General features: G+C 42.3%; 3 protein-coding genes across 7 annotated transcripts; 1 reads left to right on the top strand and 2 right to left on the bottom strand.

Annotated features, from left to right (window-relative positions):
• Nucleotides 1-17,096: 17,096 nt before the first annotated feature.
• Nucleotides 17,097-45,961, bottom strand: LNP1 (leukemia NUP98 fusion partner 1). 2 transcript variants are annotated; one of them, XM_084843271.1, is made up of 4 exons: nt 44,747-45,961; nt 42,703-42,901; nt 34,004-34,129; nt 17,097-19,254 (listed from the first exon to the last, which is right to left on the bottom strand). In XM_084843271.1, the coding sequence occupies exons 2-4, from the start codon at nt 42,850-42,852 to the stop codon at nt 19,096-19,098; spliced, it is 435 nt and encodes a 144-aa protein (XP_084699397.1). In that variant the 5' UTR covers nt 42,853-42,901; nt 44,747-45,961; the 3' UTR covers nt 17,097-19,095. The 2 variants fall into 2 exon arrangements, with proteins under 2 accessions (XP_084699397.1, XP_084699399.1); XM_084843273.1 differs by lacking the exons at nt 42,703-42,901; nt 44,747-45,961 and adding exons at nt 37,722-37,775; nt 37,917-38,023 and having other exon boundaries at nt 17,098-19,254.
• A 685-nt stretch (nt 45,962-46,646) lies between these two features.
• Nucleotides 46,647-80,786, top strand: TOMM70 (translocase of outer mitochondrial membrane 70). 3 transcript variants are annotated; one of them, XM_084843234.1, is made up of 13 exons: nt 46,647-46,971; nt 54,943-55,116; nt 59,879-60,005; nt 60,315-60,424; nt 61,116-61,264; nt 62,886-63,093; nt 67,319-67,453; nt 67,822-67,929; nt 68,110-68,226; nt 68,450-68,547; nt 71,513-71,635; nt 74,024-74,210; nt 75,602-75,911. In XM_084843234.1, the coding sequence occupies exons 1-12, from the start codon at nt 46,708-46,710 to the stop codon at nt 74,175-74,177; spliced, it is 1,767 nt and encodes a 588-aa protein (XP_084699360.1). In that variant the 5' UTR covers nt 46,647-46,707; the 3' UTR covers nt 74,178-74,210; nt 75,602-75,911. The 3 variants fall into 3 exon arrangements, with proteins under 3 accessions (XP_084699360.1, XP_084699358.1, XP_084699361.1); XM_084843232.1 differs by having other exon boundaries at nt 74,024-80,786; XM_084843235.1 differs by lacking the exon at nt 54,943-55,116 and having other exon boundaries at nt 74,024-80,786.
• Nucleotides 80,547-101,723, bottom strand: NIT2 (nitrilase family member 2). 2 transcript variants are annotated; one of them, XM_084843266.1, is made up of 10 exons: nt 101,611-101,723; nt 97,792-97,910; nt 94,850-94,970; nt 94,491-94,579; nt 92,927-93,020; nt 92,296-92,370; nt 91,541-91,622; nt 90,883-90,981; nt 87,236-87,291; nt 80,547-87,011 (listed from the first exon to the last, which is right to left on the bottom strand). In XM_084843266.1, exons 1-10 carry the CDS (start codon nt 101,639-101,641, stop codon nt 86,920-86,922), a joined length of 858 nt encoding a protein of 285 aa, XP_084699392.1. In that variant the 5' UTR covers nt 101,642-101,723; the 3' UTR covers nt 80,547-86,919. The 2 variants fall into 2 exon arrangements, with proteins under 2 accessions (XP_084699392.1, XP_084699393.1); XM_084843267.1 differs by having other exon boundaries at nt 91,541-91,619.
• Nucleotides 101,724-103,653: the final 1,930 nt, after the last annotated feature.

Below are 103,653 nucleotides of genomic sequence, written 5' to 3'. Positions count from 1 at the left end.
CACTGCCCCAGTCTGTGGCCGCCATTTCCCTCCCTACTTTAGCCATGATAGACTACGTAAGTATTTACATAGCCTATCACGGCAAAGAGCAGGGACGCAAATAGCATCCGCTACGCCATGTGCATCCCTGCCTTTTGCCATGAAAGGCTATGTTAATTATACGTAGCCTATCACGGCTAATGCAGGGATGCAAATGGCGGCCGCTACGCCATTTGCATCCCTGCGTTAGCTGTGATAGGCTACGTATATATTTACATCGCCTATCATGAAAAGAGGAGGGACGCAAATGGCGTAGCGGGCACCATTTGCGTCCCTGCTCTTTGCTGTGATAGGCTACATAAATATATACGTAGCCTATCACGGCTAATGCAGGGACTCAAATGGCAGCCACTACAGTGGCCGCCATTTGCAGCTGCAGCCCGGCAGTGGATGGAGGTCGGGCTGCGGGCAGCCCCAGCTGGTGGCTCTGCGGACTTGCCACAGGGTGGAGCCACCAGCCAGGGAGGATTCCGGGGGGGGGGACGGATCGCCTCCCCACCACCACGGACGCCCTGGACCGGAATGGGGTGAGTAATCCGAACACCCCTAATACCAGTAATACTGGTCAGTTAAGGAATGCCTCTTAGAACACTGCTGTTTTCAGGAGGTGCCAGAAGCTACACAGTGTTGGTGCCTGCCTGACCTACAGGGGCAGGGAGTTCCAAAGAAAGGGGGCCACCACACTGAAGGCTCTTCTGATGGACTCCAGTCAGGCCGTAGGTCCATGTGGAACCACCAGGAGCATGCCTCTGATGACCTCAGTGACTAGGCAGCTTGGTAAGGGAGAAGGTACTCTCTCATGTGTATCTATGTATCTATTCTGTTTCCCGCCTCCCAGCAGTCTGTTTCCCGCCTCCCAGCTGAGCAGAGCAGAGAAAAGCAGAGCAGAGCAAGCTGCTCCAGCTGGTCCAGGGACTACAGAAGCAGGCAAGCTCCCAGAGAGCGAGCGAACAGAGCGAGCGAACAGGGGGAGCAAACAGGAGTTGGCCAGGGGAGTTGCAGTGGTTGAAGAGACAAAGGAGACAAAGGAGACAGAGGCTAAGAGGTAAGTGGGCTGCAGGAAGCCCAGGGGGCTGCCCTTTATCCTTCTGAGTGGCTGTGAGCTCACCAGGTGCTTCTGAGAGCTCCAACTGAATTGGAGGGGTGTGGCCTGAGTACTCCCAGCAGCTGACTGGGCAGGAAGCGTCAGTCTGTTTCCCGCCTCCCAGCTGAGCAGAGCAGAGCAGAGCAGAGCAAGCTGCTCGAGCTGGTCCAGGGACTACAGAAGCAGGCAAGCTTCCAGAGAGCGGGCGAACAGAGCAAGTGAACAGGGGGAGCAAACAGGAGTTGGCCAGGGGAGTTCGGCAGGGGAGGTCAAGGGGGAGGCCCCTAACATTTTTTTTTATTTTTATTTTTTATTTTTTTAACTAACTTTTTTCCATTTATTTGTCTTGTAACACACACTTTCACACCAGTGGGACTCTGCTTTTAACCTCTACTGAGTAGAGGAGCAGGCACAGGCTAGTCTAGAACAATCACAAAGCTAGACACAAAAAGGGAAAAGAGGCTATGGAAGGACAAGACTCTCCAGTGGTGGTGACCTGCAAGGTGTGTGCAATGTTTGTTTTCTTGCCTGAGAACAACATGGCCTACACCTGCAACAAGTGCAAGTTGATCATGCTGCTGGAAGAAAAAGTAAGTGGACTGGAGCGGCGACTGTCGACCCTCCGGGGAATAAGAGAACACGAAGAGTTCTTGGACAGAATGGGGGAACTACAGCAGCAAAGGGAAGACCAGAAGCTTGAAGAGCAACAGCAAGATGAGGCAGTGGGAAATGCTGAGGTGAAGAAAAATGGAGTAGAGGATACTCCTTGGAAAAGGGTGACAGTTAGGAGAAGAAGAACTAGACGCCACTCTGCAACAGTGGAAGCAGTGGAGCTGTGGAACCGATTCCAGGTACTTGAGAATGAGACTGGAGGACAGCCTGCAGAGGAAGAATCACAGGGGAACCTGCATGAGAGTGAGCAAGAGGCTGAAGGTCAGTCAAACAGAGGCGATGAAACCCAGGGCTACAAGAAGAAGAAGAGAAGAGTGGTAGTAGTGGGAGATTCCTTGCTGCGTGGGATCGAGACCCAAGTATGTCGCGAAGACCCGTGGACTCGCCAGGTATGTTGTCTCCTGGGAGGACAGATTAAAGACGTGACTGAAAGGTTGCCTGCACTCATAAAGCCCACTGACAGGTATCCCTTTCTTCTCATCCATGTGGGAACAAATGATACCGCCAAGTGGAGCAACGAAGAGATCACGTCAGACTTTGAAGCTTTGGGAAGGAAACTCAAGAACTTTGGGGCCCAGATAGTTTTCTCATCCATCCTTCCAGTAGTTAGAAGAGGGATAGAAAGGGAACGAAAAATACTCCGGGTGAATGACTGGCTACAAAGGTGGTGCCGACGAGAGAGATTTGGATTCTGGGACCACGGGTTATACTTCCTGGAAGATGGGCTGTTGGCTAGGGACGGGTTGCACCTCACAAAGGCTGGGAAGAATGTGTTTGGCCACAGCATGAAGAACTTCATCAGGAGGGCTTTAAACTGAATCCTACAGGGAAGGGAGATGTAATGTTGGGGGTAACAATGGACATAGGCACATGCACTGCAATGGAGATAACAGCTCTGATAGTGCCCAATAATAGTCTTCAGACACATGTAGGAAGAAAGCCAGACTATGAAGCACATGGTCTTCGATGTCTATATACTAATGCCCAGAGTATGGGAAACAAACAGAACGAACTTGAACTCTTAATACAAGAGGGAAATTATGACCTGATAGGTATAACTGAGCCCCTTCATGGATCACTGCCTTGTTGTGGCGAAGGGGCTTGCGTAACTCAGTGAAGCTATAAGCTATGCCATGCAGGGCCACCCAAGATGGACAGGTCATGGCAGAGAGTTCTGACAAAATGTGGTCCACTGGAGAAGGAAATGGCAACCCACTCCAGTATTCTTGCCAAGAAAACCCCATGAAACGTATCACAAGGCTAAAAGAGATGACACCGGAAGATGAGCTCCTCAGGTCGGAAGGTGTCCAATATACTACTGAGGAAGAGCAGAGGGTATTTCCAAGTAGCGCCAGAAAGAGTGAAGCGGCTGGGCCAAAGCCGAAAGGACACTCAGCTGTGGATGTGTCTGGTGGTGAAAAGAAAATCCGATGCTGTAAAGAACAATATTGTCTAGGAACCTGGAATGTAAGATCGATGAATCAAGGTAAGCTGGAGGTGGTCGAACATGAGATGGCAAGACTGAACATTGACATCTTGGGAATCAGCGAACTAAAATGGACAGGCATGGGAGAATTTAATTCAGGTGACCGTCATATCTACTACTGTGGGCAAGAATCCCTTAGAAGAAATGGAGTAGCACTCATAGTCAACAAAAGGGTGGGAAAAGCAGTACTGGGGTACAATCTTAAACGATAGAATGATCTCAGTATGAATCCAAGGCAAACCATTCAACATCACAGTAATTCAAGTCTACGCCCCAACCACTGAGGCCGAAGAAGCTGAGGTTGATCGGTTCTATGAAGACCTACAACAACTTCTAGAACTAACACCAAAAAAAGATGTCCTCTTCATCATAGGGGATTGGAATGCTAAAGCAGGAAGTCAAGAAATCACTGGGATAACAGGCAAGCATGGCCTTGGTGTACAAAATGAGCCAGAAAAAAGGCTAATAGAGTTTTGCCAAGAGAACACGCTGATCATAGCAAACCCTCTTTTCCAACAGCACAAGAGGCGACTCTACACATGGACATCACCAGATGGTCAATATCGAAATCAGATTGATTATGTCCTTTGCAGCCAAAGATGGAGAAGCTCTATACAGTCAGTAAAAACAAGACCTGTGGCTCAGACCATGAGCTGCTTGTTGCAAAATTTCGGCTGAAACTGAAGAACGTAGGGAAAACCACTAAACCATTCAGGTATGACCTCAATCATATCCCTGATGAATATACAGTGGAGGTGAGGAATAGATTCAAGGGATTAGACCTGATAGACAGAGTGCCTGAGGAACTATGGACGGAGGTCCGTAACATTGTTCAGGAGGCAGCAACTCAATCCATCCCAAAGAAAAAGAAATGCAAGAAAGCCAAGTGGCTGTCTGATGAGGCTTTACAAGTAGCTGAGGAAAGAAGGGAAGCGAAAAGCAAGGGAGAAAGGGGAAGATATATCCAACTGAATGCAGAGTTCCAGAGAATAGAAAGGAGAGACAAGAAGGCCTTCTTAAATGAACAATGCAAAGAAATCGAGGAAAACAAGAGAATGGGAAAGACTGGAGATCTCTTCAAGAAAATCGGAGATCTCAAGAGAACGTTTTGTGCAAAGACGGGCATGATAAAGGACAAAGAAGGCAGGGACCTAACAGAAGCAGATGAGATTAAGAAGAGGTGGAAAGAATACACAGAAGAACTATACAGGAAAGATCTGAATGTCCCTGATAGCCATGATAGTGTGGTCACTGAACTTGAGCCGGACATCCTAGAGAGTGAAGTCAAGTGGGCCTTAGGAAGCATTAGTAACAACAAAGCTAGCGGAGAGGACAGTATTCCAGCTGAGCTATTTAAAATCCTGAAAGATGATGCTGTTAAAGTGCTGCACTCAATATGCCAACAAATTTGGAACACTCAACAGTGGCCGCAAGACTGGAAAAGGTCAGTTTACATTCCAATTCCAAAGAAGGGCAACGCCAAAGAGTGTTCAAACTACTGCACAATTGCGCTCATTTCACATGCCAGCAAGGTGATGCTCAAAATCCTACAAGCTAGGCTTCAGCAGTATGCGAACCGAGAACTACCGGAAGTACAAGCGGGGTTTCGAAGAGGCAGAGGAACTAGATATCAAATTGCCAACTTTCGCTGGATCATGGAGAAAGCAAGAGAATTCCAGAAAAACGTCTATTTCTGCTTCATTGACTACGCTAAAGCCTTTGATTGTGTGGATCACAACAAACTGTGGCAAATTCTTAAAGTGATGGGAGTACCAGACCACCTTACCTGTCTCCTGAGAAACCTGTATGAGGGTCAAGAAGCAACAGTAAGAACCAGACATGGAACAACCGATTGGTTCAAAATTGGGAAAGGAGTACGACAAGGCTGCATATTGTCACCCTGCTTATTTAACTCATATGCAGAGTACATCATGAGAAACGCTGGGTTGGTTGAATCACAGGTCGGAATTAAGATTGCCGGGGGAATTATCAACAACCTCCGATATGCAGACAATACCACCCTAATGGCAGAAAGCGAAGAGGATCTCAAGAGCCTCTTGTTGAGGGTGAAAGAGGAGAGTGCAAAAGCTGGTTTGAAACTCAACTTTAAAAAAACGAAGATCATGGCATCTGTCCACATCACTTCCTGGCATATAGAAGAGGAAGAAATGGAAGCTGTGACAGATTTTAATTTCTTGGGCCCCAAGATCACCGCAGACGGTGACTGTAGCCATGAAATTAAAAGATGCTTGCTCCTTGGGAGGAAAGCTATGGCCAACCTAGACAGCATAGTAAGAAGCAGAGACATCACCTTGCCGACAAAGGTCTGTCTAATCAAAGCTATGGTTTTCCCAGTAGTAATGTATGGCTGTGAGAGCTGGACTCTAAGGAAGGCTGAGCGACGAAGAATGGATGCTTTCGAACTGTGGTGCTGGAGAAGACCCTTACGAGTCCCCTGGACTGCAAGGAGGTCAAATCAGTCCATCCTAAAGGAAATCAACCCTGAGTGCTCATTGGAAGGACAGATACTGAAGCTGAAGCTCAAATATTTTGGCCACCTAATGCGAAGAGAAAACTCTCTGGAAAAGACCCTGATGCTGGGAAAGACTGAAGGCAAAAGGAGAAGGGGACGGCAGAGGATGAGATGGCTAGATAGCATCACCGATGCGATGAATATGAACTTGAGCACGCTCCGGGAGAGAGCACAGGACAGGAAGGCCTGGCGTGTTATGGTCCATGGGGTCACGAAGAGTCAGACACGACTGAACGACTGAACAACAACAAGGTATAACTGAGACTTGGTGGGATGACTCTCATGACTGGAATACAGCAATTGAAGGATGTAACTTGTTCAAAAAGAACAGGAGGAACAGAAAGGGAGGTGGGGTTGCACTGTATGTGAAAAATACATATCTCTGCACAGAAATACAGGAGGAGGAGCTTGGTAGCCCCATCGAGAGCATCTGGGTTGAAATAAATGGAGCAAAGAATAAAAGGAACCAGGTGGTCGGAGTCTACTACCGGCCACCCAATCAAGGAGAAGACAAGGATGAAACTTTTGAAAAGCAAATAGCCAATGTTTCAAGGAAGCATGATGTAGTAGTAATGGGGGACTTCAATTTCCCCGATATTTGTTGGGAGACAAATTCTGCAAAACATGGCCCCTCCAGGAAATTCCTGACTTGTGTGGCAGATAACTTCCTCCTACAGAAAGTAGAGGAAGGAACTAGAGGATCGGCTATCCTTGACTTGATCCTAACCAACAGAGATGACTTAGTGGATAAAGTAGCAGTTACAGGAGCTCTGGGGGAAAGCAACCATGTTGTACTTGAGTTCTTGATTCTAAGGGAAGCAAAAGCCGAGTGTAGTCAAACGCGTACCCTGGATTTTAGGAAAGCTGATTTTCATAAACTCAGAACAATGATCAGTAAGGTCCCATGGCAAGCGATGCTAGCGAGAAAAGGAGTCCAAGATGGGTGGGAGCTTTTAAAAAAGGAAATTCTCAAGGCTCAATCGCAAGCAATTCCAACAAGAAGAAAAGGTGGAAGACAACAGAAGAAGCCAATGTGGCTTCACAAAAAACTTAGGGATGACCTGAAAACAAAAAAGGACACATATAGGAAGTGGAAAGAAGGCCAAGTAACAAAGGAAGAGTACAGGCAGATAGCACAGAATTGCAGGGATGGCGTCAGAAAGGCTAAAGCTGAGAATGAGCTGAGGTTAGCAAAGGATGCTAAAAACAACAAAAAGGCTTTCTTCAGCTACGTGCATAGTAAAAGGCAGAGGAAAGAAATGGTTGTTCAGCTATTAAATAAGGATGGCAAAACGATAACAGATGACAAAGAAAAGGCAGAGGTGCTCAATTCCTACTTTGGCTCAGTCTTCTCCCCAAAGAGGGTCTATGACCCCCCTGGCAAAGGTGAAGTGCAGGCTGAAGGGGCAGGATTGCAGCTTGAGATCGATAGGCATATGGTCAAGGAACACCTAATTACTTTGAATGAGTTCAAATCTCCAGGGCCAGAAGAACTGCATCCTAGAGTAATAAAGGAACTGGCAGAAGAACACTCAGAACCACTGTCTATTCTCTTTGAGAAATCATGGAGGACGGGGGAAGTGCCAGATGACTGGAGGAGGGCTAACGTTGTCCCTATCTTCAAAAAGGGTAAAAAGGAGGAACCTGGGAACTACAGACCAGTCAGTCTGACATCAATCCCTGGGAAAATTCTGGAGCAGATCATAAAGCAATCCATCTGGAAGCACCTTGACAACAATGCCGTGATTACTCGAAGCCAACATGGATTTGTCAAAAACAAGTCCTGCCAGACAAATCTGATCTCATTTTTTGATCAAGTCACCTCCCTTGTAGACCGTGGGAATGCTGTAGACATCATATACCTCGACTTCAGCAAAGCTTTCGAAAAAGTGCCCCATGATATCCTGATGAGCAAACTAGCTCAAAGTGGGCTAGATGAAACAATGATCCGGTGGATCCACAGCTGGCTACAGAATCGGACTCAAAGAGTGCTTATCAATGGGACCTTCTCAAACTGGGGAGAGGTAACGAGTGGGGTACCGCAGGGCTCAGTCCTGGGCCCAGTGCTCTTCAACATTTTTATTAATGACTTGGAGAGGAGGTGCAGGGAATGCTGATCATATTTGCAGATGACACCAAATTGGGCGGGATAGCTAATACTTTGGAAGACAGAAACAAAATTCAAAGTGATCTAGATAGACTGGAGTGCTGGGCAGAAAACAACAGAATGACATTTAATAGGGATAAATGCCAAGTTCTGCACCTAGGAAAAAGAAACCAAATGCACAGTTACAAGATGGGGGATACGTGGCTCAACCACACTACAAGCGAGAAGGATCTTGGAACTGTTATCGATCACAAGCTGAATATGAGCCAACAATGTGATATGGCTGCAAAAAAGGCAAATGCTCTTTCGGGCTGCATTCATAGAAGCATAGCTTCCAAATCCTGGGAAGTACTAGTTCCCCTCTACTCAGCACTGGTTAGGCCTCATCTGGAGTACTGTGTCCAGTTCTGGGCACCACACTTGAAGAAGGATGCAGACAAACTGGAGAGGGTTCAGAGGAGGGCAACAAAGATGATCAGGGGACTGGAAACAAAGCCCTATGAAGAGAGACTGAAATAACTGGGCATGTTTAGGCTTGAGAAGAGAAGACTGAGGGGAGATATGATAGCACTCTTCAAGTACTTGAAAGGTTGTCACAGAGAAGAAGGCCAGGATCTCTTCTTGATCATCCCAGAGTGCAGGACATGGAATAATGGGCTCAAGTTGCAGGAAGCCAGATTCCGGCTGAACATCAGGAAAAACTTCCTGACTGTTAGAGCAATACAACAATGGAACCAATTACCTGGGGAGGTGGTGGGCTCTCCCACACTGGAGGCCTTCAAGACGAGGCTGGACAGCCATTTGTCAGGGATGCTCTGACTTGGATTCCTGCATTGAGCAGGGGGTTGGACTCGATGGCCTTGGAGGCCCCTTCCAACCCTAGTATTCTATGATTCTATGATTCTCATTCTCACCCAGTTTTCAATTTTCCGCCTCTCATTCAGCATTTCATGATCATTGGGATGTTTGGGGTTCCCATTCCCCCAGATATATTCCTCTGCCCAGATGTTTTATATTTTGCAAACCTTGGGTTTACCCCAAGTCTGTTGATACCTCCCTCTTGTGTGTGCAGGTGCTGCCATTGCCATTTTGACTACTTAGGCACCAGAACTCAAACTACTGAATCAGAAATAGAGGGGATGATGATGATGATGATACCTTCTTCAAGTCAGATTGCATTCCTCCAAAACCAGACAGGTTCTCCATGCAGCATAAATCTGCCCTGAGAAAGTTAGAAGAAACTCTACTCTTTCATCACCTTGATAATATGAATAAAGGGGAGGGACATACAAAAATCAAGGGCATCCCTAAAAGGGAGACTGAAGTGTTTTAAGGAATAAGTCATCTGTGATACAGAATTTTAAAATACAGCTTTTCTAGGTGAAGCTTTTTAACCTGCTACTTCTGCTTCTGGATTCTTTGTGGGATTAAGATTGGAATTCCACACACCTGGTTTTTTCCTTTCCTGTCTTTCAGTATGTTCTGCTAAATAACCTTTACTTTGGTGGGTGGAGCTTGGTGGGATCCATCAGATAGCAACATTATCCCTCCCCCCATCAAACTTCCTTAACACAAAGTTCCTCCACAAATAGCAATACCTGCCCTGGCCACCCAAATGGTCCCTCTTATAATATCTATTAATGATTGTAATTGTAAAAAGGGATGCTGCATGGGGGGGGGGGGTGTCTCTGCAAGCTTATTCCTACAGATATTAAATTGCATTGCCTTTTGCTTTTCTGTACTATTACTTGGAGGTCTCTCTAGGTGGTGCTATGGCATTATGGAACAAAGCAGAATGATGCAACTACACTGGCGGATAGTAGCAGTTTCAGTTACAATTCCAAAAAATACTGCATTTTCCCCACTCAAGAAAAGTAACTGGAAAGTATGGGAAAGACATTGGAGGGTGCCGACGTCATCTAAAGCACCTGTTTACCACCACAAATGTGGAATGGTGAGCACACAACAAAAGCCTCATCTAGAAAAGCTTATATTTCCCTGATCATTCACATTCTCTATGTGCTCCCCAAGCATAGCCCATATGCCATTGCAGCACCAGGGAAATCACACTCTCATTCATTAAAATATTCAGTTTAGAACTATGTGAAAGCTTTGGCTGTCCCTCAGCAATTGAGATCATTCCACTGTGCACTGGAGACATATTCTGACACATATTCACAGACACATTGATATGGTGGCCAGTTCAGAGTGCATGTCTTGGCACACAAAGGTGCTTAGCTATACCACTATACAAGAAATCTGTCCGAGCAAAATCTGAACTCAGAGCTCTCAAGGTGGATGTCCGGAAAACAAAAAATGACCTTGTCAGAGCATATAGGACCAGCTTTGACACTACATCTCAGATGTGCCAGCAGATAGCAACACCACTAAAAAGGACACTGTGATGTTCCTATTCCAGGTTATACTTTTTCTAGCTTCCATCTGATGAAATCGAGAAGAAAACTTCCTCAGGACATCTGCCTCCGCTTTGGTCAGTTGTCTTCACTGACACACAAAACTTCTGCCCCTTTTACTATCTGGGTTAAAGAGATGCTCAATATGCTTAATTGGTTCACTCTACTCAAGCCAGAGAAGAAATAAGGAAATAGATTTTCTAATGGTAGCACGATTAGCTAAACAAACACATGGGATTTTGTATTAAAAACAAATGAAATTTATTAAACACAAGAAGAGTTATATATTATTAATCAATCTATACTTGGTCCTAACTTACTTACTCTACCCCTTCGAAATCCTGCTTCCAAAATCTCACTAACTAGATGTAGATTCTTCAGTCCCTGAGGCCCTATCTGACTGACCAACAGTCAGCTCTCTCAGAACCTCAGAATCTTTACACACACATACACACACACGCAGGGAAACTAGGGAAAGAAAACAGGACTAGGGAAAGAAAACAGGCAACTTTGTATATATTTGCATATATGTGTATTAACATATATGTTAATATGCCTGAAGTCCTCTGATATATTCCTGCCTGCATGCCAGAAATTAGCCTTATCCCTGTATGTCTCCAATATATATTGAGATTAATGCCTCAAGTATAGTATACATTTTTTTTAATACAGACTGTTTGTTACAATATGCCTTCTTCTCTTGTCCTGCTCTCTGTGCAATGTATTCACAGACTAGTATGTCTATACAAACATATACATTAAGAGAAAGCTACTGGACTAATGATACTATGACATTTTAGTACTGAATATGCTTTGAATCCAAAGCCATTTTAGTACAAGTTCATTGTCTGATGACATCACTGCTGATCTAATAATTCTGCTGATGTTGGTCTCCTATGATCTTTATCACATATGCAACAAGAAGTTGAATATTTCAACAACAATGAGGCTGACTTTTAAAGAAAGGAGACTTCTGACAAAAACTGCTTTAAGAATAAGGTAATCTGATCTATTTGAATACATTCTGCAGGTGAATGTAAAGTGAGAGAGTACACAAGTAGATACTAATATAAGGACTCTTAATAAGGTTCTCAGTAAAAACAGAAAGGAAAGGTAGACCTTATAAATTATCTACACTAAATCTATCTAGTCAATTAAAAATCTCAATGCAAAATATAAGTAACACAATAAATGTACTAAAGTGCAACTGTATTTCCCAGAACAAGTCATTATTTAAAAATAACCTGCAGATTTTTTTTCTGGTGGCAAAGACCTAAAAGGGCCCCTCAGTTCTATTTCTGAATTTATCAGCTAGTTTAGCCTAAATGGCTACTACTTGAATAAAGTGTGTTTATTATTCAATAGCTCAATCCATCTTCTGTGCTGTTGTTCATGTTTACACCTTAGCAGAGATGATTGCAGTAGTTAAGGAGGATCAATGAAAATCAGGTGCCTTGCTTTGTCTGAGTGGAAGCACTTTCTGCTAGCACAAAGCCACCACTGACTGAATACAATCCTGTGTGGTCAATCCTTTGCTTTTCCTGACATACAAGGACATGCTGCATGAGATCTCAATACTCTCATAATCCCTTGGTATAACAGAAGGTTGTATAGTCCAGAAATACGTAGTAGGATAAAGGCTTAGTAGGATAAAGTCTTTTTAGTTCTGATACTATTTGGTGGCTCACAAAACTCTTCCACATTAGGGTCTGCTTTTCACGAAAAGGTACTAAAACTGCATTTTTTTGTCATCTTAAGCCTTCAGTTTACCCCTCAGCCCCTACACTCTGACTAAAATGAACCCTAACTAGATATAACTCCATTTGCTCATATCCATCCCCCTATTAACCCTGCCTCTCTTCTTTCTCCCTTCCTTCTTCTTTCTCAGTTGTCCTAGCCAACTGTCAACATTTAGATTGTAAGTTCCTTGGAGCAGAGACCTACTTTTTTCCCCTATTATTACTATGTAAAGCACCACATGCATTGATGGCACCTTATAAATGAATCATTATCATCAGGCATGCTCCTGGTGGTTCCACATGGACCTGTGGCCCGACTGGAGTCCACCTGGAGAACAGCCTTCAGTGTGGCCACCCCCTTTCTTTGGAACTCCCTGCCCCTGGAAGTCAGGCAAGCACCAACACTGAGCTGCTTTTGGTGCCTCCTGAGAACAGCTCTTTTCCAGGAAGCGTTCCTTAACTAGCCAGCCACGGCTTTTATTGGCATTCTGTTTTTAAAAGAACAATTTTAATAACGGAGAGTTTTAATTCTTTTTAATTCTTTTACTATTTTAGTTTTTATGTTTACTGCTTCAGGATCTGTTTTACATATGGAACGGTATACAAATGCTATAAAGAAAGAAAGAAATGAATGAATAAATATCAACTGTTGTCAGTTTACATTGGCCATTCATATCTTCTACCCTAGGGGTGGGCAGACTTCAGGCATGTCACATCTACTTTGTTTTTTACTAGAACTCCTAATCTACCAACCACAGCCAGATGCGAAAGACATAGGATGAAAGGACAGGGTGTTTCTGAGCACATTCTGAGTCTAGGAATTTGTCTTCAGTACCAAAACTTAAGTAAGTCCCTTCACACACAGGCTCCAACCTAGCTATCCCAAACTCTCTTCACTTCAGCAGCCTAATTTAGAAGGAAAAAGTCATTTTGTTGTAGTTATTGTTAAACAATTCGGAGTCAGAGACCATTGCTAGTGTACTGTAAATCACCCAGAGATCTACCAGTAGATTCTGGTCAATCTTCTGCCCTCCCCTGCTCTACCCTAAGCTTTATCTCAGGCATAATATCCTTAGATAAATTCATTCTTCTATGAACTCTGAGAAAACCACAGGGATACAACAAGAAACACTTGTTAAAACCAGTGATCCTAACAGCAGATGCAATCTTAAAATGCTGGGGCACAATTCAGACCAATTTAAGGGCAAGTCCCTTTGATTTCAGTGGGAGGTTTCCCTGCACAATCCTTTGCATGTCTTCTCAGAAGTATGCCCCATTGATTTCAGTGACACACTCTAGTTGCTTTTCTACTTATTTTTCTGACAGTTTTATTGTATTTTATTATATATTTGTGATTTTAGAATTATGATTTTAATGGTGTCTGTGTGTTGTATTGTGCTTTATGTACATTGTTAGACACCCTGGGCTCTTTGTGAGGAAGGGCAGGATAGAAAACAAATAATTTTTACCAAATATCTTTGAAAGATAATGTTCAAATAATTAAGAACTATGAATGAGATGTTTATTACATAGAGAAATTGTATTACATGATGATTGCCTCCTGTTGTTATGTTTAAATTATTTATTGTAAGCAACAGTTGTTACTTTAGAAAGCATGACATATTTACTGTCAAGGTCTTAAATAAATTCTTAAATAAATGGGGGTGCTTATTTTAATATTTTCAGAAAGTAAGCGCTTCTTCAGCAGATATTTACTTTCATTCTGAAAGTAAGCGCTTTGTCAGTTTTCTATTTTGTTCAAACTAAGAACCAACCTGGCTGTTCTTATTAGTCCTTAAGAGGAAGGACACCATGAACAATGAACAAAGAGCAATGAAGATTATCTGCAAATGATGGTGGAGTAAAATCTGAATCTTACTGAACTGCATGACTGGCAAGTCAAAACGCCAATGCACTCCTCTCTTACAAACAATGGAGAAAACTACTAAGCAGCAGATTCCCAAACTAGGGCCTCAGGTAGGTAAGGGGGGGGGGAGCCATCTTTCTTTAAAATGGTTACTAAATGGAACAAGTTGTTTCTGTAGATGTACTAACAATTTAAAATAAGCTTGGAAAGACAAATATTGTTACTTCATTTAAAAAACAGCTGAGAGCAGATGACGTGTCTGTCCTCTTAAAGGATTTGCTACAATGTATACAATACTTGACAAAGAAAACATCAGCATACTGTTGCTTCCCTACTAATATATTTTCTTGCCCCAATCCAGTGACTGCTAATGTGACGTTCCCGTTTTTTAAATAGAAAGTGACACCCTTCTCTGCAAGATATATGGACACCTAAGTGGATGTCAGGTCACACACGGAACTAGCCAGCCAGGAAGATATTTAAAGATAGTCTCCACAAAAGGTCATGTGTAGAGTCGGCCTGTCAAATTGTATCCCCTAGTCTGTGTGCCACACAGCTACTGGATAAACTGCTTTTTTCTAACACAGAGAGGTTTAGCTCTCACACACAGCAGATGAGGTGCTAAGCCAGTGTCTAAATTGTACCACTTCAAACTGCAAGGCATGCAGAATGCTTCCTCATGGAGGAAAATATCCCTCAGCACAGGAAGCTAATATCTCAGGGAGAACAGCTCCACTGAGTTCCATTGTCTCCAACCCCAATTCAAGATGCTGGTTGGGGCGGTAGCTCAATGGTAGAGCATATGCTTTGGATGCAGAAAGCTGGCAGGATCTTACATAATGGTCCTACAAAAGAGATAATCTTGGAAAGTAACCTCCAATAAACCCTGTCTAGGATTCTTAAGTAATTCACCTGGAGACTTCCGGTTGGAACTGATGTCACTCTGGCAGCTTCCCATGGGTTCTCCTGTGGAAGCTTTCTCAAACAGCTTTTTAAAAGGTTGAAAAACCTTTTCATCTCCCCTCTGGAATTAAAGGGGGGTAAGGCAGCATCTGGACAACATCTTGGAGAAAAGTGCTGCCCTTGAGATAGTGGTGGTGTGGGGCTGGATTCCAGGATTATCTCCCCAGAGCTTTAACAACGCAAAAAGCTGTGATAAGACTCCTATTTCATAGGAGAAAACAGGGCTGACGTGTTCCATAATAATATATGTTTCAAGAAATATCAACAAGTCCTGTGGGATGATTTAAGAAATATTAACAACATCTGAGAACATCTGAGGACCTATAAGATCTGTTTGAGAGAAACATGAATGCACCGAGAAGGGGATGGCTTCACCGCCAACTCCCCCCATACCTCCTGTGTCAAAAGTTTCGAAAACAGAAGTTATAGGGGAATTAGTTACTCTGATAAAGACTTTATCTTCACAATTTACGGAGCAAGTCAAAAGGTTGGATTTAATCCAAAATTCTATCACCGCCTTGCAAGGAGCTGTCGATTTAATTAATGCATCATGGCAAAAAATGGAGACGAGAATTACGAGCTAGAAGACCGAGTAGCAGGGAATGAAACTTCTAACAAATTTGTTTTAAAAAATACCTCTGACAGAATTTCTCAACTGGAGGCCTTCACGAGAAGATCCAATGTACATATAATTGGGATTAAAAATCTGTCTAATGATGTAAAATTGCCTATTTTTGTGGATAAACTTTTTCATGAGATACTCCTTATCCCATCTGATTATTTACTTGATATTGAGCAGGCATTTCGTGTGCCAAATGCGAAAGGGACTGACTATACAATCACAGTCCAATTTGCAAAAGTCTCTACAAAGAATTATATCCTGCGTTTGGCAAGAGAGGGTGGAAGCCTTTCCTGGAAACAAGATAAAGTTATGTTATTTCCAGATTACATCAAAGAGGTGGCGAATAAAGAAGGCAATTTATCAAAACAAAAAACATGGCAAAACAAATGAACTTACAATATTACTTAAAATATCCTGCTACACTTTGTATCGTGTCTGAAGGTCAGATGAAGAAGTTTATAAATCATGAAAGGATTGTGCAGGGAAACCTCCCACTGAAATCAAAGGGACTTGCCCTTAAATTGGTCTGAATTGTGCCCCAGCATTTTAAGATTGCATCTGCTGTTAGGATCACTGGTTTTAACAAGTGTTTCTTGTTGTATCCCTGTGGTTTTCTCAGAGTTCATAGAAGAATGAATTTATCTAAGGATATTATGCCTGAGATAAAGCTTAGGGTAGAGCAGGGGAGGGCAGAAGATTGACCAGAATCTACTGGTAGATCTCTGGGTGATTTACAGTACACTAGCAATGGTCTCTGACTTCGAATTGTTTAACAGTAACAACAACAAAATGACTTTTTCCTTCTAAATTAGGCTGCTGAAGTGAAGAGAGTTTGGGATAGCTAGGTTGGAGCCTGTGTGTGAAGGGACTTACTTAAGTTTTGGTACTGAAGACAAATTCCTAGACTCAGAATGTGCTCAGAAACACCCTGTCCTTTCATCCTATGTCTTTCGCATCTGGCTGTGGTTGGTAGATTAGGAGTTCTAGTAAAAAACAAAGTAGATGTGACATGCCTGAAGTCTGCCCACCCCTAGGGTAGAAGATGGAGGTTAGGATGGCACATTGATGTTGGTACCTCTACTGTGCCTGGGCAGGCAGTAAATTACTTCTGGTAGTTCTCTGGCCAGCAACAGTTGGTGCAAAACCCCAAAATGAGATATTTCATGGGTGGGGAGAAGCTGGGTTTGACTCTGCTGCATCCAAAGCTGCTCTGTTCTCTAGGATAGGCCCAATTCAGGCCCATCACCTACACAAACCTGGAGCTGGTATAGGGAAAAAATTTAAAAATCCACTGCTCCCCTCACCTTCTGCCCTGGCTGGCACAAGCTTGCAGTGGTGGCAAGCCCACTGCTCTGCTCCTTCCAGGGCCCACTTTGGATTGCTCTTCCCATGTCTACTCAGACGTAAGTTCCACTGAGTTGCCTCAGGCTGCAATCTTATAGACATTTAGCTTGGAGTAAGTCCTGCTGAACACAGAAGGGCTTACTTCTGAGTAAACCTACTAAGGATTTCACTCGTACTTTTGAAAATTTTAACTTTTGTTGAAAGAATCACCACAACACAGCATATTTGATACAACATAATTCATTTTCAAACTGGACATGGCATATTTCACTTTCAATTTGGTTATCATTAAAATTGCAGTATATTATACAAATGGAAAATATTTTACACAGCTGCTAACAAATTTTATAACTTTTATCACACTTCAAAAACCAAAATAATGTGCTTATGTTAATAATGAACTTGCAAAGCATCAACTTTTGAAAGACAAATAACCCATGCTAAGCCCCTACTTTAAGATCAAATAAGAGTTAAAAAAAATGAGACTGGGATAATGGAGAATCACAATTGGGACTCCCAACAACCTAGATTCTCTTTCCTAACATTATCTATGTTCCTTCTTCTCTAATATTATTAGCCAATTCCTGTCTAGAACCTATTTGGTGTGATTTTTATCACAGCATATAGAAGCATAACTAATACGGAGATCAGGGAAGAACTTAGTAAATAGTTTCTTCCCTACATGTGAACCTCACTATTTTTGTTGCACTGAAGGACTACTGCTATGGATTTCTCCTGGCCATTGGGGATTATGGGAAACATGGGCTTATGGGAAATATCTTTGGGCTATAATATGCCAGTGGAGTGGGAACAGAGATCAATTAGGGATTATTGAGGCCCAAACTACACTTGTCAGTGGCAGATTTACATCTTTAAATGCTGGACTGCCCCATGCACAAATTAAAGGCCAAAGGGGAGCAAGGACAGAGTCACTATCTGCATAATCCTATGCATATTTACTGTTGGCATGAACCTATGTATATTTACTCAAATTAAGTTCCACTGTGCCAGGTAGGGCTTACCCAATATTAAGCATGTTTAAGATTGCAGACTTAATCCTCCCTCCACTTGTCTCTCTTAGCCCTACAGTCCACCTTCCAGGTGCTTTCCCCCCATCAGGGCTCTGATACTGGACACCTAGTGGGGAGGGGTTGTAGGAGATAAAGCTGCAGACAGACACATTGAAAGATGCAGATCTACCACCACCATCACATGTAGTTTAGAGCTGAGAAGACATACACATTCTGGAAACGACAAGGTGGCAATGAATATTGGAAAGGGATATGGCATTGTGATAAGTAAGATGGAAAAGTAGTAGTGGAAACATTTACTAGTGCCAAGTGAGGAGTTAGAGAGGGAGGCACAACAAAAAATATGTGGCAAAGTGATGTGAATGAAATAATGGGAGCACACCAAGTGGCAAGGATACAAGAAGAGGCAGAGCTGGCCCTATCATTAGGCAGAGTGAGGCAGCCGCCTTAGGCAGCAGATGCCAGGAGGTGAGGAGTGGCAGTGAGGTGTTGGAGGACATCTTGTCTTTCGCCTTTGACAGCAAAATGTCTTAGGTCTGCCCTGAGAAGAGGTTGTTTTAGATGGGTTCAGTGAGCTTGTGGTTCCGTTTTGTAAGCAGGATATTTTTTTTCATTTATACAGATGTTCTAGGATAGTATTTAAAATGTGTGTGCTATTTTCACAGGCAGAAAAAAGAACCATGGGTTAACATAGAATATCCAGAATAACACCCAATTTGTTATAAAAGTTCTACTACAGATCACTTGGTACTGTGCAGGTTGTTGGCATTTATGGATGATTGTTTTTCTTTCTTTCATGAGCCCACCACTGAGTCTTAGCTTAGCTTCTAGTTTTAACAAAAGCTATTTTCATGTGGCTTTGCACAACCATGGAGTCTTCTATTTATATTTTCCTTTGTAAATGAACATAAATTTCTTTATAGTTACATCTGACTTAATTAATTTATATCAAAAATAATTCTTTAGATTTAATGAAGAAAAGGTTAGCAGGCCAACCTAACAGTTCCAAAGCAATACAAATTATTTCAGTTGTAACATTAATGGTCTGGTCTTTAACTAAGAACTGCAAATTTTAGGGAATAAAAACTAAGTGTCAGAATACATTTTATACTCTTCCTGTTTGAATAAAAAAGTCAGTCTATAATAATTTATACAAACACATTTCCTCTTTATGCCTGTATGTCATGGGAATTATTAACTATCCTTTCTAGCTGGAAGCTCCATGCAGTGTTCTTCTTCCTCTTCCTCTTGCTCTGTCTTTGGTTCTTTCTTTTCTCCTGTTTTCTTATGAGACCTGCTCTTGGGAATACGCAGTTTCTCGCTCTCTCTCCTCTCTTTCATCCCTTCAGGGTCCTGAAAGAAAAATCATACTGAAAAATAAAATTAAGACCCATTTATCCATAATAACAAGGTCATAATTTATCTCAGGAAAAGAAAAAAGTAATAATGCAGGTTACCTACTGCTACCGTAGCAGTCTTACTGGCCTGGTCCAGACACAATGATAACCAATGTTTTTTTAATTAAAAAACACCCACAGAGATGTTGTGAATGAGCCAGTGTAGTAGTCAATGTGGCTTGAGCATCTGGTTGGCCCCTCCTGCCAGTGGCTAAACAACCCAGGGATGCTTCGTCCCAGAGTTGATTAGCATGCCGTCTGAATCCGGAACTCTGGCTTGTGTTTCTGCTGACAAGTCAGAGTTGGAACCCAGGGCTTAACCATGGGTTCCAACTCTGGCTTGTCGTGGGGAGAGATAAGCCAGAGTTCCAGCTGGGGACATCACATTAAACAACTTAGAGATGGAGCATCCTTTGGTTGCTTAGCCACTCCTGCTACCAGTGGGAGCAATCGAGCCACATGAACTAGCACACTGGCTTGTCACAAACAACCCAGGGATTTTTTTAAAAAACCAGGGATGTTGTTGCATGCGAACCAGGCCACTGTAATCAGTAATATTCATCAGTCAACCAAAATTTGGGCTTTCTTATAGCCATTACTTTCTCGACATCTAAGGGGGATGAATGCCAACATGAAGGGCTCTGAGGGAGGAAAAAATGATATTTCAGCCCATCTTGCTATTTTCTCATTCAAAGCAGACTGATTTGAAGCCAGCAAACATCTTGATTATTTTGTCTTGGTTCCAAGCATCTCACCAAGCACCAGTAGTGAAGTTTACTAACTATCTGAGATGCAAATTATGGGAGGGAGGCTAGGGAAGCAGAAATAGAGTCCTCTTCCCCTTTTTTATTTTTCATATTTCAGGACAGTAAGTGGATAGAATATAAATATTTGGAACATCAAATTTAAGAATAAGAATAGCCTATACATTTTTGTTGCAGTTCTCTAAGGTATATTACAGACTGAAGAACATACCACATTTGAGAAAACTCCACATAGTTTCCAGGTGTTTTTAGTGGTATTTACAGACATAATTTTGTAAAGCTAAAGAAAAAGCAAGGACAACTTTTTAAATGAAAATATAGACATTATATCTCTCTGAAGTATGTCAGCCTTGAAAAGTACCGCATACCACCATATCCAATTAACCTTTTGTTTAAAGTAAGGTATTTGCTGAAGTAATCTACCAAACTAATGTTAATCATCTGTGTGTGTGTGTGTGTGTGTGTGTGTGCGCGCGTGCACGCTTATAACGAAGTGATGTAAGCTGTGGCATATATAGCTTTGTGTTCTAAGCCAAACTTAATAATGAAGATCTCTTTATCTGGGCCAATTATCCTGCTTTCTTAGCTCCATATGTACAACAGGGAAGGGTTATGCTGAACTTTCTGCTAAGAGAAGAGTTATGGGGAAAACACCCAATGCCATAAACTTCAGAGTTGCATCTCTAATTTAAAAATGTTTTTGTGCCGTCTAGCAAAATAAATGCTCATCTATTATTTAAACGTCCTTAGCTGTGTTTGTGGGTTTTTAAAATAAAAGCTAGTTCATGTATTAACTCATTCTGTATAGCAAATGTGAGAAGTGTTTTAAGCCATTGCTTGCTTCCCAGCAAGTAAAATAACATGGCGTTGTGCCATCTGGATAAGCATAAATGGGCCTACCATTACGGTTTTACCCAACAACTGAAAGGTAGTCTGGGACTTGACCCAACACCCCACCCTGGCAACTGACTGGGGACTTGTTCCTTAAAGGCCTGAAAATCTCTCTCACCTGCCTTTGAAATGTGACACTGATCAGGAGTTAGTGGGAGGAGCGGAGAAACAGTGGGTAGCAAGTTTGAATTTAAAGCCAAAGAGGGATAAGAAATTACAATATATAATTATAAATTATAGAAGTTTAGCCGCCTGAAAACTGCTAAGGGAGGGAGGGCAAGGAATCCATACTGATGCTTTGTGAATCTGATGCACAAACTATTGCTTCCAATATGCTCTGGTTGTATATTTTTAAAAATAAATAAATATAACAAAGCAATATACGCAATGCTTTCTCATGAAAAGGAACTTAAACTGTATGATATAATGCTACCTCTAGATTTCTTACCAGAGAAATGGGGATGACTTAACAATATGAGTCTCTGGCCACATCTGGATGTCACTTTAAGCCATGGTGGCTTAATAAGCTGCTCACAATAGCTTATTTTTAAATAGTCCACAACATGACCGGGCTAATAAGCTACTGTGAGTAAGTTATTAAACTACTGTGCATAATCTGAGTCATCCCCCCACCTGTCCCGCTACAGTCCTCCCGCCGAAGCAGTGGCGCTGTTTCACCCATTGACAACATTGCAGCAGTCTGTTTGAACCTTCCACAATATCCCAATGACAGGGGAGAGGTGCAGGGTGAAGCACAGGGGCTTGATTTAGCGCTTCCAGTATCACCCCAGCAAGTGGGTGGTGGCTCTAAAGTGCTGGAAGTTTGCAGGATCAGAACCAAACTTTATACACAGCTTCCCCTAGTTGGGAGGCAACCGGCACACCATCAAAACCCTGCACAATTATTCAGAAAGGAGAGGAAATCTCATGTGTACCAAAAAGGGGGTGGCGGCTATAAAACCTTGGAGGTTTAACACACAGCCTCTCCTAGTCAGGAAACACCCGATCCACCATCAAAACCCTGTACAATTACCCCAGAGGAAGGAAAATACCAGGTGCAACAAAAAGGGGTTGGCACAAATAAACCCTTGAGGGTTTGCAGGATCAGGACAAAACCCTTAATTGCGCATTTCCCCCATAACTACTGCTGGCATAAATACCTTTATTGTCCAAAATCTACAACAATGAAGTAGAGTTGCACATTCTCCCCCCCACCCCCCAACATTGCTGGCTTTTGTTCACTATAGCACTTTACCTCTAAAGTGAAATTACACAAAAGCCCCCCCATACCCATTGCTGGCATAAATCCTTTATTATCTCAAAATCAGTGGAATTGTGCATCCCCCCCTCCTGACATTGCTGGCAGAGCCGCTTCTGTTAGGGAATTTGCACAATTGTGCATTCCCCCACCCCCCATAGCCATTTTGCTTCTTCGGGGAAAAGTGACCAGAGAGGGAAAAAGGGGGTGGGAACTATAACTCCCTGACAGTTAGCTGGAATGTGGTGAAATTGCACAGGTGGGGTGCCCTCATGGGGAGCCTTCAGATGCTGTAGTGTATAATTGTGGAATTGTCCTTCTTCATGGAAAAGTGAGCAGTTTTTCCCCTATTCCCCAAGTTGCACAGTTTCAAAGTAGTGATCTGGGAAGCCTGTAACTTCACTGTAGCGGGGTAGTGCGATAGCGCGAAGCTGGCATTCTACTAGGGGAAAGCTGTCATTTTGTAATTGTAGCATGATATCAGGGAAGGCTGTGCTTGTTTGGCTCTGGTTGTCCCTCGGCTGTTTGTCAGAACTCAGAAAAAAAGCTCTGCAGACATGGAGCAGAGTGGCCACAACAGTTTTGGCTGCTCTTGCGACCGGAATAAGCCACAGTGAGCACCAGATGACACGATAACCCACAGTGGGTTAAATAACCCTTACTGCAGACTGTGGGTTATCAGAGTGGGTTATTTCAGCCAAATAAACCATGGTGGAATAAAAAATTCTCAACAGACGACACAATAACCAATACGACACGATGTTTATTTAACCCGTTGTCGGTTAAGCATGTCATCTGAACCCAGTCACTGACACAATGATCTTACCTGCAGTAACATCCATGAGTTCATCTCAGAACAGTAAAGAGTGTATTATTTGCGGGGAAACAAACATGTGAGTGATTCTCACATCTGCTGTTTGCACTAATAATGGGTGATCCAGATCAACCTCAATAGTTAAAACCTTGGTAACACACTAAAATGCTTTGTGAGGGTATGTGAGCATGCAGTAAACAGGATGTGTGCTGGCTTTAATGTGTGCTTGTGTGTTCGAATCCCAATTTTCAATGTATGCAAATATTTTCCCAGACAACTGCAAGGGTTTCCAAGAGTTGCTTAGTGGCAACCAATGTTAAAATGGTGGACCATACTGACTCGGGCAGGCAGAGCACACAAGTTGTGTGTGAGCCCTTTCTGCTTTTAATTAACAAGCCAGGAAAGCCTAGTTTCTGGGATTGTTTCATGACGTGCGAACCCAGAAACTCTGGGTTGTTTATGGCTTAAACTACCCAGAGCTAACCCAACATCAAACAGTGAGTTAACCCTGGGTTGTTTGACTTATAAACAGCCCAGAGTTTCCAGGTTCGCACATCAAGAAACAGGCATACTTGGGTTGTTAATTAACAGCAGAAAGGGCTCGCACGCAATTTGTGTACTCCACCTGTGCTGGACAATTCCTGGGTTAAACAACCCAGGAAGTGCTGTCATGACATGCAAACCAGGTCAATGTCTGGGTTGAGATAAATTACTAAAACAAATCATGACAGAGAAAGATATACAGTACAATTTGTATCAAAATATCAACAAAAACCTACTTCTCTAGGGAATTTACCGTATAGCTGCAAATTATTTTAGAGGCCCTTTCACTTGAGAAACAAGCAATACCAATACATCACCATCAAGTTGCATTCATGATGTATTCCCCTCCGCAGTTTATGTTTGCAACAAAGCTGTGAGATACATTAGGCTGAGAGATGGCAACAGCCTCAAAAGCACCCAATGAGCTTATGGCTGAGCAGGGTTTTGAAGCCTGGTTTTCTGTGACCTGCTCCAACACTGTCTGCTACACCACACAGGCTTTCATTGTAAGATCATTTATAAGTTAGGATAATAACCTGAGCACTAGGTTTTCTGTCTTGAAATAAGCATGTGCAAGTTCTATCCATGCCCACATGAAGTAAAGCTAGTGAATCCAAAGTGAGGTAAAACACTGATGATTGGTTGAGCAGTTAGATGAGGGTGGGAGGGGGAAAAATGCTGAGAATAATGAGCCCGTCAGGATCTGGTAACATAAAAAGACTAAGCAGGGGGAAACTTAAAGAAAAAAGCTTAAAAGCAACTGTCAGGTGAAAAAGCAGTTTATGTGATCCACTCCTACACTCAAGAATGGTCAGAAAGAACAGAACATGGGCAGAATACATATCTGGATAGTACATAAGCCCAGTTAGAAATGGAGACAAAAGTGAATGGGGCCTGAACTGGAGCAGCCTTCCCCAACTTGGTGCCCACCAGATGTATTGGACTACAACTCCCATCATCTCCAACCAACACCACCTGTGCAGGTTAGGGATAATAGTAGTTGTACTCTAATACATCTGGAGGGCACCTGGTTGGGGAAGACTGCACTAGAGTAATTAAGAGAGCTGTCTAGGGGCCACAGGATTGTTCCCTCTATAATTATTCCACATTGATATCTAACTGGTTGTGATATAGATGATTGCACAGTATAAAGTAGTGGTTGGGCTAAGCATTTTTCACACTCACCCACATCACCACTTAAGAGTCAGAACACTTTAAGGGCGCAATCCTATGGGGACAGGCGTCCGCCTCCAAACTCAGAGGCAACTGCTATCCAATGCAGGGCAGGAGAAGCACGGAGAGGATCGCGTTTGCGGCTAGACAGCTGTCTAGCTGGTGGGAAGGCGGAGTGGGGGAGGAAGCTGCTGGATGACACATAGGATGTGTCATACTGGCATTTCCACCTTCCCTGCCCTGGAATGCCCCCCAGAATGCCCCATTTTGGCCGCTCTGTGCTCCTCTTCCGAGTGCGGCAGTAACTGCCTGCAAAGCAGCACGGAAGGAAGGAAAGGTCGGATCTCCGGGAACTGATCTCAGATTGCGGGCTCCTAGGTTGGTTCCCACAAACCTAGATATTCTATGGCCGTCTAGCCACTAAGTAGTGGCCACAGGATTGCTCCCTAAATGACTATAATTTAAAAACACTTCTAATTGAGGTAGAGTAGCATATACTAACCCCTTCATGGATCACTGCCTTGTTGTGGCGAAGGGACTATGGACGGAACTATGAAGGGACTACGGATGGAACTATGAAGGAACTATGGACGGAGGTCTGTAACACTGTTCAGGAGGCAGCAACTCAATCCATCCCAAAGAAAAAGAAATGCAAGAAAGCCAAGAGGCTTTACAAATAGCTGACGAAAGAAGGGAAGCGAAAAGCAAGGGAGAAAGGGGAAGAAATATCCAACTGAATGCAGAGTTCCAGAGAATAGCAAGGAGAGACAAGAAGGCCTTCTTAAATGAACAATGCAAAGAAATCGAGGAAAACAACAGAATGGGAAAGACTAGAGATCTCTTCAAGAAAATTGGAGATCTCAAGGGAACGTTTTGTGCAAAGACGGGCATGATAAAGGACAAAGAAGGCAGGGACCTAACAGAAGCAGATGAGATTAAGAAGAGGTGGAAAGAATACACAGAAGAACTATACAGGAAAGATATCCTCGAGAGTGAAGTCAAGTGGGCCTTAGGAAGCATTAGTAATAACAAAGCTAGAGGAGATGACAGTATTCCAGCTGAGCTATTTAAAATCCTAAAAGATGATGCTGTTAAAGTGCTGCACTCAATATGCCAACAAATTTGGAACACTCAACAGTGGCCGCAAGACTGGAAAAGGTCAGTTTACATTCCAATTCCAAAGAAGGGCAACGCCAAAGAGTGTTCAAACTACCGTACAATTGCGCTCATTTCACATGCCAACAAGGTGATGCTCAAAATCCTACAAGCTAGGCTTCAGCAGTATGCGAACCGAGAACTACCAGAAGTACAAGCTCGGTTTCAAAGAGGCAGAGGAACCAGAGATCAAATCGCCAACATTCGCTGGATCATGGAGAAAGCAAGAGAATTCCAGAAAAATGTCTATTTCTGCTTCACTGACTACGCTAAAGCCTTTGATTGTGTGGATCACAACAAACTGTGGCAAATTCTTAAAGTGATGGGAGTACCAGACCACATTACCTGTCTCCTGAGAAACCTGTACAAGGGTCAAGAAGCAACAGTAAAAACCAGACATGGAACAACCGATTGGTTCAAAATTGGGAAAGGAGTACGACAAGGCTGCATATAGTCACCCCGCCTATTTAACTTATATGCAGAGTACATCATGAGAAACGCCGGGTTGGATGAATCACAGGTCGGAATTAAGATTGCCAGGGGAATTATCAACAACCTCCGATATGCAGACGATACCACTCTAATGGCAGAAAGCGAAGAGGATCTCAAGAGCCTCTTGTTGAGGGTGAAAGAGGATGTTGCAGAACCCAGAGTCAGAGAGACCACGGAGTGAAGGAAAAAGAGATTCTTTATTTAACGCGCGGGCTTAAGGCTGGAATCGTTTCCAAAGAGCCAGAAGCCCCGATTTACATTAGCACATTGGTTTTATAGACATTGTGACACATATGAAACGGCTCCTCCTCCCCCTCCCGCGTGGGGTTGCAATCCTCAACATTTCTTCTCCTAGCACTATTGTTTATAATACAAGAACTGGGTTATAGGGTAGCCATGATAGGGAGAGAACAGAAGAGAACAGCAGAGAACAAGATATACAGTTATATGACCTTTGACAAGATAAGGAATTCCTGTGTCTCGTCAGCTTACAACAATATATTCAAGGGAGAAAGAGCTCAGCAAGAACATGAAGCATGAGACTGCATGAGGCTACTTAGTCTGACCCCTGATATGGCTGCTACATTCCCCCCTTAAATGCATAATTTCATTACAATTATAGCATTTCTGATAACTATACAAAGCTTTTTGTGACATACATATTACTTAGCCTCTTGTTGGGCTATTAGAGCGTAGAGGGCAGCAGTTTTACTAGCTGAGACATAAACCAGATTGGTTAAACAGCGCATAAGACAAGGAACGCAGAGACATAACAGTATCTTTATGAACAACACTGGTAGAATTAGGATGAACAATGCTTTAAACCAGCTAAGATCTGGAAGCCAAGGGGTCAACTGATTGAGCTAATTGTTTTGTCTTATTGTTTTGTTAGCTACTATATTGTGCAGCTTGTTGATCTGTTCATCTACAGCATTGCCATTATCAGTTAAGTTAAAACAACAGAGCTTTTGGTGTGTCTCACAACTTAAATGATGAAGAAGGAAGAGGTAATCTATACCAGCTCTATTTTCTAGAACTGCACCTCTTAGATCACGCAACTCTTTATTTAACAATGACAATGCTCGTGAGGTGGCATTTATGCTTTTGGCTAAGCTGCAAGCTAACCAGTTGTTCTTTAGACCATTAGCCAAGGCTAAACCTGGAACCCCAACTAGTGACATTGCTAAGGCCAATTTTTCTGAGTCAGAATATAACTGCACATGACTATTACAATTTTTAGTTAGTTGGAGTGCTCGAGGCTGCCGTTGACGGATTTTCTCGGGCTACAGGGGAAGAATTGGCACCAGTTCAATTGGCGGCTGAGGCAACATGGGTGGTTATCAGACAAGTTGGCAGGAATGAATGACCAAGTGCGGGAATTACATGTCTAAAACCATCCATGAGGCAAAAGTATGTGGGCATCATTAAAAGATATGTTTTGAATTTTATTTCAGTGGAAGGGGGCCAGGGATAGCTTTATATTTTCTGGAAAATTTTTGACAATTAAGCATTTGTGCACACGTAGCATTTGTTTCAGCAATGATGGGGGTGCGTAGAGTGAACTCTGTAGGGGGTAGGATCTTTGCAACCATGCCCCAATTAGCATTTTGGGAATAAGTTAAACTTACACCATAAACTTTTAACATGGTATCTTTTTGAATTTTCCCAGGATGTCTACAGACAGTTATTAGGCAAGAGCTAATAAGCCTGTTTGCAGGTATACCTCTTGGCAAACAAAAATGTTTTATTTTTATGATGTTAGCCAGGTGAAGCCAGTAATTATCAGCAAATCACTGGGACAAACTTCTTTTTCTAGGGGCAGACCCCCCTTTTTGCACCTTATTAAGGAAACACAATGCAACACTACTAACACTACAACACGCATGTTTGATCTTCTTTGGGATCTGACCGTACGCTGGGCAGCTATTCACCTGGCAAGCTGCAGTAGGGTCTAGTCCCCTTCTTCAATTCTCCAGTTGCAGGTCTGACCGTACGCAGGGGGACAGTTTCCCGGTGTGTCCACAGTAAGGTCTAGCCTGAGTCTTCTTACTGCTTTTTCAGAATGATTTTTAAAGGATTTTCAGGATTTCTGTTTACAGTCTACTCTCCCCCTCTCGCTCTCTTGACTCGTGTCCAATGTATCCAGGGTTTAACTCCAGCTGCTTTCATAGCTGCGGGGGTGGAAAGTATGACAGTTCTGAGTTCTTTCCATCTGGGAGTCAAAGGGTTATTTTTTCCTCTTTAACTCATACTTTAACTCTTGGTTGGAAAGGATGAGCTTCTGTGATGGGAATGGCTTATTTTTTTAAGACAAAGCGGCGCTGGGCTTGAAGAACTTTGCTCAGTGTTTGGACTTCTTGTTTAAGGCTAACGTTTGCTTGCTTTTGATGCTGCTCCAGTGTCAATTATGAAGTCAATGTCACGGCCCCTCACAGTCAATGTCACGGCCCTTCTCAAGCTGTCTCCCTCTTCGCCCATTCTGGCCTCTTTGGTTTTTTTTCCTTTGTGTATTTGATTTATTTTATTTGGGCATTCATGCCACTAATGTCCATCTTGTCCACACTGGGCACACTGGTTCTTTTTTTAAGAATCTTCTGCCTCTGCCGGGTCTTCTTCTTTTTTTTTTTTTCGTTTACGTCTTCTTGGGCCTCTGGGTCAAGGGGGGTGTACTGGCGATAGGCATTTGAAAGACGCTCCAAGTACGCTCTGGGGCCTTGGTGGCACCTTGCAGCACTTTAGACACTTTGGTCATATTAATTGACTTCTTCATACCTGCTTTCATGGCTTCTAACAGCAGGGTTTGATACTGGGTGAGGCGCCCTAGCCGCACTTGTGTTTTGGGATTCCAGCGAGGGGGGGATTTATTTATAAGGAGACTTTATTGGGTAACTTACAGCACACAGGCGTACTTAATGGTTGGATCAGACAGCTTCTCTGAACCACGAGCTATTGCGCTAAATGGGTTTTATACCATACATGTTACCCATAACACTAGCAAGCATTTTCAGCATAGGCTAGAAGTGTTTGGTTCTCAGGCACAGCTTCCTGTAAACAACTTCGCTTCCCAAAGTGCTTGATAACACTTTTTATTTATTAGTATGGGAAGACAAATTTTTTCTCTTTTTTTTGCTTTCTTTTTCTTTGCTGATCTGCCTGTATTGCAGATCATGTTTCAAACTTTTTATATAAAACTTTCTGCTCCATGCACCAGCCTTGTCTCTTTATTTGTCTTTTTCAAGTTAAACTTACTTAAACTTTTCTGCCTTACACTAGTCCCACTGACACACATTTGGGATAGGCTCTTCTTCTCCTTCTAGTTAGATTTTCTTTATCTTAAAGAACTATTACATTATTGTGGCTACTTTACCCCAGGTAATAAGCTCCAGGCACAATCAGCTGCTTTTAATTTATCCTGGGGGCAACTATGGCCACGCTTCTTTTTTACAAATGTTTTTTCTTTGCCTTTTGCCTTTTCTTTTTCTCTCTTCTCTATCTGTCTTCTACTTTCTCTATTCCTTCTTTTCTATTTGCTTTTGTCTTTTCTCTTCGTCATCCATTGGGAACCACACTTAGTATCATTTGGAGTTGCAACTAACACTAATCTGCAAATATTACATATACTTTATGATATCTAAGAAATCATAAAATATACACAACAAACTTTTTCTGCAATTTAACACAATGAATGGAAAACACTTTTTGCATGGTAAGGCATGATGGAGCAGATCCAGCAATCATACTGCTCTTCTGGCTGAAAGCTCAGGGCTCATCAAAATTAAGGGACAGGCATACCCACACACGCAGAGTTCTAGGTCACCATTTTTGCATCGGCAACTCTATGCTGCATGAGTTCTGGCAGAAGGAAATCTAAAAGTCACAGATCAAACTCAGCCTGCTGTACACTGAGCTGACTACAAACATAGACACACGGTCCACAGCGATGAGAGTTCAAGTTTATCAAAAGCTTCATAGCACTGTCCATGGCAAGTTTGTGACAATTTAAAATTTTAGTTCATGTGCAGAGTGTCTCTAAAAAGCCTAGATGATGATGGAGGCAAACAGTGAAGGCTCTGGGCAATGAAGATGCGATGTTTCCAGCAAAGGCTCTCTACTTTTGCATGAGTTTAAAAAGGGAAAGTGTGGCCCTACACCCCTTCTGACAGACAAGGGCCTTTAACTTTTTAGCAAGGCCTCTGTCTAAACAGAGCGGCACAGCTCAGCTCTCTAGCCGTGACGCTTTAACCTGGGCAACTCCTCTGTAAATTTTATTTTACTTCTGTCAGGTTCTCTCACAGACATTTTAAAAACTTACTCTTTTTTTTTCTCTTTTAACCTGGTACACGAAAGCACTGAAACACTGAGTGCCGAAATTCAGGACGCTGGGGGGTGATGGGCATCGCCTTATACTTGCATTTTTCAGGCAGCCATTAATCTTCAGGGAGGCGGTGGGGTGATTTGCAGGACTTCAAAGGCAAGCTTCTCAGTTTGTTTGTATTTGTAAATCCCAAGCTCAAAACAGGACACCTACAGGGCCACCAAATTCTTGCTTTGGCACGGGCAACAAATAACTCGGTTCAGGTTTCTTCACTGGGGTCTCAAACAGGAAAACAGTCTTAATTTAAAGTTGTAACATCACTGACAGCGTCAGCCAGCCAGCTACACAGATCTCATTGTTTTTTTAAGACAGTTGCTCCAATATCTTCTTTTCTTCTCAATCAGGTTGGGTCTCCCAGCTTACACAGTTTATTGCAGCTTTCAGGAGCATGGCAGTAGCATGATTTTGGCTTGGCCAGGAACATGCTGTCTGGTTTCTCGGTCTCTTTAGCACACACACTTAGGCAGTGTAACACTGGACACTCAAATCAGTGAGATTTCTTCATTGCAGGGAATCCCACGGCAAAAGCTTAATGGTTACGCTCTTCAGAAATCATATAGCCGATGGTCAGTAGCTACAGGCTCTATGCAATTTTAACACAGTTCAAAGCTAAACATGGTTACCTTGACAGAGATCTTCAACATGGTCTTTCTGCTTCATTCTGCTTTGGGACAGTCTTATGGCACACTTTTCACTCGAAGAGGGGTCTAGCCTGTGCTCTGGGGGCTGATTCTTCACCTTTATTTTCTATTTTGCCTTCATCTTCTGGGTCTTCATTTTCAGTTTCCATTTCTTAGGGATTTCATCTCAATTAGGCGAGGTGAGGATGTTGCACAACTCAGAACGTTGTGGGCAATTTGCCTGCCCCCCCTCTCTCGGCGCGCTAGGCTAACAGCTACTTCTTTGGCCTTACACTCTCACGCTCCTACGCTTTGTTAAAAGCCAGACTGTCCTGCAACATTTTTCTAATTAACAGCCTCAGATCTTGTTTTTTTTCCTCTCAGCTCGACCTTGAGCTTTTTGCTGTTTTCTCTTTCTATTCTGAATCTTTTTTAAAAAAAAAAACCTTTTTCTTTCTTTGTTTGACATACATCTCAAGGGGGTGCAAGGTTTGCTTCCCCCACCACCCATAGCCTCCCTCCTAAATTGAAGACAGACACAATTAGGGAATGGGAATTGGTCAGTGAGTAAGGGGTCTCACTGGCCAACACAAGAGGATTTTTCACACCACGCACTTTGCTACTGGCCTGGGCACCCGGACGGTCAACGGTATGCGTCAGAAACCGCAGTAGCCACTCACACAATCATCAATCTCTCCACTACATCCATATGTCCCTGCCACCCACTTTTCCCACTTTTTACTAGAGCGGAAAACGGCTTCCCCAGCTTCCTCAGCTTCCTACTGAGTACTGGCGTGCTAGGTACTGGCGCCCGCTCGGGGGTGTGATCAGGCCCCCCTTCTACCCGCAAGGAGTAGGTTCTTTTGTATACGTATACCACCAACACTGACCTTCTTCATAAGGCGGGGCCCTCTTTTTTTCTGCCCAGTGGCCTTTCTCCCTAAAGGCGGGGCCCTCTTTTTCCCATATACTTGCCTTTCTCCTGAAGGCTTCCAATGTGGGTTTCAACTCAATTGCAGCTGCGATACAGGCAGGGCTCAAGTTCCTTCCTCCGCTTCCCAAGGTTCTCTTGCTGCTCGCTGCCGTTTGGGCGATCCCGGTGCAGGCTTTCTCCCATTCACTCGACAAAAAGGTCGGTGGCGCCAAGAAAGGGAGGCATGCGCCGAGCTCGTCTTCCCGGTGCGGCGATCAAGAGCAGGCAACTGCCACCTGTCTGGCTCAGAGCCTGCCACATCCGAGTCACGGCACCATTTATGTTGCAGAACCCAGAGTCAGAGAGACCACGGAGTGAAGGAAAAAGAGATTCTTTATTTAACGCGCGGGCTTAAGGCTGGAATCGTTTCCAAAGAGCCAGAAGCCCCGATTTACATTAGCACATTGGTTTTATAGACATTGTGACACATATGAAACGGCTCCTCCTCCCCCTCCCGCGTGGGGTTGCAATCCTCAACATTTCTTCTCCTAGCACTATTGTTTATAATACAAGAACTGGGTTATAGGGTAGCCATGATAGGGAGAGAACAGAAGAGAACAGCAGAGAACAAGATATACAGTTATATGACCTTTGACAAGATAAGGAATTCCTGTGTCTCGTCAGCTTACAACAATATATTCAAGGGAGAAAGAGCTCAGCAAGAACATGAAGCATGAGACTGCATGAGGCTACTTAGTCTGACCCCTGATATGGCTGCTACAAGGAGAGTGCAAAAGCTGGTTTGAAACTCAACATTAAAAAAACTAAGATCATGGCATCTGGCCCCATCACTTCCTGGCATATAGAAGGGGAAGAAATGGAAGCTGTGACAGGTTTTATTTTCTTGGGCTCCAAGATCACCGCAGACGGTGACTGTAGCCATGAAATTAAAAGACGCTTGCTCCTTGGGAGGAAAGCTATGGCAAACCTAGACAGCATAGTAAGAAGCAGAGACATCACCTTGCCGACAAAGATCCATCTAATCAAAGCTATGGTTTTCCCAGTAGCAATGTATGGCTGTGAGAGCTGGACTGTAAGGAAGGCTGAGTGCCGAAGAATGGATGCTTTCGAACTGTGGTGCTGGAGAAGACTCTTACGAGTCCCCTGGACTGCAAGGAGGTCAAATCAGTCCATCCTAAAGGGAATCAACCCTGAGTGCTCATTGGAAGGACAGATACTGAAGCTGAAGCTCAAATATTTTGGCCACCTAATGCGAAGAGAAAACTCCCTGGAAAAGACCCTGATGCTGGGAAAGATTGAAGGCAAAAGGAGAAGGGGACGGCAGAGGATGAGATGGCTAGATAGCATCACCGATGCAATGAATATGAACTTGAGCACACTCCGGGAGAGAGCGGAGGACAGGAAGGCCTGGTGTGCTATGGTCCATGGGGTCACGAAGAGTCAGACACGACTGAATGACTGAACAACAACAACAACAAGCATATACTAAGCATACCTTTGACAGGAATGTCTTCAAGGTTTTTATGCCGCTTAAAAATAATTGCTACCTACCAAAGAATCTGAGTGCTTGTTTCTGAAATGCAGTTGCCTCTCAAATGATTCTGAAAACTCCTGGATGGAGTTTGATCTACCGTTTGGGCCACTTGTCCCCTGGAAAGAATACCCATTCAAAGATTTTTTGCTTGCCTTCATATGACAATGGCATTTTGTATCTTGGTCTTTTTGCAATTCTTTGCAACCCTTCAGATGGCCTGATGATGGGATCTTGGGAGAACCATGAAGTCTTGTCATATGGATGGAAGAAAGCTTGGCCTGTAAAAAAAAATCCTTATTCAATAAAAATATAAATAGCCTTTATACAGAAATCTGTCACAGAATAAAAGGTGTATCCACCTGGCAGGGGAGACAGCTTGATCATGAACATTAGCTATCAAATGGAAAACTCATGTGACAGGATATTATGTGAAATAGATCTTAACTATTTATTCGTTAGCACATTATGTCAGTGAAACACTATGTTAATTATGCTATTGCTGCATATACACAGTTCTGTTTGTTTAAGCTATATAGATATGTGCAGCTTGGGCTACTTAGCACAGCAACTTACTGGCAGAAAACTGCAATAGCAGCAAATTCCATAAATAGAAAGATTACGCTTTCATTCCTGCAATTTTGCTTTGATTAAATAACTGCTTTCTTAAATGTCTGTATCAATTGGGACACCATTTCAAATAAGATTATTGGCATTCTCAAAACATTCCAGTAATTCTCTGGTACTTAAGTTTCCTGTAATTGAATGCTGAGGGGAAAAAAATGCATTGCTTCAAACTTTGCAAACAGGTTCTCTTTAGATGGCCATTTAGGGAAAGCATCACCAAAAAAGACGTAGGGATCTGCTTAACATTTGCATATGCTAATATATATGTTGAAATGCAAATTTAGAAATTATCACTATAATTTAAATAGGATGCATCTCACCATAGTGTGAAAGATGGTGACCACGGAACATTATGCCTGTACAGTCTGCTATTCACAAACTAACTGTTGATGGGCTTCAGGGTCCCTTCTCTCCCTTCTTGTGGTCCTTTACCTTTAAACCAGACTTGGACTGGCCAGCTCTTCAAATAGAGGATGCCTTCAAATAGAGGATTGGCCTCTGTAAGGTAGAACACATGGCCACTCTAGGGTCTCTAAAATATGAAATTCACTGTTTTGCTATTAACAGTGTTCTCTTTGTTTTAACTCTAATACTGCTAATTGCTTGCTATGCAGTGAATATCTTTACTTCTACTTGTTCACTAAAGTATAACGAGAAAAGCCTTAGAATAAAGCGTTGGTCTCTAAAAATCAAATGTAGCTTCTCAATTTCCTGGTAATCTACCTGTCATGTTAACAATAACAACATGATTAAAACAAAATATTAAAACATAACATAAAACAAATTAAAAACACAATTAAAAGACAACCATCAAAGAAGCAGCACCAGCAAATTAAAAAAACCCTTTCGCAGCAGACCAGCTTATATGACAAAGGCCTACCTGAATAAAACCAGAACTTTGAGATTCCTCTTTAAGATTGTCTAGGCTAGTTACAGCTGTAAACTGTTACATTTTATTTTCATGCAATCTGCCTGCTTTGCCTAAACCTATCTGTAATCCCAACCTAGCCGTAAATAAACTCTTTAATTTGGAACCACTAGGTTGTGGGGTGGTAGCTAGGGAAGCCATGGAGCATTGCACCTTACTGCTTGTTTCATGCTACTGAGGGAGATAAAGTGGGGATTGGATCCTGCTAAGGCTTGTCATCCAGCAGAGACTGCAGAGTATAAGGCAAACCAGCCAAGCTGTTTCTACATTCTCCTTCGTGGCTCTAGGAAGCTGGAGATCTCTCTGAGGAGGTCCCCAATTATTCAGGACAGTGTGAATGCCAATGCATTTGGCCAAAATCAGAGCTATTGGCAGTCAATCTTATGCAGGATTCCCTTGTGGGCCAACAAAAATTCTTGGCATCATCAAAATAGGTTCTTAAGGGCATAATCCTATGACATCCATGCTGGATACTCATAAGCCTCTAAACTCGGAGGCTTACTAGCATCCAGTGCAGAGCAGGACTGGCAGAGGTGACTGTTGCCTCCGCCGCACCTCCCACTCTGCATTTTAGTTAGATGGGCTTTTTCGCCCATCTAGCTGGGGTGCTGTGGAGGGGGAGGGAAAGAGGCTAGAGAGGCCTGGGAATACAGCATAACCTGGCCCCTCCACTCCACCCCCTTTTCAACCTTGGAGAGGCAGCCAAGGCGGTTCTTTCCGGCTGAACATCAGGAAAAACGTCCTGTTAGAGCAATACAACAATGGAACCAATTACCTGGGGAGGTGGTGGGCTCTCCCACACCGAGGCGTTCAAGATGAGGCTGGACAGCCATCTGTCAAGGATGCTCTGACTTGGATTCCTGCATTGAGCAGGGGGTTGGACTTGATGGTCTTGTAGGCCCCTTCCAACTGTACTATTCTATGATTCTCCATGCTGACTGTGTGGGCAAGGGGAGCAAGGATTCCCAGACCTGAGGGAGGAGTGCTGTCTCCAGCTTTGGATCCAGGAATCCAAAGTATCCCACGGTCTCCCAGACACTGTCAAGGTGCCATAAGATTGCTCCCTAATATGCATGAAGATGATTTTCTATTACGTTTGTGCCTAAAATCAAAATTTACCTTAACTGTGGTAATTACTACTGAAAAAATACTCTGCTTCATTTGGGTGTACATTTTATACCATAAAAGCTTTACTGCTAACGGTACAATTTGTTATTACATCTAAAATTGCATGCTGATTAACAAATATATATATCTATATATATATATTTGAATGAGCGAACTAGAGTGTGTATACTTCCTCTCATTGCAGGGAACTCTGTTCTTCCAAAAAAATAAAATAAATTAACAACGGGACAAGTGTAATAGTTGAAGGGCCTACAGTAACTTGACTGGGTGTCTGCTGTAGCCTGTAGTATCCACTATGTGCACTGAACATTGACCTATTCTTCAAAGAACTCCTTCAGCAAAAGTAGCCACAAATGAGCTAATTAAAACATCCTGAAAACAGGTATCTTGGGGTTTTAAAGAAGTTTTATAATGATAAATACTGTACCACATATATGGAAAAGTAGCATGTACAAGGTCATTACAACTAAAAGAAATTAGGCTTGAAGGTGAAAGGTGTTATCCAGTATAATCTGGGTCTAAAGAATCCTATGTTTTCCTTGTTTCACTGATCATATTTATAACAAATTATCTAAGCATCATACAGTTTTAAAATAGAATAAAATACAATAGAATACAAAGCTCACAATACAGAACCAACATAATAAAACTACAAAAGTACATACAAAGCCAACCTGATAAAAATACAGTATAAAGGCTACCTGAAAAAATAGGGTAAAAACGAGGAACCAAACTAACAAAGAAATGAACAAGAGTTAAAGCAGGTATTAAAATAGCAAGGATTTAACAGGCCTGGGAGAAGAAAAAGGTCTTAACAGAAATAAAACAATATTGGCACCAGGTGAATTTCCCTGGAGGCAGCGTTCCATAATTGGGGAGCTACCCCCAGTGAGAAGGCCCTACGAAAGGCTTTTAGTACAATAATTTTCTACCACAGGATGTCATGATAAACTTTTTAAAAGATTAGACAAATCATGGAGAGTGCATTTGTCAATGGCTATGAGGCATAATAGTTAAATGAAGTTTCCATGTTCAGAGTCAGTATACCTCTGAGTAACTGATGGGGACATTCATGCCCTGCTTGCAAGCTTTCAGTAGCATCTCATTGGCTGCTACCAGGAACTAGATGGATCATAGGTTGCTTTTACATCTGCACTTTACTCTGGAATTGCTATCCTTTCTTTACTCACTTTTTATGAAGAGCCCAGATGATTTTGTTACCAAATCGATGAATTCCAGTGGGCCTGTTCAGATGCACAGGGGAAGAGGGTGGTTAGGCTAACTATGGAGGAGGGGTTAGTGAAACCATGATGCATGGACCCGCCAGACAATCGCGGAACCACACGGCACCATGTGGTTGCACAAACCACCCCCTCTGTAGTTACCTGGCGATCTTCCCGGTGTGGTTAGCGTGCATCCTGTTGTCCTCCGCTGTGTGAATGGGCTGCCAGTGTCCGCTCCAGTGTTCGAAATGGCCATGTGACCATAGAGAAAGTCCATGGTGGCTAGAGCATCACCAGCAGTGGTAGATGCTCTAGCCAACGGACTCTATGGTCGCAGCCTGGAAGTCCTCTGGAGCCCATTTAACCACGAGGGAGCCCTCCAGACAACACAGTAAGCCACCTGGGCCCCCTTAACTCTGCTGCAGGGGGGCGGTTAGCCAGTGTGGCTTCCTAACCATGAGAAGCATGGTTTTCTCCCCCCACATGACACACTAAGCCACTTTGGTTAGCAGAAATTCCCTAACCATCATGGCTTAGTGTGACGTCTGAACAGGTGCAGTGTTTTCTGTGTTGCCCTCCTCCTCCAATAGCTGGTTTGCGGCATGTAAAAAAAATGCAATTGCAATGCAAACCTACCCAGTGTGGACAGAAAAACTGCTATTGAGGCATTTTAAGGTCCCTGTGTCTTTAATTAAAAGCTCCTGTGAGAAGGTCCTGTTTTTTTATTGCTTTCTGTTGAATATAGCAGTGGGCAGAAGTTTTAATTACTGTTTTCCCCTCATTGTTGTAGTTGTTTTTAATTTGTATAGAGTGAAATAGCAGTATTTCACTATGTTAAAGTGAATATATATATATATATATAAAAAATTAACACTTCCTCCATACAAACTGACACTAAGGGGCAATTAAGAGGGGCTAAATAAGGCAGAATTAACAGGTTATTCATTAATAATCCTGCCACCATGCTCAACAGGAAGCAAAGAAAAGGTCAGAATGGGAAAGCAGGAAGCTTTTAATTAAAGGTACAAGAGATATTTGCTGAATGGGACTTACTTCTGAGTAACGGTCACAGGGGGATCTTGGCCACGTGGAAGGACATTGCAGGGTAATATATTGCTATATTAAGGGATCAATCCTATGCGGATCGATGGTTGCCTCCGAACCCAGGGGCAACTGCCTATCCACTGCGGGGTGGGAGGATTGGTGAGGGGTGCATCTCCTCTGCACTCCTGCCATCCTGCTTTTGCGGCTAGACAGCCAATTTTGGCAGTCTAGCCGCAGGACCTCAGAGTGCTGGGTGGGGTGGCCTGATGACACATAGTAAGTGTTGTACCGGCACTTCTGACCTCCCCGTCCTGCCCTGCCTTCAGCAATGCCCCATTTTCCCCGCTCCACACTGCTCTTCCGTGTGCAGAGTGGGGGGCCAATCTGTGCTGCCTACGAGGCGGCACGGGAGGGGTGGAGGTCGGGGCTCCAAGAACTGACCTCGGAGCACAGGCTCCAAGGTTGGGTCCCGGGAACTGACCAATCCTATGGCCGTCTAGCTGCTGACTAGCGGCCATAGGATTGTGCCCTAAGTGTTATGTGGAACCTCCATTTTAATTCTGCGTATAGCTGATTGTGGAAAAGCAGTGATTCAGCAGTGCTAAAGGGGCCTAGTGTAAAAGCAACTATTATCTGATTCATCAAAGCAATTCTTAAATTCTCTCTTGTAAAGCAAACTGCGATTTCATCTCAGGATTCCATAAGAACTGGAAAATGCTAATATCCCCTGAACTCCTAAAAGGCTACAGAAATTGTATCTCTGCAAAAGTAATGAATATCCTTTTAAAAAAATCCAAGTAAGTGGCAGAATTACTTTATCCGTTAAGGTTGAAATTCTGTACACATTTAAGTTCCATTGAACTCAGTAGAACTTACTTCTGAGCAGGCATGCATAGAATTGCACTGTAATTATGGTGTACCTTAAGCATTTGTGTGGCTTTTTGAGTGATGCGACTTTGATGTGAAGAGAATAAATTCTATGTACCATATCTGAATCTTAACATGCTAGAGTTTACAAAAAGAATATTGCAGTACAGGTTTATATGCCATATAATTGTTTGTCACTTACAAACCACACATACATACACAGTGTATGTATTAAAAATAAATATATAATTGTTCACCACTTTTACTGTCCTCTGGTGTACTTATCCTTAAATCTGCAGTATTAGCAACAGTAACAGAGTTCTGAAGATCTGAATTCATTTTAAAGGTCATTTGGGGTTTTATTCAGCAAAGACTCACTTTAGAGTCAACAGGAATTTTGCTCGGAAAAAGCAGCCATGTGGGGGATGCAAAACTTCTTCCTGCCCTGCACTCTCCAGATAAAAAGTAATGTCTACGAATATTCCTGACCCCCCAATCAGACTGAAAGAGGGGGATGGTTATCCGGTAGGGCGGTGAGCTGTGAACTGGTAGCCACATGGTGAAATGGATTTAAAACTCAGTGCTCCTCCAATAATTAATATATCACCACACTAAAAAGTGTATGTGAATCATTCTTAATGAGATAGTTAGGCAAATGCAACAGTTTCATGGAATTTGGTTTGATAGGTTCACAAAATGTTTCTCCCAGCAGAGAGTCAGTCATTGTCTATCTTCAAATTTAATAGGACATTAATCTTTTAAAAACTGGCTAATTAACATATTAATCTTTCCCCTAGTGATTCTGAGCTCATCCTGACTCCCTCTTATAGCAAACTCAGATGGTGAGTGCTGCCAGAATTGGAACTAAAATGGGGCCATTGAGAAACAAGAGTGAGGTATCAGCATTCTCAAGGGAACCCCTAGGTTTGCAGAAGTACAAAAAATCTTTAAAAATAAAGCCTAAGGGGGCAAAAAAGACCAAAAACAACACCCTAATGAGAACTGAGCATGTTCAGTGGCCACAGAATGCTGTGCCTCTTGGAAGACAAAAGTGGAAAATGGGGACGGGGGGGGGGGATGGGGACAGAATGGACTATCCTGGAAGAGGGCATGGTTGGCTGGTTGGCATCCTGAATAGCAGCACTCTTGTCAAAGGTGAAGATATGTTTTGTGGATCCACTTGTAATATGAACTTGGTTGTCCCATGCTTATGAGTGGGGCAGAGAAATTGGGCCAGGCCACTCACATACAAACTAGGGGTTTCTGCATACTCAAGGACTTCTGGAGGTATGCAGAAAAAATAGGAGTCTGTAAATTAAAGAAAAGAAATCACCACCAACTGCAAAAAAGAAAAGAAAAAACCTATCTAAGAGCAATCCTATAGTTCCTGGGAGAACGTCCCAGGGATGATAGGACTGCTTGGAAAAACCCTTCCAAGGTCAGAGACAGTACTCTGCTCTCAGTAGAGGGAGTTGGAGATCCGACCCCCCGCCTCCTTGCAGCTGGCATAGAAAGAGCAGCACTGGTTGCCCTTCGAGGTTGGAAAAGTGACCTCTAAAGAGGTGGAAAGGAGGTGTTCCTGTGGGAGGGGAGGAGACCAGAGAGGCCAGGATATGAGATACCTTGAGCCTCCTCCGGCCTTCGTCCTCAGAGGATGAAAGACGGAGGATGGGGAGGCAAAGATTGCCTCCATGTTCCAGCTGCCCTGATGACTTCAGCCCAGCAGGGCATAGGAATCTCCGAAGCCTCTGAGTTCGGAGGCTTCCAAGCAGTGAGGGCACAATCGATAGGACTGAGCCCTTAGGGACTCAGCATACTCATTACCCTCCAGGAGCTGAGGGCAGTTCAGGGTCAGTTGAGAAAAAGGAAAACAAGGGGAGGAAAGGCTTGCTTAAGCCCCTAATAATAATTTATCTTGCATGTGTGTGTGCGCTATGGTCGGGGGATTCATCTTTCCATCCTAATCACACACACACTCCCCAAGCCCAGGATGCTATAAACTATTAATTGCTCAGATCCTATAGAAGATACATTAGTTGAGAGCCAGTGTAGTGGTGAGAGTGACGGACTGGGAACCGGGAGATCCAGGTTCTAGTCCCCACTTGGCCATGGAAGCTCACTGGGTGACTTTGGGCCAGTCACAGACTCTCAGCCCAACCTACCTCACAGGGTTGTTGTTGTGAGGATAAAACAGAGAGGAGGATAATGTAAGCCGCCTTGGGTTCCTTGCAAGAGGAAAAAAAGCGGGAAATAAATGCAATAAATAATAAATAAATAAATAATAGTTAGAGGCAGGGTGTGTGTTATTGGCATTGGAGGGAAGTTATGTGCTTCCACTGATTGAATTCTAATTCATCATTCCACCAAGAGGTTTTTCAGATGCAAGGGTGGCAGAGCCCTCAAGAAAGTATTTTGGAATGACGTTTGTGTGAACATACATTTGGGGAATGTGTGTCACGATCTAGTCTCTGAGCTGCTCATCTAGCCATGGAGTTTGCAGTAGGGGATGGGGGATTTCCCAACTTTTTATCTCCCTCCCCTGTAATTCCTCACCTCAACTTTTTAATCAATACATCTTAAACAACTAAAAAATCCAGTGGTTAACAGTGAAGCCAGAGCTTAAGATAGACTCCCATTTCACAGTTAATGTTGTCTTGACTCTTCCTCAATTATAACTCAGATTAATGCATTCAGATAAAACATGTCTATTAATTTTTGTTGTGCAAATATGGGTCAGGATCTTATGGGATAAAGGCATTATCTTCATTCAGTACTGAACAATCCTTATGTTTGAGCTCTGTATCTTAACCTATATTTCACTTATTAGCTCTGATTCTGTGAAGTTACCGTATTGACATAGATGCTGATATTTAGTATTCACATCTTGCTATGCATATGATGTAAAAACATATTTCAAAACCAAATATTACAACATAGGTATGATGTCTATCACCATAAGAGATGATCTTTTAAAATTAACCCTTTCCTCACCCCATTTTTTGCTTTCTCTTCACATTTCTCCACTCAAGAGTCTTACCGGAAGGGAGGTTCTCCTTTCACCCAAACATCTTGCCTGCTGTTTCCTGTATGCTCTGCTTTCTTTTTCCTTTTCATCGATCACACTGTGTCCCCAGAAACTGCTCATCCATTTTGCAAAGGAGATATCCTCCTCCTCTTCATAGTCCATGTACAGATGGGAAATATGTATGTGAAACAGCACTGCTGAATTAAGAGAACTGCACAACAACAAAGGAATAGTGCTGTAATTTCAAAACTGCCCCTTCTAATTAGAAAACACTGCAACCCATCTAAAAGCAACCCAACAAATATATTAGTCAAGTGCCACCCTTGGTCTTGTCTATATAAGTACAAGCCAAGGCCTGGTAATCTATTTTAAGAATGGTTACTTGCTTCTAACCATTCCATTACAGAAACTCCCAATGTCACACACCCTGCAGGTGGTAAGAGAACTGGGCTGCCTACTTCACATTCTTGCTGCTGAGTGCACCAACTGTCAATACCAATGGAGAGTTGTCCACAATAACATGCCTGGGAGGCTCAGGCTATGATTTGAATCTGGCTTGCAATAGGGAAACAGAATTGATGTATTGAACATGTTCAGGAACTGGCACAATATAGATCTTAACTGACTTTAGGAAATAACCTTTTCTGTTTTCTAATATTTAAATTCCACATCCCACATGAACAAAAAGGGGAAATTCTAGCATTATAGTTAGCTAATATTGCCTACAAACCTCTTCTTAGCCCTATAGGAAACAGCAAGGCACCAATGCCAACTTACCATTGTATGTATGAGTGGTCCATGTTATAATGTATATGTCCCAATGCACATCAACTCATCTTTGAAAATGACAATCACATGAACATAAGAACCATGCTGGATCATACCAAAGGCCTATCTACTCCAGCATTCCGTTCCCACACTGGCCAACCAGATGTCTATGGGATGCCTACAAGCCTGACATGAGCACAATAGCACCCTCTCAGTCACAGATGCTTCAGTCACACATGCTGAGATCATGTAAATATTGGTATGGCTCTACATGAGTCTTCAATAGCAACTGGGTTCTGGCTGATGGAGTGGCTTATTGGAGCACAGCTCATCTTTTTCATTCACTCATCCCCATCCAGAGTACACTTTCTGATCCAGAATATTTTTTTTTAGCATCATTTGGCAATTTAAATAAAAAACACAAAATATTGCTGTGCTTACTAGCAAAATCATGAGGGCACATCTGTGGAAATACAAACATTTGAACTCTAACAAAATATAGTCAGATATATAAACATGAGGATAAATTTTACATGATCAGTGTGGTGAATCAGAATTCACAATCAGAGCACCACCTTGACTCCCACCCCTTTGCATGACTAATGAAATGGCCAGAGAATTTCTGGAAGGGGGTTTACCCTTTCCCTATGGGGAATGGGCTGATTCAGAATAAGTGTAAGAAAAGAACAAAGACAGCAGCTAGAGTTACTTGCAGGAATGGGAGATTGGGGCAAGATCAGGCTGGAGGATCAGAGAGCTAAATGGAGTTCTGGAAGCATCTTTAGGATGCAAGGGAGGCAAATATTGTAGAAAACTGATGGGGAACAGTATCTCTTGGGGCATTAATGCTGCAGATCCCCACCTATGCTCAACCTGCGTAATGTAAATAAATACAAATATTACAAAATGGCACGAGTCTCCAGTAACCTCATTCAAGGAAACTAAAACCCTTGGTAAATACTTGCACTCCTGGAGTTATCACTGCTTGGAGGATTGGGGTCCAAGCTTGTGACAGTATTTTGTGTTTTGTTTCCAGTTGTAGATACTGCAAAAAAACAACAACACCCCACCACCACCAAGGGAAGGGATGATGAAGAATGAATTGTTCCCTTTTAAAGAACACAACAACTGAGAGATAATTTTTCTTTTCATTCTTAGGAGAGCCTCACAGATGCATATGCAATGGCAGATTTTTCTCTTCCACCACTAAGACCACCAGGAAAGCCATCATCAATGTTCAGTGTACATCTCCCACCAGTGAAAATATCAGCCAGGCAAATGCCAGTACCTTCATCAACCACAGCAGTTGCTTCCTCCCATCCAATTAGAGGCTCAAACAAACATGTATCATCTTCTTCCCCAGTAACAAATCCTATCTTTCTCCCTCCACTGCATATTTCAGGCAAGAAAACAGGAGGAAAATGCAATGCGCTCCCTCCACTGAATGTTGGAGTCAAACAAGCAGATGCAATCCAGGAAGTGTTTTATTCGCAGGTGAGCAACCCAGATTCAGCAGTATCAGTTTTGAAACAGCCACCAGTTACTTTTGTTCAGATAATTGTGCCAGGAAATCCGTCACCAGCCAAATGTTCCTCATTCTTGTCATCTCCAGAAAGCAAAAAGTAGATGGCTTGCTGCTGGAGAGCCTCAACAGAATTAGAAAGAAAGTAGGTTTTATGATGAAAGAGCTGCAATCCACTGCACACTTGGCACATTCTTACTTAGAATAAACCTATAGAACATTTGACCCACCTATTACCAGGTTATAACCCTAATGGAAAAACAGGGTGCCTGATGGTGCAGAGTGGCCTATGCACATACTTGTATTCATGAAGAATCTTTTCAGATGAATGTGCATAAGTTGGGGCAGTCTGTTGTGATCCCATTCCCCCTACCACGTGATTATTATTCCCACAATTATGGTCTGAATAGTTGTTCCTTAATGAGATCTGACTTTATTTTTTTAAGTGTGTATTTATACACATATTTGACATCTACATGCAGTGGTGTAGTGGAGTCAGGACTCACAGGGATGCTTTTTTATTAGCAGAGACGCCAACATTCCTTATTCCCTCTAAGCTCAGCTGGAATCCTCACAGGAGCTGCATGGTGGGAATGAATTTTCCCAGCAACAATGGGGCTGTTCACACAACACAGTGAGGGTAGGTTATGTGAGGGTTATTTAACCCTCACTTATGCAACCTTGGCTTGTCAAGCCACTGTAGCATAGGAATCCGGTCAATATATTGTTCACTGTTGTAATGCAAAGTATTTTGTGATGGCTTGGTGGGCAATTAAGACCCATTAACTTTACAAAAGACTTGCTTCTGGTGGAGATAAAAACTGCTAGAACAGGTTGGTTAATGGGATGTAGTTAATCAACACAGCTGCCTGAATTTTTGGACTCTCCTTGCGGGGGTGGCTATGGGGATTGTCATGATGAGCATCTGCACTTCAAAATTTATCTTTACACCACAGTATAGATATATAAATACATGTGTATGTTATGTGTTAGCAATTGTACATGATTCTTGGCCCCCCACCCCTGCTGGAACTTTTATCCTGCAATTGGCTCGCCTCATTCAGGGAGTCCAGACATTGTCATCCTCAGCTTGTAAATTTCCGGTGTTTTTTCATTCCCATCTTTTTTTATTCCCACAAAAAAATCCTTTATGGAGAAAAGATGGAAGTTGCTTCAAGCCAGAGGGCTCCTAGCGCTAATAATCAGAAGAGACTGTGCGGCTATTCTGTCTTTTTTCCATAACATATCTTTTGCAGTTAAGAAAATGGTTTTAAGATGCAGTGGGAAAGCTGGGAGGATTGAGAGTAAGATGACATTGTTTGCCGCCCCCCTCTAAAATTCTGTGCATGAGGCAGGGCGGGGACGATAACAGCCTCATCTGGAATCACCCGGAATAGCTGCACAATCCTTTTGACTGGGAGCATTCGGAACGCCCCGTCTGGAAGCACCCTAAACGTTTCGGAGTTCTTGGCGTGAGTCAAGCTTCGCCAAGCCGGCTTCCTGCCGGCAGGTGGCAGGGCGCCTTTCTCCGTCTAGGCCGCGACTGCGCCGACTTTTCCCCGCCAATAGGCGGCGCCGCAGCCTAAGCCTTGATAGCGGGGAACGCGGCGAGCGGAAGCTTTCCCGGGCCGTTTTTCCCGTTATGCCCCTGGCTTCCGTTGACCCCGCTCTCTCCCGGGTTCGCTCTGCTGCCGCCAGCGCCGGAGCTCCGAGGCGAGCGGGGAATCATGGCCGCCTCGAAGCCCGTGGAGGCCGCTGCGCGCGAGGGCGCGACGGGCTCGGGGATCCCGCGCTGGCAGCTGGCCCTGGCGGTGGGGGCGCCGCTGCTGCTCGGGGCCGGCGCCCTTTACCTGTGGGGCCGGCGGAGGCGCGCGACGCGGGGCGGAGGCAAGGGCGCGAGCGAGAGGAAGACCCCCGAGGGAAGGGCCAGCCCGGGGCCCGCCGACGGCGCCGGAGCCCGCCACGTCGGTGGCGCCGGCGGCGACGAGATGGTGAGGAGAAGGCGGGGCGGTCGCCGCGCTGCGCGGGAAAGGCTGCCTGGGCTTTGTGTGGCGTTGGGGGAGGCGGCAGGAGGAGGAGGAGGAATGGGGACAGCGTGAGGAGAAGCGAGGGGCGGCCCGCTCCGGAAAGCGCCGGGGCCGGCCGTTGGTGGCGCGCGCCCTTCGGGCGGGGCAGGAGCGCCGCCGCGAGCTCGGCGTTCGACGTCACGTGCCTCGGGGCAGGGTCGGTTAGGCTCCCAACGGCCCCTGCTCGGCCGGGCTTTTGTCACAGTCCTCAGCTCCTCGCTTTGGGTTGGCATCTGCGGGACCGAGCAGCTGGTGCTTCTTAGGGGGCCGATGTGGCCCCAGGGCTTCCAGTTGCTGACCCCCACCCCCGGTTTTCCTCTCTCGCTTCTTATCCCCGCCAGATTGAAGTGGAAAAGCTGTCTAGAGCAGGGGTAGACCGACGATTGAACAGGCTCTGCTGGGAGGACCTCTTGGCGATTTGGAGTAGATGAACAAGGGTCTCTCACTCCCAAATGGTTTAAGGTTCGCAAGAGCTCTGGAGTGCTAGGATTTTTTTTATTTTTTTAAGTGGAAGGTCTGTGAGGTCGGTTCAGTTCTGGCACTCAAAACAACCCCCGGTGCTCATCAGGTGTTCAGAGGGTCCAGTTCTAAATGTCTGTCTTGTAGTGGCTTCAGGTAGTGGATCTGAGCATTTCAGGAAAACACAGAGTAAATCCCGCAAGCCAGAATTCTGCCCTCCCCTAGTCTAGAGGAGTAGTTCCCAACAATTCCAAGAAGCCCATCAGAAATTGGTCCAAATTTGAGGGCGGGGGCTGGACCCAATTTGTAATGAGTTCAGGATAGGAGCCCCCCTGAGTTAGCCATTCCAAACTTCTGTTACCATAGTCAAGAGTTATCAGTTCAACACCCCCCCACACACATGATATATATCTTTATAGGTTTGTTTGAAAGATTATGCCCTTCCCCGTGGCAGCTGTCTTAGGCTATGAATGTAAGATTTAAAAATATATTGTGTGTGCCTCTTTGCTCACATAGGCTGTGTAAGCACTGACAGGCAGGGATATGCAGGTGTGATGTGAAGCTACCGCATGTGATTGAGGCAACATGCATGATTTGTTAAGTCGTGTCCGACTCTTCGTGACCCCATGGACCAAGCACGCCAGGCCTTCCTCTCTTCCGCGCTCTCCCGAAGTGTGCTCAAGTTCATATTCATTGCATTGGTGATGCTATCAACATGCATGATGAGGAGCTTTAAAACATTACTTCCATTTAGTGGAACACTATTGCAGCAAAGGGCTTTTTGGTGACTTCCTGCAAAGGCGGTAATATTTAAATTAGCCATTAGCGTTCATTCAGTTATGTTGGCAGCCATGTGGTACAGCAGCTCCCTCGCAACACTGCACTGCAACAGATTGCACATTGCTGTTTGAGAGAGTTCCCAGAGTTGGACCTTGGGCAAATGGAAAGCTAAGGCATTGGGGGAAAGGTCATCTACAAGGAGATTCTAGCCTGGGGCTGCTTTCAAGTAAGCAGTCTCACATATATGAGAGGACTGTACTCCAGCATTAAGACTGTTTCTTACTTGATTTTTTTCTTATCTATCTGGAAGGTACAGATACTAAGATGCAGACTCCTGTATCAGTCATGTTCTTAAAGGCAGCAGTAGATAGTCTTTGAAGCAGGTTTTGTACCAGGGGAACAAAAGCAGGTTTTGTCAGGAGAATCCTATGGCTCCTCATCCTACAGCTGTTACCCCACACACTGCAGTGCAAAAGGGCACAGAGGCAGGCATTTCTCATTTTACAGCTTTAAGGCATCCTTATGTGTGAATACTGTGTTGACTGCTTGGCTATCAAACTACATAGAGCTAGGTTTAATCATTCTGAATTGAAAACTATTTTCTTGGTCATCTCCCAGAACAAGCAGGCATCCTTCTTGTAACTGCAAGATAGGCTTTCTGAGCAATGGTAATGCTTTTGAGATTCCACTGCTGTAATATTTTGTCCCATATAATAGCAATCATTGCTGCATAGGGCCACTCAGAAGGGCCTAGAGTGGCTGATGCATTCAACCTGAGGGGTTAATCAAAGTACATTTCAGCACTTGTCATGGCACACAGTTTGAGAATGAGTACTCTTAAAGAAATAGTTTTAGGCAATTCAGGGCAGATTAAGAAACACAGAGGGTTGGTTTGCATGACACAGCCCACCATGACTTAATTTACCTGTGGGTGTTGTGCTGTGCCAGGTGTCCATGGGCACCATTTTTGCATGGCGCCTGGAGGCACCTGGCTTGCTGTGGCTTACTGAGGCTTGTCACATTGTGCGAACCCGGGCAGCAGGGGTTGGTTGAGGGTTAGACAACCATCAAATAACCCATGGCTTGTTTGGGGGTTGTCTAACTATCAAACATCACCTGCCGCCTGGGTTCAAACAACATGGCAAGCCAGGTGCCCACAGGCGCCATGCAAAAATGGCACCCCACACAACACAGCAGCCCTTGCAGATAAATTGAGCCACAGAGGACTGTTACTTTGTGTGAATCAGGCCAGAGAAGATACACATACCTAATAAGCAGTTCTTGGTTAAAGTAGAAATAGTTGAGAGTGAAATATGTACTCTTTCTGCATTTGATGATGGTTGCTCAAATTGCTCAGTGAACATGAAAGCTTTGCCAGTTATCCAAAGCCATGGATCAGGAGACTAAGGCAATTTGTATTCCATTATATGGCGTAATGTTTACCAGAGTAGAGCTACCTACACTGCTGCATTATGCAAATGTTGTGTGGTCTGATTCTATGTAGATAGTTGCTTAATTTTGTATGCAACCTGAAATGAATGGTTTTTAATTGGCTTGAAAAAGCTGTGAAATTTTAATGCATGCATTCTCTTGCCAGCACAAGGTATTTTCAACAGCTAGTATCCAACGGCGCTGCTCTCCTTACACCACTGATGTAGCTCTAGCATAAGCGACCTCTAGCGTAGTGCCAATAGCATATGCTGGCATGACGGGCTTCCCCAGAAAACCTGTCATGCCAGCATACGCTATTGGCATTGTACTTGAGGTCATTTATGCTAGTGCTACATCGGTTGTGTAAGCAGAGCAGCGCCAATGGCTACTGCCCTATGTGAAACATATTCTTGGGGATATGCATCAGGATGTCCCATATAATAATAAATAATAAATGACTATTTTATTTTAAAAGAAATACACTTTTAAAACTAATTGTTCATATGCATGCTTGTAATTATTTCCTTTAAATTGGTAGATGGTGATTTTTATTGTTGTGCAGGCAGTTTCTTAATAGCATTCATATATTCAGGGATAAAAAAACTCCTGTGCTTCTCAAAGCCCCCAAGTCACCTAACCCTCTAAAAATTTGTGTTGGCTCCTAGAAATTTGAAATCATTTCCCAGACAGGTTTTCCAAAGCCCAAGCTTTATATACCATTTAGAGACAATGCATTACATTACAATCCATTTGAGAAGCATTTAGTGGTGTGTTCTTGTTGGCTACATAGTTATTATTATTACAACTTTGTCTTTCATAAAAATAATTTAATACGTGATTGTATAAATAGTTATCTTCCTTGAACCTTCAGGAGTATGCAGAATAGATGTTTTTCCAAACTGTAGATGAAGTGATTACTTAGCATTGAGTATTGTGGGTAGGCCAAAAAGAAAAGAAAACTGGATTTTTGGGAGGCAGAACATTTGCGTCTGCTCTGTGGTTCAGAAGGAAAGAAGTGGCTTGAAGTAAGGATATTTATTTCACTGGAACTCTGGTAATGAGATCATTTTGTAATGGACCACAAAAGAGTAATCTTTCCCTGTTTGTCTGAAAGACAGCTTGCAAATTTCACAGTTTGTAAAGCTAAAACCAGTTATTTATGTATCCAGTTATTGTAATCTCTTGGCTTCACTGGAAACATACCCATTGAATGATGGCAAATTCCTCATTCTGCTTGAGAAGATACTGTCCCTGAAAACAAAGGCCTTGTTACAGGCATCGTGACATGGAAGGATACTGGAGACTGATACACATTCCTTTAGCATTTATCTTTTATCATTTACCTTTTGATCAGTCCTGTTTTACCACAGTTGTCTTTACAAATGCACTCTATCTTATTTAGGGAGTTTGTAAATGCTATCTTGTGCTGCGGTCTCCAGCATAGATCTCTCTTAGTACTTGCCAGGCTCCCTGTTCATCCTGATTTTAAAAATTTGCTTTAGATTTTGTTTATTTAAAAAAAAATTGGAAGGCTGGCATGCTGTGTAGCTTCTTCTCCAATCCCCTCAGGGCAAGTAGTTCTTTAGAAGCCCTTTTGGTGGCAGTTGCATTGATTTCAATGGGACAAGTTCACCTGACTTAGTTTGAATCCAGCCCATTAATTTTGAAGAGTTCCCATCCACTCTGTGCCCTTGCTTCACTTGACTCCTTAGAAATAAAGGAAAGTTGTGGTGTTTGAAGATATGGTCTTAGAAATTGATATTTCAAGTGAAAATATGAGCGTATAGCATCACCTTGCATATGAAGTGTAGTTTAATTTTAAAAGGTCATAGTAACATCCTGAATATGGTGTTATGAATTGCCCATTTCTTCAAGTGGTGAGCAGTCTAAGGTCAATACTACAGGGTTTAGTTTCCTTTGGATGGAAGAGTACTGGAGACATATGGTATCTTTGCAATATTTGTTTGATTTACAAATATACAAGCTGAGCCTTGTGGAAACAAATAAGTCTCCTATAAGCTGGTAACACATTTGCTGATCCTGCCTGAGGTTGCATCCAGTTTTACCTATCTCCAATTAAAACAAACAAATCTCCACTTTAGAGTTCAAATTGTAAAACTAATTCCAAATGCTTCTCCCCTGCCTGCCCGCCATTGGGGGGTTGTCGCTTTCCATAGACTTGAGAGAAATTCCAGGTTAACAGGAAAATATGAAGGTTCTTTTATTAGCACCCACTGGGGAAATATTTCCCTATCATTTCTGACTGTTAGCAAGCAAGCAGTGTAATAAACGATGGTTTACCACTCTCAAGTGATATGTTTTCTTAGACAAAAAGCAATGAGTGTGTATGTATATATATTCTTGCTATCCTTCTGGGAAAAAACAACAATGCCTTGCCTTCTAGTTTTATTTTCTTAGATTTTAAAAGTATTATTAGTCTTACAGTGCCATGTTGAACATACTTTCATGTGTAAATTGGCAGTGAGCCAATAAAGATTCACAGCACAAGTCTTTCATTTCGGTTAGCAGCTGTGGAAGCCCTGCATCCTTACAAGTTTGTAACCATACATAATTGAGATTCGTATAGTCAGAGGCTTAACTAACATGATACTTAAAACTGCAGGTATCTTATAAAGTAATAGTGAACTCATTCTCTGAGGGCTGTTCCTTGTGTCGTGAAAAGCACACCATCCACACAAAAGGGGATGGTATCAAGAGGCTTAAGGGAATCATAAGGTTTGCAGAAGCAGCAAAAAACTTTAGAAAACTTACTAAGAGGGAGAAACCTTGAAACAGCCCAGTGAGCACTGACCACTGAATGTCTGATGGGTGGGGAACAAAAAACGGGTTGTGGAGAGGGGGGAGAATGGAGTGGAGTAGTTTGGAAAAGGGATTGTTGGGTGGCTGGATCCCTAAATAAGAACATTACGCTGCAACATTTTGTGCAGATTCCATTTGTTCTGTTTAAATTATCAGTACGGATGGGATCACAACCTTGGCTGAAGCTATGCAGGTCAGGCCCTGGTTATTGTCTGAATGGGAACCCTATGTAAGCTTCCTTGAGTTTCTTCATGGAAAAGGGCAGGATATAAATGTAATAAGAACTGCATGACTGGTTCTGTGCGTCCAGTAGGTGCTTGTTTTAATCAAACAGCAATCCATGCGCAATGTAACAAGCTCCTTTGGAAATGGAGAGGACATTCAGCTGCATAATATGGCATACGCATATGACCTAAAAATGAATAAATCTCCAAACTGGACTTACCTAAATCCTTGGCTGCATCTAAAGTAGCTCTATGCAAAAGGATGCTTTTACAGAATTTCCCTTTGTCAAAATTCTTTTTTTATTTTAATTATTTTGCAGAATAGTGTGTGAGCAACAGGAGATTACTAGATTCAGCCCTCTTTCTACTTCATGGTTTCTGTCAGTATAGTGTTGAACCCTTCATATAAGTTGTAGCTTTAATGTTTGATTCAACAATCTTACCCATCTGTACTTTAGGAGTTAGCGTAATACATGTTGTATATGACCTACAAATATACATTGCTTCAGGTGTGTACAGAGATTGTTAAAGATATGTATCATTATTATTTATTAGAATGCATTGTTTAAGGCATCGTGTAGTGCTTCATAAATAACCTGCAAAAGAGGGTATTTTTAAGAGAAGAAGAGCTTCTCTGGTAAGAATAATTAAAGGCTATGCATGTTTAGACAGAAGAAGTCTACTCCGAGCATTCTCCAGGCAGCATGGCTGACTGGGGAATGCTGGGAGTTGTAGGAGTTTTTCTGTCTAAATATGCATATGATTACACCCTTAAACTTTCGAGTTTAAAATTTGCTACTGCAAATCAATATTAAGGGGTCTACAAATACCAGATTGGCTTATCAGTTAGGCCTGTATCTGTAATCACTGCCAATTTTTCTACCACCACTACCCACCCCCAGCATATCCAGAGGAATTCTGGGACTGGCCAGGGTTTCTTCACTTTGGGCTGAGGTATGAAGAAGATAAGAAAAAGCAGGAGTTGCTTTTTAATTTACCTTTTTTGAGGCTCTCTCCCAGGCCTCAGGCAAATACACATGGCTTGGGAGGGAGGTAGAGTCTTGTCTACATGGGTGGAGGTGCAGCCAAGAGAAAGGGGGGAAATGTCTGCTGTTTCTTATGCAAACAACAATCTCAGTGCAAGAAAAATCCCCACCTCTTCCAAATCCTCTGTGGTTGCTGTAGGTAGAGGTAAAGACTTGTCTGACTTGCAGGAAACTTTGGAGAAATACAGAAAAACCAGGAGGACTGCCAGCTGTTTCTGTACTTCTCCAAAGCTCTGTTCAAGACCCTAGCTCTCCATCCAGCTTTCATTGTTTTTTTTAGAGAGCTTGACGAAGAGGTAGTGTGTTTTCTGAGTTTGAGGAAGTTTTGGAAAAGTTCAGAAACTGCACCTTCCTTTCTCCAAAGCTCTCTGCAAGTAAGAAAAGGCTTTGCCTCTCTCTTCAGCTCTCTTGCAGGCACAAAAGTCTGGAGGGTGAGGGATGCACTTGACTCATTCTGTGGAGAGTGGAATAAGGGCAGAAGCAACAAAAGAAGTGCCCGCTGTTTCTTTCCTTCTAAATTGTTGAGAGCCCATTGGAGGCTGCCATGAGTCTCTTTCGCATGGAGGCAGGGGACACTTGCCCCGGGGTGAGCAGGTGAGTGACATTATTTATGCCTGCAGATATTTTTGCCTCACACAGCAAAATGCCCCATGGTAAAACATAGATCTTGAATTTACCTGCTAGACGTTGAGCTGTTAGCAAATGTCAGGAAACAGGCTTGTTGGAGTTTTTTCATTTCATTGCAGCTAATGATGCATAGAATCATAGGATTGGAAGGGGCCTACAAGACCATCAAGTCCAACCCCCTGGTCAGTGCAGGAAGCCTGATTCCCAGGCAGCCTCCCATCCAAGTACTAACCAACGTTGTTTAGCTTCCAACCCTGTTTAGCTTCCGAGATCAGATGAGATCAGGCACATCTGTGCTTTTATATCTTTTTGTCTTGCTGATGTTTGCAGTCCTTGTATTCTGCACCAAATTATTAAGCTAGTACTGGAATTTTCATGCATAGTGACTCCACTGTGCAGAAGATAAACTTTATGAAGTTGCTCTGGGGACTTTAACCCTCTATTGAGACTGGCTTTTTATATTTTCATTCTAGAAAACATAAATGACTGGTGAATATTTCTTTTTCCAGAGCCCTCTTGATAGAGCCCAAGCAGCAAAGAACAAAGGCAACAAATACTTTAAAGCTGGGAAATATGAACAAGCTATTCAGTGCTATACTGAAGCCATCGGTTTATGTCCCTCGGAGAAAAATGCTGACCTTTCTACCTTTTACCAGAACAGAGCTGCAGCATATGAACAATTGGTATGAATCTTAAACATGTTCATTTGCAACTGAAATATAGACTTCACCTGTTTTCTTTGTTATGTGTGCATATTTTTTGTTTGTTCTAGCTTCCTTAATTCCTAGGGTTCAGAATTCTTCTAATCCAGAAGTGTTGTCTGTGGCTTTCAAATGATTGGTGGGAAGTTCTGAATTGCAGGATCTGCTGCCTTAGTGTCTCCAGAAGATTTCTGTCCTGTTGTTGTAGTTAAGTCGTGTCCGACTCTTCATGACCCCATGGACCATAGCACGCCAGGCCTTCCTGTCCTGTGCTCTTTCCCGGAGTGTGCTCAAGTTCATATTCATTGCATCGGTGATGCTGCCTAGCCATCTCATCCTCTGCCGTCCCCTACTCCTTTTGCCTTCCGTCTTTCCCAGCATCAGGGTCTTTTCCAGAGAGTTTTCTCTTCGCATTAGGTGGCCAAAATAGTTGAGCTTCAGCTTCAGTATCTGCCTTTCCAATGAGCACTCAGGGTTGATTTCCTTTAGGATGGACTGATTTGACCTCCTTGCAGTCCAGGGGACTCGTAAGAGTCTTCTCCAGCACTACAGTTCAAAAGCATCGATTCTTCGGCGCTCAGCCTTCCTTATAGTCCAGCTCTCACAGCCATACGTTGCTACTGGGAAAACCATAGCTTTGATTATACAAACCTTTGTCGGCAAGTGATGTCTCTGCTTCTTACTATGCTGTCTAGGTTTGCCATAGCTTTCCTCCTAAGGAGCAAGCGTCTTTTAATTTCATGGCTACAGTCACCGTCTGCGGTGATGTTGGAGCCCAAGAAAGTAAAATCTGTCACTGCTTCCATTTCTTTCCCTTCTATATACCAGGAAGTGATGGGGCCAGATGACATGATCTTAGTTTTTTTAATGTTGAGTTTCAAACCAGCTTTTGCACTCTCCACTTTCACCCTCAACAAGAGGCTCTTTAGATCCTCTTCGCTTTCTGCCATTAGGGTGGTGTCGTCTGCGTATCTGAGGTTGTTGATAATTCTCCCGGCAATCTTAATTCCGACCTGTGATTCATCCAACCCGGCGTTTCTCATGATGTACTCTGCGTATAAATTAAATAAGCAGGGCGACAATATGCAGCCTTGTCGTACTCCTTTCCCAATTTTGAACCAGTCAGTTGTTCCATGTCCAGTTCTTGCTGTTGCTTCTTGACCCTCGTACAGGTTTCTCAGGAGACAGGTAAGGTGGTCTGGTACTCCCATCTCTTTAAGAATTTGCCACAGTTTGTTGTGATCCACACAAAGGCTTTAGCGTAGTCAGTGAAGCAGAAATAGACGCTTTTCCTGGAATTCTCTTGTTTTCTCCATGATCCAGCGCATGTTGGCGATTTGATCTCTAGTTCCTCTGCCTCTTCGAAACCCAGCTTGTACTTCCGGTAGTTCTCGTTTCACATGCTGCTGAAGCCTAGCTTGTAGGATTTTGAGCATAACTTTGCTGGCATGTGAAATGAGCGCAATTGTGCGGTAGTTTGAACACTCTTTGGCATTGCCCTTCTTTGGAATTGGAATGTAAACTGACCTTTTCCAGTCTTTTGGCCACTGTTGAGTGTTCCAAATTTGTTGGCATATTGAGTGCAGCACTTTAACAGCATCATCTTTTAGGATTTTAAATAGCTCCGCTGGAATACTGTCCTCTCCGCTAGCTTTGTTGTTAGTAATGCCTCCTAAGGCCCACTTGACTTCACTCTCGAGGATGTCCGGCTCAAGTTCAGTGACCGCACTATCATGGCTATCAGGGATGTTAAGATCTTTCCTGTATAGTTCTTCTGTGTATTCTTTCCACCTCTTCTGAATCTCATCTGCTTCTGTTAGGTCCCTGCCTTCTTTGTCCTTTATCATGCCCGTCTTTGCACAAAAAGTTCCCTTGAGATCTCCGATTTTCTTGAAAAGATCTCTAGTCTTTCCCATTGTATTGTTTTCCTCGATTTCTTTGCACCGTTCATTTAAGAAGGCCTTCTTGTCTCTCCTTGCTGTTCTCTGGAACTCTGCCTTCAGTTGGATAGATCTTCCCCTTTCTCCCTTGCTTTTCGCTTCCCTTCTTTCCTCAGCTACTTGTAAAGCCTCGTCAGACAGCCGCTTTGCTTTCTTGCATTTCTTTTTCTTGGGGATGGATTGAGTTGCTGCCTCCTGAACAATGTTCCTCCGTCCATAGTTCCTCAGGCACTCTGTCTATCAGCTCTAATCCCTTAAATCTATTCCTCACCTCCACTGTATATTCATAAGGGATATGATTTAGGTCATACCTGAATGGTTTGGTGGTTTCCCCTGCGTTCTTCAGTTTCAGCTGAAATTTTGCAATAAGAAGCTCGTGATCTGAGCCACAGTCAGCTCCAGGTCTTGTTTTTACTGACTGTATAGAGCTTCTCCATCTTTGGCTGCAAAGGACATAATCAATCTGATTTCGATATTGACCATCTGGTGATGTCGATGTGTAGAGTCGCCTCTTGTGCTGTTGGAAAAGAGGGTTTGCTATGATCAGCGTGTTCTCTTGGCAAAACTCTATTAGCCTTTGTCCTGCTTCATTTTGTACACCAAGGCCATGCTTGCCTGTTATCCCGGTGATTTCTTGACTTCCTCCTTTAGCATTCTAGTCCCCTATGATGAAAAGGACATCTTTTTTTGGTGTTAGTTCTAGAAGGTGTTGGAGGTCTTCATAGAACCAATCAATCTCAGCTTCTTCGGCCTCAGTGGTTGGGGCGTAGACTTGAATTACTGTGATGTTGAATGGTTTGCCTTGCATTCGTACTGAGGTCATTCTGTCGTTTTTGAGATTGTACCCTAGTACTGCTTTTCCCACATTTTTGTTGACTATGAGTGCTACTCCATTTCTTCTAAGGGATTCTTGCCCACAGTAGTAGATATAATGGTCACCTGAATTAAATTCACCCATGCCTGTCCATTTAAGTTTGCTGATTCCCAAGATGTCGATGTTCAATCTTGCCATCTCATGTTTGACCACCTCCAGCTTACCTTGATTCATTGATCTAACATTCCAGGTTCCTAAACAATATTGTTCTTTACAGCATCGGACTTTCTTTTCACCACCAGACACATCCACAGCTGAGTGTCCTTTCGGCTTTGGCCCGGCCGCTTCACTCTTTCTGGCGCTGCTTGGAAATTCCCTCTGCTCTTCCCCAGTAGCATATTGGACACCTTCCGACCTGAGGGGCTCATCTTCCGGTGTCATATCTTTTAGCCTTGTGATACGTTCCATGGGGTTTTCTTGGCAAGAATACTGGAGTGGGTTGCCATTTCCTTCTCCAGTGGACCACATTTTGTCAGAACTCTCCCCCATGACCTGTCCGTCTTGAGTGGCCCTGCATGGCATAGCTTATGGCCTCACTGAGTTACGCAAGCCCCTTCGCCACAACAAGGCAGTGATCCATATCCAGATTCCTGACTGGGCATTTGAAATGGAAGTTGAGATTGTCCAGGTTTTAAGGATGACACTAGTTTTTTGAGCGCTCGCAGCCATAAAGTTTTCTGAACTCTCATGGTGTATTTATTATTATTATCATCATCATCATCATCCCGCCTTTTTCCCAGTACTGGGACTCAAGGAGACTTTACAAGATTAAAAATTTGTACAGTTAAAACATATAAATAGAAATATACCAAAGGTAAAAATATAATTAAATCATAATTATGATTATGCTTCTGTTTATATTGGGTTACTCTCTGTGTGCCTGGGCCTAGTCTGCAGATTCTGTTTGGTGCAGATTAATACTGCTGTAGAAAACGAGATATGGTTCTTTATACTGAAAATGCTGCTAAAGCTCCTCAACACGTATTCCTCTCCATTTGAAATACAATAAAACATAACAAAATTGCAAAATGTATTAACACATTTGTGGTAAATCATTGAATCTCAAATCAATAATAAAATATCAAATTCACAGCTAAAATGAGATGCTTAAGCAAGTAAAGCTGATATGAAAATTAGAGGGAAGAGAATGGTCCATCTTAGAAGTTACCTTTACAGTAAGTAATATGATATTTAAGGCTGAAATTCTATACAAACATACCCAGGAATAAGCTCATTGAACATCGTGAGTCTTACTTCTGAGTAGACATAGGATTGCCGTATAAGCTTCACAATGGAGGAATTACATAAATTTATAACAAACCTTTTAATAGGACTGTTGGAAGTGTTTTCTGCTGTTTACTATTTACAGCATTCCTGTATGAAGTAATAGTATTGAGTTTTTATTTCAACAGGCTTTGAGTATTTCTTCCTAGCAGCTGTATCATTTTAAAATCTTTTCCCTAAATCTTTTAGAACAAATTCTCCTTTCTTATGTTACACAGTTTCCTGATTCCCTTTTCTGCTTGCTACTCTGCCTCTTTGCTTTCCTGGGCATTTTTCAAGATGCAGCTTTGAAAATGAAAGTTCCTATGCTGCATTTCCCAAACAATTTACTTGGGAGAAGCCACATTGACCTCACTAATACTTTAGTAAGGTTACTCTGTAGTAAATGATTAAGGCTACGATCCTAGGCACACTTATCAAGATGTAAGTTGCATTGAACATAGTGGGATTTACTTTTTTGTTAACTATGTATAAGTTTGCACTGTGGGGTTCGTAACTTAAAAATCCTGGAGAAGCAGCTGAAGACAAGATTATTCCAGACTGAAAATTTGTAGTAGTGTTAAAAGTGGTAGAAATCTACAGTAATACTGTTTTTTCTTTAAGAAAATAGTTTATCTTTAATAACTTGGTATTCTTACCTCTACAGCAAAAATGGAAAGAGGTGGCCCAAGACTGCACAAAAGCAGTTGAGCTTAATCCCAGATATGTGAAAGCTCTCTTCAGGCGTGCCAAAGCACATGAGAAGCTTGACAACAAGAAAGAATGTTTAGAAGGTGAGTATGCTGTACTATAAATGAGGTTAAAGATACATAGTTTATGTTCTCGGGGACATGGGAAATTGCTTTAGCTCTAACACTAGTCTTTTTCCCCCTCTTTCTACATTTCTGATATCTTAATGTGTTACGGTTTCTTAGATACACATCCAGCAGAAAAAATCAGTTTATTTTCAAAATCCTTGGCTACAAAGAGAGGTTATGTGTAGCCTAAGTGTTTAGAGGAATATAATGTGTCTGGTAGCCACTCCCTATGTAGTTTTTCAAGGATTATATTAACTAGTAATAGCCTTGTTTCTTATTTCCCAGATGTCACTGCAGTCTGCATTTTAGAGGGCTTTCAAAATCAGCAAAGTATGTTGTTAGCTGATAAAGTTCTTAAACTTCTTGGGAAAGAAAAGGCCAAAGAGAAATATAAGGTATTACCTTAATATCTATTGTCATTAGTAAAACATGAGCCATTTTTGCTAATAGTTACAAAAATAAAGCCATGCTAATGAATTTGCAAGAACATTCCAGGTATGCTGTGGTGTACAAGAATGTTTAATTCAACAATGTCTTCTCATAGGAATTAGTTAAGGGGATTGTGTGTATTTTTTCTTCAGCTTGCAATCCTACAGGAAAAACTGAGAAATCATCTTGTGTGGTGGTGTAACGTGAGACATTAAAATGACATCCAAATCCTGAGGTGCAATTTTTAAACACATATAGCATGGTCTTGTTATTTTACATGGCAAGTGTGAAGTGCTTTGAACATTGTGGCTTTAATAAAATTAAGGAATGCTAATAACTGCCATAACAGTGTTAGGCAGATCTCCCTTGAAAGAGTATTCTCGAGGAAGCCCCCCTTAACTCAGAAGGTGGGGGAACCTGAAGAAGTGTCTGCGAGGAAGATTGAAGGGAATGGGCAGACTGATATGGGAGTAATAGTCTTCAGATGCTCTGGCTCAGGCTATTTCGAGCTTTATAGGTTAAAATGAGCTCTTTAAGTGCGCTCAGAAACAAACTGGAACCAGAAATATATTTATTTCTGATGGTGGTTTATTAGTTCAATTGCATTGGCTGACTTACCATTGGGTATACAGACCAACGCTATTCATCTTATTTCAGAACCGGGAACCCCTGATGCCTTCACCACAGTTTATCAAATCTTACTTCAGCTCTTTCACAGATGACATCATCTCTCAACCGCTTCTTAGGGGGGAGAAATCTGATGAAGATAAGGATAAAGAAGGGGAGGCCTCTGTAGTAAAAGAAAAGTAAGTTACTGAAGAATAAACTTAAGGGAATAAATAGTCAAGGTTCTGAAGGTTCTAATATACATTCTGTTCTTTTATAAAACTGAGCATAACTATTTTGTTATCGTACATAATATGTTAAAACAGGAAAATTTAAATTGAGCAAGTGCTCACATTCTTTTCAGTCTGTTGTATCCAACAATGTAATTCTGCCAGCGGAAATTATATTGTGCTGGTGAAAACCATGTTTGAGCTATGTGCAAGGGGAAAATCAAAGGTCCGTTTGCACAACTGCTTGCAGCTCTTAGGTTTTTCCCATTGAACAGCTGCTTGCGCAATGGGAAAAAATAGTGGCGTTCCACTAACGGAGCACTTTTTCTGCTAATGGTACGTTGGATTTAGGCTTGTGATAGGAGTTTGCTTCTTCTGTGAGGCAGAAGAAGCAAACTAGCTTACATTTTGCTTGTGGCAGCCATGTGAAAAGCTAATTCATTGGGGAAGGTGTGATTTTGTGAGAAGACATTGTTTATTAGTAGAATGATTCAGTGTTTGAAGAGATGTGATATGTAGTAATGCTGTATAAATGCACATAATGTAGGTAAGTAGCAATTATTTCTGTGTTGAAAAACTTACTGTGATTTCCTTTGCACCTTATGAGGCTAATTGGAATGAAATTTCCCCACCCCCATCCCACACAGATAATTAACAGCTTCTTGTTTCTAAAGTTAACAATGGTTTGCATTTGTGGTTTTGGAGAGGATTTTAATTGAATATCTATCCTCAACTTGGAAACTGCCATTTGTTTCTTAGCTACTGTTAATTTATGTAGCACAGATGTTTGTGGAAGGGCCATACCTCAGTGGCAGAGCACATGCTTTGCATGCAAATGATGCATGTTTTAAAAGGCTGGTAAGGTTATTGCACCACAGATCTTTTCTTCAAAACATAACAGCTCTTTACATTTTCAGTTTTGCTAATCTGTAAGTAGCAGGACAGCAAAGAACAATCCTTGTGTTTTCCCTGTCCTTTCATTGCCAGTTTTGATGTAATAAATGAGTCATGGAGCAGCTCTGGAGCCAGTCAAATTTAGTTGAAGGGCCTTGTTTCTGTTGTAGGTCAGAATTTATTTCTTATAGTCTTTCATTTAAGGGAAGTTAACATTCACTTATTGGGTCTGAGTGCTGCTGAACCTTATGCTATATAAATTCACTTTCTCCCAAAATATAATATGTGAGCTTCTGTATCATGCACACATGGAGCCATTTGGTTCCACACATGAGCACTTTGAGTCAGGAATTACTAAAACCATTAATTCCAAGGCCAACATCACTGTTGAAAAGTTAGTGCATATTGAGACGTCCTCAGGGGGCTCTAAATCATTTTCTTCAGAAGAACTATATAAACAATTTTGCGCATTATCTTTTCCTTGGAGGTTTGTTTTAATATGTTCTCTCTGTTGCAATATTTAAGTGGTATCAGAATTAAGTGCTGGATTGGTGAGGGATATGATATTTTGGACTAATCTGGCGTATGCAGTAACTCCCACACAGAGATACCACCAAGAATGCCTTGCACATGGTTTTCATTAGAACTAGAGTTTTTTCTCCTGCATATTAATGATTACTATGCATGTTGTTTTCAGCTGTGGCTATTTGAAGGCAAAGAAATACATGGAAGAAGAAAACTATGACAAAATAATTAGTGAGTGTACTAAAGAAATTGAGGCTAAAGGAAAATATATGGCAGAAGCCTTGCTGTTACGAGCTACGTTTTACCTGCTTATTGGTAATGCAAACGCTGCCAAACCTGATCTGAATCAGGTTATTGGTATGGAAGATTCCAGTGTAAAGGTGGGTGAGTGATATGTCGGTTTTATTGAAACACTTTGCAGTGTTCATGCAATGACATTGGCTTGGTTCACATGCAAGAGCAACCTTGAGCATGGGTTGTTGTTGAATCATGGGTTGTGATTACGTGCAAACCCTGCACTGTGGTTTTAACTATGGGTTGTTAACCGTGAACATCCTAGAGTTCACAACCCAACAACAAACCATGGGCTCTCTTCCTGGGTTGTTTGTGGTAAACAGCCCATAGTTAAACCATAGTGCAAGATTCACATATAACAACCCACAATTCAACAACCCACAGTTCAGCCCATACTCTGGGTTGTCAATACGTGCGAACAAGGCCATTATGTTCATTTCTGTCAGTGATTCTGCTGCTTGAATGGAATACATGTTTAGTATCTAAGCTATTGCCTCTGTGTTGTGTCAACCAGTGAATATTGCTGTGTCTCTGTGAAGGTTTAGTGCTGGGATCTCCAAACTTTTTGGGTCACTGGGCACATTTGGGATGTTCAGAGTGTTGTGAGCACTCTTACAAAATGGTTGCCATGGTGTGTGTGACTGGTGAAAACAACACCCATTTCCCAGAAGGCAAACTGGTGAGACTACAAGAAAAGTAACTTGCCCCAAACCTTTGTACAAGGCACAGGTGAGGTTTTAGCTCCAGAACACAAAGCTGCTCCTTTGAATCCACATTTTTCTGTTCCAGCACTCGTTTCACAGAAGGCAAACTCTTGAGGCTCAGACAGCAGTAATTTGGCCATGAAACTTGAGTTCAAGGTATGGTCCCGGAGTCTCAAATTCCAAACCATATATTCCCCCCCCCCAGTGCAACAAAATAACTGTTTCACACACAAACTGGTGATACTCAGAGTAACACAAACCATGATACCATACACAGACACACATCAAACCCAGGCAAAATGCACCCCCCACACACACACACACACACACACGAGCAAAACAGAACACACCAAAGCAACCCAGCTAATACACACACCCCTGCACAGACAAAGCACCACTCACTTTCCACCACCCCCTCTAGCCCTCCCGACACTCCCTACCATCCCCATTATACCATTTTCTTTGAATCTGGACATGCTTTAAAACTAAGTCCTGGGCTGCAGCCACCCTCCATTTTTATTTTCTAAGAATGCGTTTGGTACTAGAGGCTGGCACTTTGTTTTGCATCATGCCAGCCTCCCAGTTAAAAATGTGTTTAATTAAAACATATCAGGACGGGCAAGGAGCCTAGTGGATGCCAAGAGAATGTGCCCATAGGTACCACGTTTGGGACCCCAGATTTAGTTTGTTAGGTTCAATAGGTTGGATCCAGACCTGTTCTTCTACAAATGGAAGGGCTTGAGATCCAGAGGAGGCTACCAGAGGAGGAAGGGGGAGGTGATTTTCACCAGTTCCCCTTTTCCCCTACAGCTTGTAGCTCCCATTTTATTCTAGAGGGTTCCCCACCCATCTGGAGCAGATTTTCAGGGGGCTGCAGGCGGAATTGGCAAACATTGCCGCCGCCACCTCCCCTGAGCATGAGTGTCCTGTGAATGGAACTCTTCTCATGGGAAGTCTGGATCCAACCCAGTGTTTGTTTAAATGACCGAAAGTTCAGAATAATTCTTACCACTCTTCGGCAAGGATGGAGGGGATGGTATTTGGAGAGGGAAAGTGGTGGGAAGAGAAGCATCCTTCCTGCCATTTCTGTCCTACAAGTGCGTGCTATGCACATGGGAGGCAAACACAGGCTTGGGTATCTCATCTTTACTGTTCAGTGCTTATCCTAGAAGTTATGCTAAAAATATTTGCTAAGGAGACACACTCATAGGATATTTTGTTTGCTTGAGACTTGCATAGCAGTTCTAGCTCCTGACCTAGAAATGGCTTATTTTGCTACATAATTCGTCTCTTTCTGGCAATCTGCCCATAACTTTTTTATCATCCATTGATGGGTCCTGATTCATCATTTTGTAGTCATTGCCTTAGGCTATATGAAACAAACTTCAATCTTTAAAGAGTGTGATGATGTTCCATGACCAGGAGGAGAAATACCAGTTTCCTGACTGGATGGTTTTTAATTCTGTCTTCAATGGAGGAGTGGTTGTGGTTGAGGGTATAGAGAGCTTCCCTGAATTAGGGATTTACCTGAGGAGATAATGTGTCTCCAGCATAATATTATTTGCTGTCTTGTTTTCTTCTGGGACTGTGCCAGCGGGGGAGGGGGGAGTTCTAAGTAGTATCCCAGTTTCCAGTGCAGACCTCTGGGTCAAGGGAATCTATGTGCCCCTCAGTTATGTAAATCAGCACACAACTGGCACATGCAGGGTGGCTAACAAGCCATCAAAGCCTGTGAAATCACCCTGTGATCATGCCAACCGGACCTGTGCCTTCTTGTAGTTTTAGCTCTTTCTTGTAAATTTGTTTCACTTTTGACAGTGCGGGCACCTCACGCTCGGACTCATTTCTGAACCAGCAGCAAAGTCACTGCCTAAGGGTCTAGCTGGCTGCTGCATGGCTTGCCTTAACATTAGGGCTTGTTCAGGGGTTCTCAACAGTTTGAAAAGAGGAAATCCCATCACATTACCAAGCTTAGGTTGCAAGAATTCCCCAAGTACAAAAGGGAAACTGATCAAACAGTATTATCAGAACTAAAACTCAGAAAAGTCTGTCTGAGAAGTTTCTTGTGATGGCCACCAACTTGGATGGCTTTAAAAGGGGATTAGACAAATTCATGGGATAAGTCTGTCAGTGGCTACTAGTCATCAGTGGTGTAGTGGTAAATTCGGAAATGCAGGTCCTCATTGTGAACAGTCTCTAAGGGCAGTCCAAAAATTTCAGGCAGCTGTGTCGATCCATATCAACAAACCAGTTCTAGGAGTTTTCATCTCCACCAGGGGCACGTCTTTAGAATAGATCTTAATTGCCCATTCCAGACCAAGTCTTCCCCAAATCTTTGCTTTCCAACATGGAGCAATATATTGTTGCTTGGAAAATTCATCCCCCCCCCCCCCCCCGCAGCTACGGTGAGGATCGCAGCTAAGCTCAGAGGGAACAGGGAATTCTGAGCGGGGGTGGCAGATGACATCAGAGTCCCTGCTAATGAAAAAGTGCTGGGGCTGCGCCCCTGCAAGCCCTGCCTCCACTACACCACTGCTAGTCATGATGGCTACATATTATTTATTTATTTTATTACATTTATATCCCGCCTTTTTTCCTCCAAGGAACTCAAGGTGGCGTACATAATCCTCCTCCTCCTCCTCCATTTTATCCTCACAACAACAACCCTGTGAGGTAGGCTGGGCTGAGAGTATGTGACTGGCCCAAAGTCACCCAGTGAGCTTCCATGGCCGAGTGGGGACTAGAACCTGGATCTCCCGACTCCCAGTCCAGCACTCTAGCCACTACACCATGCTGGCTCTCCCAATAGCCAAAGCTATGGGTGGTTTACAAGGATTAAAATCCTAAAAATACAATAAAATAACATATGAAACTATTTGCATACAAAAATATAAAACAATTTGCACAATCAACAATAAAAGCCCCAGGATCCATTAACGATCTTATCATATGCTGTCAAATGCCTGGCGGTACAGGGAAATCTTAACCTGGCACTAAAAAGATGACAGTGTTGGCGCCAGGGAGACCTCACTTGGGAGTGTTCCATAATTGGGCGGCCACCATCGAGAAGGCCTTCTCCCTTGTTACCATTCTCTGAACCTCCCTTGGACGAGGGCCAGGTGAAGATCATAGTGTATGGGTAGGTTAATACCAGGGAAGCCCTCCATCAGGTATTGCAATCCCAAGCCATATAAGGCTTTGTAGGTCAAAACCAGCGCACTGAATTGGTCTCAGAAATGTATAAGCAACCAGTACAAGTGGGCCACAATTGGTGTTTCATGTTCAGGCCTTCTGGTCCCCGCTATCTGTCTGGCCACCACATTTTGCAGCTTCCAAACTGTCTTCAAAGGCAGCCCCACATAGAACACATTGTGGTTATCTATATTGCCTCCAGTATCAGAGGTGGTATGCCTCTGTATGCTAGTTTCTGGGAATATGAGTGGGAGGATGATGTTGTGCTCATGTCCTGTTTGTGAGCGTCCCGTGGCCCTCTGGTCACTGAGCAAACAAAATGCTGGACTAGATACACGTTTGGTTTAATCCAGCATGGCTCTTCTTAGGTAGCAGGAAAGTTTGATATCAAACTAATTTTGATTATTTCTTATAGCTTCGTGCTAATGCCCTCATCAAGCGAGGAAGTATGTTTATGCAACAGCAACAATCTATGCTCTCTACTCAAGATTTTAATATGGCTGCTGATATTGATCCTCAGAATGCAGATGTTTATCATCACAGAGGGCAGGTAGGCGTTATCCTGCCATCTTAAATATTTTTTCCTACAAAATTGGATATTCTATAATTAGTGAGAATAACAGTGACAGAAAAAGCAAAGGTTGACCACTTCATTATGTGCATTGAATTATGTGTCATTTTAAAACGTCTCTGCTTTTCAGCAGTCAGCAACTGGCCAGAAGTACAAGATTAAATGGGAGAAGAGGTTAAACTTGATATAAATAAGAGACCAGAGCTAGTTAGCTGTGAGGAAATCATCCATGCAAAATCCCTGTTTTATAATAGGAATAGATCTGTTTCTCTGGTAACTATATTGTGGCAGTGATTTTATTTGTAGGGAAGCATAGAGCTGTGCTCCAATATTTTTGTTTCTGTTAGCTAAAAATTCTGCTTGACCAAGTTGAAGAAGCTGTAGAAGACTTTGATGAATGTATCCGTTTGCGGCCAGATTCTGCCTTGGCACAAGCACAGAAATGCTTCGCATTGGTAAGTATATGGAATTGTATTAAGGTTTTAGTGTAAAATAAAGTATTTTAAATATCCAGTCAAAATATTGTTTCAATTTCAGCAAGTTTAGGAATTATACTTGAGATTGTTAATAGTTTTTACCATCATGGTTGTATTTTTGACATCCTTTTTTTTTTATATATATATATATATATATAGTATCGTCAAGCCTACACTGGAAATAATGCTTTACAAGTACAAGCAGCAATGAAAGGCTTTGAGGATGTTATTAAAAAATTTCCAAGGTGTGCTGAAGGCTATGCATTATATGCCCAGGTATGTATGTCTCTGTTCACATCTGATAATGTGTATTACCATTAACCAATTTAGCACCTAATGTTCTAGTAATAAGTGTTACCACGTAATGTGGTAACATTGTGCAAACACATGCCAGTGCATATTAATGGAGGACTACATGAGATTCGGCAGGACTACATGGACTAGTATTTTTATATTCACATAGATTATTTCATTATTCGTTTAATGTTTACCCATGCAGGCATTAACAGATCAACAACAGTTTGGCAAAGCTGATGAAATGTATGATAAATGCATTGATCTTGAGCCAGATAATGCTACTACCTATGTTCATAAAGGGTAAGTACTGTTGCATTTATCAGGACTGTTCTTATGGCTTTTTGTGTGTATGACAACTTTTTTCAACTTCAACTCAGAAGTAATCTCCTTCTCTGAAAAGGAATGGACAATATTCCACTACTACATTTTTCCATGGAAAAGTTTCCACTTCTAGAAATACATTATTATATAAATTTACTTAATAATAATAATGATAGAATACAAATTTGGGTAACTGGAATTGGTACATTACCCATCTACTCTAAAATCAAAGTTGTAATATTTTTCAGGTGAGCATCCTTAGGAGGTATTTATGTGCACAGCTCTTCAGGCATGTTAAAATTAGTACATTAATAGTGCCTTCATTATTCCCCCATCCCCGCAATCTAATGTAGGGGAGGTGTATATTATTGAGTTGTATTCCAAGTAAAACTGAATTTGAGTATAACATTTAAACCATTCTGTGTGGATTTCATTGACCCAATTCACACTAACAGCAGCAACCCACAGTTAACTTACAATTTATAGTTAGGTTAACTGCATTTTTAACCCACAATTAATCTGTAGTGTTTGGACATCACGTAGCAACCCCCAATTGGAAGTTGAATATTCAGAAAGGCTGTGGAACACACCCAGCACATGTAATGGCAAATTGTTGCCATCATGTGCAAATGGTTTACTTAATTTACTTAATTTTTCTAACCACATCTTTAAGTTCTTCTCGCTATTGGAAGGACTTGTCAGATTTTTCCCCCCAGCATGTTTAAATAACATAATATACTTTTTAAAATGTAGTTTACTAAATGTAAGTCAAATAAACATGCTAGATCTCCATTGATTTAGGGCAGTGGAAAATATTCATAAATTTCCAGACAACTGAAATTAATGATAAAATACAACATGCAAATGTTCTTGAACTTATAGTAATTTTATAGGGTTGGATCCATAGCACTCCACCCATGGGATGTGGAGGGCTTCGGGGAAAGTGGAATCAGCAAATACTGCTGTATCACCCCCTCTTCCTTCAGCAAACAAAACAAGCCTTTTTATTTCTGGACAGGACACTGGATCCAACCTGTAGTGAGTTTCTAAATGGATATCTGGTTGTTATGTGCTGGATTAAGCGATGTTATTGAACTGATGGCATTTAATTCCAGTAGTAAAAGCTTTAAAGATGCCGTTTATGTTTTGAAAGTAATTCTTTTTTAAAAATTGAGCTAGAACAAACAATTACATCTTTTAGACAAAAATATGAGGAAGTTGTTCACTATGGGTGTAGTGTAATTTACATCAGCTGAACAATTCTAGTGTAGGTGATCGGGGAATCACTTCTCAGAATGCAATAAATGACTGGTTTGCTCTTTCCTTTCTGAAAAATATTTTTAATCATAAATATATAAAACATCATAAGAACATCAAATGCAAAAGCAAACAACATAACTTGATTAGTGCAAAATAACCTATAACTAATACCTACTAAATCTTCCTAATTTTCTATAGCTTTCAGTGTATACATAACATTCTAGGTTCCACATGATATATTTACACTAATAAAGCAAAAGCTCTACGTTCATTAACATCTGAATTGTATTGTTGTCTCATATAAGAAATAAGTGGCATCCAGGGTTAAGAGTTTTGTCTCTGTAAGTGAATATTTTTTTAATTTAACTGTTAATGCTATATACCATATTAATCTATTCCTGTAAAGAAGGAGCACTGGTTAATTTCCATTTAGCAGCTATAACTATTTTTGTGGCTATTGAAAGGCTTCCTACCAATTCCATGTGGTTATTTTTATTATACTTTTAAGATACCTAAGCAAGATATAAGTAGGGTTCATTGGTATAGAGTATCCAATCATTCTGTTTAATTGAGCTATAACACACCCCCCCCCCCCCATTCCTGATTTTTGGCAAGTCCACCATGTTTGAATATCCTTTTCTTACAAGCAGTACAACCTGTACAAATGTAAATTGGGCAGTATATGGCTACAGTCAGGAGCAATTTCTATGATATAACTTCTTCCCAGCTGTGATGATAGAAACTGCAGCCAGTGGTATCTGCATACTCCCTAGTTGATGATCTCCACTTGAGAATGATTGGGTCTAGTTGCATGTAGGAAGACAGTGGGCCCGTTCACACATCATGACAGCCCACTGTGGCTTAATTTACCTATGGGGCAGTTGCATCATGCCAGGCACCCATGGGCACCATTTTTGCATGCTGCCCACAGGCTTGCTATGCTTGTCGTGTCATGTGAACTCAGGCAATAGTTGTTCGAGGGTTAGGCAACCTTCAAATAACCATAAAACTAGCCATCCATTATTTGAGGGTTGTCTAACCCTAAAAAAAACCAACCCTACCACCTGTGTTCACAAGACACAACAAGCCACAGTAAGCCAGGCATCTGGCCCAATGTGAGAGTCACGGTAGGTAAATTAAGCCTCGGTGGTCTGTCATGTCATGTGAACCAGGGGAGTTTGAACTGGCTTTTTTTAAAAGGTCTTTAATGTAATCCACATATTTCAGGATATTTTTGTTGTATTATATTGGAATAATTGAAGGATAAAATTATACACATAATATTTAAAAAGTTACCTGACAAAACATAGACCTAAACATTTCAGCTACTGTCTTCATTGGTAACCCAACTGGATTTCAGTGCTAAGAACTGTCTCCTTGGCTCTCAAAATCTAAATTGAAGTTCAGCTCTATTATTGACAAAAGGCAGAAACTTAAATAGAATTAAGCCTCTGTTTTGTCAGCACTTAATTACAAATATATATGTGTAAACAAATGCAGCTGACTAGAGCCTAGTTGAATGCAGCCCTGTTTTTCAGATCATTTTTTTTTTTTCTCAGATACATTTCTGCCATGTCTGTGCTTCCTCTTAGAATGTTAACATGCTAGGCTTAAGTGATATTTTTATGTTCTTATAGGTTGCAAACTATATATTAATTGTTTGACTGCGATTGATTTATTTCAGTTTACTTCAGCTTCAGTGGAAGCAGGATTTAGACAAAGGTTTGGAACTTATAAGCAAAGCCATTGAAATAGATAACAAGTGTGACTTTGCATATGAAACTATGGGGACAATTGAAGTGCAAAGGTAAGTACTGTACCTTTTCAGTTTGGGAATCTAGATTTCTAAATTACTGCTGGAAGTACAAAATGTTACACATTTTTCTCTCTAGTAGGCTATTAGCTGCATGCTATTTAAGGGGAACTACATTTTTTTTGCTTTCCTTGGACTGCCTTCAAATTCTTCCATTGCTCCAGGAATTTGTATTAATTAAGGGCAATGACATTTGACATGTGCTAATTCTTTCTTGGATCATTCAGCTTCGTTTGTGTGAACACTGATGTGTATAATGATCCAAGTTTGTAAGGGTGCAATCCTATCGGGTTTCCCGTCAGCTCCAAACTTGAGTGCAGAGTGGGGGGAGCGATGGAGGTGATCTTCGCCTCTGTACTCCCCCCACTTTACAACTTAGCTAGACGGGTGTGCTTGCCCATCTAGCTGAGTTATTGGAGAGAGGGAGAGTAAGAGGCTGGGGAGGCCCCTGGATACAGCATAAGCCAGCCTCCCCAGTCACCTTCCCACCCACCAGCATGCCTCCTTTCCCTTCGTTCCAAGGTCGCTTTTGCAACCTCGGCAATGCAGCTGGCATGGTTTTCTCTGTGCTGGCTGAGAGGAGGCAGGGACCTCATATTCCTGGGTCTGATCTGAAATATCCTGAGGCCCCCAAGATGCTGTTTAGGGGCCATAAGATTGCTCTCTAAGTCTGTTTATATACCCCCTCCCCCTGAACAGCATTTTAGCCTAGGTAGAATAGTTGAGAAACTCAGAGGGAGGGGACCTTAATATCCTTAATATCCTGAGCTTAATTTGTCACTGATCTCTCAGTTGAAAAGTCCCATCCCCCCAGTCCTTCAACACAGGGACTGAAGAAAACTATAGCAAGAATGCCTCTAAATGCAAGCCTCCGTGCATCAGCTTCCACTAAACCAGAATCAGCCTGTCTCCTGTTTGCATGATTTTAACTCCAGTACTAACTGACAAGTAGCTAATGTGCATTACATGTTTTTAAAAAGCAGGTTAGGAACCAATAGATCGGAATAGGCAATATGATTCTGGTGGGCACCACAGCACCGCCCCCCCCCCCCCCAGCAGCTTCCGTGGTGCCTGGCAAGGTGTCCTACCTATCTCACCTTTAATGAACACATTTAAAATGGATTTAGGTTTAAATTTACATTTATCTTCCGATTGTAATACAGCTCAGTCCTTGGAAAAAATCCGCTAGCAAGATTTTTCTAAATAGTTGTAGCTCCACCATAGAATTAAAGGCATCATGCCTAAGTGTAGAGACAAATGAGAATTCTCAATTCAACACCACTGAAAGTGCCACTTGATAAGTTAACCACCAATTAGTCTTTAATATTTTTTCTTGTATATATCCCTGTTCCTCCCTTGGTCAGCCCCACCCTCAATTGGATATTTAAAAAGATCTTTCAGATTGAAATGTAGAAGGGTCTGAAGAAGAGCTATGAGTAGTGTCAAACATGACCCTCATTCTCATCTCTCTGGCCATTCTCTAGATCACTAGAAAAAGACAGATCTCTGATGTTTAAATTAATGTTTGGATTTTTTCCAGTTGTAGACCCTATTTTGCTCATCCGTAAGGGCCTCAGTGAAACAGTCAACATTTGATATCAAATCCAATTGGTTATATAATTCTGAAGTTTTCAGCTGGAACATCCCCTCAAGTTTTTTTTCCTACTAAACTCCTTAAGATGGTTCTGCTCTAAATTCAATATCCTAAAATCTTCCTTAGATACTTCTATAAGGAGGACCATAAGGTCCAAAGAACATTTATTGGGGATAGCATACCATCTATCTTTAAACTATTATGAGGAAACATCCCAGTATCTTTCATTATCCTTAGACATCAAGTGATCCTTTGGTTCCTGCAGTAATCACCAAGGGCTCCTGCCTGGGTATCAAATTTCATGCACTTTTCTTTCAAGTATTTATCCCAATCTCTATCATTTTGTATATTTTTCTTACTAGTAAAAAAAGGAGCATCTAGCAAAATAGGTATCTGTTTATCTGTGTAGCTAAATTTCTCAACACCATTAACAGTCGTAGTCCTTCAAGTAAAAATTTAGGGCTTTAAACATAATCACAAATACTTTGAATTGTGCCTGGAAGTATACTATCAAGTTTTTCTTTCATTAGAAAAAATATTTCTTTACATTCGCATGTAACTGACATAAAGGATTTCTGTATCCATAGTAACACTCGTTAAAGTTGAAAATTATTGGTTCAGGTTTCAGAATACAGCACTAAATGAAGCACTAAATGCTTCATCTATGGATGAAGCATTATCCATAGATAATATTTTTAGTGTATAAAAGTAAAAGAATGGCCTTCTCTTTGCTGTCATATCAGGGTTTGCATCCTTATCTTAATGTGACTATTTTTTCTTTATTTCAGAGGCAATCTGGATAAAGCCATTGAAATGTTCAATAAAGCTATTAATCTAGCCAAATCTGAGATGGAAATGGCTCACCTCTACTCACTCTGTGATGCTGCCTATGCTCAGACAGAAGTTGCAAAGAAATACGGATTGAAACCACCAACATTGTAAAGAAACAATAGGAGGGAAATGACCTTTTAAAAAGTAAACCTGCCCATTTCGACCTTGTTCTAAAGACACTGTTGCAGTGTGGTGAATGGTGGATGGTTTTTTTTTTCTGTTCGTGGTGATGTAATTATCTGTTAAATGTTTAGGTGTTGTGGGAGTGAATGTTCAAGAAAGTACACAGTTTGTTCCCCCTGCAGCAGGTAATTGTTAAAGGGAGATTAAAACAGAGTTGCCAGGGGATCAAATATTATTTTGGCCATGCAAATAAAATCCATTTTGACTCATGTTTTGGGGGTAGTTAATGACTGGTTCTATCTACAAGAATGTTTTACAGCTTGTCATTCTGTTGATTTTAAAAATTAATAGTGCTGTATAATTTTTATATGCAATGAATCCCTTTGGGTTGATTTTAGTTTTGCGAAAAGAGAAACATTAAATGCAAAATTGTTTAATAGTGGGATTTTTAAGGCAATTGTGGATGAAGCTTAATCTTTTCAATACATTTACTATGTACAAACTTTCCTCCCTCCCCTTTACATTTTCTGCTTCATATAGGACAGTGGCAGCAGTATAGAAACTGAAGTTCTCAATATGCTGTTCTAGTGCATGGTTTGGAGAACTACTTCAAAGACCCTTACAATTCACTCAGTACTACTAGGGCATGGCCTGTTTCCCAAGATGTAAAGGAAAAGCTGTATTTGCCTTGATTTGAATGTACCTAGAAAGAGCTTAATTATCAATTTTTCAGGAGAGCAAAATAGCCACTGCATGGGCACTGCTTAGATTGGTCTAGGGCTCTTCAGGTTAGTTGGGCCCAGTTTTCATGATCATGGCAGCTTGAACAAGCCATCATGGTTTGTTCAAGCCACTGTGATCATGCGAACCAGGTCTTTGTGTCTTAGAATTGCTGTTGTGTAAGTAATGAAACTTAGTTCAAAGGGTCCAAATGATTTGGAAACCAACTACTCTTAAAAGAAATATTTTCTCTTATTGGTGCTGCACACAAAGTACCCATTTGCAGCATTGTTCTTTTGTACTTCTGTTTAAGAAGCCCTTTCATGCATTAGCAAATTTAGGAACCTGAATATATGGTTATCAGTTGCCCCAGTATTCTTAGGAGTTTCTGGAGCTAAACCATAAGTCTTGTAGTACCATTTCAGTTTATAGGCAATCTGTTGTATGGTACAGGTGATTTAAGGTTGCACCTGCGTTTACTTAATTTGGATCTGCTTTCTGCCCCCTAATCCAGACACAGTGAAACTATTTACACTATTTTTTACTGAACATACCTGTCTCTTTCCTTATGTAGTAAATGAAGGAGAAAGCTGGGGAGATTCAGCAAAAGTTTAATCCTTTGATTTATCTTAAGTTTAGAAAGTCAGCTGTTTCTCTTTTTTAGAAGTAATGAAGCTTTTTTTTTTTTCCAGTTTCTCAGACTTTCTAGCTATTGGAAGAATCCCCCCGACTCTTGTCATCTCCCTGCTCCCAACTGTGACTGCATCATGTTTTCAAAGGGGGTTTTATATGTGTGGCCCTATGTACACTGACACTTCTCTCTCCTGAAAACAATTAAAAATTAAGCATGTGCTGTCTAATATGAGCATTCCAAACCAGATTGTTGCCTGTTATTCTAATATTTGAAACTGCACTGAAAGAATGCGTATGTTTGTTATTTTTTATAAACGACTTACACATGTAAAGTCACCAAATAAATATTACATTCAAATATTTCTTATACGTATATGGTCGAGGGTATTGGCTGGAAACTGCTCACTAATAAAATCAGCATACAGAATGACAATCATGTTATATGTGAATGTACTTGAAGCTGCTGCAGATTTCTTTGCATGGAATTAGTGAAACTTCAAAAATTTGTTTCCATTCAAAATTTGAGCAGAATAGCTATTCAGTTTTGAGATCAATGGCTTGGATCCTGGCTTAGACATACCTAGAGTAGACCAACTTAAGTTACTCATGACAAACCTGAGTCCCATTGATTTCATTGTGTCTAAGTATTGCTAGTCTGGATTGAACTCAGTGTTAAAAAAAGAACAGGGGAAAGCACAATCCAGCGTCCTAACGGGTGGTAGGAACTGAGCAGTCTGCTTGATATCGATCTGCTCTTGTTCCCAGTAGTAGCATGTTTTGGCTCCTAACGATTGCGTTCAGCATATGAGAAAAATAAATTGCTTTCCAAAAGTACCTCCTGCCGCTAATGGAGTAAGACTTGGAAGAGAAAACTAGTGCTGCTAATACTTGGTACGTTGTTAACAAAGGCAGTTAAGAAACTAACCTGCTACAAGACAAAGACTTGGTTGTTAGGTACTATGATGTTAGGTACTATGATTTTTCTTTTTTGCAAACCTGACCCTGTGACAGCCTTGCTATATTCTAATTCTTAGACAAAAGAGCAAAGTACCAAGCATATATGGGATGTAAAATGATACTTTCCTTGCTTGTTTTAAATCACCAGGGTTTAAGATGTCAGAGGTGATAAGACTAATGCAAAAAACTAGAATTTGAAAAGCTAGGTCATATAATTTGAAGCTGAAAAGGATAGAACTCTTTACACAGGGACTGCTAAGCTGGAGTTACCATGTTCATGCATTCTTTTATGTCTTGAGCATACCATTCTCTGAACAGAATTTTTGGGATGTTTTCAGTGGTATTGACAGGGTACACCCACTATTAATAGAATATTGGTGTATATGTAAATAGTTAATAAAGTGCCTGACTTCTATCAACGTAGACTAGTAGTATAGTAAAATTATCACTAATGAAACCTCAAAAGCCCACAGTAGTTCCTCTTTGTGCTTTATTACTAACATGTCAAAGTTTTGGAAATATATTTGCACAGGCCCCTTCCATTAGCCCAAAGGAACAAGAAAAAATATTTAAAGTTCTTCAGTACTTTAAAATGTATATAGGTCTGAGTTCAGGCTCTAAATGTGTAGGGATACCCAAGCTATTTTTTAAACTTACCCTAATATCAAACTGTATTGAAAAAAGGGATGAAAACTTTCTCAGACAACTGAAGTTAGAGGGAGTGCACATGCATGTGTTTTGCTTAAAAAGGGAACCTTAATTATTACACTATTTACTTTCCTCCTTTTCAGAATGGGATGAAATTTTAAAGCACCTGTGAAAAGAACATGTTTGGATTCAACCCATTATAAAAAGGATAATGGATCCTTAAATGTATATGGATAAAATTTATATATGGATAATATTCCAGTTCCACATGCCTTAATGGCAATTGAACGAGTACTTAATGGATAAATGAATACAGAAACATTAAATACGTTTTCTTAAGTAACACTTCCAAGACAATTTATAGACAACTGAGAAATTATACAAAGCTTTGTCAAGAAACAAAATATATTGACTGCCTTAAGGCAAAAGTTGTTATGGATAATCTTACCATCTTTGTCAAAGTAAATGAGCTGAAGGGTCAACAAAAAGTAAAAAAATAATGATAAATATGCAACATCAGCTAAGGAATTAGTAAAGGAATTTTTTTATGATAAATTGTACTCAGATCAGCTGCCAGAAGTTACATTTTTAAAAAAATGCTAAAGCCAAAGACTTCCAGAAGAGAAATGGATGTTGAACATATCTTAAGAAATCAGGCTGTAGCTAATCTGTAAAGCAATTTTTAAAAATATTGCTTGGTCTCTTCATAAATACTATGAATGACTCTGACTCTGCTTACCATCCTGTTATGGATGGAAGCTAAGATTGTATTTATTGATAAGTGAAAGATACTGGATTCATTTAGACTTATTATCTTGTTAAATAAACTGGTATTTAAAACCTTTTGGACAGATATATTTGACAAAAGATAAGTGTTCAGTAATGAACATGTAACAGGTTTTATTTTGGGAAAAAGTTGAATACTAAAATAAGTCAGAACCAAACAAGGACTTAGAAAAAGTGTTTGGCTGCCTAGAATCGTTGTACTTATTCTAAATTAAATTATTGGTTTTGGCTCAGATATTATTAGATTCCATGTATCAGAAACCATCTGCAAGCTTTTTTTAAATTTTGGAGGAGAGCTTTGTCTGAAGAGTGGCTACTAAGAAACTAAATAAAATACTGCATAAACTTGCTCATAATTATCAGGAGTTAGAAGTGAAATACTCATTTACATGTTATGCTGATACAGCATTGCCCTATGCACATCTGCTTGGAAGTCTCAGTGAATTTACTGGGACTTACTCTCAGATAAATGTATGTAGGATTCCAGCCTCAATGACAAACTGAGTATAATTACTTTGGGGATGCAAATTCAACTTGCCAAAATACAATGGATTGAATAAAATATGGATATATTAATCAAACAGGAGGACTGACATATACCTTGGAAGAGCACAGAAGTTAAATATTTTAGGATTTGAGTTGCAAGAGGAGTCTGTAGGAAAATAAGTGTCCTGCAAAATATGAGGTACAATATGGACACGTTGGTCTGTTTTTTCATGGAGTGGTAGAAGAATTAATGCCATCCCCCCTGCAAAAATTATGACCCAATAAGCATGACTAAAGAGAGATTGCAATTAAGGCAAACAACAAATCCCCAACCAGTACTTACACATGGGTGTATATATAGATAAATAAATATTGCAGAGGGATTGTCCTTACATTTATATGTAATGGAAACCCTAGAGAGTTGCTGCCAGTCAGTGTTGACAACACTGGGCTACATGGACCAATGGTTTGACTCAGTATAAGGCTTATGTTCATTCTGTTCACTGTATGATATCAAGCAGTCTCAACTGAGGGACATGTTTGCCTTGCTCTTCCCAAATCGCTATTTTTAATATGTGAAAAGATACATTATGGAGTACACTTAAAATGCATAATCCTTTTCTAAAAGCTTATATCTTAATGAAATCATGGAGCTGACCAGTTTTTATAGTATGAAAAGATCTGAAATTTTAGCTCCGTTATGATATTCCAATGCATGGTCTGATGTTACAGTGATGCAACCACCTTGCTGAAGCTAAGCTGATTTGGGTCTGGTCAGTGTCTGGATATAGGAAACCATCTGAGAACCCCATGAGTTCTGTATTGGAAGAAGGGTGGGATATAGTTTATAATGAAAAGGTTGCCTGGTTTACCTAATGGGAATACCTTACTGAATCAAATAATCATATGCAGCATGTTGCAGTAACAACTGATCAAGATGTGTTGAGAATGCATGCCAATTGACCACCCTGGTATCAGTATTTTGGAATAGGCATATATTGGTTGTAATGTTAAAGAAATACAGCTTGCAGAGGGAGATCCTTTTGCAAAGTTGGAACTGGAAATATGGAACTATTGAAACGAACTAGGTAAATATACCTAGCACAGATGTTTGTTTTAATCTTAAGGAACTGTATCCTCTCTTATAAATTGTGGTAGTGGGGAATAAATGTGAAAGGTGTAATTGCTGGAAGTATAAACAACAGCAAGCTGATTTCCTATGTATTTCTGGAGCTGAGGCAATTTGGGGTATTTAACCCAGATAATAGAAAACAAATCACAGGATACCAGGTAATCCATTGATAGCGGTGTTCAGTTATTTAAAGTGGGTACAGACAAAGTTGATCATTTACTAATAGCAATGAAATATTATTGAGAATTGGAAAACCATTGTTCTGTTTTCATTGAAAGAATGGTTTTTCAGAGTCTGCTATACTGCTGTTGTGGAAGCTCACCAATTTTGTGCATGTCAGGGAAGGAAAACGATCTAATGATGAAGTTGTTGAAAAGTAGAACATACTAGAATTATAAATATTAGGCTAATTTCAGTGGTTACATTTTATTGACATTTTGATTTGTGTATTTTCTCATTTAGAGAATAAAACAATAAAATGTTGGAGACCTGATGCGAAAAAGGGCAAATCAGTGTTATACTTGCTGATATCAAGTTGGTATTTGAGCCACTACCTTCTGGAGTGGTCTGCTACAGTATGGAAATATGAGCACTTCAAAATATAAAGTCATGATCCAGCCAAAAATAAGAATTGACATGCCATTATTAAAAGTAATGGGGATATGAAGCTCAATATTTCCCATTAGTGGCAGTTCAAAGTGCCCAAGTTTGGCCGGATCATACCCTTATAGTATAATCATATCCCTATCTACTCAAAAGTAAGCCATATTGAGTTCAGTGGAACTTACTTCCAGGTAAGTGGGTATAGGATTGCAGCCTTACTTTCCAAAAGACTTCCCCACAAGAACATAGTTTTTGTTACATGTTTTTGTTAGGTACTACAGCTTCTGCATTTTATATATGCAAAAACTGAAATGACAACTGTGTACAATTGATTTTCTCCAAATACGATTACATTTGCACTGTATTATGGAATTTTTTATGGTTTGTTTTTTGGTGTGTGTGTGAGAAGGGAAGGGAGGAAAGATGTTGGAAAAGAACTATCACCCAAGTCCAACATAGCTGGAAAATAAAGCTAAGATAGTGGTTATTAAAACTTAGCTTCTGGTCCAGAGGTAGCATGCTGCTTTTGTCAGGCAATTCAAGATAGACAAGAACAACCATGATGCAAACTAAGGCATCTGACACTGAATGCCTGAATTGTTTGGTTTTTTAATAAATTTCCTTTCACCTTATGTCTTGTTTTTTTTTTTATTCTTTTCTTAACATGTGCAACATACTTGTTAATCCAACAAAAGGAAGGCCAAGCTGCATTATTGCTGGTGATGAACAGCAGCAGTCCCTCACAAGTTTAATACTTTTTTGGGGCCAAGCATTAATCTTGTGTTTATTTACTTCCAAACTTCAGATGTGTAGGTGCAGTTTTATCATTGAAGCAAAATGTCTGTTTGGGGGAAAGTATATTTAAAGCTGGGTGATGGTCCAATGGTCACTATTTTAGAGGCCTCAACTTTCATATCATGTTTGGTTCACTCGGCATTAGCTGTTTGCACAGTTAAACATGACTGCTGGATATAGATAGCACATTGATCTCTGAGTGTCTTTGTAATTTACTGCTTGATAACAACCAGTTAATTGATACACAATGTAGGCAAATATAACATGCTGGCACACAAATTCAAATTCCACATTTATCTTCATCCTAATCTTCCCTTGTATGCTGTTATCTCAAGACATTGCAGGAACAGCTACCACTGTTATAGTAAGAAGTCAGTGTAGTTCCATTACTTAAGAATCTGCAGTGGAGTGTATTTCTAGCCATGCCATACCAATCTAGGCCACTGTTATCCAAACTATGGAACCAAACCTTAATATGCGGACAGCACTGCATACTTCAGTTGTCTCTTACAGAGAATATATTTTGGGCTACGAATGGACAGTTAAGATTAGGCAAGAAGGGTCAGTACATGATTTCGTCTTAGAACATTCCAAGATGGTAGTGAAACCTTTTGTCTGATTTATGCCTGGTTAGCAATATCAGGGAGGGTTGAACAAATGTAAGGAGTACAGTAATTTGACATAACCCAGGTGTATAATTGTTGCAAGGCTTGTATTAAGTGTTTTCAGTTATATTTACTTAACAGACTTATACCCTGGCCCCTAACAGGTTCCAGGGATGACTTTCACCCTCTTATTCTTATCACAGCTACAATGGTTCAGCACACTTGGGTACTGACAAAAGTTCTGGGTAACTCCGTCACCTATAATTGACATTCTAATTGAGTTGAGTGTGTTTACTGAACCAACATGCAAATAGCACACTGTTAGTGCTTTTTTGTTCAGCTACTCCATTCTAGAAATCAAGTTAACAAATGTAGCACAGGAACATAATCTGCTAGATAACCATAGTTAATTGCAAATGCTTTCAAGAAAGAAGTGATGTACTTAAAGTAGCCCAGTACCCTGAAATGGCAGAAAGAGGCATCACTCTTATTTCTTCATTTCATTTCTATACCGGTCAATAGCTGACGCTCTCAGGGCAGTTCACAAAAATTAAAACCAAAAAGCACAGGATAAAATATAAAATATAAAAGCATTAAAACCACAACAATACAACCAGAATAAAACCTAGCAGCAATGCAGAGATTTAAAATACAGATTTAGAACACCAAAGCTGAAAGACTATGAAGCTAAAATGCCTGGGAGAATAAAAAGGTCTTCACCTGATGCCTGAAGGACTACACCATAGGTGCCAGATGAACTCTCTAGGTAGCTCATTCCACAGCCAGGGTGCCACAGTAGAAAAGGCCCTCTTCCTGGTAGCCAGCTGCCTCACTTCCTTTGGCAGGGGCTCACAGAGAAGAACCGCTGAGGCTGATCTTAGGGTCTGGGCAGGCATATATGGGAGGCGGTGATCCTTCAGATAACCTGGCCCCAAGCTGTTAAGGGCTTTGAATGTTAATACCAGCGCTTTGAATCGGGCCCAGAAAAGTACTGGTGTAATGTGATCTCGTTAGGCAGTCCCTGTTAACAATCTCGCCACCCTATGGTGGACTAGCTGAAGTTTCCGGACCGTTTTCAAAGGCAGCCCCTCATATAGCACATTGCAGTAATCCAGACGAGAAATCAGAGCATGGATAACTAGCTAGGCTATCTCTGTCCAGATAAGGGCGTAGTTGGTATACCAGCCTAAGCTGATAAAAAGTGCTCTGTGCCACTGAGTTCACCTGTGACAGTTCTGGGTCCAAGAGCGCCCCCAAACTACGAACTTGACCCTTTAGGGGGAGTGCAACCCCCTCCAGAACAGGTTGAATATCATCTAGCCAGGCAGATGAACCACCCACTCACTCTTCCATCAGCACTTGTCCTTACCGTAAACTCAGCCTTTCCCCTGAAGTAACAGTCAATGGAAAACACCCTTGCAACACTGCTGAATTTTTGTTTTCTCAGACCTTTAAAAATTCTAGTTAAACTTGGTTTTATTATTTTGTTGCATTTTTATGCCCTGCTACTATATATCAATATAGTGCTAATATTTGGATTTTATTGTTTTTGTAATTGGTTTATATATTATTAGCCCCCTCTGGGAACTCTAGTGGTGAAGGATGGTGTTGAACTTCTTCAAATGCATTTCCAGCTGTAACTTAAATCTTCTGGACTAATTCATTTTCTAACAAGAGAGCACTCCCTCCCACTATGCTTTGATACTCAGGGCTGGAATAATCAATTTAATAGGTCCTAGGCTACAATCCTCTGATTCCTGGGTTGATGCCCCAGGGGCCATAGGATCTTTCAGATCTCCCCTTCTAATGGCAGAGAAAGAGATCTGACCTTGCAACCCCCCTTTGACCGCCACAGAAACCTCCGCGGCCCTTGCATGTTTGATGTCGGTAGAGGTAAAAAGGCTGCAGCTTGGAGGACCGCTTGGATATGTAGGATTCCCATTCCTCAACACAGTCCTGGAATTGTGGTAGGTGTATGCCAGCCCTGCAGCATAATTTCCTTCCTGTTGCAACCACTGGGCGGGAAATTGTAACAGTCGATTTCCCAATCACAAAGGGAAAAAAAGTTTTTTTGGGAAAAACACTGCTCCTCCTGCGCTCCTGCCCTGATAGCACAACCGCATTAGGGCTTTGGCTAAGGCAATTCCTCCACCTTCAGAACTCCTCCCCGCCCCACAGATTGCTCCATTAAGTATTGTTTTTCTGTACAATAAATTCAAAGCATTTTTCAAATACTGGCAAATACAAAAGGATTACTAGATACCAAATTAAAATGCACCATAGAAGCGCTAACATCTTTACTCCCTCAATATAGGGAGTCCACTTGACATTTTCCCAACATGTCTCGCTATTTGGATGGGAGAGGTTCTCTCTCAGCTGGATTAAAGCAAAAATGGGCAGAGGTTAAAAGTCAAACCAACACCTAACACCCAGAAGCTAATAGGTAGCTGGTGCTTTGGGTGAACATTTGATATTGGGGCTCTGCATTCTGTGCCAGCTAAAGCTTTTGAATGCTTTTTAAAAAGCAGTTACAAAAGCACAAGTGAATTTTAAGTCTAACGCTGCCTACTTGATGGCAGAGGAAGAAGCAAGAAAAGTTTCAGAGAAAAATCAAACTGACATTTTGCCATAAGACAGTAAGTAGTCCAGATTATGGCTGAGAGCTTGGAAGTTGAAAACTTCGGGAGGAACAGCTCTCATTTCCCCCTCACTCACAATGGGCAGCAGGCACATCCTCTCCAAAATCCCCTTTTTAACTTGGACATTGTATAGCCACAGAAGCAGCTCTGTTGAGAGAGAATACCACAGACCTTGAAATCATGACAAATCTATTCTTTATAATAAAAAAATGTCCTATCAGTATGAAATCTGGTAGACAAAATCTATTATGTGACTTGTACAAGCCATCCACATTTCAAAGAAATTCGAAGGAAAACTTGTTTTCCACTGTTGAATGGGGCAATGTACAGTCCAAATGTCTGCCTGGCAGTATGGGTGGTTTTCAAACATTCAAGCTCGCTGGCAAGGTGTGCTTTAATTTTCAAAAATCCATGGGGTACATAACATTTTACAATGTTTTCCAGCCAGTTGCCATGTCTTTCAGTAGAGAGAGCTGGAACTGATGTGGGCGCAACTAAGTTTGTAGCCAGACGGGAAATAGTTTGGCAAAAAGGAAGCAGGGCCAGCCCAAGGTATTTTGTTAGCCTAAGGAGGTAAAGTTTCCACCAACTTCTCTTAAGGGCGCAATCCTATGGCCGCTACTCAGCTGCTAGACAGCCATAGGATAGGTCGGTTGCCAGGAACCAACCTTGGAGCCCGCATTCTGAGGTCGGTTCCCTGAGAACGAACCTTCATCCCCTCCTGCGCTGCCTTGCAGGCAGCACGGTATGGCCCTGCGCTCGGAAACGGAGCGCGGAGTGGCAAAAACAGGGCGTTCCTAGGGGCGTGGAACTTGGAAATGCCAGTACGACACATCCTATGTGTCGTCTGGCAGCTGCTTCCCCACTCCACCTTCCTGGGGCTAGACAGCCAAAATCAGCTGTCTGGCCACAAATGCAAGGCAGCTGAAGTGCGGAGGGGACGTCCCGATCCCCTCTGTGCTTCTCCTGCCGTGCATTGGATAGGTGGTCTCCTCTGAGGTCGGAGGCGGCTGCCTATCCCGGTAGGATTGCTCCCTAATAGGAAAAAAAAGGGAAATCGGTTGAATAAGCTAGGTGAAGGTAAAGCAAGCCTTGGTTTAGGGGTTAGAGAATGACTGGGTTCACACTATTGCAGGGGTAAACAAAGCCATCGTGGCTTCTCCCCGGCCCCTATCTGTGCTGCACATGCTGGTTGTTTACCCAATTACCTGAGCTGCAGCGCGGGTTGGCGGGTTGTCCAAACCTGGCACACAGCGCAGTGGGGGGTGGCGTCGTACCTACCCCACAAACCCTACTGCACGTCATGGGTTTTAGGGTAGCTATGAAGTCACCCCCGACATGTGCTGGGTTCGCACGACATGCCAACCCACGCCGCAGCACAGGTAATTATTTAAATAACCGGCACGAGATGCATGGTGGAGCAGAGAGAAGTCACCATGCCTTCTTTTACCCCCACGATTGTGCAAACGCAATGTGTCTGACAAAAGAAATTGCATTCAGCTTGGTGTTTTATGAGGGAGTAGATGGACTTGGCTGGGGAGATAAGTGAATTTTAAAACAATTTTTCCAAATGGTTGCAGATATTGGGCTTGCTCTAGGGCCAAGTTCTTACTGTGGTAGTAAGCTGTATCTGGGCTCTACCCCTTCAGACCATAGGAGAGGCTCACACAATTCAGTACTCCTATGCCCTCCACACAGAAAACTAGCATGACAGGAAAAAGGTCAGTCTAGAACCCTTCATGGCATCTAGCTTTATATATGGAAGGAATGAAGTTATTTTTTAAAGGAAGGTTATTTAGGAATGTGAGCCTCAACCAGCAGTCCAGGCGCAGCTTTACAAAGGAAGGATTCACAGCAATTCTCTCAAAGGTGAAGGGCATTTCGATTAAGCAACCAACCGCAATCCCTTATCTACTCAGAAGTAAACCCCACTGACTTCAATGGAACTTACTCTGAGGTAACTGCTTAAGCATCTTCTGCATGAAATTACTGGTGGTAGAGAGGCAATACTTTAGAACCCAACATGCAAGAGTGTAGGCAATGCTCTTTACATCTATAATCTAGATTTCTGCTTTAAAATCAGACACCTTAAATATAAGCTTACATTAATTGTCCTTTCATACCAGTAATGCTGACTTACATCTCTTTAGACTATTTTGTCTGGGATCAACACCATAATTTTCTGTAGAAATGTGTCAAAATGAAGATGCTTATCAAAACAACAGCATTACCCAAAGCAACGAACCTGAAAATGTTCCTGCCTTTTCAAAATAAGGCCAAAAGGTATTGCCCCAAGTGGATGATATGCTAAAGCATAATAGTTAATTTCTTATTTCATTTTCTCAAAGAATTTCCTTGATTTATAAGGCACTGCTGTGGTCGCAAATTAATCACTTTTAAATGCATTGTGAAATGGCTGAAATATGCAAGGGCCTATAAAAATAACACTTGGATAAGCCTCTCACATCTGGATTTTATATAGAAATTAAGCCAATTATTTAAAAGTTTGGCTTTCTAGTTTTTTTATATTAAAATTACTTCATTTTGTACTTGTTTTGACAAAACATAGATTAAAGGCACAATCCCACACATGTTTAGACAGAAAAGGTCCTACAACTCCCAGCATGCTGGGAGTTGTAGGACTATTTTCTGTCTAAATATACATAGGATTACGCCCTAAAGATAGGAGAAGGTAGGTGGCGTATTGGTCCAAGTCACTGCAGACATCATGCAGTTTTTGCTTGTACAGCATAAAGGTCAGACCGTTTCTGAGAAAAAATGGGAATTTGCTGACGAACTTCTGCAAGCTTCTTTAGGTCTGTAAAAAGAAATCAAAAGGCCCGCATTACTACAAATACTCTTTCTTCTCCATATCATTATGACACGTTATGAAGCCACAGTCATACTTAAATCCTTAATTTTAGGACTTCTGACACGAGAAACTTTAGATAGGCAGATCCAGCTGAATATTAACAGACCAATTCTATGCCAGAGGAGAGGTTTCAATCCATGGAAAGACCAAAAATGCCACTATTGACTCACCTATATCTGCATAGATTACGGTTTCCTCTGTGCCAGCTTTGGCTATGACCTCCCCCCTGAAAAGGAAAACACAGCGTTACATTATGGCTATGCACAGTGGGCTGGGTCCTGATCTACTGTTTAAGGTTTTCTTCTGTTTCCGGAAGTGACTCTAATCCAACAGAGGCAACTTTCCCCAATTCCCCATTATGATCAGTGCCACCTCCCACACTGCTCCAGAAAGTCCCCTGACCCCTATCTTAAATAGGGAACCTGGTGACAAAAAGGACAGCTCAAAGAAAAGGTGGGGAAAGTTTTCTTCCATTACTCTTCTTTCATATCACTTCATACTTCAATTATAACACTTAACTTTTTGTCAGGGAACTGAAATTTACATAATCTACATCATGGGTCCTCAACCTTTTTGGACTGATGGGCACATTTGGGAATTTGAGAAACTGCTGTGGGCACCACCACAAAATGACTTCCACAGTAATGTGGCTAGCCACACAATGGCTGCCATGGGGGCCTGGCTGGTCAAAAGTGAGTTAAAGACGTGTGTGGGAGGAGAGAAACAGAAAAGCTAAAGGCTGGGAGGGAGGAGCAAATACAAGGCAAAAGGGTAGAGGAGAGAGACAGAGAGAGAGAGAGAGAGAGAGAGAGAGAGCACGCAAGGCTAGAGGCTAGAAAGGGAGAGACCGCCCTAACATTTTCTAAGGTTTTTCTCAAAACCATTTCTAAAGGGGCAGGGAGGGGAGAGCTTTGTGTGTGCCACTGGAGGTCCCTGTGGGCACTATGCTGCCCATGGGCACCACGTTAGGGACCCCTGATCTACACCATCTTTGGTCTAAGGCAGGAGCAGGCAACTTGCAGGCCAAAATACCTAGATGGCCACAACTCCCATCATCCCTCACCATTAACTATGCAGGCAACAGCTGCTGGGTGCTGTAGGACAAAACATCTGGAAAGCCACAAGCTGCCCACCCGTGACCTAAGGGAAAGAGGCCTGCAGCACTTGGGGACTTACGACTCCATTCCTCCCTTGCAATTATCACAGAGAAGTAACAAACTCACACTGGAACACCCTCAGCCTTACCCATCTAAGAGCGCGATCCTATGGATGTCCCACAGAAAAGAGTCCCACAAGTCCCAGCGTTCCCCAGCCTGCACTGCTGGCTGAGGTACGCTGGGAGTTGTAGGACATTTTCTGTCTAAACATCCATAAGATTGTGCCTTAAGCATGCAATCCTGTGGATGTTCAGACAGACAGAAGCCCTACAACTCCCAGCATGCCCCAGCCAGCACGTTGTAGCATGCATAGGATTGCACCCTAACAGCCCTAATACCAATACAGCATACAAAGTTGTTATGACTTCTCACACATATAAGAACATAAAAGCAGCTATGCTGGATCAGACCAAGGGCACATCTAGTCCAGCATTATGTTCCCATGTTGGCCAGCGAGATGCCTATGGGAAGCCCACAAGTAGTACGTGAATGCAGTAGCACCCTCCCACCTGTGTTCCCCAGCAACTGGCATTCAGAGGCCTATTCCCTCTAAAGGCAGAGGTAATATATATAGCCACCCTGACTAGTAGCCATTGATAGCCTTATCATCCATGAATTTGTCTGATCCCCTTTTAAAGCCACAGCACATTGCATAGTTTAACTATGCACTGCATGAAGACGCACTTCCTCTCATCTGTCCTGAGTCTCCCCACAATCAACTTCATGGGATGACCCTGGCATCTATTATTATAAGAGAGGGAGAAAAACCCCTTGCTAGCCATTCTCCACACGATCCACAATTTTATAATTTGTTCATGGTAAACCAGGATTCTCCAGAATTGGGAGGGATAGAAATGCAATAAATGAAATGAATATAATATGCAGTCATCGTGACTAGTAGTCAGTTATAGCCTTATTCTCCATGAATTTGTCTAATCCCCTTAAAAACCCTTTAAAAACCATCCATGTTTGTTGCCAGAGGCAGCTCTATATGTGGGGCGAATGGGGTGGTGACCCTTTGCCTCTCCCCCACCCACTTGTGGCCAGAGAAATCCACCCACAACCAGGTACGTTCGCTCCAATGCATGGCATGCAGTTGCCACTTGCCACACATGATCTTCTTCTGCCCTCCTCTGACAATCTCAGCAGAATATTGAGTATGTGCCCTGCCCTCCGCCCCACCAGCCCCAATGGGCACCAGCCACCACTCGTCATTACGTCTTGGGGAAGCATATGCCATAGCGTAACTATGCACTGGGTAGAGCACTACTTCCTTTTGTCTGCCCTGAACCTCCCAGCATCAATCCCGGGTTCAGGAGCAATCACCTAAGGTTGCCCATCTGCTGAACTAACCATTCTAAGCAGAAAGGAACTGGAACAAGCCCTTCCATTCAAAGTCTATAGAGAATATATTGACTTTAGCTTTCCAGCTGAAGAACAACATGTACAGAACTAGAAGGGCGATTGTTGCCCGAAGGGGTTTCAAGGATCCACTGTGTATGCTTGTCAAATTGCATTTTAGGGCAAGGGATACAACTGTCATACAATTTGCACTATCTGGTTCCACTGAGAAGCATTAAACAATCTCAGCTCTTACTAATTCCACAGTTGAATTACCAAAGCCCTGAAAGCATAGGTTAAAGGATTCTAAAGTTTTACATTTTCAAAGTAATTCAGTCACCATAATGCTTTCACCCTAAGGGCCAAAATGCATTTTTGAACACTTATCGCAATCAAAGTCTCCCACTTTCACACTTTTCTTCAGGCTGTGCCAACATGCACTGTTTGAAAATATAATTAAAAGATTATAGTGGGTTTTTATTTTATACTGTAGCTTTAAACTTTTATGCTGCATTTCATCATGTTGTACTTTATGGTTTTAATTGCTGTGAACCGCCCAGAGAGCTTTGGCTATTGGGCGGTATAGAAATGTAATAAATATATAAATGATTACATAGTACAAAACAAATTCTCACTAAGGTTTACTTGGATAGGTGGCCTGGTATTATCCCACAAAATTTTAAAAAATTGATAAAACTAGACACTGAAGCTTCCAAAAAGATGACATAAAAGCTATTGTTCTTCTGTCCCTTGGCCCCTCCCTCTCCCCCATGGAGAAAAAAGCTCTTGTCTCCAATCAGGGCCAAGGGAGGACGCTGCTGCGTGATACAGCCTTGTCCTGCAGAGGTGTGCCTACTTACTTGTGTGTAGACATGCTGCGCATGCTTACTTCTGAGTAGACATGTAGAGGCTTGGTGTTTGAGGTACTATTTGAAAGTGCTGCTGAGCAGTTCAGTCCTGCTTACTTCTGAGTAGACAAACTTCCTACTATAAAACTGTAATGATGAAATTTGGGTGGGGGATGGGTTGGACGTTGTCAGCCCCATCCACTTTTGCACATGACCCCACTGACTTTGCCTTTGGCCCCACTCTCTCCTGGAATGTGGCCCAAAATGGAATTCGGAATTCTGCACCGGTAACCAGAGCAATACAGGGGGCAAATGATCTGACCATCTCACCCCCACCAACACTTGGGCAGCTATGTTCTGGAACAAAACATTGTTTTTGTATCAAGCATTTTAGATGTTAATTGGGCATTTTCTCTTGCTAGCTTTATCTAGGTCTACTAACGTACTGCAAGACTCTATTTTCCTGCTTACCATGGATTTACTACAGTGCTATGTCCCCAGGCTACATAAGATGCCTTCTCGTCCCTAGCAGGAGATGCAGTTGCCACGTAGACTTGGTTATCAACAGCTCTGCTTGAAAAGGAACAAAGAAAGCTTCACACATTGGATAAGAATTAGATACGGCTGGTAAAAGCAACAGACAGTTGGGATGGAGCAGCCTTTATGTCTTGTTTTACTACGCCCCTCCAACTTACCTTTTGTTAGTAAGGTAATTATTACCCCCATGTCTGAATACTTCGATACATCTAAATTGTGAACTGGCAACGCATCCGGCAGACAGATCTACGAAACTCACGAGTTCCGAAGTGGACTCGGCATGCATCTACCCATCGGTTTCAGTGGTTTCACAAAGTATGAGGGATCAACTCGCTAAGGATGGAAGCTATTAGGAACTCTATGGAAACGTTACGATCTGACGTTTCAGATGGGACCGAATTAGCACCTGCTCCTGGCCTGCAGTTCTCTAGCACAGCAGCAGGCGAGGCATAACTGAGTGAAAAAAACAACTGCAGCATTTAAAAGCTGATTTGCTGTCAAAGCAGCTGCGCCTAAAGTGATGCAGGGAGTCGCTTTGTTAACCCACTGTTTGGATGTGCATGTGGGGAAGGGATAGTCCAGTCATTCTCACCGTCCTCTTTGCAGAAGCTCCCAGTGGGCTGGCCCAGTGGTCAAGTTAAAAGCCGCCGGATATACCAAGAACTGGCAACCTGCTTCGAAAATGAGGGATGGGGTTAGTATTATCAGAAGAAAAAAATGCACAGTCGTGGAAAAGCAGCATTGGATGGAATCCCTCCACGGTAATTTTGAGGCTACATAAAGTGTTTGCCATTTCAGCCACGGTCCCGAGGACCCTCCAACAGTTATCATCAATCTGCCCATGGCCAAACCAATCAAGAAGAGCTGTGCTGCATGGCCAGTCCGCCCCCCTGCATTGCAATGAGCGGCAGCTGGAGGTACCACATTAAAAATCCAGATGGGGAGGACATATCAATTGTTATTAAACCAATGATCAGAAGAGAAGGAGCCCTCCTTCCCCCTATAAACAACAGAAACGATGCAGCCTTTAAAAGCATCTCTTCACTAATATGAAAAAACATGGAAGTCCCAAAAAAGACCTGCTGAATCAAGGCAAGATGAAGCTTTAATTAGCCAGAGAATTTCTGCCTTTTTGAACCAGAAGATCCCCATAATGTCTATTCTACTATGTCAATTTGCAGCCTTCACATGTGTCTTTTGTCCTTGCTAGTGCATGCAGCTTTAGGACAGGAAGTCTAGATGCTTTTAGGGCAGACATAGAAGGAATGGCCAGGTCTCGATTATGGGGAGAGCCCACATATCTCCCCTCCCCCAAAAGCAGCACTTAACTTGGCAGAATGTCCTCACCTTTCTGTGCGTAGATTTGAGCAAGCTCAGCAAAGCGCATGTCATAGCAGATCCCGAGTCCTATCTTACAGTATGCTGCCCCAAAACAAAAACAGGTTAGATATGTGTTATTGCCCTGGTAAGTCCAAGCAGAAAACTCCATCCAGAAATGCTAAAGTCCGGTGTATAACAATTTTGTACTATCTAGGAAGAAATCCTGATTTGTAAATATCTGCTCTAAATCACAACACATTCCATAAGAAGAATTAAAACATTCTTTATACATTCATACTTGTTCATTAAAAATATGGCTGAGAACCTCCCCCCCAAAATACACAGTAACAAAATTAAAAACTCTCATTTTATATACAGAAGCTAACAGCATGGCTAACCCTGTACCCACGAACTATAACAGCAGACATTTATAGCAGTATGTTTAACAGTAATTCATATTAAAATTTGAAGAAATTATGGTCTGCTCATGTAACCAAGAATTATCAAAAGGAGAAGCAATATGAATAGAACAGAAGAAACAACATACATTCAAATTGTTCCTGATCAAATTCTAGCTTATTTTTGAAAGAGCCATAACAGTAAGAGAATTAATCCAGAGGTTTATTAGTTATCACTAAAACAAAGATACTTTGCTTACGAGTATCGAACACAGAGAACCTGTCACCGGGACTCAGTGTTTCCGATTCCTGAAACCGGATTTTCCCAGGCACGTTGATGTCAAACAAATGAATCTGTTTTCAAAACAAAGAAAAGCACTGCTTGGAAATGATTCAGCATAAATGACATTAACTGTGCATTCTCTTCACACATTAGAGATGGCTATATAAAGATATGTAAAATTCTACCTTGTACTGAGAAACATCTTTGGAGAAGTATATACTGGCATGGGCTAAAAATCCTAAATAATCAGAGGCAGTAATAATTAGACATAGCCTGTGTTCGGCTGATCAAATCTTAGCTTCATAAGCTGAGACATGCACAAACCTCCCGCACCTGCATGCAGCTGTTTTGCTCCTCCCTTCACACAAGCAGAGAAACAAGCCAGGAAGCTTTCTGTTCCTGTCTGAACTCTGGTTAATGGCTTCTGAACAAGCCAGGATCTGGAAGCCAACTTTAACAATGCCAACCATGGCTTCATATTTTGGCTCGGATGGAACGCATTAACCCTAGTTTCCAGGTTCTGACATAACAAGAAGCTATGGCTAACAGTGGCTCCCTGGCTTGTTTGTCACTCATGTGAAGAGAGAAACAAATCAGCTGAATGCGGGAGCAGGAGGCTTGTGCATATCTCAGCCAGTATGGTGTAGTGGCTAGAGTGTTGGACTGGGAGCTGGGAGATCCGGGTTCTAGTCCCCATTCGGCCATGGAAGCTCACTGGGTGACTTTGGGCCAGTCACAGACTCTCAGCCCAACCCACCTCACAGGGCTGTTGTTGTGAGGATAAAATGGAGAGGAGGAGGATAATGTAAGCTGCCTTGGGTTCCTTGCAAGAGGAAAAAAGGCAGGGTATAAATGCAATCAATCAATCAATCAATCAATCAAAAGCTTGTCAAGTGGAGGTTTGATGGTCCGAATGTGGCCATAAACACAAATGGATATAAAATAGTCAAGCTGTACCTTGTGCATAATAAACACAGACTTTGCATACAAATGTAATAGTACATAAAGCAGGAAAAAAGCACTCCATTACTGTTCTATCCCTCTCTTTTCTTTCTTTTTCTTGGAAAGTGCCATTTACAGAGCATTTGCTTAATGGAGTGTAGTTTACTGCTACATGTGTGTCTATGGGCCAAGGGATGCAGCCATCCCCCCCGTCCTCCCAGGAACATATAGCTTACAGGTAGCCCACATCTTACGATAGTGTGCAGAGAGCACCAGTGAAGTACAGACTACTGTATGGGTGTAGATATTGCAGGATCCATAGCCTCTGCTATGGAGAAAACTGGTGAAATTTGGGCAAGTCACTATTTTGGATTAACTTATTTCGTCCGCCTCCTCAGCATAAAGCACAAGATGCAAATCACAAGGAAATAATTATTCAATGCCACAAAGTACTCTGTGTGGGCACCATGTTTCTCTTCAGTGCTACATGAATGTTAAATAATTATACTAAAGCTGCCTCAATAAATTATATAGATTTTAATGAGAAGGGTAACTTCAACCATGTCCAAAAGAGAAACCCATAGATGTGAGATTTTTACCTTTCTGTACTTGGCTAACATAGCACCATCCGGACCAAAAACCGTACATGTGTTATACAACTTCCCAGCATCATCTTCTGGAATAGAACCTTTCATTAAAAAGAATAAAACTGTCATTACTTAGCCAGAGATTCAAATACAGCGGTTGTTCTAAACCAGCCTTATCCAACTTGGTGGCCTCTAGATGTGTTGGACTAAAACTACCATCATCCCCAGCCACTGACCATGCTGGCTGCGGACGATGGGAGTTTTAACTCAAAACATCTGGATGGCACCAGGTTATGGAACGTTGTTCTAATCCAGTAATAATATTTATTAATACCCCCGCCCCCTGCCTCCCCCAAAGTACAGCAATTTACCTCCAATGAGGTATATGCCACACTGCTTTGCAATTTCTGAGAGCTTCTGTGTGGAGTCCCCAGGAATTTTCTCTGCATATTCTGGAAAATATTTTGTGCCATAGGGAGAATTGAAGCATTCCTGGAATTGGAAACAAAAACAAAGAGACATCCATGACAAACGTAGGAAGTAACCATATAGAGAGAGCCAGTGCAGTGTAGTGGTTAGAATGCTGGACAGGGACTTGGGAGATCCGGGTTCTAGTCCCCACTCGGCCATGAAGCTCACTGGGTGACTTTGGGCTGGTCACTGACTCTCAGCTTACCCTACCTCACAGGGTTGTTGTGAGGATAAGGTGGGGAGGGGAAGGACCATGTAAGCTGCCTTGGATTCCTTGCAAGAGGAAAAAAGGCAGGATATACATGTAATCATCACCACCACCACCACCACCACCACCACATATATTCAATTTAGGTGGCTCAGGAAATGAAGAGCAAAACTGATCACATGAGTGCTGCACTTGTATAGCTAATAGGGGAAGATTTATCTGACACCAGAATTCCCGTTATTAGGAGAAAAAACATTCCCCCACCCCCACCCCACTTAAAACTTTGCACTGCTGAGTCATACTTTGCAACTGAATGTTAATGACCAACTCAGGGAGGAGAGTTCTGTGGGGAAAGAGACACAACGCAACTGAAAAACACCAGTGCAACGAACGATTCATTGACACTGCTGCTGTGCAAAGCAACAAAAGATCATGTTAAAAAACAGATTACATTCAGTGTGTGAAAAAGGCAGCACAACAAAATGACGATAAAAAATGATATAAAGCCAAAATGATGTTTAAACATTAGCCTGAGAAAAATAATTAGATGCCTGCATTGTAGTAATTTATTAACTAGATTCTATCTGAAAGCTGTTTAACCTAGGGTGCCTCCAGATGAAGGGGTCCTAGTGCTAACTGTCAGAAGACATTGTGCAACTATTTCATTTTTTCTTCCTTAACAGATTTTCCACAGTAAAAAAAAAGATGGAAGGGGTTGGAAAACACAGGAGGGATATAAGTAGAAGCTGTCCTCATCTAGACACACACCCCAATTTTGTGAATGAGGCAGGGTGATGGCAGATAAAACCCTCTTCTGGGAACAACCCTCCTGTCAAATTTATATAGCTGTCTGTGGCAACTTATAGACTGGGAAAGTGGGGTTTAATAGGAATCTGGCTAGGATAACACTCGTGGTATTAAACTGAATATTAAACTGAAACATCACCAATTTTCAGTGGCACTTGACTGCAAGTCTAGCTTGAGTCCTCTGAAAGCAAAGGCATTTACTGTTATCACGGCATGGCATCACCTGAATATATATGTTGTGGTCACCATTCCATAAATAAGGGCTTTTTTTGCAGGGTTTCCTTGGCAGTCTCCTCACGTTTTGTGTTATAAATGGGGGTTGTAGGTTTTGGTGTGCAAAACGGGGGCGGGGTGCAGAGGCACTGTTTATGAATGAGCCTCTATTTTGTTTGTTTTTCTGAAAGCATGCACTTCATTCCCTATGGTTATTTCCCATGCTAAATGTTGGGTCCAGCTCCAGGATTTATGCTGGCCTACTGGGCGTCCAATGCCTTTTAAATAATATATGGTGGTCAGCCGGTGGTGTTTAAACTATTTCCTTGGAACCCAACGCTAACATATGATAGCACTTTTCAAGTACCTAAAGGGTTGTCACACGGAAGAGCGCCACAACCTGTTCTCTGTCATCCAAGACTGTAGGACATGAAATAACGGGCTAGAGTTTCAGAAAGGCAGATTTCGGTCAACCATCAGGAAAAAACTTCCTAATGGTCAGAGCAGTCAGACAATGGAACCAACTACCTAGGGAGGTAGTGGACTCTGTCACTGGAGATCTTCCAGCAGAGACTGGACAGCCATCTCTCAGGGGTGCTTGAAACTGGATTCCTGCATTGAGCAGGGGGTTGGACTCCATGGTCCAAATGGTAACCAAAATAAAAAAGGAACAGCTGCACCAGCTGAATTCCCAACACATTTCAACATGGGTCTTTATCAAGGGAAAAACCCTTAGAGACTTTTTTGGAGGATTCCCTCTCCCTTACTTCTTCCAAAGAAGACACGGTGGGAATTCAATTGGTGTAACTGTTCCTTTTTTTATTTTGTCTTCCAGCCTTACAGCTGTTTTTTTTTCTGACCCCTATTGGTACTGTTGATGGTCTAACTAGCCCCTTCCAACTTTATGATTCTCTGAACATCTGATCCTGGGGCTTGGGAGGAAATGACTTCAGAGCGCTGGAGAGGGAGGGAGTCTCCATCTGGGGAAAACCCCAGGGGGATGAGCATGCAATTGGGAGTGTCTTTCAGACAGAAATTGGATTTGCTGCCATATCAATAGAATACATGGCCATGGACACAGGAATAGGGGACCTCCAGCCCCTGGGGATTCCCCATAAGTTTGTGTCATTCCAAAAACATAAGGAGGACGGACTACTTGTGAGAGGGCCTTTTCAGCAGTGGCCCTCTGACTTCAGAATGCCTTTCCAGAGAGGCTCACCCAGTGCTTTCCTTGATATCCTTTCAGGATACATGTTTAAAATGTATTGCTCAATTTAAATAATGCTCATCTTTTCTATAGGTTGCTGTTATTTGTTTTTTAGGAATTGTTGTTTATCTTATATTATGTATTTTGCATTTTAAACAGTGTAGTTTATTGTTAATGGCCCTGAGAAGTCTGTTGAAGGCATGGTGTGGATATCCAAAACAAACAACCAGCTCCAGCTCTCATATCCAAAACATATAGAAATTAAGTACAATATCTTACATTACTGTAATTTAGTTGTAGGAAACTAACTGTGCCAGACTGAAACAAAGAACATAAGATTGAAGAACAGTCAAAACGTTTGATGGTTTTGTGGAGTAACAGGTTGAGAAAATGTTATGAATACTCACTGGCAGAATGACAAGTTTTGCTCCTTGTTCTGCTGCAACCCTGACGAGCCCACAGGCTCGGTTCAGGTTCTCTGTTTTGACAGCAGACACGTGAAGCTGGATCAGTGCTAGACGAAAACCTAAAGAGAAAGAAGGCAAGTACTAAACTCATAGGAAAGATCCCAGCAAAATACTTCTAAACTTTAAATAAAAAACAAAAACAGACCAGTTTAGTATTCTACCTGCACTGTTCCAAATGCTGCATGGTTAAGTAACTTACTGATTATGACTGAAGCCTGACAAGGATGTGGGGCCTTCAGAAAAGAAGTCCAAATGGAAAGGTTAGGTGTAAAAGCTGGGAGCGGAGAGCAGTAGAGGGGATGAAGAGGGAGAATGACGGTCATGGACAAAGCCCTAATGTGGTATGGGCAGCCAGGATATGTTCATTCTAGTGGTAGAGGAACTGGATAGGGCTGAACTTCCCAGCTACATGGGTACAAACGTCACACAGTTGGATCCTGCTGCGGCCACTCAAGTCTCCATGGGGCCAAACTGAGAATACCACATTCCAAACAGCTAAATGCTTCCTTGATACCTTGCTACATCAAAGATTGGTTCGATCAAAGACAGGCCCAAGTCTAACTTAGGTGAACACATCTGAGCAGAATGATTTGGACAACATGGGATTGTTGAGGCTGTGTCCTGAAAACAACATGCCAGACAAAGATGTGCAAAAGCTTAAAACAACACACGGATATCAATGTTTACTCTTTATTCCCATCATTTCTACAGACACCTTTCTCTTCATCGTTGAACTACATCTTGTCTTTTCCCATTAAGTCTGTTTCAGCACAGTCCTTTGGCAATGTAACTACTCGAAAAATTACAGACTGACAGAATACTTGCCAAATATGTGAGGTGCAAGAAATTGGTTAACTGAGGCTGTTGGCCAAGGATGGCAGCAGGGAAAACCATACACACGTAACTATATGGGAAAACCACCTTAATAAAGAGGTACAACAGTAGATAGTAATTTGGGTAGAATAAGTCTCATAACTGCTTACATATAAATGGCTACCCAGTCTAATCACATGGACATCCAGACAGGTTTGTGGCACTGCCTCTCATACCAATAATAGATGTGGAAAAATTTAGGTAAGACAAGACACAGAGGTCAAATGCCATTTTCTGCAGTTTTCTGTAACAATTCAGCAACAGGTTAATCCCAACTCCTTATACACACTTACTGTGAATGTGCTGTGTAGTGGTGCATGTATGCCATTTGCTCCACTTGGCTCCTCCTCGCTAGTGCAACTGGCTAAACAAACCAGGGACCTAGGTTGGTGCTTCTATTTACAAGCCAGGATTGTAAATTTACAGGGTTTACCAATCCTGGCTTGTAAAGGAAGCAACAACCCAAGATCCCTAGTTTGGATGACACAGTAAGGGCACAATCCTATGCATGTTTAGACAGAAAAAAGTCCTACAACTCACACAATCCTCCAGCCAGCATCACTGGCTGGGGAATACTGACAGTTGTAGGACAGTTTTCCTGTCTAAACATGCATAGGATTGTGTCCTAAATAATTCTTGGTTTGTTTAGCCAGTTGTGCAAGCAGGAAGACTTGAAGGAGTAAATGAGCTGCATGCACCAGCATCTGGCAACAGTTATCCACACACTCATTACATCATGGTTAGACAACTGCAATGAATTCTGTGTGGGACTACCCTTGAAGAATGTCTGGTATAAAATGCGGCAGCTAAGCTGCTCAATATTGTGATCACAATATTGTGATCACATCATTCGAATACTGAAAGATCTGCACCAGTTGCCAACTGTTTTCCGGGCTCAATTTAAGGTGCTGCTTTTAACTTTCTAAATGGCTTAGGGCCTCACTATCTGAGGTACCGCTTATCTCGGTACAAACCTGCTTGGTTACTAAGATCAGCAGGAGAGGCCCTTTAGAAGACAACCTCACTTACAGAGGCCCTCTTGTCAGGCATGCAGGAAAAGGCTTTCTCCTGTGTTGCTCCCAAACTCTGGAATACACTCCCTTTGAAGTTACAACTGATCCCTACTCTCTGTGTGTTTTTATTTTGGCTAACTAAATTATTTATAGATTTAAGGTTGTTTTTGATATTTTACTTTATTTGTTCATTATTTGTTTTCTGAATTTTTGTAAACTGCCTTGGCTGGTTCCAGAAAGGTGGTAAAGAAATGCAACAAATAAATAAAAATAAGGCAGCTCATAAGAGGATAGAACATATGAACAGCTGTGGATCACTCCAAAGGTCTAGCTTGTCCAGAAATCTGTTGCCACAGCAGCCAACCAGATGCCTATGGAAAGCCCCAAAGCAGGACATAAGAGCAACAGCTTCGTCCCACTCATGTCCTTCAGCAACTGGCATTCAGAGGCATATTCCCTCTAAAGCTGGAGGAAATATATAGCCATTCTGACTACTAGCCATTGATAGCCTTATCATCCATGAATTTGTCTCATCCCCTTTTAAAGCCATAGCACATTGCATAGTTTAACTATGCGCTGTGTGAAGAAGTAATTCCTCTTATCTGTCCTGAGTCTCCCCACAATCAACTTCATGGGATGTCGCCGACTTCTATTATAAGAGAGGGAGAAAAACCTCTTGCTAACCATTCTCCACACAATGCACAATTTTATAATTTGTCCATGGTAAACCAGGATTCTCCAGAATCCTGGCTTATCATTCAGTGAGAACACAGCCGTAAGGTGCTGTCTCTCATTTGTACAAATACAAGTATTGCTCTTTTATTTTTGTACAGCTACAGAGTTTCCCAAAATGTCAGAGGTCAAAGAAACTTCAAAACAGAAGTTTCTAAACTCACTGGAGAATTACCCACAAAGCTCATACAATAGCAAAAATGCAAATGACTACACACAAAGCAAAAGAGCAATTCAAGGCACAATCCTATGCATGCTTAGACAGAAAAAAAAGTCCTACAACTCTGAGCACTCCCCAGCCAGAACTGCTGGGAGTTGTAGGGCTTTTTTTTCCGTCTAAACGTGCGTAGAGTTGCGCCCTTAATTTTGTAAGCGTACAATACCAACTTCACACCTGTCTAGAAAGCTCTCCAACAGCACAATCCTTTCAATGTTTACTCAGAAGTAAAAGTCCCATTGTGTGGGCTTATTCCCTGTGTTTAGAACTAGAACACATTCACCACTGCCGCCCATTCAGGAGCAGCCCAGATTTATAAATCAAAGCGATGCTTTCTGCTTATCCTGCACAAAGGGAGAGCTGTTATTTAACCTCGGAGACTGGGGGGTAGGGGAGGAGAACAAGCCTTGGTAAGATCCCCCCGCAGAGCAGACATTCAGACAACCGCTGTTATCCCGACTGCACTGAAACGTCGACAACCCAACAGGAGAATTTGGGAAGAAAACGAGCACAGATAATATTCGTATGAGACCTCTGCGGGAAATAGGCACTGCGGTCTCTGAAGATCTTTTTTCTTTTAGCCCCCGCCCCAACCGTCCCCCAGAAAATAGCCGCTCTGATGGAGGGAAGCAGCAGCTCAGGCTGCAATCCTACGCATGCTTACTTGGGAGTAAGCCCCGCTGGACTCAGTGGGGCTTACTTCTGAGTAAACATGCACAGGATAACGCGGCCAGCGTTCCAAGCAGCAGGAAAACGTGCTCTCGACACGGCCCCAGGCAACAGCCCCACAGCAGAGCAGAACGACCCCCGAGCGCGGGCGGGGTCCCTCTCTCCCTTCTACTCCCCCTCCTCATTTTGCGCACGCCATGGAAATGGGGAGTCTCCGCCACGCACGAAGATCCCCGCTCTGCGAAAATCACTCACTCGCCATAACTCCTTTCGGCAGCTGCTGCATAGCTACTGAGGCTCTCCGCCTCCAGCCGAAAATTAAATATTCGGCCGGGGGAGGAGCACAGCGCACGCTCAGTGGGAGCGGAGGCCTGCTGGGAAATGTAGTTCTATGTGCTCTCTGCTGGGATTTGAAGAAGAGGAGAATACTTAAAAGTTGCTATTCCACCGCCAGCCCCAAATCACGCCAGCGCTCCTATACCAGGGATGCTGATATAGGAGCTGAATTCCATTTTCCAACGGACTGAATTCAGTTTCAGAAACGATCTTGGGGGCCGCATGCCAGTTGTGGAGGGGGCCAAAGGCAAAAGGGCATGGTCAAAATGCCCAAAATAACAGCATGTTGTTGTTCAGTTGTTAAGTTGTGTCCGACTCTTCGTGACCCCATGGACCATAGCACGCCAGGCCTTCCTGTCCTGCGCTCTCTCCCGGAGTGTGCAGGTTCATATCCATTGCATCGGTGATGCTATCTAGCCATCTCATCCTCTGCCATCCCCATCTCCTTTTGCCTTCAATCTTTCCCAGCATCAGGGTCTTTTCCAGTGACTTCTCTCTTCGCATTAGGTGGCCAAAATATTTGAGCTTCAGCTTCAGTATCCGCCCTTCCAATGAGCAGTCAGGGTTGATTTCCTTTAGGATGGACTGATTTGACCTCCTTGCAGTCCAGGGGACTCGGTAAGGGTCTTCTCCAGCACCACAGTTCGAAAGCATCAATTCTTCGGCGCTCAGCCTTCCTTATAGTCCAGCTCTCACAGCCATACATTACTACTGGGAAAACCATAGCTTTGATTATGCGGACCTTTGTTGGCAAGGTGATGTCTCTGCTTCTTACTATGCTGACTAGGTTTGCCATAGCTTTCCTCCCAAGGAGCAAGCGTCTTTTAATTTCATGACTACAGTCACCGTCTGCGGTGATCTTGGAGCCCAAGAAAATAAAATCTGTCACTGCTTCCATTTCTTCCCCTTCTATAAGCCAGGAAACCCAGCTTATACTTCCGGTGGTTCACATGCTGCTGAAGCCTAGCTTGTAGGATGTTGAGCATAACCTTGCTGGCATGTGAAATGAGCGCAATTGTGCGGTAGTTTGAACACTCTTTGGCATTGCCCTTCTTTGGAATTGGAATGTAAACTGACCTTTTCCAGTCTTGTGGCCACTGTTGAGTGTTCCAAATTTGTTGGCATATTGAGTGCAGCACTTGAATAGCATCATCTTTTAAGATTTTAAATAGCTCAGCTGGAATATTGTAATCTCCGCTGGCTTTGTTGTTAGTAATGCTTCCTAAGGCCCACTTGACTTCACTCTCGAGGATGTCTGGCTCAAGTTCAGTGACCGCACTATCATGGCTATCAGGGACATTCAGATCTTTCCTGTATAGTTCTTCTGTGTATTCTTTCCACCTCTTCTGAATCTCATCTGCTTCTGTTAGGTCCCTGCCTTCTTTGTCCTTTATCATGCCCGTCTCAAAATTCTTGCTGCCAGTAACGAAGCTTTAGGAGAGGCTTTCCACCTGTTGGAATGAGGGAAAACGGCATAAAAGCTAAGAAACTACCGGGGGGGGGGGGAGAGAGAGAGAGAGAAAATGGGGAGGATTGGTGGGGGGTGGGGGATGGGGGCACAGCCATCTGTGGACTCCAAGAGGGGGCCAGATTTGGGCTCCATGGCTTGAGGTTCAACACCCCTGTCCAATACCTTTAACAGCTATGCTGCAAGGCCAGAAACATTGCCATCTGCCTCTCACCATCTAGATGCTGTGATGAGGGAAAAGATAACCTTGTTGAACTTATGCCTATCCTGCAGTTGCTAAAGGCTCTCAAAACAGAGAGCCTTTGGATCTGCTGTGAACAGATGGCAACCACAGTTGGTCAGTGTTCGATTTATGTGTTATTGTATCTTCAGATCTTCGGAACACCAGGCAAACTAAAAGCACTGAAGAATCACAATACTGTCAGAAGAAAGGGCAAGAACACAGCAAAGATCTCCAGCCACCCTCAGGGTTGTCAACTTCTGAAACAGCCAGC

Source organism: Heloderma suspectum, chromosome 3 (genome assembly GCF_057233095.1).
Source record: "Heloderma suspectum isolate Gila_16-S chromosome 3, 16-S_ref, whole genome shotgun sequence".
In the NCBI taxonomy this organism is placed as follows: domain Eukaryota; kingdom Metazoa; phylum Chordata; class Lepidosauria; order Squamata; family Helodermatidae; genus Heloderma; species Heloderma suspectum.
This window is presented reverse-complemented; position numbering and strand designations above follow the sequence as displayed.

Bases quoted from the DNA above. Each gene is read 5' to 3' on its own strand.
- LNP1 (XM_084843271.1), bottom strand. From the start codon at position 42,852: ATGGACTATGAAGAGGAGGAGGATATCTCCTTTGCAAAATGGATGAGC. The intron at 34,130-42,702 runs GTAAGACTCTTG...TTTTTTTTACAG, and splicing joins AAAGGAGAACCTCCCTTCCG to GCCAAGCTTTCTTCCATCCA. The intron at 19,255-34,003 runs GCAAGCAAAAAA...TTTTTCTTTCAG, and splicing joins AATGCCATTGTCATATGAAG to GACCCTGAAGGGATGAAAGA.
- NIT2 (XM_084843266.1), bottom strand. From the start codon at position 101,641: ATGCAGCAGCTGCCGAAAGGAGTTATGGCGA. The intron at 92,371-92,926 runs GTAAGCAAAGTA...GTTTTGGGGCAG, and splicing joins GTTCTCTGTGTTCGATACTC to CATACTGTAAGATAGGACTC. The intron at 87,292-90,882 runs GTAAGCAGGAAA...TTTCCTTTTCAG, and splicing joins AGCACTGTAGTAAATCCATG to GGGGGAGGTCATAGCCAAAG.
- TOMM70 (XM_084843232.1), top strand. From the start codon at position 46,708: ATGGCCGCCTCGAAGCCCGTGGAGGCCGCTGCGCGCGAGGGCGCGACG. The intron at 55,117-59,878 runs GTATGAATCTTA...TTACCTCTACAG, and splicing joins CTGCAGCATATGAACAATTG to CAAAAATGGAAAGAGGTGGC. The intron at 71,636-74,023 runs GTAAGTACTGTA...TCTTTATTTCAG, and splicing joins GGGACAATTGAAGTGCAAAG to AGGCAATCTGGATAAAGCCA.